Consider the following 141,743-nt stretch of genomic DNA (forward strand, 5'->3'; position numbering starts at 1 on the left):
TATGTGGTTATTCATGGAGAGCAGAATGGTCTTTCTGATAGACAAGACGTATTGCCTTGACATTTTTCTAAATGAAAACTGCCTGCAGATATTTTATGCTTAGACACATCATTTGATTTATTTAAGACATGTTTAAAAACTCCAATTCAGAAACAAAGTGAAGCCTTTTTTTGTTTTTTTCTCCTTTTTTTGATGTTGTCAAATGTCCAGAAAAGTGAAAACTGAATTATTCAGCGTTAGAAGCCCTCGCTCCAGGCTATACCGGCTAGGTACTTGCTACCAGAAGCAAGGAGTTGCGAGGCAGAGCACGACCTCCAGCCACCCACTGACGATAGCTGTGGGGATTGCCACCCTGCCTCGGGGAACAGAGGTGCACTAAAAATAAACCTTATAGCTTTGGGGGCTTTTGGTTTGGATTTTGGTTTTTGTTTTTGAAGCCTCTTATTGAGCATTCTGGGGGAAAATATTGCGATTTTATTCCTGGTCCCGGGGCCCCGTGCAAGCATCACACTTGTTTCTGTGTCTGATCCCCAGAGGTACCGACTGAGCCACAGAAAATGTTCACCAAGGAAAGCAGTGCTAATTAAGAAATTAATTCTGGGAGGATGGCAGCACAAGTGAAGAATCACAAAAATCATGAAATGACAGCCCGTGCAAACGTGCACAGGCGTACCGGGCGGCGGCGCGGGTGCCGGGGAGCAGCGGTACCCCCAGAAGACCAGGACGGACCCAACGCCTGAGCGGGTCCCAGCACCGCGGCTGGCGGAGCAGCCTTCCTCGTGGCTCCCACCCCCAGCGTACGTCCCGCAACGCGGAGCGCGATGGGACGGCAAAGCGTCTGCTGCACCTCTGGCCGCGGGGAGTTGTTCCGCTCCGGAGCTACGTGTGTCGGGAGATGCAGAGCCCGCCGTACCCTTCCGCACCTCTACCTTCTCTTTCTTTAACAATTTGCAAGCCAATTGAGACGGGGGCCGCTGTGTACCTGTGTCTGGGTGCTCGTTGCTCTATTTTACCAACCTGCCCTTTTTATACCAAAGTCTAGATGAGCCATCTCACCTTTCACAGTGATTTCAAATTAAAATTTGCTAATTGCAAGCAAGTATGTGGCCTGAGTCCTGTCCGGGTGAACTGTTACTGTACAATACCAACATGCTCTGCTTTTGGACAAACACTAGCAAAAAAAATAAAAAAAAAAAAAAGAAAAAAGGCACAGCTATAGGATTAGACTTGATGACTTTTTTGTCTGATGCCTTGAACCCCTTGTTTGTCATTTGATAAGGAAATTTACGCAAAACTTTATCTGTTTGGGTGCTGGAAGGTTCAACCTTTTCAGGACAAAAAGGCCCAGAGGAGCACATAATAAACAACTAATATCAAATTCATTTTTGCAAGGACAGTCCAAGTTTTGTAATCTTCTTCAGACCAAATGGAAATGTACAAGTGCCAGCTCGGTGGTTAATATTTTACAGACACACGTAGGAAAGGGGATATAAGCAAACGTTTTCCCTTCAATCTTCCTAGCATTTCTCAGCAAATTAGCCCACATCATAACCTGCAGCCATGAAGTGGGTAACATTAATTTCATTTATTTTCCTCTTTAATTCCGCTACATCCAGGAATCTGCAAAGAGTTGCTCGAGACGCAGGTAAGAAAGGACTAATCAGTTGTCTTTGCCGTCTTTGTTATATCAATTTAATGACTTGAATGCAATTTCACAAACAATTCTTGCAAGCCTGATCCAAAGAGAACAGAAAAATTCGGTTGACTTGAAAAGAAACTAAACAAAGAAACGGTGAGGAGGTGGGTAGAACACGCCAGACAACTGAACCGGGCGAGTAAGTTTGGTGCCGTCCCTTCGCAACACCCGAGCAGGGCATGAACAGATGTTGATTATTGAGAACGCGTTACTTTCCAGCATGGAGAAGGCTGGCGCACTGTGCGTTCGCAAGCGCTCTCTTTTCAATGGTAGTTCCTAAGCGGGCTCCTCGCCGATTAAAGGCGATGCTTTTCACATGAGTAGGTCTGAAATCCAGAAACCTACACCTCAGTCTGGGCTATAAGGTGGCCACCCAAAAACTCCTCATCGTGTCATTTCTGTCTGTGCTATCAAACTTCAGACCTTCGTCAAACAAATGTCTCTGCAGGCAGTCCTAGAGTTTTTTCCACTGATATTTAACAAAACTGGGGTTTTCTGGAGCTGGCTGGAAATGCCGGCAAAACATCTTCAGCTTTGAATTTTCTGCACTGAAACCCTTATTATCAAAGCAGGTCTAATTCCATGAGATAAACTAATTACTTTGCACATTTTCTAAATGCTCCTGAACGCTATTTCTAGAACAAAATGACCGCCCCATTCTAGCTCGTTCGTTACTGCGGCCATATGCCTCAGTATCTCTTGGGACAATCTTGTGGGAGTCTTCTCGCCAAGAGCGAGGACGTCCAACTCCCACCGCACTTATTACCATCAGGACCAAGGGAAGGGATTTATCTGCCTTCCTTCTCACAAAGGGCACAGGTGATACGCACCAGGTGGAACAAAAATAGCAATCTGCCAAGTTAATAATTTTGTGTTGAAAAAGAGAAAATTCTGCTAACTCTTGCTCTAATTGAACTGCAGCTGCATTCCTTTAATTATAGCGTAGACATGATGTGTTGGTTACAGAAAGGACATGTTGGCCAATCCTTAATAATAACCTACAGCAGTCGTTATGAATATTTGAATTAATTATGTGCTTACAGAGGTAAATACTGCATTAGAATCCTAAAAATCACATGCTCGGGTTCCTTCAGAAAGATGAGCGTGGCTAAGAGCTAGGTATCGGCACGGAAAGGGGCCAGAAGGGTCATCTGAGACAACACAGAGCGCAGGGCGGCCTGAAGAAAGCCTTAGACCGAAGCTCCCGGAAAAGCAGCACGGATTACCCAGATTACCCGCCCAAAGGCGGGATTTTACCAGGGCCCAGCATTAGCTATTATTGCCCTCAGTATCAGAGCTGGGCGAGTGCCGAATGCTTCCCTAAGTCCGGCGCAAGGTGCCCAGAACCTGTTCTTCAAGGGGTCTAGCACAGCCAACGTGACGGTGAGCATCACTGTTCTCTTTCTCTTTCTTCCTAGACCACAAGAGCGAAATCGCCCATCGCTACAATGACTTGAAGGAAGAGACATTTAAGGCAGTGTGAGTGAACGTTCAGCTTACGTTTTCTGATTGTTTTCCATCTCTGTTGATAGCAGACAAAAAAGGGAAACTAAAAACACACTGTACGTGTCTCACCGAAGCACGGCACTGAGTTAGCATCCTTGCCATCAGTATACAAAGCCTACGAATATTTCAGACTTACGAAAGTCATTATGACTTTCTTGCTGTCTGGGAAAAGAACTCCCTGCAAACCTTGTCAGAAAAACTGTATTCCTTACGTGAAAAGAAAATTGGCCTGGGGAATACAGTTTTGATAACCTTAGGATGGAGAGGAGTTACGCTGCACTGAGACATTACCAAAAAAAAAAAACCAAAACCCAACAAACACCACAACCGAAAAACAAATCACCAACCTCGAAAAAACAACCCTGCAACAGGTTTTCTGAGGCAATTCAATTTTTTCCTTTTGAAACGGGTTTTGGGTACAGCAGAGGGCCCTGACAGGAAGATAACCGCTTCTGAAAGGCAGCAGCTTGAAATCACTTAATGGCAAAACACAGCTGAGTTTATGGTGTTTAAAAATATGCTGGTACAAGTGGCAGAAAGCTCCAATCACAGTGTTTTCTGTTTTGTTTCTAACCTATTATTCAAGACTTTTGTTCCTGAGAAGTAAGGTTAAAAACATTTTTCAGAAAGGAGGTGAGGAGAGGAAGGGTATGTGACCCGGTACCGTCCTCTTCACGCTGCCCTGCCTAAGCATTAGCGTGTGTCATTTGAACAAACCGTTCTGAATCCCAAAGAACCTTTGTAAATATTGACTGTTACCTCTCCTGCCTCCGTATTCCAAAACGTGCTTTGTATTTCAGTACCATGATCACGTTTGCCCAGTATCTCCAGAGATGTTCTTACGACGGACTGTCTAAGCTGGTGAAGGATGTTGTAGATCTGGCACAGAAGTGCGTGGCCAACGAGGATGCTCCCGAGTGCACGAAATCACTGGTAGGCAGCCAATCCTTCCCTCTTGTGCTTCTCCTCGGTCTGTGCAGCCACCAGACTCCTCCTCACTCAGGACTTATACCCGACCCTTTCAGGTGTTGCCCTTGTCATCGGCCAGCACTCAGATTTTAGCGCTGAAACCAAGAACCTGTTTCAGTCAGGTTCTGCAACTCTGCCTTTCAGCAGTGCCCGAATGCTCTGCGGAGCCACGTACCAGGGCCCGAACACCGCGTTCGGGCACCTTCGGCTTAGCACTACTGGGAATAAACCTGAGCATGTAGCTGTGAAATACAGGTCTAATTCTAGGTATTCAAGTGACCAGAGCGTGTGGGCTTTCACACTGGGCTGACTTTAAGAAGTTTGTGTGCTAACTGAAGGCACTTAATTTAAGAAGTTCTAACAAACTCCTCTAAGATCAGGCAACCCGAGAAGTGCGCGGGTCTGTAAGATCCCCGGACGTGTAGCAGGTGCCGCCCGGCCCTTCGGAAAGGTAGGGGCTTGTGCTCCTGCGAGCTCTAACGTTCAGTCCCGATGGCACGGCTACGTTACATCCCCCAAAAGGCATTCTAAGCTGAGCATCAAGTAGAATATCAAATCCTGCTTCAATTCACCTGAAAATTCAGTTTAGTCAGCTTATAAGGAGATCATCATCTTGCACAGAGTATTTTAAATTATGATTATAATTAATTTTTTTCAATTAGGCATTGCAACAGATTTGATATTGGACCACATAAAAATGTATGGAATTGTGTTGAAAACAATGGATTTCTGATTTATGGTCTAAATCTGATGCAGTAGAATGTACGTTACACGGTCTATAAACAATAATTCTGACCCTCAGCATCTCCCTCACAGCCCACCATTTTCCTGGATGAAATCTGCCAAGTGGAAAAGCTCCGCGACTCATACGGTGCAATGGCCGACTGCTGTAGTAAAACGGATCCCGAGAGAAATGAGTGCTTCCTGTCGTTTAAAGTTCCCCAGCCAGACTTCGTGCAGCCCTACCAGAGACCGGCTACCGACGTGATATGCCAGCAGTACAACGACGACCGGGTGGCACTCCTGGGACAGTAAGATGGCCGTTTCGTGCTCTTTAATTATTTAGCCGTGCAGAAGATGGATCCCCGGTCTATAGGGAGCGTGTGGACAAGCAGATGAACAAGCTGCAAGTATTCAGCCTCGTGCCTGCATGTATAAAGCATGCTCAATCATTAAATATCCAAAGCTCTGAGCACATTTTTGCTTTCCATGCTAGAGCAGGTTTTTTTCCCTTCAAAAATGGGCCTTCAGGCATCCCATTAATAAATCTCGGGGGACGACTTTTTTTTTTTTTTGCCCCAAACCCCCTGAAAAATCACAGTGTTTCCAATTCTGGTTTAAGAATTTACCTGCTCCAGCTTCCCAGTACCCCCATTGTAACTGGAAAGGGTGAAGAAAGATAAACATAAAACTAATAACAATCGGCAATGAAATCTTGGCAAAGTGGCCATAGATTAATTTTTAACACTCAAAATCAGAATTTTCAAATGTTTGACAAAGCACATGTACATCAAACTAAGTGGCTAACGAGATAAGGAGTTCATCCTTCCATCACTCTTGCCGAGTCCTGCTTTGCAAACAGAGACATTTAGCGCAGCATTCGCCACTAGCAGCCGTCACGTTAGGAAAGTGACTGACATTTCTAAACTAGAAACAAAAGTTACAGAAGCTCTAAGACGTTTAAGGCCGTTTGCTGTTGTCATTGGAATAAGTAACTTAGGTTTTCCTTCTCCTTATAGTTTCATCTACACCGTTGCAAGAAGAAACCCCTTCTTGTACGCCCCAACAATCCTTGGTCTGGCTGCTGATTACGAACACGCGCTGCAAAGCTGTTGCAAAGAGAGCGATATCGGTACTTGCTTGGATGAAAAGGTAAATCAAATTTTTCACTGCGTATGAAAACTAAGCAACTGGTCTGCTACGTAAAGGTCCCTTCTGATCTCAGCAGCAATCCTCTTTAAAGCGAGAAGGGACTTTAAAAGGCTAATGTCAAGCTACAGTTTATCATTCCAAAACTGTGCTTTCCCACGGTGGTTTTCAGTAAACATTTGTAAATGGCTTCCGAGAAACTAAGATGGTCAAAAAATTTGTACTTGGATTTAAGCGAAAAAACCAAAAGAATCAAGCCATAGATAATTAAGCTTGTCTTTTTGTCCCTTTGCTAATACATGATCAAGGCAGCTACGAGCATTGCGCAGACGCGCCGAATCCAAATAACGCTCGGGTGTTTCCATCCGTGGTGAGCCGTAGCGCGAAGGCACGCTACCCAAGAGGCACTAGGCCAAGATGGATCTCCCTCGGCAGCCTAACGCGCCATCGCCACATCCGACGCGTAGGCGTACGAGACATCTCTCCCATTCTTCCCCTATTCGTTGCCCAAAAACGCAGGGGAAAGTGATAAACGGGTAGAAACTTCCTGTTGACGCAAATCTTTGTAGGAAGAACTTGTAGAGAGGCGTCAGGATGAATCCTGTGTCAGCCCCATGAATCAATAGCAGATGAATTCCTCGTAGCTTCGCTTTTGGGAACTGTAGCCAAGATTTCGTGTTAACCTTGGAACGGGATGAGCCAAACTTTCCCTTTAACTCAACCTCAGTCCCAGTAACTTCTGCGTGCTCACTGTGGAGCGCTGAAAGACAACTTACCCTCCTTACAAGTCACAGGGTTTCAATGACATTGAAGTATTTGGTGAACAGCAGCACGTCCGCAGGAGGACTGCACCGTGCCGTAAGGTATAGCGTATAGGCTAGAAGTTAAATGCTGATTGTGAACTGGTCAGGACCGCCTAAGGAATTCTCCGCTCGCTTGGCTTTTCATCAGAGCTAACCGGACCAGAATCCACGGTGTTTCTCAAGTGGGATTTTCAGGTTTGCTTTTCTCTCCGTCCATTGCATGTCATCAGTTTAACGAGACCATGTGCATCCTGTTACTATAGGCAACTGTCATAAGAGAAAGAGCCAAGAAACTGAGCTTGAAGCAGCAGTACTCCTGTGGAATCCTCCACAAGTTTGGTGAGAGAACTTTCAAAGCCAAGTAAGTTCCAAGCAGTTTTTTTATAACAAGTAGGCTTGTTAACCTAAACCTGAAACTACTCAAGAGGAAAACATCAGCATATATAATTCACTTCTATATGCTGAGCTGGAAAACCGCGCTCGTGGTGCTTCCTAGCATCCTTTTGGCTGAGGACCATTGTCCAACAGAATAGAGATCAGCGGGTCAGTCTTTCAACACTAGGCCGGCAGCAATTTCTTTACCTGTTTATTTAAACGCAGAATTTAATCCTGATCAGGTTTCTCCCTAAAGACAGGATGCGGAGGGGAACCTGCCTATTCCAGGCTGATAGCAAGCACTAGAAAAAGGATCAGCCGTGAGAATTACAGAGAACTGAAACCGGCTCTAGAACGAGTCCAGGAGATGCAGAGTTAACATTGCATTCAACCGGCTGTTTTGCCAAAGCTGTGCCAGTTCCAGCTTTTAGCGATAGGCACGTCAGTAATCAAAGCAAATTGCTAGTTTGAACCTTAGAGCAATCAAAGCATACAATTTGGCAGAATCCCAGTTGTTGCCAAAGGTGCATTTTTAAGGTTAGGAAAGACTTTTGCTGTTAAGAAGCCGATCACCCGCCTAGCAGAGCGCCCTGCCTTCGGTCTGTGGCTAGCCAAACACACCAACACGCACCAGGATTACCTTACCAGGGGTCGGCAGCTTTGATTAGGACCGTATACATCTGTGCTAAGTAACCTAGAGATGCTCGAGGGGAATTCTAGGGTGTGATTCTTACATAGACAGCTCAGAACAGCCACAAACTTGTTTCTCTCTGTCTGTTTTAAAGGAGCACTGGGTTACTGGTGCAGGTGTCCATGTTCTTTTTTTCTAGCCACTAGAAATTAGATGAGGAGAAGGAATGAATATTTACTTGAAACGATGCTGATCTACAGTATCATAAGCGTTAGTAACTTGCGAGGTTTCTGTTCAATACGGTGCTTTAAAAAAAGTGTCTTTTTCTTCTTTTCCACCTAGCAAACTCGCTCTCCTGAGCCAGAAATATCCCAAGGCTCCATTCGCAGAAATTATTAAAATTCTGCAAGACATTAAGGGTATCTACAAGGAATGCTGTGAAGGGGACATGGTGGAGTGCATGGATGACAGGGTAAGCCAAGGATTTTTCAAAAATGTTTGCATACCTGAAAAACGTCTAGGAAGACAGTAATTTGTACAGCTATCCACCCTCAGTCCAGGGAACTTGCGCTCAACACTGCTGGAAGGTTCCTCAGCCCCTGAAAAGCTCCTGGCCAGCTCGGCTGGCTATTACTGGAACCAGGTACTGCCATTAATCCAGCTTCCCCGGAGCGCCCGCCAACCCTACAAGACAGCTTGCAGGGGAGGCCTAGCAAAGCTGCGCAACGGTGGCAGAATTTCGGTATTGCCGGGCTGGAGCTTAGAGACCGTTCTTCCACCAGCTGGTGCCCAGTGCCGGCTTTAGGAAGCGCTGGGGTTTCCTCAGGCTTTGTCCTCTGCCAGCGCCAGGCATCCCACAAGACCGAGACGATGCATCAGGCATCCTTGTGACGGGCACTCAGTGACTCTCCTCGGCTTCCCAGGGTTAGCCTTCTCAAAGTTTGTAAGATCGGGGGGTAACCTCATAGCCGCCCACAGCCTGTGAACGTCGTGCTTAACAGGGACAGGATGTGCCCGTCCCTCTGATCGTTCTCTTTGTATGGAGACAGCATTTCTTTAGGAAAGTGCTAAGTAGGTGACCTGACTGGAAAGGGAAGAGCATGAAAAAGAGAGGAGATTAATTAATCTATCTTTAAATCATTATTTCACAGCTTGTCTGATAATGCGGTTTAATTTTACAGGCAGAGCTTATGACCTATATGTGCTCTAAACAAGATGTTTTCTCAAGTAAAATCAAACACTGCTGCGAGAAGCCAGTTGTGGAACGAAGCAAGTGCATCATCGAAGCAGAGTTTGATGACAAACCTGAAGATCTCCCTTCGCTTGTTGAGAAATACATAAACGACAAGGAAGTGTGCAAAAGCTTTGAGGCAGGCCATGATGCCTTCTTGTCAGAGTAAGTAGCGCCAACGGCACGCGTGTTTGCATTCGAACGCTCCTGCAAACGATCCTCTGTTTTTCCGGGCGTACGGCCTTCCGCACCGCTGAAAAAACCCCGTCCTCTCGGGCGTTTCCGGTGCACGTGGAGAAGAGAGATGGCTGCAGGGAAGCCCGACGTAACGGATGTAGCTTCAGCCCTCGCTGAACCCCTAGCTTCCCATTCGTGCTTTGTGACTTTCTGTTCAGCCCTGTCCTGCTCAAAGCCAAATTTACCCTGGCCTTGCTTTCATTCGAGGGCTTCGTGCGTGCCCGCGTACATCACCTGCTCAACAAGTACTCTGTCCCGGGGAACTATTTTGTTCCCTGCTGGCACGCAACAAAACCACCAAAAAATTCTACCGAAACAAGCCAACAGCATTCCAAGCTCGTCGTCCGCCTTACTTCAACTCATCCGAGGAACTGTCATTGTCAGTTACCATGCTGTGCGTGAAGAAAGCAGCCTGTTATTCGGGAGCTCTAATTCTGTCAGCTTGTGTGTCTTTCAGGTTCGTTTACGAGTACTCACGAAGACACCCTGAGTTCTCCACACAGCTGATTCTGAGAATTACCAAGGGATATGAAACACTCCTGGAAAAGTGCTGCAAAACAGACAACCCTGCCGACTGCTACGGAAACGCTGTAGGTGCAAAGCTTTGCTTGCAGATAGCTAGAATATCGTGAAAGAGTTGGGTTGAGAAGCTCCTACGGAAGAGCAGATTGAAAGCATTTTGAGAGACTAACCCCGGGGGAAGTTAGTGTTCTGATGGGAGATGAAGCAGTCCAGGGCCCACAACGAGGATACCGTTTTCTCAGGTCACAGACCAACTTTGGTGGTCACCTACGAAACCTCAGACTAGTCTCACAACTGCCTGATGCCTCAGAGGCGATTCTGCTTCTCCTGAAGATGACTAATAGCTGGTTAGCAGAACTACTCTATGGGCTCCACCGACTCCACCGAGTACGGCTGCTCATGCATTACGTATTGGGAACCTGGACGGCCAGCTCAGGGACACCTCAGCTGAGGTCTCCTAATCCCCAGCTCAGTCGCACACAGCTCGCAGCACCAGTCGAGTCACTGACAGCTTTGGCCAAGGGATAGAAAGAGGACGTTCCCCTCACGGCTGATAATCCTAGGCAGGAAAAATATTCACCCGATTTAAACAAACAAACAAAAACCGCCCATTGTCTATAAAGTAATCCAAGAGGTAATCAGTTTAAATAAAGTTTTGGGAAATCTTGCAGCCTTTTTAACGGAGTTTCTATTAGAACTTAAGACTCACGTGAGAACCAAGTCCCCCCTACGCCAGCCAGGCTGCACGGAAGCGATCGGCCTTGCAAAATGGGTGTCTTGCAGCTAATAAGGTTTAGATGAGGTCAAAAGGTATATTCGTACAATTGTTACCACGATGTCGTGCTCTAACATTACTAATAAATTTATACTTGCTTGCAGCAAGAGGAACTGAACAATCACATCAAAGAAACCCAGGATGTTGTAAAGACAAACTGCGATCTTCTCAATACGCATGGCGAGCAAGACTTCCTTAAAGCGTAAGTACTTTCTGATAAATATTCCCGAGCGTAAACAAAGACGCTGGCTGCGTTGGGCGAGTTTGTTTGGTCTTCGCTTCTATTTCCACTTCAGCAGTGCAGCTCAGTAGAGCATTCTTCCCATGTGAGCAAAGACTCATTTCGATATGACTTTTTCAGACTTCTGATCCGCTACACTAAGAAAATGCCCCAGGTATCAACTGAGACCTTGCTTGAAATCGGAAAGAAAATGACATCCATCGGTACCAAGTGCTGCCAGCTTTCCGAAGACAAACGCTTGCCTTGTTCTGAGGGATACGTGAGTCCATTTGTTTATTCTCTTATTTCTTCTTTTCTCAGAAATGTTGAATTCTGGTGAGAGAGTAAACTGACAATGATTTTTTCATAAACCCCAAGCTAAGCATCTGCCTAACAGAATTCGAACTCTGTTCATTTTTAATGGACGTGAGAACCTAAATAGTTCCCTGCTGGTAGCCAGTGAAAATTTTTGCTCAACTTTGCTCTCCCTCAGAAAGCAAAAGTAATTCCATTGGGTCTGCGCAGCTTGCATTTGGAAAAGCTGAAGAGTCTCAAACAAAACCGCCAAACCACGAACAACAAATGTACTGCTTGTAGCCCAATGGGCATACTGTTTGCAGATTAAGAAACACCCAACTCCAGGAACATGTATTTATTTTAAATTTTAAGACCGTGCCATTTCCGAGCGAGTATCTAGATGGATCAGCTTTCCCTCCCAGCTGTGCTACCGTGACCCAAACCTCACGTATTTCTCCTGTTCCCGTAGAAGGGGCAACTCATGTTTGTCCTGCTTGCCTCTCCTTTCCAGCTGAGCATCGTGATTCAGGATATGTGCAGGAGACAGGAGACCACACCTATCAACGACAACGTTTCACACTGCTGCAGCGACTCCTACGCGTACAGGAGACCGTGTTTCACTGCCATGGGAGTAGACACCAAATACGTGCCTCCGCCATTTGACCCCGACATGTTCAACTTTGACGAAAAATTGTGCACTGCTGCTCCTGCCGAACGGGAAATAGGGCAGATGAAGTAAGCTAAAAGCAATACCGCGTAGAGAAAATTCTGAAGCATAGCACTTTTCGGGAGGGCAAAAGGAAGCTACAAACCCCCTGGTTTTGTTTTCTGATTGGGACTTCACTAGCTGCAGAGAGAAAACCAGATGGAACTAGGTGTTAGTTCTGAGCTCGTCAGTGCATAACATCGCGTAGTTTCAAAAAGGCAAAATAGGCTATTTTCCTCAAATAAAATCAGTGTCTTAGCTGACCGGTTTCACGTAGGTCCGCTGCCAGTGCAAGTCTTAATATACAGATCATTTTTGTAAGTTTATCCCCACCTGGAACCAGGATAACAAAAGAGCGAGCAAGCGGTTGTGGTAGACTGGGAGTTTGGAGTCACAAATAGGCACAGGCTCCTCTAGGCGTGCAAACGTGACTCATAAATGAGCTGTGCTTGCATAGTACGGCGTATTTTCAATTGGGAAATCCAACTGCAACAGGTAGCTTTAACTATGCATTGTGGCTTTGTTTTCAGATTGCTTGTCAACCTCATTAAACGCAAGCCCCAGATGACAGAAGAACAAATCAAGACAATTGCCGACGGTTTCACTGCCATGGTAGACAAGTGCTGCAAGCAGTCAGATATTGAGACATGCTTTGGCGAAGAGGTACTTGACATCTCCTTTAAAAAAACCAAACACCAACCCAAAACACATACAGAGGAAACTGGAAGCTCACTAGGAAACCGTGCACCACAGAAGCGGTTCAGCAAACTGCTCCGGTTACTCGTCCGTGAGCCCTTACAACAAGTTACCCTGCAGAGCGTAATGTCTATCTTGTCTGTACAGATTGCAGTCCCAGATAGCAGTCATTGAACAATTTCCTGTCAAAGGTTGTCTGGAGGTCACGAGGTCCCATCCCCTGCTCAAAGCACAACTAAAGTCGAGATTAGATAAGGTTGTTCAGGGCCGTGTCCAGAAGAGTTGAATATCTACAAGCCATGGTTGAAAAAAATACGTACGGGTAGAATTTAACCTGTATCTCTAGCACACGCAAACTGCCTTTTGTGCTACCGACTCTTAGAGACCTCTGAAGGATTACCAGTAAAAAGTGCGTCTGCATCAATTAGCAGAGACGCCTAGCAAATATAGGTACATCGGCAGGGGGAGTCCAGCTGACTATGTCCTATGAACAGTCTCTCCATTTTTTTCAAACTCATGAGCCACAGATACATCCATTCATTCAACAATTCTTTGTCTCTCCAATAACCACAGAAGTTTATCTGCAGCCGTGTCACTGAGCAAGCGCAAAGCGTTTGCGGGAAGTATAAATGACCGTTTCCAACAGCAACCACGTTATCGTTTGGAGCATAGAACTGTATTACTAATACCTTAAACTGCTTATTGATTGAAGCCTTGTTTATTGGTAAACAAAGTATTGCATGGGTAAATATATTAGGAAGACTTTGGAAATAATTTTTTAAATAAGCAACATACAAGAGCGCAGATTCTAAGGTTAGGAAGTTCCGCTAGAATTGTCCTTCGAAACCTAATGCAGACACAAGTTTAAGCGCACAAAAGTTCCTGCTCGAGCACTACCTACTTTGCTCCCTTGTTTTCTCTCTCACAACTGTTTGTATTCTTTCTTCTAGGGTGCAAACCTAATAGTCCAGAGCAGAGCCACATTAGGAATTGCTGTTTAACACGTGGTAGGTAACAGCAGTAACACATATGTACGGGGTCATCTACCTATCTACCCCTCTCTCTGCCCGCTCTTCCACCCATTTGCCTCCTTCAACTCTAATAAGCATCTACCTCCCCTTTAACCACCGGACGTTTGCTTTTTCTAATGGGTGGTTTACCAGCTGCCTTACACAGCCTACAGAAAGTTGAAGTACTACTGCTATGCTACCATTTTAGAAAATAATCCTTTTTGTTTCTCCCATCTAGGTTGCCAGTGGGAAAAATATGAAGCAAAGTACTTCTGTGTAACTTCTCCTGCCCATTATCTTTTTTCCTTTGGTATTGAATGAGTATTTCGTCAATCTTCAGTGTTTTGTCAAACAACATGCTTTTCCAGAAGCTTTTCAATTATATTACTTTAAAAAAATGAATAATAAATAAAAGCTTTATAAATCCGCATCTGTCCTTGTCTGCTGGTGACTACCATAAAGCAAAGCTCTGCAACACTCCCTACACAAAACAGTTGCTCCAAGTAGTGCATTTGGACAGGGATTCCATTGGGGTTTTTTGCCGTTTCTTGCTCTTGGAAAGTACATCTGAAAGAATATGAAAGGTGGTAAGACATTGAGCTAGACTTTAATACTCTGATTCAATTACAGGTTCATTTTACACTTTACTTCAGCAGTTATAATTACCTATTAAGAGAATGTTCAAAGTAATTGCTCAGTCTAAGTAAGATGACTGGCAACAAAAAGATGTTTTTTCCATCAGCCACAAATCAAGTATCTCTGTGTGCGGAGAGCTGCCAACAGATCCGCTTTTAGGCAGTCCTTTTCACCTCTGAGGTTGTTTTCAAAACAGCTTTTGACTTTAGAGATGTTTCTTGAAAAGCTTGCCATCTAAATCCTGCCCTTCATTGCAGGAAGCTGCCAAGAGAGAAATGTTTCGGTTCTATGCCAGTAAAGCAGCATGATTTTTCTAGCACACGTTTGGTTTCAGTCCACGAACACAAAAGTCCCAAATCTTCTGCGCTTTAAGACAGACCCTTGCATCATTAGAAGAGCCCTTGCATAATAAGGCATTTCATAAGGGCAGTTCTCTTGGCCTTGAAACTCTTTGTGCCTGCAGCTCATGAACTGGCAGTCTTCTCCGGAACCACGGGAGTGCCCTCAGAATGAAACACTCGGAGACATTGCATTGAAAATTTGAAAGGAAGAGTCACCAATCTTGTTACGACCAAAAGGTTTGAACACCCAATCCCTGCAAGCCATAGCTATGTATTGGTTTAGAAGAGCTTATGTGACCCCCCAAGGCATTCAGAAACATCTCACTCAAGATTTCAAGTTTTGCGAACTTGAGCAAGACTCATTTGTCAGCTGCAGTTCCGCACCTTTTCCCTCAGTTTAAGGGAGCACAGTCAGTCATGCTGAAGACCATTCCCCTTATCTAATTCATCATCCAAAGAGCTGGGTGTCATTCACCGCAGCTAAAACTAACCTGCTCTAGGGCAGCGTAGCTGTAAATAGTTAGGACAAGTTAAGCTTGTCAGAGGAAGAGGTTCGGTGAAGATTCCAAGACACAGAAATCGGCACTAGCCCCACAAATCTATCAAGAAGCGCGAGTTAGGAAATGGTATCTAAGGCACCGCGCATAACAGCGGCAACGTCCCTCTACAACACGTAAATATTCAGACCAACTACATGTAAAATTATATGGAAAATTTCTCTACTGTACTATCACATGTAAAACCCAATGTCATGAGACAACAGCCCTCAGTCCTAGAAAAAAATTACAGCAAAAAAAGTGGTAGAAAAGAAGATTTCAGACCACAGCAGAGAGGGCAGGAACACTCTTGGCTCAAAGAACTTTAAGTTTGAGACTACGAACTAGACCTCTTCCTTGATGCGAGCGCTCCTCTAGTATCACCGGCACTAAAGGTTTTCAACAGCTGGGACTCGCGTAATGAATCAACGCTCTGTTGAGATGCGGGTTTTGACAAGGCACCCACAAGGTGGATCAGGAAATACATGTCCCTTTTCAGCACACATTAAGGAGGGCTTTTACAACCTGACACTCCCACGGCCCTGCATTCAGGGAGATCTCTGGGGCTTTCTACGCCCTTAGTCCTTTTCTCTGGGGGGCGTGTGTTACAGTCCCAATTCATGAACCTAGCTACTTCTGGAAGCCAAAGCTCATCTTGCTTGCTCCCGGTCAGAGGCAGAGAGAGAGACGGCATTCTGGAGGCCTAGCACTAACGTGCTTAAGCCTGAACTGCACCTTGGACTCACCAGCGTTACCGAGTGACTTCTCGGTGGTTCACTTAAGCGTCGTATGCCATCTTTTTTGTTTCTCTCCATTTAAGTTAACAATGGTGACGATGGAAGAGCCTTCTGCTCAGCCTCTACTTGTCTTTTCTTCCTGACAGGAACAAAGTCACTTAAATTGCTGAGTCTGAAGTCACCTTAGGAGAGCTACGGTGTAAAAAACTGACCCAAAGAGAGGACAACTCCGTCAGAAGAGAAAGCCCGGACAAGGCCATGCCAGACACTTGACTCCAGGAGTCAAGGGAGAATTTGTACTCCCAAACCTAACACTCCCCTAGACCCAGAGCGAGCTGTACAGTACTCAGCATCTTGGGAGCACAGTGCCTTTCACAAAGCGGCTGCACGAAATCCACTGGGGCCTTCTCAAAAGCCTACGCACCTTGTTTTGTTCCCAGTGGGCGCCTATACTGAGTTCGCTACCTTACTCAGAAGTGCTGTGTAAGCAGGTCGCTGCAACCGAAGGTTGCGTTGCATTAAGATAACAGCGATTGTGTTGCATTAAGATAAGTTGTTTTGACATTCAGCAATGGTGTTTCACTTGGCTAGACCATCACGCCTACAGGTGCCAGATAAAGACAAGGACAAGTTGTAAATGTCACCCTTTGTACTTTGTTGTGTCTAGTTCAGTTGCAATCAGCCCACGGTGGGATTTGGAACACAGATAAAAGTAGGAGTGTTTTTGCTTAGGAAGTTAAGGGGAGGGTGGGTCGGGGGGAAGGATTTTAACTTGAGGAATTTCTTACTTCTTCCATGCCAGATATCGTAGGTTCGTCTTAGGCTCTCATACTTAGCTGGCATACAGGCTTTGCTTCCCAGCGAAGGGCACATTGTGTTGGTAACTAATGGGTAACACATCACTCCTTTAAACCTTCCTCACTAAATACTGGGCTGCAGACCCCCCTCCCCATACCCAGCAACCACCCAGGAGCAATGGTTACTTCTTTCCTCCCTCTTAGAGGGCGATAACTACTTCAGTCCAGAATCTCCGGAGGGACACTCATTGCACTGAACACACAAAATTGAAGGGCCTCTCCTGGAAGTGATCCTCACCCAAGGCAAAAGAGGTTCTCTTGAAGGAACTCCACTGCTTTAACTACACTGCAACTGGAGGTCCTGAATACAGGTGTCCTCCAAGTTCAAAATAAGCATCTGTTTTCGCTCTTTTCTTTTTTGTTACTATCAAAAGCAGTTGCTATAAAAGAAACTGCCTCTGAGGCGAGCAATAGCTTCTGGAGTGACTGGAATGTTTCTTTTCTACCGTATCGGAGAAGCGTACTTCGCTTTTGACACGGTCCTGGAATTAAATGGAATTTAAGTAGTAGGGCAGGGTGGAAATCCGAGTAGTACAACTCACAAGGTACAACTCGGTCCTCACGTCACAGAGGTGACCACATAGCATTTTAGATGGAAGCTTGATATCCCGTACTTGCGAAGACTGAAGAGAGAAGCTGACCGCCCGCTGTAGGGAGGAAGCAGGAACAGTGCCGTGGAGCAACACGAGAGCAGTGGTGGGGTGGTTGCCTTTCCCTCTTAGGCTCTTGTAGCTTAACAACGTGCCTGGGAGAAAGGCACAGCTTCCTGCCGCTGACACTGGGAGAAAAGCCTCCAGTACGGCTGAAACCTGGCTCTTTGTTTAGAAGGCCAGGAGTGATCCCCTTAACAAGAGGTCACCCGGGAATGCTTCACCAGGTCTAAGTAACCATCACATCTGTTAGGGCAATAAGGCGACCTTTCAGGGCATATCCGTCGCTGACTGAACCTCTTAAGAAAAATCGATGGCTCTGTCACCCTGCTACCCAGGCAGCGTCTCACAGCCTGCAGACATCCCTCTCTCAGCATCCCATCAGCGTCACAGCAAAAACCAAGGGCAAGAGAAGGGGCAGGAAGGGAAAGAGAAGTCACAACACAAGAAAGGTTGTTTATGTGAACTTGTCGTGCAACGAGGGCTACAGAGTCTGAAGCAAATTAATGTATCCTGTACACGATGATTTAATCTGTCCACTTGTTAATGGGTTTTGCTCCTTCTTGTTTCTCTTACAGAAGAGCCCAAGAAGCTGAAGGCAAGATTGCTAGTGCCTGACCTGAGGTGCCGTGACAGCGAAGGACCAGCACGACTGGCAGCCCACTAACGCCGTGAGCTGCACCAGTCCCTGCAAGGTGCCCAGTATGGGGGGGGAGAGCCCGGGCTGCTGACACCAGCCCTCCTCGGGGCCCCTCTCGGGACCGACTCTCCCGTATGCCCATTTCTGCCTCAAAAGGCAGAGCTGTTCAACAGACACGTGCCGTAAAGAAACACAAAGCTTTCTCCTGTGCTGGCACGCTCAGAGACCTACGCTACAAACAGCCACGCAGACAAGTCCTCCCTGCACACCTATCAATCGATTCCCAACCCTGGGACCAGGCAAAGCACCCAGAGCACTTTACACCCACGCGCCTCAGACACCAAACACGCAGCGAGCGTGCCCTCTGCTCTGCAAGTGCAGAGACCAGCGGGCTAAGAGAAGCCCTGCCAGAAGAGCGGCGAGGAAAGTTGTTTCGTTCCCGGCCAAGTGACTAAGAGGAACCGAAGGACAAAGGAGCTGGTTGCCAGCGCAGGGCAGCACGTAGGCGTGCGTGGCCCGGGCACGCTCCCACCTGCACCGCAAGAGGTTATCCCGTCTCCTGCGCTGACAAGCTCGGACACAAGGACTGCAGGAAAAACTGTCAAGTGCTGTCAAAGCAAGGGGCTGTGCAAAACAACTAAGAGTGACTTAAAAAAAAAAAAAAAAAAGAAGAGGAGGAGAAGCTGGACATCATACATGAATCTTTTCGTTCCCCCAGGTTAAAAGAATTTGATCAGGATACTTTCAGCTAGACAAATTATGGTTTGTGTTACGCCACATACATCTTTTCAAAAATGTATCAGCAGGGAGACGTGGCTGGGCAACAAGAGAATACTGTAACACCATGTCAAAAATCACCTGTTTTGCAGGCAAGACTCAAGTATGTTCTGTCAAAGTGAGTTGTCTTATGGAATCTGCAGCTAACTGAGTAACATGGAAAAGTTGAAAAGGTTTTGGCTTTCAAGCGAAAATTCTGCGTATTCAACCACAAAGCAATTACTGGAAGGCGAGGAGGAAAGGGGTCAGGGTTTTCAATGAAAACTAAACAAAGCAAACCTGCAAAAACAAACCAGACTTACTTTGTTGCATTTTTAGCATTCAAAACAATCCTTTCGTTTTTAAATCCAGTCGTGACAAGCTCTGGCTCTTCCTAGCAGGGAATTATTCCTCGCTCCCCTGAGGCAGAAGGGTCTGCTGGTAGGGGTGCTCAGCGGCCACCCGCCCCCCCTCTCCGCCACAGCGGGGGGCAAACGCACTCGGCAGGTCAACAAGCACAAGCTGCACCCTCCCGACGGGGTCTATGTCCTGACCAGCGAGGCTACCCAGAAGCTGCGCTCCCTCCGGACAGGCCAGCCGCAACGCTCACCGTCGGCGCTGGATGCCTGACGGCCAGCACAGGCCGCTTCCACACGCACCCACCCCCTCACCAGCTGGGTTGTTTTTAACACCACAGAATGAAAGTCCCTGTACAAGAGATTTTTCAAGGGCGATCCGTCACCACCTCAGCTTTACAAACTTGACAGAGTAACGAGTTAAAAAACTAGGATTTTTTTACTATACGCATGCATATGTACACATGCACATAAACCCATCTGCGTGCACACGTAAGGATTTATTGACTTTTGTCTTTCGACACAACTATTTACACGAAGGCAGTGAAGAGCTGTGCCAGCAACCCCTCATTCTCTCACAGTCATCTTTGGTGTTTTTCTTCCATGAAAAGCCAAAATAAAACGTGTGAGATAAGACAGGGCTGACGAGCCTTTACCGAGCACAGGTAGCGGCAGGCTCAGTCCCACCAAGACAGACTAAATTAGACGTGGATAAAGCTTTCGTGAGCCACAAAGCAGCAGTACTCCTGCTCAGCGGAGCGCTAGGCCCAAGCCAGGAGGCCTCGGGTTTAGGGCAGCAGGTCCCTAGGGCTCCATCTTGTGACGCTTACAACACTGCAGACGACGTCTCGGTTACAGCAAAGGCCGACTTGCTTTGCCGGGAACGCGGGAAACTACAAGAAGTTTGTCCTTTGTGCTCTAACATATTTGCGGTTATTAAAAGAACGTTACCTCTCACTGCTATTTCCAGCTCTCCTCTGGCCAGCCCGTGCCTCAGCCGACCAGCAAAAAAAAAAAAATAAAGCTGCAACAAGGTAAAATTAGGCCTAGATTCTCAGGTAACGTAAATGGGGAAAATTACATTGCCTTCAGCAGAACCAGTTTACACAAGCCAGGACTGTCACTCTTCCTAATTAGCATTGCTTTCTTTGGAATACGATCCCATCGCTTCTGTAACTGGGCCGGGGGCGTAGGTTCGCAGGGCCTACCCCGCCGAAGGAGGTGGCAGGGCAGCCCACGGAGACGCTGCGGGGGGCGAGGGGAAGCGCTGCAAACCTGCCCTCGACACCACCGCACGGCCCCGCACGCGGGACGCCGAGCCGGCCGCGCCAGGTTGAGCTCCCCCGCCACCACCGGCTCCCCGCGGCCAGAGCGGAACGCCGCGACCGAAGGAACCGTCAGGCCCGCCGTGGTTTGGGTCTGCAACAGAGAGAAACTCGGCCGAGGAGGAGGGGGAATCACCAACTCGGGTTTTGCAGCGGTTGCTGTATCGTCCCTTCTCCGAGCGAGGGAAATCAGGACCAAAACAAGATACATTCAAAAACACACCACAGGCTGAAGCCCAGCCAGCTTCCCTCCCCGATACTGCCATCTAACACCACAGACAGCAAAGGCGGTTTGTTTATAAAACAGTTTACAAAGTTTCGACATGCCTCTTAGGGAAAATAACTCCAAACACCACCTCAGGGCAGCTCAGATTTTTTTCAAGACAAACCTTCCTACTACTTGGGCAGAAGCTGGGTTCCTCCAGGTGGGGGAACTTCCTACAAACATTACCTCTTTTAGAGTCAGTGCTCAGGATTTGACAAGAATCCTCCAAGAACAAAGAGCGGATGTAAGTGAATCCTACACACACATCGCTTACCTTACCAGAACACACCGTCCTGCAATTTCACTAAACATAATTCAAGTATTGATACAATCCTGAAAAAAACAACCCAAGCAAAAGGAGGGGGTGACAAACTCTGCTCTCAGTGAGAACAGAAACAACATAGCTGAGCTCTGGGCACACACATTTGCACTTTGCTCGCCTGGTTTGAGGATGATTATCACAGACTGCAGGCTGTCAGGAACATACACCAGCCTGCGACACAGACACCTTCCCCTCGCATTGGTCAATGTCAACAAAAAAAAAAAAAAATAGCCAGTAAAAAAACTAACTCACCTCTCTGCTGCATGATACCCCGAGCAAAAGAGCTCCAAAGGGCCCTGAGGGCCCAGCTGCCCAGCATTTCAAGGGTGACCTGAGCATCCCCACCTGATGGGAATTCCAGCTCCACGCTGAGGGCAATCACCTGCCCGTAGCTCCGTCTGCACCTTGCAGGACGGTTTCTAAGTAGTTCTGGAAACAGCTGGGTCCTCAGTAGTGCAAAACTGAATTGGTCAGCGTGGTGTCCCTGCTTTGAAGGACAATGGGCACTCTTCACGAGGACCTAAGCTCTTCGTTTGATCTCATTTCTAGTGCTGGCCACATTCTTTCTTTGCAGTTAAATACTATACAGCCACTTCCCTCCTGCAAAGGAGAAAGCACTCACTGCAAATAGGCAGATCGCCACCCGAATAGTGGCAAGTATTGCCACAGAAAAGTGAAAAGGGGGGGGGGAAAGTGGAAAAAAAGTGAAAAGCAGTTAACCATCCTGCTGAGCGTGGCAAAGGGCAGTGCAGAAATTTAATTGAAAGGATTTTAAATGCAGCAGCCAAGCGCAGCTTCCAGAAATATTAGGCCAACTCATTACACATAGGTAACCTCTGAAGTGCGTTCCCCTGGGCCCGGGAAGAGCCTGCTGTACAAAGTCTCCGACATCCGTGTCTCGGCTGTTACCGCAGCTCTACCTCAAATAATACACCCCCACCCCCTTTATGTTTATAGCACACTTGAATAGTACCGAGGGTGTGTTGAGGTGTTCCTCTGCAAACGAGAGGGCCACTCCGCATCTCTCCCTGCTGCGTCTGGGCAGCGGCAGCGGGAACGCACCGACGGTGCCCGGGTTGCCCCGCGGGGACCCGCTCCGGCTGCCTCGGCGCGGGATGCTGCCGAGCCCGGGGCTGGAGGGAGGAATCTGCCGCTAGCAGCGATGGCAGAGCGCTGGCTCCCCAGGGCGTAAGGGAATCGGATTTTTGGAAACAGCTGGATGACAAAAGCTTTCTCTGATCTGCTCCTGCGGACGTAATGAGGATCGTATACGTAGAAATACGGTCCGCAACGTCCAGACCTCGTTCTTTGGAGCAGGGTTCTCTGTTTCCTATGGGGCTTTTTAGTCAACAGTGTGACAGAGCTTATTTGTGTCTCCCGCCGCAGGTGGGCTTTCACCTTAGATCTCACATCTCCTGCTCTGATGACCGTGCTCGCGTCTGCCCACTCAGAACCCTTGTTCCTTTTGATACCATCTCACGTGATAACGAACAGCCCCCATCATCTTCTGCAGCGCAGAACAAGGAGAATTGCCATCTTCTCTCTAAAGAAAGAAAAAGCTCTGTCTTTGCCTCTTCCTTCAGACCAAAGACAAGCATCCTTGCCCACCTATCTCTTTGTTACTGATACCTGTGGCTCTCGAAAGCCATTCTTTCGCCAAAAATTTGTCATTTTCATCGTGCTGATGCTTACGGCATACTTTTTAAAAAGTCAATAAAAGAACTGTATTAACTGCAACTTTTTCTTTCATTCTACAGTTTTGGAGTTGATTGTGTTTCAAAATTCGGAGACGTTTTGACGATAACTGTTAATGCTGCAAAAATATTGTAGGGGGTGCTAAATTCAGCCTTTTCGCCATGCCGCCTTGGGAGCTGGGAGCAAGAGGTACAGCGAGGAGGGCTGCCAAAATGTCAGGTTAACAGCTGAACTTGGGATTTTCCCGTCAACAATGTCTTACGAAGGCATCTTCTGCGCAGCCATCACCTTTGAACAAATGTCTAAGTAGGTGAGATCGGTATGCACAATAAAAAGCCCAAGGAGTGTTTAAACTTCTTGTTTGAAGTGAGATAAGTTAAAAATGTCTATTTGTCTAAATTTCAGGAAAAAAAAAAAGAATCTCCAAGGTCCTTTCTTTGCAACTAGCCGGTCGGTTCATCGTACTGAGCAAATAACGGCATGTCTAATTATTGTGGGAATATTCCAAAAGGGCTAATGTGATATATGATAGTAAAAGGGTTTTGATTAACCAGAAATCGTTCGGGAGAGTATAAAAGTAACTCTTTCCTCTTAATTCTTTCTGCCTTTCACAGATGAACCGAGCTCACCCCAGGCCCCTGCCAAAAATCTGACAGTATGACTTGGAGAACAATAATTTACGTTAGTTTATTGGTGAGCCTCACTGTAGTCAAAGCCCTGCCTAGAAGTTACCAGGACACAGGTAAGAATATATCTCGTATTTTTACTCTGTTCTTTTGCATAATACCGACAGCTGCCGCTTCGCATCCATGGTTATTTGGTACCACGCTTTGCCACTGCCAGTTCTACGTGGGTATTTATTTTTGTATGCATCAAAGGTATAGAACAAAACGGTGTCTGTATGACTGTTTTGCGATCCACCTTAGAGGTGTTGCTCCTTAACGGCTTGAGAATCTGTGCAGCGTGCAGGACGGCCAGTGGTTGCTGAGACGAAGAGTCCTGCAGGGCAATTTAATCCAGAGGGATGTGGCGGGGCCGCTGATTTTAGGCCCCCAAAACCTGCTGAAGTAAAGCCTGTGGCTGTTCCAGCCTCCCTCCGTGCCCACGAGGAAGCGAGACAGAGAGTTCCCCAGAGGGATGCTAGCTCCAGGCAGCCGTTCCGAGCCGCCGCCTTACACCATCGCTCAGCGCGGTCCTTCGGAGGGGACGTACGCTCCCTTCGCCGGCTACCGAGGGAGCCTACAGCGACCGTGCTTCTCACTGAGGTTCGGCGCCTAACGTGAGACAACTGAACACCTCCGAGAGCGTGCCGTTCAGACGCTTCTTCCACATTACATATTGCTATCATTAGTCAACGTTTTTCTCCTCTTTCCCAAAAGCACTAAATGGCCCAATGGTGTGAAACAGAGCCAATGGTTGTGTTATTTATCTGACGTTATCATCTCAGCTGACACCCTCCTGTTACTCAGAGGAGAAACCGGCTTATTTCTGTGATTCATTTGATCTCAGCCCTACCGACACGAGGGTGAGACGGTAACATCCTGATGTGGGAACGGGCCCCTTATTCTAAAACGAATCTCTCAGAACATTCTCTGACAAACCAGCAACTCAAGAAACGATCGCATTTAGGTTTGCCCATTCATACAGGCCCAGTGGCAAAGGAAAAATGTTTGCACAGGGTCTTCACAGAGATTGGACATGCTTGATTTCCTCTGGGCCCGTTCCCACCGCAGACAGAAGGCTGCAGCTCTGAATTTCTGAGGAGCTTTGCCTGCCAACGCAGTCCTCAATTTATCCCGTGTTTTCCACGCAGGAAATCCCTCATCCATAGCTAAAGAGTGGCCAAGCACACCTTTAACTAGCTGCAGCAGGGCGAAAAGGTGTTTCGTAAGGTGCTTATTTAATCACGTGAAGTGCATCACCAAAGCCGCTGACCGCCCTCCGGGTTTTAGCGCGTTCCTCCCCGCAACACTGGAGCTAGGCAGGGGAATGATATTGGCCCTATGGTGTTGTCGGTCAGAAACAGCTAGATAGTTTCACATCCTCGTGCTTAAGTCAGATAGGAAGTTCAAGCTTATGCCTTCCTGCTCCCCGTGCTACTACCCCAGGCACCGAATTATCTTCCTCCAATACTTTGGTACCAAAAAAAAAAAAAAAAAAGTATTTGCTGAAGCATTGAGTAAACATTTTTTTATTCAATTGTCTTGTGTTTCAGAGGGGAAAACCAGCATTGGGCAACGCTTTTCTCAGCTGCAGGAGAATAATTTTAAAGCCATGTAAGTTGTCCAGGTAAAGCGTCTACTTGCAAATTTGCTGCTGCTGAACATCCTTGTGCGGTTTGGAAATGCGCGTGCCTGGCGAGTCCAATGCCCGTCCTGCCAGCCCGGGGCGATGCGGATCCGCTTACTGTCTCACATGTGAAAGTTATAGAATTGGGGTGGGGGGTTTTTTTTTTGGTTTTTTTTTTTTTTTTTTTTTTTAGGGAGCCAGGAACAGGTTTAATGCTGTGTGTTCTTCTCACAGTGCCATGATCATGTTTGCTCAGTATGTGCAAGGAGGCACGCTTGGCAAAGCCGTTGAAATGGCTGAAGAGGTCACCGGCCTTGCCAAAAGGTGTGCTGCTGCTGCCAGCGACAGCCTGGGTTGTCTGAAGCCCTTGGTAAGCACGTTTACGCTCCTAACGTGGCGAGCGTTTTCAAAGTGACTTGTAATTCCAGAGCCCTGGCATGCGTTGCTCCAAGAGGCATGAATACAGGATGGAGAGCCTGGCTTCCTCCTGTATGTGTGTTTGGCCTTACTGACTCGCTCTCCAGCCTCCCACCTATAAAGCAGCTCAAGTGATGCTTTATAGATCCCCCCGCCCCCGCCAATAGCACAGGATCCTCGACCTGTATCTTGCTAAGAGCTGTTCAGAAAGTTATGCTTTCATGGCTGGGGCAACAAAATTCAGAGGCCAAATTAGATATTTCTAGCAAATATGATCTTCAGAGGCATTTGCTCCACTCTATTAACTTGCATTGCTGGTTTTTTCATGGTGCCTGCTGCAAGACGCTTGTGGAGCTGGCAGAGCGAATCGTGGAACGTGAACGTGAGTCCGTGTTATGGCGCATTTCTGATTTGTTGGACGCACTGAAACAAACCCAGAGGCCTCCGATTACTCACAGGAGTAAAACGGAATCCTCACACAAATTAACTTCTAACTTTTCACAGGATAGGATTTTCCTTGATACAATATGCCAGGAGGAAAATCTTCCCGGGTCTGCCGACTGCTGTGCTAAAAAGGATCCCGAAAGAAATGACTGCTTCCTCTCCCTTAAAAATTCATCGAGCGGGTTCGTTTCTCCTTCTGAAAGGCTAGATGCTGAAACCACCTGCAAAAATCATTCGCGGCAGCAACAGCCATTAAGAAGATAGTAAGTAAATAAATCATAGATTCGTTGCCTAGATATGACAGTTCTGAGCCCAGAGACAGCAAACACAGTATCAACCAAAAAGCTCAGCCTGAGATTCCCTGTAATCTCGTACTCCTTGTTCTTCCCAATGTGAATTTTTTGCATAATTCATCTAGCTGGAGTTGTCATTATGCGAAGTGCCTGTTCTGGCACCTCCTGCTTTGGCTACAGGTCCAAACGACAAAGGATCTGGCCCATGTTATTGTAGTCTATGTGAAGAACTCGTCTGAAACCAAAGGCTTCCCGTTAGTCCTTAACAGCCAAGGAGGAGATTTGCTGCCTCTAAGCCAGAACTGGCAGGATTCGAGACTTCGATTTCCAGGAAAACGTCCGCCCCGTTAGAATTTTCCAAGATAAACACCGCCCGGCACAGCTTGTCGTTACGGCGGGAGAGCAGTCGCTTTTAGCAGCTATCATTTTAATACGTGGCAGATGCCGCAGTAACACCGCTGCTCCCTGCGTGCGGGGCCTTACTCCGAAACGAAAGGCATTTCTCTCTCAGTTCTAGTTTCATCTATGAGGTTTCCAGAAGGCACCCTTTGCTCTACGCCCCAACAATCCTTTCTGTCGCTCTCCGGTACGACGAGATGGTGAAGAACTGCTGCGGAGGTGCTGAAGCCCCCACTCACGACCTGGAGGAATGCTTTCGGAGACAGGTATTCCACCACAGGCGTTTAGGTCGTTCGGGTGCAACCCGGGACTTTCCCGTAGCTCAGCAAATACTGGAGCCGAGATGTCAGGCATTGCTTTTTCAGCATCGGAACCTGATATTAGAATTCACCTTGTTAAAGACCAGCTGACACCGGACTTCAACGCTCTCTTGAATCGTAGCTTGAGCTCCTAAATGAAAATGCCCGACTTTGGGGCGTTGGTCCGACGGAGCAGTACAGCTTCCATCTCCCGCTCGGCCGAGCGCTTGCAGCACAGACGTGCCCCGCACGTCACCAGTGTGAGAAACTCAGAGCAAACTGCCTATAACGGTGGAAAATAAGGATGGGGAGCCTGCCCTTGCCGAACGGCTGAACGTGCCTTTCACGCAGCACGGCTGGGCTGCGAGTGACGGCGCGGTTTAAAGCCAGCCGTGGAGCTCCCAGATGACGATTTCTTCCCCTGCGCTAAAAACACTGACCTATTATCCAAAAGGGATCTGGTTTCTTCTCACAGAACTCTTAATAAATGCTGGTGTCCAAATAGCAAGCACAACAGGTAGTCCACATAAAAAAACTGTCGCCGCTGGAGTTTTAGCGTAAAGCGTTGTCTTTCCTTCCACCCCAATGGTCTGCATCTTCTTTCCACCAGGCACCGAAGGTGCTGAAGCCGGTCAGAGAAGATGGCCTGAGGCAGGAACACACATGCGGAATCCTGAAGAAGTTTGGAGAAAGGACCTTAAAGGCTCTGTGAGTCTTCCCCAGGTTTATTATGATTTTGCAATAAAGCGTGGGTGTCGCATGTAGCCACGGGTGGCTCTGCACCTGCACACGGTGCAGTGACCCCGAATACCAGCCGTGCCCCTTTGGTGGGCAGGGCACGAGCAGCATCTAACAAGGAGGGCAGATTAGGAATACACAGTTATGCACGACAGCGGCTGTGTTTCCTTACAAACTGCTGTGAGCTTTCAAAATCTAAACCCAGCGTTTGAAGCGAACGCATCTGTGATGAAAGTCAGAGCGGTGACGAGCAAAAGACAACTCGTCGCTCCTAACCGGTTTTGACGCGAGGCTGCTCCTGTAATTTCCTGCTCACCTGCCACATTTCGTCCCGCCACCTCACACCAAAATCCTCCCAGGACCCTTAGATAACTCCGAAAATCTCAGCTACTGGCTTCAAGGGACAGTTATTTGTTAACTGCAGTGGGAGCAGGGAGAGGCCATTCCGGAGCAGCTTGGATGCCGCCCCCCCCCCCCCAAATGATAGCTATCACAGTCTCACACCGTGAATATAAACAATAACTGTTTTTCTTTGTTGTAGGAAACTTGCTCAGATAAGTCAAAAATTCCCTAAAGCTGATTTTGTTACCGTTAACAAACTTGTGACGGATGTTGCTAACATGCACAAGGACTGCTGCCGTGGAGACATGCTGCAGTGTATGCACGACAGGGTAAGACTCATTTCATCTCTCTGTGTTTGCAGAATTTCAATGCCTTTTGTTGTTGCTGCTGTTTTCAGTTTGTTTGTTTGCTTGGGGGTTTTTTCCTCCCGTGCTTTGCCGATTGCTGTCCAAACCTGGAGTTTGACTCTTCACTGTAAAAACCTGGTTGATTTTCCCAGTTGCCTTTTCCTGGCGTGAAGTCATCGAGACGGGCAGAACGATCGCTTCGTGACTAAAATGACCTCACGCTGCTTCAGCAGATGTGGTTGCAGCTCCTGGCTGTGCCGTGCATTTTCAGCGCGCCTTTTGGCAAAGCACAGCATCTGCCCGTCCCCCGTCCTCTGCCTTCTTCTAGCGTCCCAAGCCCATCGATCTCACCGCCTGCCTCTGGTGTCCGGCCACACCGTGGACCTCCGGGTGCGGTGCTCACCCGGTAGCGCCGATCAAACGGCAAGCAAGGGGCTGCGGCGCACAGACCGACGGGACGGCAGCCGTCTTCCTCGTTCTGCCAGATGCACAGCCTGGGCCAGGCACCTCTGCTCTGGGGGAGTCACCTTCTCTGTCTGTAAAATGGAGATAAAAACACCGAGAAGAAAAAAAAACCCAAACCCAAAAATCCCCAAACCAACAACAAACCAACCACCAAAACCTGGTAAAATGCCCTTCCTTCCCTTTCTTGCTTTACAGGAAGAGATTCTACACTATGTCTGCACCAACCACGACATCATATCAAGTAAAATTAAGAAGTGCTGTGAAAAGCCTCTGTTACAAAGAAGCGAATGCATAATTAATGCAGAAACCGACGACAAACCTGCAGACCTGTCGCCCCACGTCAGAGAGTTTATAGAAGACAAAGGAATATGTGACCGCTTTGCCCAGGAGAAGGACACACACGTAGCCAGGTAACGCGGGTCTTACGCTACTCCTCGATGGTGCTGTTTCGATATTGGGGGCGAAAGGTGCCGCGCTGGCCGCTGAAGCCCCGCTCAGACCCCAGCTCAGACCCGTCTGCCCCGTGAGCGTACGGGCATGGGGCACCGTGCAAGCGGGTCTCAGGAAAACTCTGCTCGACCCTGGAAAGCGTGGCACGGGAACGAACGCAGAACAGGGCACGACTGTTGTGTCGGCGACAAAACTGAAGAGACACGTGTGAAATTTAGGTGCTACCGGTTCCCGTCTCAGGCCCGAAACACAGCTTTGGTCCGCTCTTCGGCGGGAATTCAAACCTGCTCGGTTAAGCCAGACTGGTGTCTGCATTCAAACAGGATCGGTCCGTTTCTGTTCCTGCTGTGTTCCTCAGTGCCACGAAGCCCTGATCGTACCCGTAATAACCTTGGGCAAGAACGTCACAGGCTGCAACAGAAACGGCATCGAGTCCCAAGGCAGAGAATTCACTTCCAGTCACGTACATCACTTCCACTGGGGAAAAGCGCAGCTAATGGATTGGGCACGGCTGGTGTGCGGGGTGACTGCGTCAGTAGAGCTCATCTTGTCAGCGTCTGCTGAGAAACGGGTCTGTTACTGGAGATTCCTTCATTATCATTTAGACAGCATTAAAAAAAGAGCAAAACCCCAAGCCCCACAAGCCACGACCGTGCTTGACTCGAGCCGACGCTGGGCTGGGACTGTGGGATGGACGGGACTCGCTCAGGCAGCGCTGTGCTCTGTCAGCCGCGTTGCGTTCAGGTTCAGTCCCGGGCTGAGATGCTTTGAAATCCTCCGTGTTCCGCCGGACATCAGACAACACCATCCCCAAAGCACCCCCGCTGTCCTTACTGCCCCCCGGCCTGTTGCGGGCAGTTGTTGTGGCTTATCTCTAATTCCTGATACTCCTCGTATTGCAGGTTTCTCTACGAGTATTCCAGGAGACACCCTGAATTCTCCGCTCAAATGCTGTTAAGAATTGGAAAAGGCTACGAGGACCTACTGGCAGAGTGCTGCAAACCCGGTGCTCCAGACGACTGCTGCAGCAGAGGGGTGGGTGCCACACAACACGCGACGGGTTCCGGCCAAACCGCGGATGTCCCTGCTCCGAGCGAGCAAATATTACCAGGCCCAATCGATTCCCAGATGGAAAAAGCATCAAGAGAGCTTTTGCAATTGTCACTTGCGAAGCAATTCAACAGGGATAGCCAGGGATGCCGGGGAAAGGGACGGAGCCGACGTTTCCATGCGCCCTGCTCCCGGCCAGGCTCCCCAGCAGTGCCGGCTGCCCCTGGCCCCTGGGGTTATTGCCTCGGATAAAGGCATCGGCGTTGCAAATAGCCGAAGCGAGGAGCCGCCCCGTGTCCCTGAGCCTAGCCTTCCATCGGTGACACAAAACCATTTCCAGGTGACCGAAGGTGGATGTGGATCACTCCAGGCAGGTTATAGAGGTTTCAGACAGACGAGGGCGTTGTAATGGAATTAAACACAGGTGGTGGGTACCAGGTGAGAGGGAGCTATAGGTATCCAGGCCTTGCCATGAAGCGATAGGGCGTTCTGCATCCCCCCGATACAATGACTCCTCCCATTAATTTCTTTTTTTTTCAGGAGGAAGAACTGAAGAAACACATTTATGAGACTGAAAGTGTGATGAAGACAAGCTGTGACATTTACAAGAAGAAAGGAGATTACTACTTCCAAAACGAGTATAACTTTCTTATATGCTTACCTCACTCCTCGACCAGCTGGGCACAACTCGGGCTGGGGTAAAGCCACGCGTGTCAAACCAGCTAGGCTAAAAGATTGGAGCCAATATATTAACGGCTTCTAGGATTTTTTATTTTTTTTTCTTTCCCAAGCCAATGTTCTGGCCTCTCATGAGTTCTCTCCTTAACCCAAGTCATGAATCTGTGAAGTGACAACTTGATCAGTCTCCTGTGTTTCCTGTGATGTTTTTGTTTTGTAGCTGCATTTCTGGGCTGCGAGCTGTAACTTAAGAGCAATAAATTTGGCCAACAAAAGGCAGTCGCCGTGTCTTTTGCAAAAGACTTTGCTCTCTCCAGCCCCTGCAGCAGATGTAAACGTTAACGGCCGTAACAAAAATCTAACTAGGGCAGACAGAGCGCAGGCGGGCCAGCTGAACCATACGTACTATGCTGAAAAGCAAGATGCAGGCACAAGCCTCCTGGAGGAACTCTGGCCCTGATTTGCGACGTTAATAAGCACGTGCCTACCTTAAAGCATGTTGGCGGTCGCAACAAAGCCTCGAAACCGCTTGTATTCTTCAAGTCAGGCTTCAGCTAGCCTCCTCTGGGGCGACGCGTTGGGCTTTTCGCACTCCTGCGCACATTCGATCTTTAAAAGACCTTGGGAACTGGAGGTTTCCAACAAACCTGGTGGGCCGCTTCTGCCGGCGGTATCAGTTGTTAAGGTTTTCCTGGCCATGATGGTTAATAAGCCCAGATTTTTAAAAAGAAAAAACAGGTGAACTTTTTTAAGCTTATCTACTGCCCTCATCTCATCTGCCAAGAAGTCACTCGAGTTCAGTTTTGCTCTTAGGCAACCTCCCTACGCTCCCAGGGAAATGCCTAACACGGGACGAGCGTAGGTACCACCTGGTAAGAGGGCCCACCAACACGTAACTGGCACTACTGTCATGAATTTTATTTGTTTAACGTGATAAGAGGCTGCTCAGGAAAAGGAGAGAGCTCAAACAACCGGAGCACGCTTACGCCTGCCCACACGAGTCCGTAACCCCCCCGAGCTCGGTCCTGCCCTCGTGTTCCGTGGGGTCCGGCTGCAGGTTCAGGCGTGCGAAGGCAGTGCCTCGCTCACTGCTGCCCGGTGGAACAAAACCACCGATATCAAATACATTATCATTTCAGGCTTCTCATGAGCTTCACCAAGAAGATGCCTCAGCTGACATCTGCAGAGCTGATAAAATTCACCAAGCAAATGACTGCCATCGGCTCCAAATGCTGCCAGTTAAGCCAGGACAAGCTCCTGCCTTGTGCCGAGGAAAACGTGAGTATTTTTCTTCCGTATCTTGGTCCCAGTTGTTCTTGAAACTCTGCCACAACTGCCGCTGCCGGCAGGGTCCGAGAGCTTGGAGTCAAGGTAAATGAGAACAATCTTCACGGAGCTGTTGAGCCGGCCCGAAGACGTACTTCCATGCCGAAGCGAGCGTAACTCGGCATCGTTGACGTTAAAGCTCGAATTAAACTCGAGGAGGATCAGGAAGTGGTCAGGTTAGCACTAGGCAGTCACAGGCAGCGCAGGCAGCCCAACCCCGTTCCCTCTGAAGCTCGAGCTCTCTCGTCCGCGTTCAGCCCGCCGATGTGCCGGCAGCGCTCTCTGAACAGGAGCGGGTCTGTACAGCTCTGTCCGGGAGGTTGCTCCAGGCCCGCAAGGAAAAGCAGTTAAAAAGCTTCAGCCCGCCCTGCAGCCACCCCCGGGTACAGCATCGCGTGTGCAAACAGCCCAGCGGAAACCCTGCTGATGAGAACAAATCAAACGCAGGCATGGCTTTATGAAGAAATCGCATCATTTCTGTGAGCAAAGGACGGCCCCTAAAATTGCACGTATATATTTATTCTGAAAAATCCCAGCCATTTTTGTGCTGACAAAAGTCAGCGTTCAATAGAAATATAAACCGTTATCTATATTACAAACAAGGTTTAATTTAAATTCTCAGTTATTTTTTATAACTGTACTAAGAGCAGCATGCATTTCAGGGATTTTTGAAAAGGCAAAAACAATGTAAAACTGTTTTTTCACTTGTCCCGGTACAGCTGGATCTCGTGCTGGGCGAGATATGCAGAAGACACCTGACGGATCCCATAAACCCCGGGGTCTGCCACTGCTGCAGCTCCTCCTACGCTCTCAGGAGGCCGTGCCTGGGGAAACTAGAAGTGGATGAGCATTACGTGCCCTTGTCGTTGACTCCGGATCTCTTCACTTTCCGTGAGGACTTGTGTACGACCGAGGAGGAAACGTTGCAGCACAAGAAGCAGGAGTAAGACACGTCCTGCTTTACTGCCTCGCCCCGTGTTTCTTATTCCCACCCTGGCAACGCTCGCCTTTACCTGTCCTCTCTGTCTGCCCGCCTCGTTCTGCAATACGCCGCTGGCAAAGCAGCCTTACGCCCCTCAACCCCTCTTCCAAGCTCCGTTTCTCGCCTCTCACACCAGACCCGGTTTCTTCTGCTGTCTGGTTCGACCTTTATCGACTTGCCCGAGATGAGAAGAAAGTCATTTTCCGAGGCGGTAGCAAGAGGTGCCGCAGCTGGGTCTGACGGACGTGCCCCCCACCGTCCCTGCCTAGCACGAGCCCTCCTGCCAGGAGAACGAGGGAGCTGCTGCCCAAAGTGCTGCGTGACCTCTGTGGCTTCACCAGGGCTCCTTTCCCAGAACGGGACAGCCCCTGTGCTTTCCCTTGTCCCGTGCACTCCCCCAGTCTCTGAGAAGCTCCGGTGTTCGGTTGCCTTGGCCAGAGAAAGCTCCCGGGCTAGACACACCCCCCCAGTCACTGCAAGAAAAGAAAACCTCTGTGGCCATCGCTTGTGCTGTGCTGAACCCACCGGGTCCTGGCCTGGCCTCTGGAGCGGTGCACAGCACGTAAACCACCTGCACGGCTCGTTCGTGCAGAGTCACGGTGGAGCAACTCCAAAACGGAGCCGTGGGAGTTCATTTCACGGGGGAACGGGGTGCACGCTTGCTCCCTGCTGCAAATACGGATCTGGGTGGTGAATAAAAGTGACAAAGGTCTAGAAAGGAAGCGGGCAGCCACAGAAGGGGGACTTTGCAGGAACAGCGTTTGAGAAATGCTTCGTAAGCTCTGCGCTCGCCTCCCAGCCTCACAGGGCTTGCTTTGCTTGTCTTGCAGAATGCTGATCAACCTCATCAAATACAAGCCCCAGATCACACAGGAGCAGCTGACCTCCGTCACGGCCGCCTTCGCTGCCATGAGGGAACGGTGCTGCAAAGACGACGACCGTGAGGCGTGTTTCGCCAAAGAGGTACCGGTTCTGCCTTCACCCGTACGTTCTGAATCAAAACGGGAACGTTTCTCCATTAAGCAGCTAAAGCAAAGCCTGGCTGGCCAGAAATGCGGTTACATTTCCAAAGGCAGACTCTATTGCCTGCACAAGCAGATACGCGTGCCAGCTGCGTGACCACAGCTGCTCGAATTAGTCTTGTGTTTCTGCGCAGCCACCGAGAGATACAGAGCTCAGCTCCATCTCTTGCTCCCGGGGAGTCCCTGTGCTGGTGAAGGCTACGGGCAACGGCCTTTCCCCGGCTAACAGTTCTTAACGGAATTTCTCTTGAAAAGTTCCTCTGCAGCAGGAAGGAGAGGAAGGATATATTCAGATTTTAAGTCAAAGCGTTTTTCCCGTTTATTCTCCCTACCTCTGTTTCCCTCTTGTCTTTCCTATGTCATTCTGAGCTCACTGAACGTCACACCGCAGAGCTCCTGCGGCTTCTCTTTTCCCTCCAGTAAATCTGCTTTTGCCTCTTCTCGTGTCTCTCTCCTCGATATTCCTTAACTCAACTTTAACAAACCATCCACGACCCTCGAGCCTTGCTCTCTCTTTTCCGACGTCTTTGCCTTGCTTTGCTTTAAATGATAAAATACAGAAAATTCTCTCTTCTATGAACAGGAAATTTCCACCTCTGAACACACCAAACAGCCTATCTGCAAAGCAGCGTTCTGCTAACTCTTCCTAACAGAACTGTATTTCAGCATTTTTCTCACAAAGACCAAATCTTCTAAGGCAATCGGAGCTGAACAGCAAAAGCAAAACGTATATTAAATGTAGTGGTATTTGTATATACACTCTGCATACACGGAGTTTACACGCAACTTGCAAAGATTATAAAACGTCACCCGCTGCTCCATACCCATTTAACCGGGTCACAGTACAGCATCTTCCTGACTCTGCTGCTCATAGATATTTTGCTTTTTTTTCAGGGTCCGGAACTTATCAAAAGAAGTGAAAAAATGTTGTCAGCATAAAGAGCGGGCAGAGCATATTGGCAGACACTTGCTGAATGACAGGAACTGACACAAACTTAACGGTGAGCATCTCTTCTCTAAACGTCCGTCAAGTATAAACAGGAAGGTATGATTTGGCATAGGGGAGAAAACTACCTTGTGGCTCTTCACCCGCAAATCAAATGAAGTCGTGACGGTTTACACCAGCTACGGTTCTGCCACCGTCCCATCCGCCGCTGGGAACAAGGTAACAGAGGCGCCTCCGAATAAAACGTCGCATTTCCACGTAGAACCCGCTGAGCTGAGGAACCCTGAACCTGGTCTGCTCGCAGAGCTCGGCTCATCTGAAAACTAAACGTGTTTATCCATTTTAGTCAGGCGGGGAGAAACCCGGACGCAAACTTCGCCTCTGGCTCTTCTCGCTTTGATTCAAAATGATCAAGGATATGTAAAATTTAAACCAAAACAGGTAATTTAAGCCAGTTTAAGTCCAGCGAGAGGATGCATGACCTTAAAGAAATCCAGTGGAAGAGTAAGTTAAATGGATGGAAATTCAGGGTTTAGGTGTGGCTACCATCTTTCGTTATGGAATATTATTTTACTGGTACCAAATAGCCACAGCCACCAAAAGAAAGGCATTTTAAATCTTAAGCTTACAAAACATAAATGCAAATTAGATCAAATTAAGAAAATCTGCGTGTAACCACTTCTAAATTGTTCTTCAATCACCAAATAATCATTTTTGCATTTTTATAGCACTGTCCTTGAAATACAACACACGCACGCACTAATACGGGCTGCTTTAGGGGAGTTGTGAAGTTGCCTTTAAGCACAGAAAAACATTATCTTGGGCATCCCAAAGAGGGTGAGAAAGAAGAAAAATGAGCAAAACGTCATGGAAAGGACAGAACGCGAACTGCTGAAGCTCCTGGTCAGCGGAGGAATGTTTAGAGCAAGCACCAAATCCACGCTCCAGGTGGTTCGACACAAGAACAGCTTTTGGGGTTTTACTTTCTTTTCATATTACAAGAAATTAGACAACATGTTAAAAATCATATGACAAAAACACTACTAAAAGGAAGAGGTATTTGTCCTGGAAACCTTCGGCTCGAAGGAAGAGACACCCCGGTATCGGATTCTTTCGGTGGAGGTCCCTAGCAGTAGTTATCCTAGGAACATTTCAAAACACCTGTAAGGTAAAGAAACCTTGCCCATACAAAGGTCTTATAAAATGCAAACCCAGCCTAAAGTATCACCGTCAGAAAGGAGGTTTCAGAGCCAGATTGAAGAGGCTGACTAAACCGGGTCCCATGGGAATCCCTCCTGTATTTACTGCTAGGCAATATTTTCATTAGGATATAGGTAATGAGAAGAAAACCCATTCATTAGATTAGCGGCTGACAGCAAGATGGAGACACACCGTTGCAAATCCCTTAGCAACATTTTAAATGTCAAAATCATCTCGACAAATTAAAGAAACAGCCTAGAAGAAACCAGCTATGTTCTGTGAGACCCAGTTTAAGGTACGACATTGGAATGAGGAAGCAGCTGCACCGCTTTCAGTCCAGCAAAACTACTCCTTAGGGAGCTGTGCGGATAACACCGCAGTTAGAACAAATCATAAGCTGACGAAGAGTCACCCGTGGTTTGCTGCTAATTAAAGTCTGACTTTGGGCTTGCGTACCCTGGGCATAGGCAGAGCAGCAGATCAACCAAGAGAACGAGCCAGGTAACACACGTGTCACGGTTTCCTTTCCCTCACCTCTGGTGAGGACTTGGCTGGAGCGTTAGGGCAGATGTTGGGTACCTCACCTCCGGAAAACGTTTCGCTGAAAAGAGAACAAGGGTAACAAGGATCCAGGAAAGCCGAAAAGGAAAGCTGAAATGGATTGGGGTTGCCTGGTTTAATAAGAAAGGCTGCAGGAACTTGGAAATCTTCGTATCCCCCCATCAGCGCCCGGTAAGGGGAGCAAAGCACCGGGATCAACTCGCAGGGAAACGGGGGGAGCTGAGAGACCCAGATATCGAACGCTCTCTGCCCAGGTACCAGGGATGGTTGCAGTACCAAAACAACAGCCAGATGGCCATCTTGAGCTCCTCACAGCACTGTGTTTTCCTCAAGATTTTATGTTCTGATGAAGATCAGTCTTCTGGAATTTGGGGTGTGGTTTGGGGTTTCAGCTTTTTTTTTTTTAAAAAAACAATCCAGTGCTGACTTTGGATGTTTCTCACAAAGTAGCATGGTAGCACAAATTCAGGTAGGCCATGTACTCTAATTGCTGTCTTCATAGTGAACAAGGGCTTAGGCTCTGAATTCAAAAGCGACCCCCATTTCCTCTGTCACCCCTGCTTTTCCTCGCTGTGTTACCTCAAATATACAATAAAGCTTTGCAATAATTTCTTCCCCTGCTCAGCTGTATTTGTCAGAAACGATTCATTTCGACCAGCCCCGCGTTCGCACAGAACTACCCCCACAGCGAAGCGGCAGCGTTGTTTCGCTGGCCCTTAATACCCAGCAGGCTCCAGCCAAGCTGTGCCATCTTCCACAGTTATCTTCCAGCATCTTTCCGTCCCAATTCAGCAGGAGAAGTGAAATAAAAAGGGCTCAGGTATTTAACATCCGGTGGCGGTAAGAACGGCTGCATTTAGGAGGTGTGTACGTACCCACACAGAGCATGGGAGAAGCTGATTGGGAACGCTTTCTCGGTTCCGCACTGTCTGGACATCGATACTGCTTTTGGTCTCAGAGCGGGGAATTACGAATATTTCCTATTCCCCTGTTTTCAGACTGCACCTTCGTACAACTACTCTAACATTGATGGAACAGAATACATAACAGGAATAGCCTAAGAACTACTGAAATACTTCTCCTGGGTGGAAGGCGGAAGGGGTGCCGCAGTGCTGGCAGAGGTGGCTGCAGCACTCGCCCTTTCCCCCTGCGCGCAGCCTCGCCTCTTTCCCTGCTCGTCCCTTGCAGCTCCGAGCATCCCTTGGCAAATGGCTTTCAGTTGCTCCTCAGAGCCGTTTGGGCAGAACAAAGCCAGAAATCCCAGCCAAGAGCCTTGGGTCTCCTGGTTGGGCCTGGCTGGGAGCTCGACTCCACTTGAGATTCCACTGACATGCAACCTTACCTTGCAAGCAGAACCGGGATGTTTTCGGGTGAGCTCCCTGGCTCCTAAAGCTTGGCTAACAGGGAGCAAATGAGTCCCCAGGGAGGTTTCAGCAACACTCGGGTGCATCCTTCTGTTGCTTTGCACCTCTACAGCAGCTCTTAGTTCATACCATGCATCTTAACTGCCAAATTATTGTTCTTATTTCTCCCCTTTGTGCTCCCTTCCCCATAATTATTGTTCGGGGCAGGATTATAATAGACCATACATCAAAACAAACCCCTTGCCCCAACCCCAAGAGCTTCAGTTATCACACAGACTTTTCATTTTTACATTACCATCCAAGTACCATCACCTCAGGCAGCATAAAGGCTTTCAGAGTTGCTTTATTCCACATGATTTCTAGGCATCATTTTCTGCACATCCATTTCCTCCCTCTCACAGTGTTTACCTGCATAAGCCCAAGGCAGCTAAGGCAAAACAGACGCCACGTGAAAAAGCCAAGCTAGCAGAGGAGGGCAGGTCATTGTGCACAATTTGACTTTATTTACACCTCTACAAGTGGAGCTTTAATATTCAGCAAGACTCAAGCAGACGGGACCAGAGAGCTGCTGCTGTACGCTGCGGCCAGACTGTACCCAAGCGCATCTGCGGGCAGACTGCCGACCCAGCCCGGCACAGCAGCGACATCCTGCCTCTCCCCCCCCGCCTCGCCTTCCCACCTTCAGATACACAACGCAGGAAGGACCACCGTGTCGTTTGTTTCACCACCACCCCAAAACGCTGAGGTGCATCCCAGGACCCCCTCGAGCAGATGCAACACAATTCAGTAAGCAGTCTGACTTTGCAGTTCAAGAGGTGTTTCAGAGAGAAATGCCCTCTCACGTTTAAGAGCGGAGTAGCTATGAAGGGGGAGGGTTTCCATTTAGATTTTTCTAACTGTAGCTCAAAGCTTAAGCACGTTAGGCATCTACCAGTCTGAAACCAGTGGCATTTCAGGTCTCTCTTGCACAGGTAGGGTGGGGTGGGTTTTTTTGTTTGGTTGGTTTGTTGTTGGTTTTTGCTGCTTTTTTTTTTTTTTTTAAGATAATAGAGAAGCCTAACTGCAATCTTGGATAAATACATTAACTTTTGACATTTATCGGTACTGAAAAGCTTCCTCGTAATGTAATTCAACATTTCTGTAATAGAAGGGAAACAATATACTTATTTTTCCTATTTTCCGTACAATTAATACATTGGTTATTGCAATATTTTTCTGATATCCTTGACTTTCGATAATGGTTTGTACATCAGTAGTGTTTAAAGCCTTGTGCTCTTCAAGAAATTCCCCCCCATCTTCCGTTTCAAGCTAGATTCAACCTCTGCCTTGTGGGGTAATCTAGTCCATCTTGTTAGGTGGTTCCCAACTCATATTCCGGAGCTGTAGAGGAGGGGGTTCAGTTTCGGTTGCGTAACTGTCAAGAGAAACTTCAGCACTTGGAACGCGCCCGTGCTTTAAGTGCTCTTCAGCCATGGCACATTCAAGCAAGCGTACTGGCTTTGCTTCGGCAAAGGCGGCGCGTGGGCTATTTGCAACGGGCCGTTCACATCAAACGGTAGTCTCTGTTTTCCTAACAGTTCGGCTCTGAAGGTGCTGGCGTATCATACTCTTCTCTTTCAGGTACCTGAGATGGGGATAGAGAGAGAGATAGCATGCATTTAATTAACACAATCCTGCAAAACTTCAACCCCGATTCTAATGTGCTAGTTGAATGGCTGAAAATTTCTTTAAGGAAAGCTTTTCTGATAGAAAGTGGCAATTGCGATTCATTTTTTTCTTTATGTTTCCTGGCCTCTTCAATGCAAAGTGATTATCAGTGCATCGTTTGGTAATGGATCCACAGCTGGTATAGGCTCTTCTTACTTTGGACCTCGGGACTCTCATAATCGTTCAGAAATACCAGTGCATTTCTGTCTTGTACCTGTTGCCCATCTGAACTGTCAGAGGAACTCACGCCGTTTATTGGCAGTAAAGTTCTGAAGGGACACGAAGAATTTGGCACTAATCTACCTAAAAGGCTATGCTACCTAAATCGTACCACAGTACGTACTGCATTTATAGTTCCAAGGAAAGACAAAGCAGCAGGAAGCAGCTGAGGAACCAGTCTAAGGCTTAGACGACAAAGTCAACAGAAGTGACCCTGAGGGTCCGAATTTTCTGGAAAGATCCCGCCATGTGTATGCAGTCACTATCGATTATGGAATATTTAACAGCGACAGCTCATCTGGGTTTGGAGAGTAGACAAAGGATTCTAAATCCCGCCACGTCTCACTTCAGTAGTCACAGCACAGTGCTCTACCTGCACTCTGCTACATGAACACGTTCACCTCTTGAGCCAACCCATAATTGTCCACATTCTCCCGGACTCACAGTGACTCCACTCCTTTTACTCCTACTCACCTCGCAATTGTCTGTTGAATCTCCTGTTCTTCTTCTTCATTTATTCTGTGCAGAATCGACTCCAGAAAGGGAAGATGAAATTGAATGTACTGAGCAACCTAACAGACAGATGACAACAAATGCCCATTAGTAACTATGCTAATTGGGAAAATCCTGTGAACTATTAGAAATGACAGTATACATACATCACTGCTAATCTCTTCCACGTCCCTGTCCATGAGAAAGAATTTGGCAACCTTCTCCGAGGGCCCCTGCAAGAGTCTGTGCAGTAAGGGAACATCTCCGCTCCTCAGCTGCTTCTTTTCTGGGATTTACAAGAAATGTCGTGAGGCACAGAACATACAACAGTCCTTTTACAAAGAACTTTTCTTTACAAAGATCCTGTATTTGACTGGCGTGCAATTATTCGATACCCAACATGTCTAACACATTCGCAGGAGGATGTGGCACCTAACATATACTATGCATTTTGAGAGAAATCGGTAGATGCCACACCAAGGCGTTGCAACTTAGGTAGCCGAGTAAGCGTCTAAGAGACCAATCCCATCAGCTTGACCATGACTCCCTAAAACAAAATCTGTTCCACAATTTTCAAACATGGTTTCAATTTCCTATTTTGACATTTAAGGCACATGCCCATCAGTTCTTTCCCCCATTCCTTCAGGTGTTCCTTTTAATAAAGATCAAATTTCCTTTTTCCTGAAGAAATAAACTGTTGTGGAAGTAAATATGTTCCACTGACAAATGGCTACTTTTAAGCGATCCAGGACTACCATCCAACACCATCAATTAAAGCCTCCCAGAACAGCACCAGCGGGAGCCTGGCTTCCACGGCTGCAGCGGTGGAACAAAAGCTAGAGCAGAACAACATCTTAAACACCGCCTTTCATCGAGAAAAAACCAAGGCCTGCTTAGCTGCACCAGCCATACTGGCAGCACGCGGAAAGCCCCCAGAACACAGTTACGCAGGTTTTCCTCTCCTCCAGAGGACCGCACGTGGCCAAGGGCTTCCAGAAAGGCCGAAACGCCACGCCGCGCCCACGCTGCCCAGCCCAGGACAGCCGCCCATGATGAATCCTGTCGCTCCAACTTAAGCAGGCCACGCAGACGCACGGAGGATCATTAAGATGAAGCAGTCACGCGGCGGTGTCAGGCTTACCTCCGGACGCGTGGATAATATAAAGTGCAAATTCGTGTGGGCTGTTTTCTATCTGTTAAACACACAAAAAAAAGTCTGTTCAGACTGGCTGATACACTCTTCGCATGTCACTGTCAGCAGATATTCTCTGTGCTTCTCCACTCAGATATTTAGATCCGAGTCTGAGACTGGGATCCCGTCCGTGGAAAGGTTCGGAGATACCGGATTTGGCTAAGAAGGAAAGCCGTGCTGCCACGCGCGTTGTGCCTGTACCCCGCCACCTCAGGGCTGCTCATGCTTCCATATCGCCCCAGTCACTAACCTACCGTCTTCGGCCACACCAGATCCTTCCTGTTTCCTTGGAGCACCCTGAACTACTTGATACGACTCGCTTTTCAGGTGACCCGCAGATGTCCCAAGAGTATTACCGCAATTAGGGTGAACCCGTCATCTCTTCCCGTCCACTTGTCCGCACAACCACGTTCAGAAAATAGCAGTCCTTTTCAACACTTATTTTTCCAACTTACTCTCTACAACTTCACCACCTGCTCTGTAATTACATTCCTCATGTCATTACTCAGAAAGTCAACTTCTCCTTTTAGTATTACGCTACAAGTCTTACTAACAGTATAAAGTAATTCTGCAATAGCAAAGTGTCTAGACAAGTTAAATGATCAAAAATTGCACGCTAAGAAGGTACATGAAAAGTATTGGAGTAACCTACGGCACATATTTCTGACCGACTATCATCTTGTTAATGGTACCAAAGCAATCCCAAAGGAAAAAACCCAAAAAACTTGTTGTTTCAGACAATATGGCACTGATCTTGAGCACTAGTTCTAACTCTGAGCTTTCTGTGTGCCCGGATCTAACAGAACGCATCTCCCGGACACTCCCGCCGGTTTTAAGCGCAATACCATTCCAGCACCCGGCAGCAGAGGGAAGCACGGCCACGGCCACTAAACAAATATCCTTTATCTGTGCTGGGCAATGCTCCGAGTGCGGCCGTCTTTTCCCTCCTGTGTGAGTTCATAGAGCAGCAGGTCTGTAATTCTTGCTTCACTGCACACTCTACACCCAATATAACTTTTCTGGACTCAAACACCAGCAAGACATTTGTAAAACAAAACCAACCCATTCCTTAAAAACAGCCCGTGTGGTTTTTTGTGCTCGGTTCTATGCACTATCCCCTCCCAGGTACTTCCTGCCTTTCAGGCAGCTCCGGTGTGACACGCTCGCGTTAACATTTCCAGAACACGGCTCCACTCGCTTCTGCAAACACGCAGAGTTACCTTAAACTTTCGAAGCAATTGTTCTATTACTTGTCTCGTTCTCATCTGACTGTTTATTCTTATTTTGGTTTCTGATCCAAAAGCTGGAGTAAAAACCGATGTCTAGGAACAAAGAGAACAGCAAAAGGGCATGAGGACTGCGGTACTCCGTGGCTGGGACTCGCAGGGATAGAAACCAGCAGAGCTCTGGGACAAAGCAGGCTGTCAGGGATGCTGCCACTGGTGCTGTAAAGGGCAGCAGCGTCCTGTGGAGAGCATCCCTGGTAGGTAGCACCACTGGGGAACCCAACGTGCGGTGGCCGCACACACCTGGAGCCCACCTTCCGCAGCAGACCCCAAAGCAGACCCCCGGGCCCTCGAGGGGAGTGCCCCTCTCGGCTAAGAGCGGGCAGGGAAGTCCAGAAGATGCTGCACTTTTTATCTGTCCAGCACCGAGCCGCAGGTGATGGAAAATGAGGATAAACATTCCTACCTCGTAGTTGTAGAAGTGGCCGTTAATTGAGAACCTGTGAGTTTGTACTTCTGTCCTCGCTATCATGGGGAACTTGGTCCTCTTCCGCACAGCCGCAGCGCTGCTGCCGGCCCTGGGCAGCGTACCACAATCATGTTCTGGCTCGCTCTTGGACTTCAGAGTGTGGCTTTCATAACATGAATAACCTGGACAACATCAAACCGCATCAGCGTATTGTACAGCTGCTCTACCCTCCTTGCCAGCACCCCCACAGAAAGGAGCCTTTTAGTCGAGCGATTTTTTTTTATTATTATTTTTTGGGTGCGTGGGAGGAGTGGGAGAGGAGCGAGGCACAGGCATACGATGAACAGCAATAGGCTGTCTGCAGCAGCTGCGGTTTGCTATTTTCTTCACTTCTTTGGAATGATTTCTTTGGTGAAAGCACCGCCTGTTAGCACTTGCTGTTTGACAAGTTACCTGCACAGCAACGTCTTCACTAACCAGTCACACGTCAGTGTTTCACTACCACGTCACAGGCATTCAACAGAGACAGAAAGAGATTTTCCTTTGCTGGTGGGGAAGGCCTAACGCGTCAAATCGGTTTTGCACAGTCACGGAACAAAGACTTTTTAGCGAACGTAAGAGCACCGACACTAACTTTGCTCAGGGTTTGGCTTTTCTTCAGCAGATTTCAGTGTTTCCCCGCTAATATGATGTAGGTCATCGAATTCTCCCCAGCGTGTCATTCCCCTGAAACACCAAACACATTAATACTTGATTACTCCTCGTTACCTCAGTGATTTCAATTTATCCCGTAGCCAGGCTTCATGTAACACACTCCCGTCCCTGTTCAAAACTTTATAGAACACGACTACAGAATTCCACGTGGCGTATAAAGCCAATAATTTTAGTTTACGACATAACACAATGAGTTAGTACAATGTGGTGTGACTAGGGATCCCCAGTGTAACGCAATCTTAGTAGGAGCCTGTTGAACAACCACCACGATGTCCCTTAAATACTTTTCCGTGATTATCTCTTCTATAGCAATGCCCTGGATTCATCACCTGTGGGATACCAGGCAGGCATACAGCACACACGCACGTATTGTGGGTTACATAGTCACAGGACATCCCTTCTGTTATACGGACGAGGACACAAAACATTAAATTCCTATACTACCCCCTCACAGTATCCAAACTAGCTCTGTACGGAGCAGGGAATTCCATCCAGCCTGTTTTAAACCCCAACTTCCTTTATGCCAATATTTCTGTAATTCATTGCATAAGCTCTAGCAGAAAGCCTTTGGCCAGTTACTGCTCTGACTGAGAATAAACCAATTTGTAGGAAAATATTAAAAATTCATTTCCTATATGTATTCAAAACAATATTCAACTAGCTCCAATGAACACGCCAAACAACTATCTCAGTTGTGTTCCACGCATTTAAAAAGTTCATTTAAGATCAAACAGCCAAGCTGCTCTGCATACCTTAAAGCATGTCAGGGCAGCTTCACATTTCTGGGATCATGAATTAAAGTTTGCTTTAAGATACAGATCTCCAGCAGTCTTAAGTTTTGGAAGAACTAAAAGGCAAAGCGTAACTTGAACCGCCAGACCGGACCCTGCCCTACCGGCCGCACGCACTCCGTACCAGCAGACCTGGTCAAGGTAAGCAAAGGACCAGATTTGCCTCGGACTCGAGTTGTTCGCCTGTTACTCCCGTCAGGTTACATCCCTTCGTTTCAACAGCAAGACGACTGTCCCTGCAGCTCCGCAGCTACAATGGCGGTGGAGAATGAAATCCACAATTCAAACACGTACCACATGCAATCTAAGATTATGGATAATTAAGGAAACGAGCTCTGAAATACAGGATTTATCAGGGAGTCACTGAGAGTAAACATTGGCTCAGCCTCCACATTACACATTACTCAGCTTCAGCTCATGAGATACAACTCAAAATTCACCAGCCAAGGCTTGGGAAACAGTGTTCAAAACACAAAGAAGAAATACTCCAAGAAGCTACGTGAGTTTTAAAAAGATACGGCAAATCTAGCAGGAGTCAGCTCAGCACTAAGCACTCCGATACGAGATGCCCTATCAGCTCAGGCGCAGCTGATGTCTGTGTATTTGTAAGGGGTTTTAACATCAGGTTTTGCGCAGACGAAGCCAGTATTGGTTCCCTGGCTTGAGCTTTGCCCTGGGAAGCCAGCGTTTCACTCCTGCGGTAGCTGGGCAGGGAGCCTGCCATCGACAAGCACTTAGCACTAACCTACCAGCCTTTTGCTTCACCCTGTACAAGGTGCACTGACATGAGGTCTTTCAGGGGCTACTGACTTCATTAGGTGTACAGATATACGTGGAGAGCGTGTGTAAATTTTTATGTGTGTGAACTCCCCAGTACTTGCATGGAAATCGTCAGTGTAGACAAATCAGCCTCCTCCACCTTCTCAACTGTTCTCAAACTGGAAGCCAAAGACACAACAAAGATGGACCTTTCTGCCCAGCAGCAGCTGTTGAAAGACCACACACCAGTTACACCAGGGACAGAGCTCTGTGGCACAAGCGACCACCACAGCCTTTGGGCAGCCTGGGATACACCACCGGCCGTATCCGTTCAAGCCGCCTCCACGAGCCATCTGGAAATACCAGCCTGCCTCCTTTTTATGAGGTTAATACATTACCTTTTACTAGGGAACGAACCCACGTTCTCTGTTGACTTCAGGGTTACAAAAGAGGCTATCTGCTTCTCATCCTGAATTTTTAATTGGATAGGATGTCGGACTCCCCAAAATATTGACAAGATTCCCTCAATAAATGGTTTGCCATCTTCTTGCTGGGAAAAACAACAAAAAAGGAATAAAGAGTGCTGCATAATAATCGAGTAATATTAAGCAATTTCCCCTCAAAGTAACAGCAACACAGTGAAATCACCAAGGCGGACACAGCCCTGGCACAGGTCACCTAGAGCGGCTGTGCTATCTCCATACTTAAGATATTCCCAAAACAGCTAGGTAAAGCTGCAGCTGACCTGCCATCGTGTCAGCGTTAGCCTGACTTTGACCGAGAGGTTTTCCAACCAACGTGTCCGTAATTCCGTACAATTACAAGTCACATGCTATGTGTTCTACCTGGATGACTAGCTCTTCTGAAACCAAGGTGCTAAGAAGGTGGCAAAGGGGAAGAGCGACTGCTGGTAAAAGAGGCAGAAGTTGTTCATGAAGTCATCCTTGTTGATGCAAAGCACTGCATCAGTCCAAAACCTGGTATCGGTCCCCATTCTTGCTGACATAGAACTCCGTCACTGCAGAACGAGCTGGGACAGAGAAGGGAGGACTGCCGGTTTCCAGACCGTTTTTGCCCAGAACTGCTGTAATGTCCTTTCAGGTCCTGGTATCAGCCCAACAGAAAGGCAGCTTGTGAAGGAGAAGGAAGTTCAGACCTCTGAAGCAGGGTCTGTGGTGCGAGACACACGATTCATCCGTCCTCCAGCTCCGCAGGCCCTTCTGCTCTCCACAGAGGAAGCATTCCCGGGGCTACGCTTACAAGCGTTTTCTCCAAGGTCCTCAAGGTTCACGGTTGAGGAGAGCGCAGTAGTCTCTGCTTGACCCGAGTGACAGCAGTCCCGCCATTACGCGCTGGGGGTTCAAGCTGAAGGGGCGAGGGGGAACTGCACCCCACAGAAATATTTGCGGTGCTACTCCCTCCCAGCTAACGACATGAGACTCGAGAGGTCAACCCAGAGCATGATTTCCCGTGATACGTTAACGAATGGGACAGCAAAGAGATCACGCTGGTAACAAGCCCAAACTCCCACTCGTGTGAACATGCCTATTTCTGCTCCCTCCTCCCCACAGCGTTCGACTCCAGCACTTGCTGGGGCCTTTTTATTCCAGTGATATGTTCCATCCAATGCACTAACATGCACACACGTATCCACACTGCCCAGCCGAGCCGCATGAACCGTCAGCGCCCATCAGCACTCTTCCTACTATTACGTTGTGCTTTTTGTATAATTTTTGTGTACATGCTTACCTGACTATGCGACAGTTGCAGATTTTCTTGATCAGAATAGTACGAGTTATAAGTCTTCAGAAGAGAACTGAGCTGCTCTCTACAACAAAAGATCACAAGAAAAAGAGTAATTTTTTACCATCTCTGTCACTGTAAAATCCAGGTTTGCTACGCGGCAGCGTAACACCCTGTATCTGTGTTGCCCGCTGCATCTTTGCACAGATCTATTAATGATTAGTACATCATTTTCCAGGAGTAAAATCTTGTCAGGATATTGGCTTGCTTTTAAGTTGCTTCTTTAAAGACCTGATACACAGAGTAAATTCATTAGTCACAATCTGACATGACTTTAATAACACTGCCCTAGAATAACTTGTACTTTGGACTTCTGTTACAGTTGCGAGGCGGAAGCAAACAGGAACAACACTCCCATGCACCAATGTTGCAGATTATTTTAGTTAGGTTACAATTTGTTTCCCTGCCTGATTGTTTCCACTGGATTTTTATTTTTTTTTTCCAAGTACTCTTCTTATTTCAAAATATCTACAGTAAGCCTAGACAAAACATTTCAGTTTCCTTCTGCTTGAAACATAACAGCTTTGCACTGTCTTTGCTCAAAGGAAAAAGGATGGAGACTGAGAGAACCTCTGCCAGCAAGCAAGGATCATAAGCCTGCCCATCCTCACGGATTTCAAACAGAAATTCACGCTGCAATTAAAAAAAAAAGGAGCATAACATTGTGCATTGAAACCAAACACTGCATTGAGGCAGGAAGGCAGCGTGAGGCACGCTGGTGCTGATGATGTTTCAACCTTGGTATTTAAGAACCACCATCCCAGATAACTATACCTGTCTCCATCCTTGATAAACTCGCTACGCTGCAAGAGAAGAGCGTTTCAGAAAACATTTCAAATTTGATAGCATTTCAGAATAAGCTAATTAGAGCTACCGCACATCCCAGTTTCTAGGCCACGGCCGCCGCCGCCGCCTCATCCCTTTGCCATCTTGGTCCGGAAAGAAGGAACTTGAACTACTGGATTTTAGGTATGTGATACCCAAACCATCTGGGCAATTTCAGCAGAGACCGGGCTACCCAACATCCTGAAACCCTGAGCAGCCTGGGGGTGCACAGAGAGCGTTCCTGCACCATCCTAGCGCAGTGCGCTCCGGCAAGCGCCGTGCCAACGCCGGTCCCAGCCGAGCTGACGGCAGGGGTGCTGTGCACAGCCCACATCACCCACGCTGCCCACTTCGCCCTTGTCAATGGGTAAGGCGAGATCAACGCCACGTTGCACCAACACGGGCTGGGGGACAATTGCTGTGGCACCGAAAAGCACCTTCCAGTTACTGCTTAGCAGCTGCTGGTCCCAGGTGCCGTGCCGTTGTGTAAGAACTAAGTGCCCCACGGGAATACCCTCTTCAGAGCAAGGCTGCTTGAATTACAGCTCAAGCCTGGATTTGCTCAAAGTACTCTGCCATCGTAGCACTACTTTTGAAGAAGGATAGACACAAAGTTGATAGACTCCGGAGAAGAGTAGGGGAGCGATAAGTGGCATGAACCATGAAGACAAAAAGCAAGTTGCAGCTGAGGCTAAGGAGGACCAAAAAAAGCCAGAATTAAGCAACATACATTTCAGGACCATCAAGAATGAAACACTCTTCCCCACACCAATTAAACAGCAAAGACTGTAATTCAGGAAAGAAATTTCCACCAGCAGAGATAGCAAAGCATGAGAAACAATTGCGTGGAAGCCTCTGAAACCTTCCTCAGGGATGGTCTCGAAGCACCGAAGAAGATGAATAACAGTCAAGACAGTTTAATGTACTGTTGCAGTGGTGAGCAAAGACACCAAGTTTGTTTCCAAATAGCGTCTATTTGTTTTCTAGGATGAGATAACGTAACAGCTGAACCACAAGCAAAACAGACAGCATTTGCAAACTCTTCTCACAGGAAGTTCCACAGGGACCTACGGAAACTATTCAAGACCCACGTACCATCACAAGTACTATTACAATTCCTACACCAAATTTAAGAAACAAAACACCCACCCCGAAACCAGAACCAAGAATTTCCTTCTGTCACCGTCACTGAAAACCAATTCACACATGGCAACAACGCTCAGTAGAAATTACATTTTAATATTTCAACAGTCAGAGATCACCGAGACCATCAAAGCAAGCGTGCCCGAAGTGCAGGAACACACCGACCAAGGCTATCTGGAAAGTATTACGCACCACCTTCTGCGAGAGAGATATTTAGAGGGGAACGTTATAGTACAGCCTTGGGGCATCGGCATCGTTCGCATGAACGGTTTCGGCAGAATTTTTAACCTTTGTTTTCCTCTAACGGTCACAGCAGAGCCACGTCCTGGAACACGAGGACATGACCAATGGTGACAGTGGCACCCTTATCAGAGATGACAAACCTAAGAGTGATCTCTCCCCTAGGAACGGGATCACTGCAAAGCACTTCAGAAGGATATTTTCAGGGGCGAAATGAATATGATTTCATACCATCTCCCCTGAGTGTGATCAGATGGTGACACTATTTACCCACACTTACTGTTTAAATGGCTGCACAGCTGACTGCATAACTTAAAAAAATAAAAAAGTCAGTGTTGCTCAGGGATCTCAGCTAAGATATTAAGAAACTCCCAGAAACCGGTGCAAGAGAGTAGGAGGATAGATTACGCAAAAAAATACAAATCATTTTGCTTGCAAACTGCTGTGTATGATTTCAAGCGTGCCAAATTCGACAACAAACGTATTTTCTCCTGGGACTGTCTTACTCCAGCAGCATAAACCGGCGTGTGGCTTCTGACACACGCGCTCTTCTTCCACCTTCAGCCTCCCCTGCCTACAGTGCCTCCGAGAGCCCAAAGCCGGAGCCTTGCGCAGCAGGATGGTGTTTCTCAGCCACCTCTTACCGTTTACGCACGTCCAAAGCACCTGGCCAACACGGTATCTCTGAATATCGCTGCGCAGAACTATAGCACAATGCGAGGCTCCGCAGGGGGTACAGAGCTGTAGCATTTCGGGGCAAGGACGGCCGATGTCCAGCACCACGTCAAAGCGGAGTGCGCAGAGGGACCGACGGACACGGCTGCCCGAGAGCCCGACACGGACACTGGTCAGCAGGAACGTGGCCTTGCCCCAGGCTTGGGGACAACACACTGCCGAGGGAAGCAGGGGGAGCCGGGAGGGCTGTTTGTGTGGGCACGCAGAGCGTGCGAGTGAAAACCTTTCCCGGGCATACCCGACGCTTCCCTTGCTCCACGCATTGAACTGGGCACCGTCCTGTTCCCGGTGAGCCCCTTCCTGTGCTGAGAAGCAAAAAGATAAACTAGGCTTTAACTCAGCAGGTAGGACTAGGATCAAGGCCGCACCACTAAACTCCACAAGGTTAACTGCATTCCCTTCTAACACTCCGGACACAAATTATTTACTTTGCTAGCCTACTGCAACTCCCCCAAAAACGTTTTCAAGTGGCTTTACCAACAGAGTGCCGGGCTCCAAAGCGGCATTCTTAACATCTACTTCAAATCACTTTGCTCTTAAATCCTAGTAACAGGGGTAGCGAAAGCCTTCCTTTTCATTGTGTTGGAATAGCTCATTACGGGTTCTTTGTGCCTCGTGAGCTTTGAGGGACTGTATTCCGGTCATCCCACCAAAAGGCAAAGTTTTAATAGACTTAGATATCAATCAGGTACAAGCAAAATTTGGATCACACCGGCTAAAGGTAAGCAAGATTAAGCACGTCTTTGCCTCACACGGGCAAAATCCAGCTGCGTGTGAGATGAACACGCAATTAAGAGAAAGTTTTGTTTGACTTCAGTAGTGATAGGCCTGCTGACCCTGCTTGCCAGGTGTTTAGCGCAGAAGCCTTTATGCTTTGCAGCCCTATACCTTTGGCAATCATTTTATTGACAGCTGTTATCCTCCAAGTTTTTTCCAGGTAGAAAGTTGGGGAGATCAGTTCCCTGAAGACAGAGGAGGAAAAAATAAGGACTTGGGCCAAACTCTGAGGTCCATCTGTTACTCTCAGTCCACGTTGGCTGCAAAGGCAAATAAAACCATCGGCTGAAAGCACCAAGTGATGTGGTCAGGGTTATCTGAGGCAGACTGCATTTCTCAGAGCAGGCTCTGAAGATTTTTGACTTCGTTTCTTTCCCCATCTAGAAAAGCTTCTCAATAACTTCCACAGAAGTTCGCACAAATAAATCTTTCAGGTTTCAGTTTTGCATTAGTGCAACCAACAGTGACGAACCATACAAGCGATTAGAAAAGCCCCGAGGGAGAAATTTAACAGCAGCTCTCACTGACTTATTTGTCCTTGTGTAGCGGATACATTAGAACAGAAAATCTTTCTTGGCTTCTTTTAGCCCCAGAAAGGGCTAACACACGCACCAGCGTACCAGTTCCAGAAGGCATCTCCCTGTAACACATCTTGGCCGCGAAGGCCCAGGGACTGCCCCAGCCAAGAGGCAGATGGCCATCTCTTCAGAGTTACGCCGCCCAAAAATCAGCAGCTCTGTTGTGTTGCAAGACTGTTGCTCACAGCACAGCTTTGTGACAACAGCCAAATGCAGCCATTAATGAAAGCCAAAGCTAATTAACTGGCAGAACGACTTCAAGACAAACCCAGCAGAGGTAACATTTACTGCCGATTCACCGTTTTCTTCAGTAATGAAGGCAGGATACAAAGGAGCTGTAAGGTCAAGTGCCCCAGTGGTAAACCACAACAGAGCCCAGACTGTGTTTGCTTGAAACGCTAACCCAGGACAATTCACCTGTGTCCTCTTCTCCCGAGCCCTACGCAGTTATCCAGGGGTATTTATGGCAGTTATGCTTGAAGGCACACCAGTGCAGCCAGCCAAGTAATCCCACCGGTTGGGTCAGCCTTTTGATCCAGCCATTGTGCAACTCCCAAACAGCAGGCTTGCAACATCACCAAGGTTTGCGTGATACAACGGGAAGGGGAGTAATGTAACAGCAGACTCAAGGTATAGATGAGGGGCAATAGTCTGGAAATTGCATTGGAAGCAGGCTTGAGCGCATACAGAGTATCGTAGTGATTCTTGAAACACTTAGCTGGTTTTTTGCAAGGGAAACCAACTTGAACAGTACTTTAAAGCGTGACTGGAATGCACAAGGGTCTCGACCAGGACCCGCATTTCCCTACTTGAACAGGCAACTAAATAGGGGAATAAAAACCCAGAGACATGGGTTCATGTGGTACATTTCCAAATGCTTTTGTATGCCAAGTATATCAAAGTTCACACAGATTAATTACCTCTGACACAAAAGCACTACGTCTCAAATTAGTAGCAGTATAAAAGGAACAACTCTTTCAGAGAAGGGGATGCGCTTATCGCCTGTGTGCTTTGGGCAAAGCTCGGACACCCTGCTTTAGAAAGGGAGAAGTCCACAGCCCTGCTCATGCCACATATACAAGTATCAGGATTCAGATGCCAATACCTACTGCAGCAGGAGAGATTCTACGACAGGCCCTGTCCCCGGGTGCGTTTACAGTTAGCTGCTGCTCACATCAAGAGGGATTGAAACGAAGTGAGAAAACAGCCCCCGCTTCCAGCTCCTGTGCTCTGGTCAACAAGGGACAAATCAATCCCCCCCAAAAGGGGATGGAGCTATACGCCAGGCAGCTCAGCGTTCAGGGCAGCATCAGGAAGAATTCCTACCAGTCCGCTTGAACTGTGGAAAAGCATCCCACAACATACAGTTTGAGTGCAATTCCAAGCTTTTTCAAGTAGGTTAAAGAACCCCTTTCAGTCACCACCGAAGAGAGCAGGCAGCCCCATCGCTCCTTCCCCAAAGAAGCCCTGCCAGCAGGGGGTACAGACCGAACTCCAGGAGCTCAGTTTCAACACTGAATTAATGTTCAATTCCAATAGATTTCAAAGATAGGAAGGACTTCCTCCCTGATTTGGATTTTTATTTCAGTACACTCTGCAAGTGCTCTTCCACCAAATGAACAAAACCCACTGACCAAAAGGTTTAAAGCTCTGTTCTTTGAAATCCATATAAAGGGCAACTTTGTTCTGTAGATACCTCGCAGAAAGCAAGTGGTAGGAACTGCTGCTGCTACAGGCTCAGCTCTCTACAGGATCACCTGTTCATGAGTAAATACGGAGTAGCTTGAAAGACAACAGCAAAGTCATTAAATGCCGGGGGTTTTTTAAATTATTTACCTGGTTATAAACTTCTCCTCATTGATGGAAACAGAAGGTACATGCTGTGCTTTCATACTCACTTTCTTCATTTATTCAGAAGAGATGAACCTAAACAAAAGGTTAAAAAAATAATTATATCCACCAATGCCACTAAGACTAAATGGTAAACACAACAACAAAGCCTTAGTTGGCCAAGTCCAACAGGCTCCGACACTCGAGCTAAGGGCCAACTACACCATATTCTGACTGCTCTGTACTTCATCTTAACACCCCAGTATTTCCCACACCTAGTAAAAAAGCAGTAAGCAGTTCTCACCAAGTATGTCACGGCACCTTAAATCCCAAGTACTACATACACCAAGACTTTCTCAAACAGTTTTAGAACTAGTCTACAACTTTATAATTAAGCTTCACTTGTTAGTAGACCGAGGCTGCAACCCCATCGACCAGTTTGCATTCTTTCCGTGATTACGGCTAGAGCATTGCCCAGGGTCACCGAAAGACCTCAAAGTGACTCAGCAAACCACCCTTAAGCAGGTTCGTAAAACTAGACAAAAGAAGGAAAAGTGTTGATCACTGGCAGTGTCCTGCAGCACACAAAGAAAGCAGCTGACATATTAAAGAGAGAACAAGGCTATAATTAAAAGTGATGTAGCAATATAATTTACAGATCACCCTGTAGTGATTCCAGCGCATTGTGTAGGCAACAAGCCAGACCCATGAGACTCTGACAATGCATTCTTCAATAAGCTTAATTATGGAGTCTTGGCTGCTTTCATTCCCCCTCAGGTACTAGGGGAACAGGCAGACTGAGCAAAGTAACTGAACAGACTCAGACTCAACACTGACAACTCAAACTGCACCGAAACAACCCTTGGTCTCAGCACAAAAAGCGGCATCATACACGGAAAGTACTAAAATCTCCAGAGACTGCATTGCAAGTGGATTATTCCACTGCTACTTCTCTCTTCTCCGGGCACGACGACAGAGGAATTTGCCTAACAGCCCCTGATGTCCCTTCTCCCTTACTCCAGGAGACGGACCCCACTCTGATTTCAGACTGCATAGGACAGAGCCAGGTCAAAGACATCTGAAAAGTAGCTTATTGTCTACAGTACTACTGACAAGTAGCCTTCAGAAAAAAAAAAATCAATTTAGACAAGAAACTCAAGCTTGAAAAGATCACGGCTAGCTAAAGAGTAAGCGCCCAGCTTCTGTCCAAGTGATGCTACACTACCGAGCTGCTTTTTTAGAAGCAGTTAAATAAAGTTTCCGTAGTCATCGATAAATGACTTTTAAAAAATAAATATATGTGGACGAGTGCGAAGTTTTGCATACAAACACATTATCTTCACCCTACAAAACTTACAGGAAGTTATTTCGCAACCTCTAAAACCAGAGCGTGCTACCGAGATGAGCTTTGCACGAGCAGCTGGGGTTTCTAACAGCGCTTGATCAGTAGCTCAGAGAAGAGCAGGACCCATCCCACGTACCCACTGTCTGGCGGGTGACATCCATCAAAGCAAAACCACGCCTGAACACCAAACGAGCCCAGGGACTCCCGTACAGACAGGAGTTTGTCTTTAAGGAAGAGATTGCTGTACACCAGCATAGTAGTGTTGTTTCTCTGCCCTTGAAATTAGTTCAGTAACCATTGGCCCCACCTTGAAATCCGATTTTAAGGGATTTACTAATACCTCTAACTGAATCAACTGCCTAGGCCAGTGTAGTTTCAAGACAAATTTTAGCAGATGCAGAGCAGTTAATGTACGCTGGCACTTGAGTAACTGGATACACACTTGGCGTCCTCCCATCTGCCAGGAAACAACACGTTAAGAAGAGCAGATAGCCAAGTCACCAGTATTAACCTCAGAGCAGCGACTCTAGCAAGCCCTAGCACCGCTTCATTGCTCGTGGTTGCATTCTTCGCAGAAAAATTGACCCTTAAAATGATTCATATGAAGGAAAAAGCTGATCTCTACACATTGCAAGAAGTGACCTTCACACAAAAACCCCCATTATCACTGAACTACCCATTTTGTTACACAGTGAATGGCTCTAAGTTATTTGCCTTAAAAACCTCCAGCATATCTTAAATCAGCTGGATGCCATTAAAATGCTGACAACGAAGCAAACCAGAAGGGCAGTTGGTGACAGGGACAATTCTTCACCAACACCTCCCCCTCACCACCGGATTAGCCCCAACAGACTGGCCTTCTCTCCTCTAGCTGGTGCAGAAGCACCAGCAACGCTCGTTACATTTTCCTCAGCTATGGGACCAGTTCTGCTTATCAGGCTTGTACAAAACACTTCGACGCCACTAGCTCACCCTAGAGATAAAACGCTTCTCCTCGCACCCTTCCCATCGGCGCGTTTCGGCTATGCACATCTCACGGCCCTTATCTTTAGTTAACCCTGAAACCGTGGGCAGAGAACACGCAGCGACTTCCCCAGCACCGCTATGTGACACCACGGATGACAGTTTATTTACACTGGCACTCCTTACATCCACAAAGCTGTCACATTTTCTATCACCTCCTGGTATTTTCTTGTTTTCCATGTTACTTGCCTGCAGTTCTTTTGAGGAAGCTAACAGAAGCAAAATGTGTTTTTTTCCCCACTGTTCGCTTGGATTTGAACTAACGAAGACACGCCAATTTTCCAGCTCTTCCAGCAACATCTGTTTGTGGCCATCTATTCCAAGCTGACTCTTGACTTGCTTGGTGTCAGACAGGCGTCTTCATCACCACGTTAAACTGGCCTAGAACCGCACAATTCCCTCAGACAGGCGGGACTTTGAACGTGGGACCTCGGCTGGACTAACCTCTGGGCCTGAGACCTGACTAAGAAAAAACTTGATGGTCAGAGGAAGACTGAAGCCTAAAACACTTGTGGAAGGAAAGAAAAGAAACAAAAGGCAAAGACAGGAGGAAATGCAGTGGGGCAGATGCAAAATGAGCAACTCCAGAGAAAAAACCTGCAGCTACTGGAGAAGCCGAGGAAAAGGAAAAAGGGACAAAGGACTGCTGCGCAATCCCAAAGCCGCGAGAAGATCGGGAGTCACATCAGGGCACAAGACAAATCTCAAAGGTACTGAACGTGACTTTTCTATGTTATGTACATCTTACCCAAAATGATTTTTTTCCAAGAAAAAGTGAAAGTGTTAGAGGAGAGGCAGATGAGAGAACTTGTTGTACGGAGATCTTTGAGTTACTTGCTTCAAGGGACACAGCACAGGGACAGCACAGTGGGGGAATGACAACGCAAAGGTAGGAGCCAGCAGCCAGGCAGATTCCTACACAAGGGCAAAGGAGGAGACTGTGGAGGAGGGCTGGAAGGAGAGGGACACCCGGCATCCAGAGCTGAGCCACGCAGGAGCAGTGAAGCAGCCTTCTCGTTTGTCTCTAACGGCCTGGATGCGCTTTCTGGCACATCCATATATTAAGATGGGGACGGCAGAGCGAGCAGTGTGCTATGCAGAGCTCCTGCCAGTGTGAAGGAAAAAAACGCCCCCAGTATTTCTAAATAGTTTAATCCAGTGCTTCCCAAAGCCGTTCAAAACGAAGGCAGCCAGGATGGGGTGAACCGTCTCACTCTCTTGTATAGAAACCACAAGGCTCAGGCGCCCTGTCAGCTATCGACAGCAGTTACCTCTAACATCACGTGCAGCACCAAGAGCTTCACATTGCAGGCACCATAGCACATTTACTGAAGTCATTTTCTAAACTCTCAAGTGTCAGGTATTTAGCAAAATTTTGGACCATTATCTCTTTCTATGAATACGAGATTAGGATTTATTCCCATACATAACAGATGCAGTAACAGCAGAATAATTTTACTAATCTTTACCTAGTCACACAGCTCAGTCAGATGAGCCTTCATGCTGGGGTTTTTTGTTTGGTTGGTTTTTTTTTTAAGTTAGATGTCCTCAGCACCAAAGCAAAGGTCTAATCAAAACAAAGTACTTATTCCTAACACTTGCATTTTCCCCACTGAAAACCAGGCGTGGTGGGTTTGGTTTTTTCCTTTGTCTTGCACACTTCTTTATACTTTATTTTAAAAATGAACGACCGCAGTACACAGCAGTAATGGCACTACTTGAATACAAACCACAGTGTAACCCACCTGCTGAGGCAGGATCCGAATGGGCTGTGGTTACTGAAACCAAAACTAGGTCAGTATTTATCTGTGAATACAGCGCCTGAACTTTCTCAGTCACCAAGAGATGCGTGAACTCCCTCCCTTCACGCAGTGACGAGAGAGCAGGGCTCGCACCAGATCTATTCCAAACACTAAGTAACCCATTATTATGAAAAGTTACTTGCTATTTCAGGTTGCTTAGGAAAGGTAGCTTTTACCCACCAAAAAGAACAGACATGGCCACTGACATAACCTTTTAAATCACACCGGCGACTGAATCAAGGGCAGCGAAGGCTTACGGCCGCGTACGCGCTCAGCAGCGGCGCTACCTATTATCTGCCCGTTTTAATGATAAACCCCTGCCTCACACAAGCCGCCTCGAGATTTAGGAACATCTTTGACCAGTATTTGCGACCCAACTTTTCTCCTTCCCGCCGGCACCCTAATTACCCGAAAGGAACGTAATTCGAGTTCTGGGTGGCTGCGAAGGACCCCGCTTTCACTGACATGCGGCAAGCAGAACAGCGCCCGCTTTCCGTGTCACTTACCTGTGCGTAGATCAGGGGAGGAGAGGCGGAGGAGGAGTTTCACGTACCTTCCACTGAGCCCTGGAAGAGGCATGACAGCACGCGCTGGCTGACAGTTACCTCTGCTACTCCATGGAACCCGCAGAGCTCTTAATTACTATTTTGCCTAACAAACTGGGAGCGCTGGAAACCCAGGACACTCCCCGCAGCTCGGTGCATGTCGGGAACCTTTACCTGCCCACTTTCCTTCCTCCGAGCAGCTGACAGGAGCGCTCCCTTAGTCACGGCTACACCTACGGGGAGGCTCCAGTTAACGCTTTAATCTCTAACTTCATAATGAGAGGCAACCTGCTGACTCTCCGTAATCGTTTGCTGACAGGGCACACCCTCAAACATCCTGTGCTGAAAGCACTGTTATGCTTTAACCTCTCGTCTTGTCTGTTGTCCGACTCACAGGATAAAGTCGTTTTTCCTGCCCCAGATATATGCCAATCTTCAGCGTTCGGTGGAGTAACTGATACGCACAATTCGATCCTGCCTAAGCAGTTTTATAACGTTATGACAAATTGTGACAACACAGCTTGATCACTTAATCACATACAGCTATACATTCAATTTTTTGCTTAACTGTACTTCAGCTTTATATAATTTTGCATTAAGAAGAGGCAAAACAGACGCATAAATATTTGGTTCCCAATCACATCGTTATCCTCTGGTGTACTCCTCTCAAGAGCTAGGCTCACTGCTGTACACACAACACTCCGTACTTGATACTTGGGATTGCAGTTTACGCTGCAGTTTCTAGCTCTGCACCTTAAAAATATTCAAATAGTAATTTCATTGGCATACATAACCTTGAGAAGTCTCTCATCACACGGGAAGGAGCCAACATAGGAGATTTTTTGCTCAATTGACAACAGCACAGAAGCTCCACGCTGCGGTTGGCTTGGAGTTTCACGCCAAGCTCAACCTCTGGAGCTGCCCCATCTCTTCTGCAGTTGTTTAACCCAAATCCATGCGACCTCCCAACTTGTTTAAAACCAGAGGTTTGAGTCTTGCGGTCACAGCTTCAGACACTCCAGCGCTCTGCCTGATGCTCTCAGATCAGAGCGCAAGCGCAGCCTGGCACCTTCGACTCTCGGCACCGAGATAACGTCAGATCTATCTGTTTCCAACCAGCATGCCACCCGGCTGGACGCTCACACCGCAAAGCGGCTGGGTTCCAGGAGGTATCCCAGTATTTTTAGACCTGCAGACCACGCTATTAGCTTACAAGAAGGCAATGTGATGTTAACCCTTCAGTGTAACTCGAGCTTCATTCCGACTCCCAACTTTTAAGGTTTCTTTTGTTTGTTTTTTAAGATTAATAGCTTTTTAAAGTTAACCAGCAAGTTGTGAAAACACAATGCTTAAATTTCTTAGACTCATGCAAGGGTATCTGAGTAAGAAATTAATACAATAAGGCAATAAAATCCACCCAGCTGTAATAAAAGACTAAAGGTCTCATTTCCAGGTAAACCAGGTGTGCTGATTTCTACAGCGGCTTGGTGAACATGGCTCAGGTTTGTTTCTAGTTCACTCACACTCGAGCTACTCCTGCCAATGGCCTAGTTCTGATCTCATTTGAGTCATACACAGTTACCTGATAAGGCCCTTGGGGAGACCGATCGCTGCAGACATCGCATGGGGGGGAAGGTCTTTAGGGCCACATAGAAGGAATTAGTTGAATGTAAACCCCCAGAAAGAGAATGCCTCTGATCCTTTCATAGCAAAGTAAATAATCAATGCACAGACAGCATTAGTTTTTCCTCTTTCATAATAAACATAATTTATATGCCCTGGAAATCCAGGAACAAGTCACGACTTGGTTATACTATTTCACCCCTTAAATGAAAGGGTAAGGACGATTTCCTTAGAACAGGCAGGAAATGGGATGATTCTTGAGTCTTCAAAGGCTGTGTTGCATTTCTGGCTCCTTGCATGACCAACATCCAAATAATTTTCAGTTAATAAATAATTGCAAGTTGGAGTTCAGCTGTTTTATAACTTGGCCTCAAATTGTTAACTAACAGACTGCTAAAGCTAGAACAACTTCTCCAACGGGAAAAAATAAGATTCCTGTTCTACTTCAGTAATACACACTCATAACAAGCAGGCTGGCCACGGCAAGATCATGCACGCACGCTGGACTGCAACGGAAGCGATAGATGTGAGCTCGCAACAGATTTCTCTGCTTTATAGTGAGAAGGAAAATCCCTCATGCTATTCACTAACAGCTGCGTCTGGACAGCTTTAGATCATTAACCCGAACGTGGAAAATTTTTCTCTGACTTCCTGAACCAGCTACTGCAAAGCAAAGGTAGAGCCTCAACTGACAAGATCAGAAATTAACATAAAGTAAATGATCAGCTCTTTCCTTTATATTACAAACCTTGCCAGAAAGATTGCATCCATATAGCAACAAATCAAGGAATTTAAAACAACTGGATTTGCCCTGCAAAGGGCCTCCCACTCTTTAGCAAGATTATTTTCTGTCATCACACCAAAGTGCCAACAGCAATGCTAGTCTGCCAGGACAAGTTTTGCAGACACAACTGATAAGCACGGAAAAGAGAAACTAGGAAACAGATGACTAACTCAGGCAATTAAATACGCCATGCACACATCTATTACGATGCCTTGTAATCTATCACGGGCCATAATCCCTCACACAGGCTATTTTGTGAATTTTGGGGGCCACAGGTTTTTAAGGATTAGAAAAGAAGCAGAGCCCATGTTTGCAGCGGCGCACGTGCTAAAGGCTACAGTTTCTGACACAGCTTAACGAACCCGAACTTCCCAGGTACTGACCTTTGCCCGCACGGAAAGCGGCTTGCGGAGACCGCTGTCTTCATCCTCATGAGCCACTGTTAAAGAGAAAGTTCTTACCTAAGCACCTGAAACACTGTTAGTCATGAACCACGGCTTAGCATTGATTACATACACCTATGAAGTCATACATTTGATATCACTGAACTTGATAAAGCCATACAAGGATTTTCATTGCCTGAGGCTACAAAATATTATAAAGGGCAGAACCAAAAGGAAGCACCCTGTCCAAAAGAGCTACAGTCATGCAGCTTCTCGCTCCTATTACAGCTCAGCCAGGAGTAAAATCACAACCTCACCACACCCACCAATTTACACAGCACTTAGAAGCCCTAACTCCTCCACACTCAGGGTTGCCAGACCTAGATTTTTCTCAAATTCAGAGTTTTCTATAAAACATCCCTTCCTCAAATTTCTTTCTACATGACATTTTTTATCTGGGCTCTTCTGTCCCCAAAACACCTAGTCTGCCTGCCGAGAGCCACATTCAAAACCTCTCACAGTCTTTCCCCACCCCCAAAAAACCCCACCTCCTCTACCCTTCCTCCTATTTGTAGTATAGGATCATTATATGCTCAGGTCACTCCTCTGTAATGGTCAATTGAGGGTCATGTGAGTGTAGCACCTGATTCCCATTTCCAATATGCTAATGACTTTTCTCTAATTAATTCTTTCTTAAGGCAGTTGAGTCATAATGCAGACTGTCTCCGATTTTCTATTCCTTTTCCAAATATCATTCTGGTACTCTCTACAATCAAACGGTCATACTAGATCTAAACCAGAGTTTCGGGGAAGCTTCGGCTCTTCGTTCTGGCTCCTGACTGTGCTGCAGTATGCGGCACCGCGTAATGAAATGATTAAGTATCTCTGGCGCACGGTCGCAGCACTGTCCTGAGCCCTGCTGAACCTGCCCGGATGTTATTGAACTCCAGGGGACGCGCGAGGCTGTTTACTGCCACGCTGGCACCGTTCGCTACCCTACCGCTCGTGCTGTCAAAGATAGTCTCTTTTTTTCCTCAGAATTTCATCACCTTAAAATTTACACAGTTGCAGATCCTGAGATGCTCTGAGCACAGGGAAGTCTGGCAAATTTCAGAGAAGAGCTTGGCAGCAAAGTTTTTGTGCATGTAAACGGCAAGATATATTTGGAAAAAAAGTCTGAAGCAATCTGCACTTCAGGAGTGTCACGGCTACACGGGGCACTACTAAAATGCCCGTAAAGGTCCCTTCCAACCCACCCCATTCCATGATTCTACAAATATACTACTGCACTAAGATAAATATTCCTGCTTCATAGCAACTGATGCTGAGTCATAATTATGAAGCAAAAACCTCCTAATGTTAAATTAGCTTCATGCTAGGCCAGATATGGGCTAAAGAGCACTTGTGTAAATACCTTGCCGTTGTCTACCTAAATACGTTAATGGTTAAAAAACGTAGCCCAGATTTCTAGATATCATTCTCTTCACGCTTGCCAACAGCAAGAACAACTTTTTCTCAGAATACTCTGCTTTGGGGCACTAAATGGAAGTCACTTTAAGAAAGAATGATGACCTATGCTAGCCAGCCTAGTGAGAGTTTACAGACTTCAAGAAAATGGCAAGGACGAGAGAGGATGTGGAAAGTGGATTGAGCAGACGTTTTGCTGAAATTGAAATTCTAAAGCAATTTTAGTAAAGAACGTGTGATACAAAACTGTGACGTGTCCACCATATTTTACATGACTCTAATTTATTGGACCCAGTTTCCTGATGGCATAAAATGATGAAACTCCATCAACAGTGAAGGAAGATTATCTTTTAGTGCACATAGCGGCATTAGGGGACCTAGGAGACTAAACCACAAGGCACCTAGCGAGAACTCAGCTCCTATCAGGCACCCAGATAAACAGTAGGAAGACACACTTGCACTTACGCCACCTCATTTATTCTAGCATCTGTTCTAGTAGAAAATCAGATTTCCTCAAAGAGCCGTTACACACCAGAGCTTCTCCGGTACAGCTGAGGACCTAGTCTGTGACCGCAGCGAAGCCCCCGGAAATAAGTTTCAGTTGTCCTTGCGCAGGTAACTCCGTGGATTCAGAGTGCTCAGGTTGAAAAGGCACAGTGTGAGAAACAGTACTCTCTCGTGTTTGCTGTGTGATTACAAAGTGAGGAATGAGAAGCTGGGCGGCACGGGGGAATGCACGGCAATTGCAGCCCGCCTCTGTGTCTGAGCAGCCCACGCTCCTTCGCTCACAGCTGCTGCGCGGCGCAGACATTCTTCACGTTGTGTCCCGCTGGCTCTGCGTGGCGTACAGTTCTTCATTGTATGCTGCTAAGCACAAGGAACTTGAGCGACACATCAAACTGCTGGGAAGCTAGCGTAAAACCAGCGACATCTGAGACTCAGAACCAGTTCCATAATGAACATTGACTGTGGAAGCGAGTAACATCCCTCAAGTGCATCAGAAAAATTGTTCAGAGAGAGAACCGACTTTTTAATTGTTGCTCTGCATTAGATATCTAAACAGACAGTAGAACGGATGATCTATAAGCATCCGTGGCATTTATTTATTAATTTGCTCTCGAAAATCTCACACGAGCACAGAGAGCACTGTGAAGGAGAAAGCGCAAAGCAAAGCAGACGGGGCTGGCTCCCTGAGGTTCTGCCTGGGGTTTGGCGGTTTGAAGAGACCTCCGTGACTCCTCAGGTGTCCCTAAGAAAGTTCACCCTCTGACACAGAGACGCACCTCAACTCTGCTCAATCTTCTTGCTGAAAATCACCCCACAGACACTGCAAAAGTAAATACATGTATATACTTACTGTACCATATTCATATTCCTCTTCTGAGTGTCTGATTGGAGGGATCACGTTTTTGTCACTCAGGTATCCAAGGCCCAAACTCAGTTCTGAGCAGGGTCCTGGAGCGCAGCGAGCGCTGCGTGCTATGGGTGGGAGTTACGTGTCAGCTCGATGGCAGAGGCAGTGGCAATCCCGGGGCGCCGAATGAAACAATACCGTCTCTAATTTTGAAGGGCTAAATCTTCTCTCGGTGCTTGGCTAACACATTTACAACCTACGCTAGGTTTCATGACAATTAACAAGCCTCAAATTTGATCTCATCGTTGAGGACATCTGAATGTCTTTCTGGTCGAGAAGCGCTTTAGAAAAACAAAGCCGGATGAGAATGGAGGCATATGGAACACAGCGGTATATAAAATCCCTATCTGATCTGGACTATGGGCTCCGCCTGTTCCTGTGTAAGGCAACATACACAAGTCAATAGGTGTTTAGGAGATGCTGAAATCCTGGAAAGATTCTTCCCTGCGCAGTTGTTCGGAGGGTGTGTCGTCCGATTTGGAATTTGATCCATCTGAAACTGTCATTCTCAGCCCTGCGGGCGATCCCTTGCTTCTAGCCAGTACACATGTCCTTACAAGTGAAGAATCCGAACAAGCTGCCCACTGGAAACGGAAATTCAGCCTCTGGGACGGCGTTGTCCCAGCTTCTACAGCGCGTGCCGCACAGAGGAAACGTACCACGCTTGCAGGAGGCAATCCTCACCGCGGGAAACCGTGGCCTGCTGGGTGACAGAGGCAGTCTCCAACGAGGGGATGGTCAATTAGCTAAAAAGCTGTGGAGAAATCAGAGTGTCTGCAGGACCGTAAGCTGGGTGGTATGCTCACCCAGGTCTGTGCACAGAGCACAGGTTCTAACCGGTGCAGGAATGGAAGCAATTTCAGGCGTGAAATCTTAGGCGAAAGGTATCGCAGAAACGGGAACTACATCTGAGCAGTAAACGTCCGGCTGTTACTGGAGGCATATGGCCAGGGAGCTGAATGCTCCTCTCCCAGAGCACCCCGTATCTGCACGGATCCTCTTTGGCCCCCCTGCGCTTCTGTAGTACGCAGCTCAGTACCGCTGCAAGAGCTGGCTCTGAATTTTCAAACCTTCATTTAAGGCAGTAAATTCCAGAATTTCAGACACGTTTGTGGAAAATAAAGGAATTTATAGTGAAATACCCTGAAATCAAAGATTCACAGATCAACAACCATTTTTACAAGACTGATGTGAATGTTCAAGCCTGGCATCGCTCTCTTTACATATAACATCACTGATTTGCACTTAAATAATGTTTTTTCAAAGAGGGACAGTCCTTTGTCTCTGCTGTTCACAGACAGCTGCCTTTCCTGAAATTTCATCAAAGGTGACATTCTTCTGGGGCTGGATCCTTCTGCGTCATCTTCCCCCCACCGATGAGCAAGGCCCTGCCAGGTGCAGGATATGCTTTTTCCCAGCGTAACAGACTTCATACGGCAATGACACGCGCACAAATCCACGTTGCAAAATGAAAAGTAAGATCTCTTTCAGTGGCCGAGTTGTGAGGGCACCAATTCACCTTAATGATCCTAGTGGCCTCACCTGGAATGTCCCCACCCCCTGACTCCCGCCCCTGGGCCTGTGACCCTATTTAAGCTCAGCCTGGAGACCTGGCTCACTTTTTAACCTGTGCTGGAGGAGGGCTGATCTCTGTCTCAGTGATAGATGTATCTGTGGCTGGCTGTGGCCTCATCCTGACTGCATAGTAAATTCTTCTCTTGTTGTTCTAGACTTGATAGATGATTGCTGCATGATCTAGTTGTGGTTTGGGGATTCATTTCTAAGTGTTACTTTGGTTCTGTTTCATCACCATGATCTTGCCTGCTCCTTGGATTTTTGGTTTAGTGTGGCTCTGCTCTCTGGTTCTGTTCAGTTTGCTGTGTGAAGGTGCCGGAGGAGAGTTTCAGCAGGTGAGATGACCGAGGGGTTTGCTGAGCGGCTGAACTGCTGCTAGGGCAGTAGCGGGGTGCGGTGCCAGCTGGGCTTGGGTGGCAGGCAGTCAGCACCCCAGCATGGTGAGCTCGCACTGGCCCCTGCTGGCTTCTGCTGCAGAAGGTGCACCAGAGACCCAACAGGAGTCACGGCTGCTCTTCCTCTGCTCTGTTTCGCTGGGTGCCTGCAGCTGCTACGCTAGGTGCTGGATGCTAGGACACATTTATTCAAAGACTTTCATTTAAACTGGACTTGTTTGCACTGCTTCTTTTACTATAAAAAACAAACACAATGGACAATGTCGTATAAAAAGGACTGAGCTCACATGCTCCGATCCTGATGCTGTTGGTATCCAGGAACTTAGATCTATGGCCCAATTGCATGTGTCACTGCAACACTAAAATTTTACAAGCTGCCAGGGCCTCTCTGGAGTACAAAAAAAAATTTAGTCATATGCTGTTGAAAGATTTTCAGGGCTGTAGTAATTTTTTTAACTAAGGCAGTATCTGTTCAAACACTGATGTTTGGAACTAAAATTTCATAACCTTAAATTTGTCTTGCAAAATGTATGATTTTGTACTTACCAGCTGAGAGAAAACCAAAATAGGTCTTGGATTTTGTCAGAAGTTCTTGTGAATGTAAAAATAATGTCTGCCAGCTTTCACTTAGCTTGTCTATTCTGATCTCTTCTGATTTTCTGTAGCTCTGTTTGCCTCAAAGTCTATTTCCAGAAAAACATGTTACTGCAAGCCTTCCCTGGTACATAAACTAAATAAATGCTGTTGTGTTCAAAAGTTCACTGTAAAGATGATATACAAATAAAGTTATTTTCTATGCCAACCTCTTACCTCACATGGAGCTTGTTCCCAGGTACTTCACCTTTTTGTGACTGTTTAGACTATAAACACTTCCAATGACACACTTGTTAGCCTTTGTCCTGGTCCCTAAAGAACTGAAAAAATCACTACTCCAATAGCAACACTAATACTAAAAGAGCATCTAACTCGAAGGAGCAACACTGTAATAGAGGAAAACACCCATGAACTTTGAGTAGTGCCTGCCCTCTGATTCCAGGATAATGAGGATGCTGGGGAGTGGAAGTACTACAAGGTGGGGCAGCCCCAAGGATGCACCTATTGACTGACAGACTTGATTTTCATGAAAGCTTGTGCTGAACTGGGCAAAGCTGAAATAAATTTACTCTCCCACTGATGAAGGGAGTGTCAGGGTTTGCAATTCAGAGTTATCACTTGTGAGAATGCTCTATTGACTCTGCAGTACGGAAAAAATAACTCTTAAATTGATGTTGGAAAGATGTTTTACAGGCCTATGTAATTAAACACTGTTAAGGAGGCAATTAGAATGCAAGGTAGCTTCCAAGGGTAACGGAAGGGTGAAATGGAGAAAACATGAAATGAACATGGACTCCAGCCAGCTACACATGGCGATAAAACATGGCAGGTGCCAAACCTCTCAGCTGCACCTGCCTTGGTTCCAGGCTAGAAAATGGCCCGGTGTTAAAGGTATGTCTTCTGCAAGTGTGGAAAGCTACAGACTAGTCAACTGATGCCTTTACCAGGCAAATCAGTAGAAAAGAGAACAAAAGATAGAGCCGGTGAACACAGACCACACCTAACATATCGGGGAAGGGTTACCACAGCTTTTGCTGGCGAGAGCCGTGGCTCAGGCTCTGCCGGGATGCGTGCAGGCAGCGGGGACCCAGGTGGTAGGGGTACTTGGGACGCAGGGAATCAACCATGTCCATCACCAAACGCTGCTTCAGAAAGCAGAGGAGAAATGACTCGTGTAGAAGAATAAAAGGTTAGAAACAGAAGGCAGGACTAAATAATGGTCACTTTTCTTACTGGAGTGGGCTGGTCTGAGTCCCACAGAGCTGCTTCGGGACCTGTGCTGTTTGTCATGAGGAGAATCAGGAAGGTGAAAACTTCCATCTTAAAGAGCTGTTACATACAAAGAGGAAACGCTTCTCCTTGTCCTCTCAAACTGTTCACATACAGTATAAGTACGGTGCCGCGTGTATCGGTCAAGTCTCCCACCCGTGACCTTTTGATCCTATCTGATAATACTAAGGTGCAATGACAGCGAGGGATAACTGTGGGGAACAGCTCCAGGCACCGCGCAGCCGTAGGTTCCAGGGTGGGAGCAGACCATTCCTGCACAGAAACAGTAGGTGGGATGAACTCCACGGGCACGAAGAGCGCAGGGCTACACACAGAGACTGCGGATTTGGTGCTGAGCTCTCCCAGCACCGCGGCAGCAGGCTCCGCGGGCTGGCAGGAGGCCGCGGTACCAGCGGTGGCCGCCAGGTGGGACTGTGGCCCCGCCTGGCCGCACCGAGAGGAGCCGGGGCCCCGCGGGAGCTGCCCGCCTGGCTCCGGCTGGGAACGCCGGCGGCCGCTGCACCGGGGGGCCCCGGGAGCTCCTTACCCGGCTCTGCTGACCGGGAGAGGCGCGGGGGGCACCTCAGCGGGGGGGCCGGGAGAAGGGCTGCTGCCTGGCCAGGCTTTCCTATACGTCCTGGCTAAAAGGTTCGTGGGGAAAAACCTCGAGTTCCTAATGAGACTGCCCTAAGAAGCCCTGTAATTACAATTTATTGCGCTGCACTTTACTGGGGTGACCTGGGGCAGACAGGAGGGAGGGAAGGGATGCACTTCTCCATACGTGGGTCTTTCATGCGTGCTCCACGGTACGCCAGCTGACGGCACCCGAACATCCGCACTCGGCGTTTCCCTTCAAAGGGGTGCCCGTGCCGGGTCTGAGGCTGCCGGAGCAGATGTGAAACAGAAAACGAGTCCATCCTCAGGGAGATCAGTAGAGTTTCCTGGACAGGAAATAAGAGCAGAAAAAGGGCATGAGATGTCTGGCTTTGGTTATAAGCTCTACAATGGTTCAATGACAGAAAAGATACCTGGTCCTGGACAAAGAAGCTGAAATGATACCACAGTCTCCTGCTTGCTTAAGTGAAGCACGTGCAAAGAGAAATCCCAACATTCCTAGCAAAGCCAAATATTATTGAAGGAAAAAATCTGAACCAAAACCGCTAAGTCCTGGACAAAACAAGAAAAGGATATGGCCACTCTAGCCCGTTCTGTCGTTATGTCCCTGCCCGCAGCAGGGGGGTTGGAACCAGATGATCTCTAAGGTCCCCTCCGACCCAAACCATTCTATGATTCTATGATTCTAAGTGCAAGAGGCTGCTTCTGCTGTTGTTGTGAACAGGAAAATATCCTTTTACCTTTCAGGTGAATGAGTTTCTAGACTGCAAAGCGACAAAACATTCTCTCCCCTCAGATGCTGCAATCACACAAGCAGTGCTGAGCTCTTATCCGCTGGATCTGTCAGCACCCACAATGACTGAGATACAGGTGTGCGGCAGTGCTTAGGAGCATGCCAGCACCGGACCACCTGCAGGAGGTATAGATCTTATTTTTCAGAACTTGGCTGCTGTTCTTGCTAAATGGACAGCAAATAAAATCTTGGGACTGGTGCTACAAGAGGGTTCTGTTGAGAGGACTGCTCCTGGGATGAGACCCTCGCTGTCTATTAGACATTGTTTCCAGTGAGGCTGCTGAACGGCACGTCTCATTAATAAACGGAGCTTCTTACCCGCTAGGACCCATACGGATCATGTGGCAATTTCCAGGACAGGCCCACGTGCCCGAAAGCGACAGAGCAAAACACTACAAGCACCAACTGCAAAATACACTTGAGGATACAATGCAGCGCTTGTGTTCAAAAGCGAAGGCTTGGTGAGCCAGTCAACAGCTTGCTATTTCCTGGGTGGTTTGTGCATGCAAGCACTAACTTGCTGCTGCTGGTTACTTTCCATGTAGTGTCATAAATGCCTCTGTTTCTCAGGAGTACCTCTTTGTCACCAGTTCTGAAAAATCACATGGGCATCACTTTATTCTATTCCTGTTCAAAACAATCCTCGAGAACACAATTTAAGTGCATGTTTGGACACTCTGTTAGGGCAGAAACTTAAAATGCTTTGGAAAGCTTTTAAACACGCAGATCAAAATCTCCAGGAGAGCAAAGCATTTTGTTTCAGGTTTTACTCTACTTTTCTCGTGCATTTCACTGACAGCACTTCTGGTGCTGTCAACGTGCCCTGTTAGTATATTATTGTATCTTGTTCAAAAATAAATACCAGACCAAAATGTGCGGGAAAACGCGTGATTTCATTGTGCATGATGTTGGCAGGGGAGGGGGGGAATACTTCATTCTATTTTCTGATACAACAGTAAAAGCAATTTCCCTACCAAAAACGTGCAATGGCTATTGATAGTAACGAGCTTCCTCTATGTAACACCTCTCACTTGGGAATATGAATAAATTTAGTCTAAAACCTCAGGACTAGTGACAAAAGTATTAGCATTAAAACCCTAAGGAATGGTGAAATCCATGGACAAGGGTTTTGCCAAATGATGACATGGTTTTGGGTACCCACTTTGAGATTGAAATATACCTGCCTTACAAAAGGCACTGAAAGTCACGGCACTTCCACCAAAACCAAAGGCATTTGCAGCCAACAATGGGACCGCGAAACAAAACTCTGGGATATTTTGCCACTGCTGACGAGGGACACAAGGTCGAGCCCAGAGCAAGCACATGTGATTTAAAATCCCTTCAGTATCCGGCACTGAGCAGTAACCTCACAGAGGATAGTAGTAAAGGACTGTCTGCGCTGGGAGGCACGTATGGGAGACAGTTCAAAAAAAGTCTCTAAAGCTCAATTGTCATCCGAAGATGGAGGGCAAAGAGACTCAGCAAGGCTTTAATGCTGTGCCCTAACTGCCAGGAAAACCTCTGTATTTTTCCTTTGCTGCTCAAAAATTATTCAGATTAAGTTTGATTTCTGTTCAGAAGATTTCGGTAAGACTGAAGAAGTAATCAGACATTCAGAAAGGTCAGAGACGGTCTCATACACTGAAACTTCAATTTCTGCAGTCTGTAGCTTAAGGAAAAAGGCTGTTGAGCCTTACTAAGTTTTGCTCCTTCAGTATTTCCAGCTGAATCTTTGCTGAACTCCTCTAGCAACGACAAGCAGGTGAAAACATTATTTTGAGCATCAGGGATCTGCCTGCAGCAAAGGTTGCCTGCTGGCGGGGCCCTGAGTGCACTGATTGGCCTTAATAGCCCTGATGAGGCTCCCCTGGAGCCTCCCCAAACACCCCCTCGCCCATGGGCCCGTAAACCCATTTAACCGCCGGCTTTGGCAGTTTTGCTTCTTTTGAAGTGTGTTGGAGGAGCTCTCACCCTAGAGCGTGCCTGACCGTGAACTGCTTTGATCTGGACTCCTCGTCTGTCACTTAACTTTCCATCTTGACGTTGGACTTGCCTCGCTGCCACGAACTTGCTTGGTGATGTGACCTCTGGGCCTACCTGACTCACTTTGCTCAGGTACCAGGGGGGCCAGGGAGCGTCCCTGCCCTGCCTGCTGGGTTGTGGTGTTGTCGTCCCAAAACTGGGGGGTCGTTTACCTGGTGTGCAACACGCCAATACACACGCATAGCAGAGGTATTTTACTGCGTATTTGCACAGATATGGGTGTCTGTCCCAAGACAGCACACCGAAGCTCCAAATCAGTTCTTATTGATACATAAACATTAACATAGTCATCTTTCTAATACATATGTATTATTTATCATTGTATTGTTGGTTGATAAACCTTTGCCTCCTGTGTAAAATAGTGCACGTGCCCAATAGTTCTTTCTTTTGAGTGGGTGGTGTAATTAGGGTGGGTGGACCATTGGTCGGTGGGCGCGATCTCCCCGTGTTGGAATTACCTTCCCCCAATTTCCTCCTCCTTTGGCAATCCTCGAGGATTTTTCAAGGCTGGCTGGTCAAACTAGCAATTTATCAGTTACGCTTCTCCTTCTTGACAATCGAGTCTGCGTTAGTCCATTGTTTGGATAAACACAAAGTAATGCAGGGGCAGGACGATGCAACGGCCGTCCCTAGCAGCGATACCTTTGGTTACGTGTGATTTGGCTCTCACAGTGCTGGGCCCCAGTCCCTCAGGGAGCAGTTGGTCCTTGCTGGGCACTGCTGCCCGCTGGCCAGGAACTCGAGCGCTGACTCCTGACAGTACTTTCTGGTTGCTTTCTCACTCATGAGAGAATAAATTATGATGATACTAATGGAAAAGGAATTTGGACGTATTTAGATGTTGGGATGCAGGTAATGGCAGCGGAGACTCGTTGCTTTGCAATCCGTGTTTAAATGAACGTGCTTTCAAGTGGCAGTAAGGATACTCTCAGTTGGTACCCTCCTATAATGTCCCCTTCTTACTGATGCCTACTCATATAATGCTTCATCTCAGGCATTCTGAAGTAAAATATTCCCATGGTCTCTAGTGGCCATTAAATGATCAGATGCTTAGTATGTTCTCCTGTCTCACGTTGTTTGGAACAGAGCCATTAAACCTCTGGATTCAAAGGACTGGTGAACTATGCACATGCAGAAGGAATTTGATGTTGTAGAAATGGCAGCGGTGGTGGGACTTGTGTCTTGAACACCTAGATGCTGGAAGCTTGCACTGTATCGCATACCAGAAGAAAATCCTGGTGCTGTATTTAAGTGCTCCTCTTAAGGCATGTGAGATAAGGGAAAAACCTCAGATTACACAAGTGAAAAATGTGATAGGGAAATCACCTCTGTGACTTGGGTGGGGGGAATAAAACACTTGGAATTCCCAACAATGTGTTAGGTCAAACAAGGCAAGAGAGTAATAAATCATGCAAACCCCACAACAGAAGTGTGACCTCTGCCACCCTCTGGCAGGAAGTTCAGCTTTCAGGTAGTGCCTAGAACTGGCATTACTAAGGAAACAAAACAGGTTGCATGGAAAACCAGTGTGTCACCTGTGGCTGAATTTACTGGCTCTAAGGTGTGGAGCAAAACCATAATCCAACTTACATGCTTTTTTCTGTGTTAGTTTATTTGTTTATGAAATGCCATGAGGGTGAATCCTTTCCAGAGGATTATAAGCTAGATTTATTTCAGAATAAGCAAGCCTTTGTTTTTTCTGAATTACAGATTCTGTTTGCATTTTAAAAGGTTTAAGTGCCTGAAGTGTTAAGGATAAGCTCATAGCCATGATTTACATCTTTTCATGCAAAATAGACAGAATGAAGGTGATGGTTCTTTTGAAGGTCTTCTAGATCCATACTTTAAAGTGTACTTGGTAACTCACAAATCCTACTTTTGAAAAAGAAAACCCAGTTTCACTTACATTGTCTGAGCTCTGTACTTGTCTCTAAGAACTGTGCCAATACTTTATTTAATCACGTAACCCATGGCAATTCTCTGTGCCTATTTTTGAAGTGTATATAGTCTTTAATAAAATAAAAACATTAATCACTCAGTTCTCAAGGCCTTTAAACTAACTTTCCTCCATGCTGTATACTTGAGAGCGTTTCTCTTTCTGAACCTCTAGAAAAGAGTCACGGTAACTCAAATACATCGCCTGGGAGACAGGCACTTATTTATAGAGGGGAGGTCAGGCACCAAGAAATAAAACTTAACTCTTGAGAGGTAATTGATTTGCTCTGGAATGACCTTTGAGGATGACAGCCTGGTCTTGGAGGAGATCTTTGCAGATCCTGGCCTAATTGACTGTCCCAGAGGCACAAAACTCTGCACCAGAGCCAAGAGCTGGACTGGCCTCTCCTGAATTCCAGGTTAATGCTTTAGGGGTGTGATTCTCTTTTCTTTGACTTTATCGGTCTTCCACATCATGTACATGCAATAAATCTAATTGACTTCCTGATTTTTGTCCTGGGTTGTCCTTATATTTTTCTTTCACAAGCAGCTTGCCTTAGGCTGAAAATTCCTAATGGGCCCATACTTTCACATGGGCACTGATCAAGTAACATACTGAAATTGTCTTGATTATGGCTCTTGCAGATACCCAGCAACTTCAACAGCAGTTACAAATGTGAAAGTCAGGCCACTCATCTGAGTATCCACGTGCAGATTCAACAGAACAACTTGAAATATCAAAGGCCATGCTGTTAACTTGCAAAATGTTAACATCACATCTCATTCTAGATAACATGAGCTAGAAAAAAAGCTCCTTGATGTTTTCTTCTCACAAAGTGAGTTCATATCCTTGGGGTGAGCCTTAATCAAGATTTCTGTATTCAAATAGTCACAAGGGAACGGGAGCTTCAGATCCAGGTTCTGATCAAAGCTCTGTGACTCACGCCTCTTCTTTGCCGCTTGGGACAAAAGAGAGTAGCTGCTGGTTGTGCAAGAGCACTGAAAGGTGTGGAAAGGCTCTGTCCGATTTCCAAGCGCTGCGGCTCGGCAGCATGCAGAGTACGGCGGGGCTGAGGCATTGCTACCGTTATCCATTTTTGCTGAGGTAGTGGGCAAAAGCTCGGCTTCAGATAAGCAGCCCATTATTATATAGACTCTCCAGCAACAGGCAAGTGGCATGCTTGCTGCTGCGAGGGTCTTTCAAACCCGCTGTAAACCCTGCACCAAAGGCTCTGAGATGCCGCCTGGGACGACTGCAAGTGCTGCTAGAAACCCTGTATATGCAGTCTGCCGCTCCCGACTTGCATAAGCGTATGCTGCCTGCTGGGTTTATGCTGGAAGGGAGGATCTAATGCTTCCACTTAGAACCCTCTGACAGAGACAGATGATTACGCTGAACCTGCCGAGGAGCTACACCAGGGACTGAGACTGAGGGGTGGTGAAATGCCACCTGCTTGGAACAGAAGCATTCTCACTTAGCAGAAACACTAAACTGCTGATTGCGGCTCCTAGGCAGGAAGCCTGCCGTCCTTAGAGAGAGACCACCACAGCTCTTTCAAAATGACAGTGTCCTTGCTTGCGTGCCACTAGTGCAGAAGTGACTTCTTACACAGGGCTCCCAGGATGACACTGTGCAACACAATGAGGTTGCAACATGATGCGGGTATGATTTTATTGCCTTGCTGGAACTCATTACCAAGTTCCTGCCTCCAAGCAAAAGAATGACATGAAAATGGCCTCTGCATGCCCCCGCAACTAATGATTCATTTGGGAACGAGCAATGGCCGGTACACGGCCTTGAGGACGGGGCCCTGAAAAACAGCAAAGATGCAACGTCCCGGCGTCACCTGTTGCAGATAGACAGCAAGGGGAGACGTATTCACAGTCTGAAAGACAGGAGGCACGTCTATGAGCAGCTCACCTCGGGCAACCGCTGCTCTGCTGCCTCCAGCCTGCTCCTTTTCCCTTTATACCACAGCAGCCACGTGCGACGCAACGCTCTAGCTATAATGCTATAGCTGTGACAGTAGATGTACACTAGGAATAACAACAACAGTATGGTCTGACTGCTTCCTGAACAGCACTGATACCCTTACTGATTGCCGTTGACGCGAAGGGATTCGGCGTGTTATGAGAGATAGCCGACACTTCTTAATTCACAGCCATTGCTGCTAGCAGGAAGAGCCAACGTGACTGAACTTGCCACAAAATGAAGTGACCTATAGGTTAGTGAGGCTCGGTAAAGACACCTTTCGCTCTGTGATAAAACTGTCATTACGTCTTGTAATTCCATCGTGTCGTATAACAATTTGACAGCGCCTTAGTTCTTTACGGCTCTAGAGCAATCGTCGCTAATCCTTCAGATGCTATCTGCCGGCTAATACAGCACATCTGATGCTTCTTACAATGGATTACGGCAAATATTTTCTAGGCTTTCATTACGACTAAGGATGTAGTTTGAGACATACAGCTTCGGGGAAACCGACGCCAGAAGTTCCTACGCCTTCCTCAGCCCTGCTCTCTTCTTCCCACCTCTGCGGTGCAGCTTTTGCACCGTCTCCTCAGTTATTTTGCTACCGCTGTTATGCAGCCAGAGCATAAAAAGGGACCTCCTCAAAAAACAAGAAAGAATCACCCTAAAAATAAAATCACCGACATAGCAGTGAAAAAACCCTGTCTGTAACGATGAGCACCTCAGGAATGCAGCCCACTCCTATTCCCGAATTTCAAGGTAAGTCCCAAAAGTCCTCCACTGAAACTCTGGTTTGACTACATGTTAATGTGAAACGCTATTCCTTTCTGGATTAATCTGTCCAAAACATAGTAAAACAGCGCAGTAACTGTTGGCTATCAGGAAATATCTTTGATTCAGAGAAGGAATAAGGAGAGGCCAATAAAGGAGGAACTCGCCGCAGTGCAACGCAACTTGCCTCGTTGTTCTGCCCAATCAGTAAAATGTAATTTTTAGTACATTCAAGTACACTTCTTACTGTCAACAAATCATTTAAGTACATAAAGAATGTATATGAAAACCAAACTTCTTTGCTCTTATGCCTTCTGCTGCAGACATGTGCTTTTCATCTGGATTTTTTTTTGGTAAATGATTACCATAAAGTTTGGCATTTCCTCTCGGTCTGGGTTGTGAAAAGAGTAGGACATATGCTGGCTTACACGGAATTACAAGCAGCCCTTTCAGAATGCGCTATGGTGAGTTTAAGGCATGACACACAATTTTGAATTAGTAGCTTCTTTAAATAGTATCACAAAACACCTAATGAAAAAAGTACAATGATGAAAAGTCCTACTGTGACAGAAAGCTTTGGACAGGATCGTCGTGACTATCATGGCAGGAGTGTTTCCACCAGAGCAACAACAAAGACGTCAGCTTTTTCATTCTGAAGGTATTTTTCTGTAGACGGTGCTTCAAAGGTTGATGATAAATCAAGCTCTATCTCGAAACTGGGCATAAAAGACTAAAAATTTCAATGAGACTGCACAAAGATACTCCAGAACTCATTTTTTTCCCTCCTCCCCAATTCTATACCTTGAAACTCAAGCCTTATTACTTAAAGATTATAACAACAACAGCTATGAGTTCAAGTGTAATCTGTAGCTATCCCCTTTCCCACACTTCTATAGCATACTTTGAAAACTCAAGTGAAAGGTGAACAGAGTGACGTTCAAGTCAACAAGTGCACATCCTGCTCATTTTGCAACGTGAGCTGGAAGGAAATTGTTTACAAACTCTGGTTTAGTAACCATTCGCCGATCAAAACTACCATTACATGTCCCTCACTAAAGCGCAAAACAAATCCGTATGAACTAATAGTCGCAGAGTGTTTTACAACTAAGCACCACTTGGACAGAATGAGATAAAGCGCTTGAGCCCCTGTCACTGCTCCTGGTACACAGAACTGGACAACTTTACTGTCTGCAATACCTTCCAAAGTGACTTTCACTTCACAGAGAAACGCATTTAAAAATTCCAGAAACGGAGCCGAGAGGTGCGGTGCGGATACAGGACCTTTGCAGTTCCACGTGTGTAACATAAAGCTTTCACCAAAGGTGGCTCCAGGTTAACACAATTGTACAAAAGTAGATACTTACTCAGGCTGAACGGTCAAATGCTTTGAACATGGCGCTTGGTAATTACTCTTTAAGGTACCACGGCCTGAAAATTGTTGACATCCCAACTGTATTAGCTGGCACGGCCGCCTATGCTCATGAAGACTTTTGTCGCTCTTGAAACGTTCATCGCGCGCCACCTGCAACCAGTAGCGAATTTGCAGTCGACGCAAAACTAACGATAAAGCTCACGTACAGTAGGACAAGTGTGACAGCGTCCACGTTCACGTGCTACGAGATCTTATAAGATTCAAGGTTGGACGTAGAGTTCAAACTCTATGAAGTCTCCATCCTTAGAGATATTCAAGACTCGACTCGACAAGGTCTGGAGAAACCTGCTCTAGCTGACCCTGCTTTGAATAGGTAGGATGCGTGTGTGTGCGCACGTATGCGTTTGTATGACCGCGGACCGGGCGTTCTCCAGAGGGCTCTTCCAACCTTATTCTCACGTGTCTTTCTGTGAAACCATGATTCTCCTTCTGGCTCAGGAAGAGGCAATGATGTCCGGTTAGACGATAGCGGCAGTGCCATCGGACATCAGTGTTTTCACCCCAGAGTGTTCACGCAATGATTTGTTGAGTAGGTTGCCTAAAATAGGGAGTGAGAAATCTCTGAAGTCAGACATGGGAGATTTGAATCCCAATAAACCTGAAAGATGGCCTTGGGGGATACAGGGAAGCAGGGATCTTTTTCCAAAACAAAATGAAGCCTACAGACAAGGGCTACATTTTTGAGACGGCAGACAGCAAACCTCAAAGTATCACGGTTTTGTTCGGCTTCGGAGAAAGGGAAAACGCTTTTAGCCGTGGTGATAGATTTGATGCTAGTACCAGAAAAAGGTGAACCGGGGAAGTTCTCGCTCTCGGGGCTGTGTTACGAATCAGACAGCTTACAATGTCGCTCCGTTTATTTCCTACCAGCTCTGATGAACACCTCATCTCTAAGGTTTGCTCCATCAGACCTCCTGGTGGTTTACTAGGCAAACTCCTTGCTGCAGGTGTACATCCTTGATCTACACGAAAGATTCAGACGTTGGGGCTTGGCGTCGACCGCTAATGGTCTGGGCCAACACAGCTGCTTATGCTACATTCTTGTATTCTAACAACATTACTGTTTACAAGAGTAAATTAGCTCGGGGATGGCAGTAAGAGAAACTGTGATATATAAGAGTAATTTTCGCATCTTTCATTGAATCCCGACGACAAATACTTTTCCTACAATAAATAGGAGAAGATGCCTTTCATTCAAAGAGAATCCAAGCCCAGAAAGGCCAAACACTCAGTTTGGCAGTACAACGAAGAGAGGGTAGGGTGGGAGTGGCAGAGGGAGATTAGGGCTGTCGGGAATTCAGGGCACACCTTAGGAATTGCTAAAGGAACAAAACCACTTGCAATTCTAACCGTGACAGTTCAAGCTAGCTCAGATCTTGGTTGATGGCGGTTTGGTAAACGTCAGACCCACAGTCATACTGTACACAAATCAGTCACTCAGAGATAGGATCTACCTCGGATTAAGAAAACCAATCTGAGTAGGAAGTGTTCAGGTCAGATTTCAAATGACTACTTTCAACTGTCAAGTCACTTTCTTTTGAAGAGTTAAAAAATAGCTTCATCGCTTTCCCCAGAGCACCAGGGCAAATTGCAAATGCACTAAAACTTAGGATGTGAGGAGATAGGATTCAGTGTACAGCTACCAAGATGGTTAGACGTAGATTTACACTGCTGAACAATGGTATTTTTAATTTCAAGTTCACAAAATCTGAGAAATTCTACACGCAAAGAGAGTCGCTTTCCAAAAGTGCTATAATACCGCAGGCAATCTCTGGAGGCTTAAAAAATACGAATTCTGTCTTCGTACCACTGGGCCTTTAACCATCTATAAAGCTACTCATGAGCGCTTGGAAAAAAACAAGGTGCAAATTCACAAACTCTCCCTGCCGCGCAAGTATTCTGGTTTGCTATTACGTATCTATGAGGAGCGGAGAAGGCAAAACAGGCCGTACCTAAGGCATTTGTCTGACCTGCTGCTGACTTTTGATCGGTGTTACAAAATCCGTTGGAGTTAAAGGAAGTTCTCCATAGCAGGAGTTGCCAAGAAGTCAGAATAATGTAAATTATTCCCTGGATTTTTCAGTTTGACACAGGAACAAAAGTACAATATGAAATGAAGGAAAGAAGAGGGGAAAGCCAGTGACAAGAAAAACGAGTTTGGTTCCCCTGAAAACGATTACTTTCCAGTGCAGAGTTACCAATCGGAAAAAGTGTATGGCGAAGGTGCTGCCTTTGCTCTTTTTTCTTGAGGAGCGGGACTGGGTGGGAATAGATAGGACCTGGGGTCCGGTCCCATCTCAGATGACCTTCCCGACTTCTGCCCGGCACCTGGAACAACTGCAGGAGGAAGCGGAATACCCAGTTGTGTTGCAACAGCAACGCAAATCCTTATTTGTACCTATTAATAAGGGAAACCAATCTCTTCCACAGCAAATATTCAAAATCAGCATACCAGAGAGCAGAACAAACACAAACTGTTAATCTGCAAAAATCGATGCCAGACAGTCAGCAGGGCAAATATTTAACCTGTAAATAAACCAGCAGAAATGAATTCCCGGGGAAGAGTTACCTGCTTGGAGTCAGCTAATGTTTCTGCAGTGTCCGACCAGCAGGACTGCACCAGGAGCAGATTCCCTAGAATGTGTTTGTTCCATTCGGGCCTCTGCTGTGGCACTTACTCAGGAGTGGTTTCCCTCAGCTCCCGTGTCAGGGGTCTTGGTTTAAGGAGCTAAAAACTCTGTCATGGTTTCATGTTATGTAAACGCACGTACAGGCCGCTCAATGACGGTCAGTCCCACGAGGAGCCGGCTTCCCACACCATGGGGACGGGCCCTCGTGGATAAAATGCAGACTGCGGTTCGCTTCCTCTTCCAATTCGTCTGTCTTCACCCCTTGTTCTCTCAGGTGCAGGCAAGAAGCATACACGTAAGCCCTCTATCTCCAGCTCAAACTGATTTTTCCTCCATACAGCTGAAACTTCGGAAATAAAAAAATGCCTTGATGATTTACACACAGGAATTTGAGGCCAACGCGCTCTCTTCTGTCTCCTCGTAGCTGCTGTGCTTCGCATCATCTCACTGCCTCTGAGTTCAGGACCATGCTCTCTTCAGATTTAGATCCGATGCCAAAGCGTGATTCCGTTGATTTTAATTTATTCCCAATTTACACGAGTAGGTGGATGATTAGAATAGCAATACTCACGTAGCGCAGGGTTGTTAATTCTGCTTCGCTTTGCAATAGGCTGGAAAATACAATAGCTTTGGAAAAACTGGCATTATCTTACCCTTCTCCCTCAAGGCTACCTAGAAAACGGACTTCTAGTTTTGGCACAGCGGAGGGCATAAACACTTGCAAAGGGGAGGGCAACGGAGTAAGGGAGGCAGTGTGAGCAAGTGCTACTCCTAAGTATCTTCTCCAGTCCTTTCCTTATTCTCATCTACTGTTTCTGCTCAGTCCTGGACATCTGGGCCTTGTCACGTTAAATAAAGTATTTGTTTGAGTAACCCTTTGGTTCATGTATTGTAATTGGTTTTCACTTACTTACGATGATTAATGAAAAAAGGTATTTAATATGAAAGACAACACATGGTGATACCAGCTGAAATACTGGAAAATCCCTGAGTAATCCTACTGCCATTTTTTTTTTCTTAAACATGCAGCTAATGCAATTAAACCACAGTGGTCACTTTTTCTTTGAAAAAGTTGCTGCATGTTGAGTAGCATTAACATCCTGATCATGCTTCAGGCAGCATCCTGTCCGTTTTCTTTCTTTTCTTCTTCTTTTTTTTTTTTTTCCCAATACTACTTCCCTTTCTGGAGGTGACTTCATTTCCTATGCAGTTAGTACATACACGGGAAAACCCCAGGAATATACAAAGGCAGATATTTTCCATCAAACCTGATCAGTAAATGGCTTTTAATTGTATTGTAAATAGGCCAAAGGGTACAGAAAGGAAGCACTGCAATTTTGGATTCCTTCAAACTGCTGAAAACTGTGAATAAAGTTCTGAGTCAACCACAAATGTTCTGCTTGGGGCTCAGGGACATCGCTGAAGCAATGTTCAACGTCGCCGTTAAGGAAGTCCAGCTGCAAGGGTGGATGGAGTATTAAATGCATAGCATTAGGATCCAGAACAGCTAGCGAGACGAACAAAGGGAAATTAAGCTGGCTAACAGAAAATTCAGAAGAGAGGGAAAGAAGGGATAGCGATGGTTTGAGATGCGTTGTAGAACTGCGTATTGCCGGAGCACTTGCTTGTGCTGCAGGCAGATCCACGTGCCAGGTCCACTCCAGACAGAACTGGAAGGCGCTTCTGCCTCTAAACCAGAGATTTCATCGGCCGTGCAGGTGGAAACAAAAATTCACCAGCACAGGCGTTGCACGTGTACTCCTCCGCAGCAAGACTCACGGGCCGCACGGGAAGTACAGGAACATGGATCATCACCTCCTGTGCTGTGAAGAAGTAGCGCTGCACTACAGCAGAGCTCTGGCTCTCATCCTTGTTCTCAGAAGACTTTGTGCAACTTCATGACTAATTCATACTCCTTCGTTAAAGCTCTCGCACAGTGACCTTTGTAACACCTGCCCAGTAGAGGACTGACTCAGAAAATAGACTTTGCTCCGTGCCCAGCACTTCTAGAAACAAATGAATGCTATTTCCATTCTTGGTAACGGTGGTAAATATCAAGCACAAACAGCTTCAGGAAGAGGGGCAGAGACAGCCACGTGAATTTCAGTGAGCCTTTCCTGAGAATAAGGGCTCATCCAAGCGAGTTGGGCTTTCAGAATTGCATATTAACCAAACAGAAGAGAACAAATATTTCTGTAGAGGGCTGACTCGGACGCTGCGGAAGCTGATCAGGAAGATAGGTACTAAACATCTGTCTCATTGTTGCATTTCTGTTTATTCCATATCTTTAATATGAAAGTCATTCAGTGTGGCAGTTTGCAAACTTAAAATCTTGGGATTTTTGTTGCTAGCTAATTAAGAAATAGTTAGGGGGGAAAGACACATACTTACGATATTTGCAACTCTAATTAGGTTCTCTCTTGGGCCCTCTCAAGTCAGTCAAGTTGCCTCAGGTAAGGTTCACAGGAGAGACTGTCTCACTGCCAAAATATAGATGACACTAAAGACCCAGACTGCCAGACAAAGAAACAAAGAAGTCGAGACATCTTCCCTTTGCAGATCTAAAGTACACATAGATTTTGCATACGGCATCACAGAAGTATGAGAAAATAAGAGGAAGAATTTGCCTGAAGGAAATCTAAAGCTCAAGCAGGACTATCCTTTCCTGCTGAACCTAAAATTCTTTTAAAAAAACCCCAACAGTTGTCATCGCATTCACTTACTCAGCTGCTCAGCTATTTCTAAATGATCTTTACATGTTGGAATCTAAACTTCCAGGCATGAGGCAGGATTTCTAAAGATATCGGTGAGCAAACCTTGAGGGAGATGAGGACAGAGCACTGCAAGGGGTTCCCCAGGGGAAAGAAATCCCCCACTGCTCATGTGAGCGTAAGGAAATGTAAAGTTCCAGGTCACTCACCAGTCAGGGGAAGCTGGGGAGAAGCATACAGAAAATGATCTGAGAAACTCTCCATTTTTTCACTCGGGTACCTCCCTTGCCCTTTGCTATGCCATGGCATAATGCGGAAGCCTCGATTAGCGGAATTGGCAAATTTTATGCCTGCGGTAGCACCTACGGATTCATTCGAACTAATCTGGCACGTACCAGTTCGACATGTGATTTAGACAGGGACTTCTGTACCACACGTCGGCGTCAAACGTTGGAGCAGGACAGTCTGCGTTCCCCTGTGTCATATATTGCCTATAAGCCCTGCCTTTCTCAGAAATCTTATCGCTGGGTAGGTGTGAAGGCACTCATGCCGAGAAAATTGAAGCTTCTCAAAAACTATATTTATGACCCTGATGACAAAAAAAAAAGGGTTTATTCAGCTGGAGGCTAACAGATACTGTTTACGATACTGATATTTAAGGCTTAGGAATCGTTCTCTTCGGTCAGAGAAGTACGCATTAGAAATTCAGCAGCTTTTATTTCACCTGCCTCACGTCTCCAAAACTAGGTCCTCGCAAATAAATTGAAACAGCAGCTCCTCTCTTTTCCCCAAATCAAAAGTGTTTACAAGAAAACTAGCGATCTTCTCATTTATGGTTCATCTTGTCTGACTTCCCTCTGTAACCACAAATGGAATTTGTCTTTCCTGACTGTGCGTTTTTGGCAAGCCAAGTCTTCTGCTCGCTGCCTCTTAAATTACAAGTCAAAACACGGGCTCCAGAACTCTACTCAGTTGTTCCCATAGCTCCCTATCAAGATTTGTTATACTGTAATCATGACATCATATATGACAGAGGTAAGACACCTAAGCCTTTTCTTTATATTTGAGTAGTAACGTACAAGAGCCACAAACATCTTATCTGTCTGGATCAAGAAAGCAGAAATAATGCTTCCTTAAAGCACAACAGGCAGTAGGTCTTACACAAAGACGACAAAGAATAACACCTTCATTGCATATACAGTACAGAAGCAATAACTTTGAATTCATGAAATTAAAGACAAAGAACAGTTTCCTAGGTTTATTCGGAAAGGAGGTCTACGTTCCTCAGGCAACGCAATTTATACTGCCATTTTCCGCTTGCATGTGGGCCAGAAGACATTTCCATTGATACTCTAATTTACATTTCTGTAAACAGTTGGCTGTGCATGGAAATAGCGTGTTAGGGGGACATAAAAAGTCCAGAGATTGGAATGAACAATGCAGTCTGTGCTGCTATCAGGCAACAGGACAACTTTTTGTAAAAAGAGATGATCACCTGGAGACGTGATAAAGGTCTACAAAACTATGAAGGAGATGCAAATAGGGGATAAGGATCAATATCTAGCTCTTGTTTTACCATAAAAGAATCAGGAGGCATCAAATGAAAACAGGCTTAGCGTGGGAGACTACTAGGGATAAGTCTCGAACACGCTCGATCTTGTCTTACACGTTCCTAGACATCTGCTGATGGCCATGACTGACGAGAGGATACTCACCAGGCAGACTTCTGCTTTGACATCGACGGGCCGTAATTAAGTGCTTATGTGCTCCCTTTAGCTAACCCAGCTATGTTCACTGCAAGCTGAAAATTTACAGGAAAAACAGGTGCTTAATTCTATATCCACACATCTTAGGCCACTATTCACAACACGTCCCCTAAGACTAGTTATAAACTTAATTGTGTAAAACCACAGACACTCATATATACGGTAACTCTAAGTGGAATTCAGTCTGGCGCGCACAAATCTCTGTGTCCTTCGTGATGAGTCATAGAACAATAAACCTTTATTCGTTCCTATCTGGTCCTGTGCTTTGTTCCTTTGACTGTCTCCACTACCTGGCAGAAGAACAATAACGGGATTCCTTAATGTTTAACTTGTGTTTTAGCATTATTTTCTATTGCTAATAAAAATGGTTGTGCATCTCTGACTTTACCTGAATAATCCTCCTTTCCAATCCCATCTTCACTTTTCCTTTAATTTTATCATAATCAGAAGAAATCTTTTCTTTATGGGGTCAAATTTAAATTTGCAAAAGTGCCTCAATTGATTTCAGATGCAGAATCCCGCAGCAGCTTTTAGAATTCTCCTCTGCCCGAATGCAAAGCAGCAAACAGTTAAGAAGTTTTGGCTTCAGCAGAAGCAGTCATCCTCAGAAAAAAAATCCACCTGCTTAGGCAAAGCCATTCATCATATTATCATAACATATTCCATATGTTCTCAATAGTACGAGAAAGTCAGTCTGGATTCTGTTGCTTATTTCAGTGATGCTAGGTTTTAATGTATCAAAAAGTACTGGAAGTATTTCTGCAGAAGTTATCTCAGAATATAAAGAAAGATTTCTTAAAATGTAGTTGCATATAAGGACAAGGGGAGTGCGGTAAAATCCAGTTCTAGCACTTACCATTTCTAGAAAATATTAGCTCCTTCTTCTATCATGTTTTAAAATGAAAAAAACCCAAACAAACCCCAAACTAAAGCCCAGAGACACAGAGATGGAAAATCACAGATCAAATGCCTTCCCCCAGAAGCGGAAAGTCACAAAGAGTAACGTAACAACAACATCGAAAGTACGAAGGCACAAAAGAAAATAATCACGAGAAATAGAGTATTACAAAACCCTATAGATTCCATAAAGCCAAGTACAGGGCAATTTTGTACGTATTCTATGATTTTATATTTCTTTAATTAATAAAGTGGTTTGTGCTAATGAAAAGCAATTTCGTGGTCATCTAGGGAAAGGGGCTTACCCCACTCACCTGTGACTCATTTCACAGTAGCATCGTACGGGTTGGGAGTTTCCACCGGTGTGACCCACCCCTGATGCTGGGGTGCAGCGGGGAGGCCAAGGCAGTATATAAACACGGCAGGTCCCAGAGCACAGGCACTGAACACCCTCAGGGCTGCGGGAGCTCACCTCGCCACAGAACCAGACCCAGGCGACCCAAGGAAGAAACACTCTTGCGTCATGATGGGCAAGGCTATGGCTGCCATCCTGACTCTTCTCCTGATCTCAGCGGTTGGGACAGAAGGTAAAGAAACCCTTCCGAAAGCTTTCCTAATTGCTCGGGGGACTGCTGACAGGGAAGATACTACGCTGTCTTACAAGCTCAGCAAATAACTGATCTGATACCGTAAGCAAAAAGAACATGTTGTGCTTCCTTCTGGGAACAGTGAAACAGCCCACCTTTTTCTTCCTCCTTGTTTTACAGCTAAGGCCGTGCCACGGTCAGCGATTGAACTCCGGTGCCAGTGCGTAGGCACCCACTCCAAGTTCATCCATCCCAAGTTCATCCATAACGTGAACCTCATCCCCAGCGGACCTCACTGCAAGAACGTTGAAGTCATGTAAGTGCTTTTGCAAAATCCTCCCGATTACTTAACAAGAAGGAAACAGATTTTACATTCAGGATGATGTAAGTGTTCTCAGAATGATGTAACAAACCAGTAGGTGCGGCTACGCAGAACGTACAACAGCAACGCTGCTCTTAGAAACAATATGCTATGTGTTTTAAGTTGCATGTTGGTTTTGCCAAAACACCCCATGCAATATTTCAACCTAAAGCTGCGGTCATCAGACAGCAACTAACTTTCTAAAACTCTGAATTCCACCAGCATACGAGAAGAGAATTAAACTCACGGCACCGTGCCGAGCAAGTGATCAAAACGTGAATTTTAACAGATAGGTCAAAAATATGATCGCACTCCTACTTAAGTCAATGCAAAAACTACTGTGAGCATAGAAATCATCTAATCCAGTCACAATTCCAGAACGCTCACTGTAACAAAATTCCTGCGGACCGGGCAGTACAGTTTCTGAATCAAGATGGAAAGATTTAGCCCTTCAGTTAAACACCGCCACAAATACAAAGCAAGCTGGGGGCGGGGGGAGGAGGGAGGAAGCAATTTGGAAAAGAGCGAGAGTCCTGCAAATGATTTAATGCATTCAAGCAAACAGATATGAGAAGACATCAAACCATTTAAAAAAACCAAACCTTTATGTTAGGCTACAGCCTCAACCGATACAGCTCAAAGTAGAACATGTAAGTGTACACCTAGGATGATGTTACGCGAGAAAAGGGAAATTGCCTTGGAATTCACTAAGTAGACCTTTTCCCTTCCTTTTTTCTCTGTTGCAGAGCTACGCTGACAGACGGCAGAGAAGTGTGCCTGGAGCCCACTGCTCCCTGGGTGAAGCTGATCATCAAGGCAATTCTGGACAAGTGAGTCATTTGTTCTCAGTGAGCACGGCTTATCAAAAACCTGCATTTTAAATGAGCTAGCAAACACGTACGGCGTAAAGTGGTCAGACATTCTGCCTCCTCAAGCAGTTACCACCGTGTGTGATTGCTCTGAGCTTTAATTAAAGCATTAGGTTCAATCCCTTCCTGTGCCGCGCACCCCACGTGAACGTTGGCTACGTCTCTCGTAAGGCACGAGCGTATTGAAAACCTGCAGCTCAAGCGCTCAGGAAATGCAGGCTTTAACCGACTGGTTTCCTCTTGCTTGCAAAGGCAGAAAGCAACAATCGTTTTTTCAAAACTGACGGCGTTTAGATGGGTCGGGGGAAAGTCGGGCCCAAGAGGTGGCAAGTTACTGAGTAGGTGTGAAATGGTCACCGTGTCCCAGGGTCCCTTAGGCTCAGTAACAGCTTTTAAGGTGCGTGGACAGAGAAGCGCAGACCCTTAGCAGTGGATTTGAGCTGATTCCAGCGAGTGATACCTGTCCCGTGGACAAGTTCTAACTGTCTCCTTTTCCATTTTCTGTCTTTCCAGGGCAAACGCCAAACCTGAGACAGTGTCGTAAGGCGAAGAAGAAAAAATTCCTAACTCTTCCAGGAAAGCAACAATGGGAGAGACGCTCATCCAGATTCTGGCAGCTCAGCTCCTCCTGCCTCCTACATTCACGCTGCTAACAGCACCTAGAGAGTACGGATTCCCTGTTTTTGTAGTTAGTTGACAACGGTACTTTTAAGTCTTTTAAAGAGGTCTCGTTACATAGGAGAGAAACCACTGACACCAGAAAAAGCTGGCAGAAAAAATGGCTTGTGAAAGGAGATGGAGACGATTCTGGAGTCATTTTTGCTCAAGACAGCCGGATCAGGGCAGTGCATTCTCAGCAGAGCTTTCTCTAAATGACAGCTTCCCTTTTTGCTAACAGTGTAGCAAAAGGCCACTGACCCCTCTCCAGGAAAGCACGGACAGGTAGCATCAACTATACCTAAGTCACTGCCACTCAGAGCGGGCTCTGGGCCGCAAGAGGGGAGCTTGCCAATTAGCAAGCCAAAATTCTGAGACGTCAGGTTTTGTGCTATCATTTTCAAGATCTTATTTACTGTGAATTAGTGTTTTGAAGGTATAAACATACATTTTAATCCCATCTTTTGTTAGAAAAAGGCACTTTATTTATTTATTTATTTATCTATTTATTTATTTATTTTTACTTTTGCATAAGAATGTAGTTGGTCTTCAATATTTATTTGCTTGTTTATTTATGAAAAATATTTATGTTTATGTACCTAATAAATGCTTGTTGAAATGTTTTCACTTCAATATTGTGATTAATTTCCTTATTGAAATACAGAACTGAAAAAGAGGATGCGTTTTCTTACATGTTGTATCTTGCAGTGGGTTCTCAGAAGGGCAAGCGGTGGCTGAGTTGGGGGGGGTGGGCGGGTAATTACAACAGCAAATTTTTGCCTCTAGCGAGGGCAGATGGTTTCCAATAGGAATTATAAAAATGATCTACTTCCTTCTTCTTTTGCTGCCAGACTCAGTGTTTTCAGAGGTCCGGGTCGTAAAATTCGCAGATAGAAAGTAATGAACAAATAATGGTTAGTCACAGACATTGCAGGGCCATAGCAGTGGCGGTGCTGGGACAGCACGTCAGCTGAGAATCTGGCACTGAACAAAGTTTTTCATTAACTTAAATGAGCTGGGAAACCTGATAAACATTAGGGAAGTCACTGAGCATCCTCCCTAATTCCAGTGAGGAGGGAGGACTACATCACAAGAAATGCTAATAAATAGAGCTCCGATTGTACGGCCGCACATCTGCCTGAGACACAGCGATTTGCAGAGGAATGGCTGGAATACGAGCAGTAAACACTTGAGAAAATGGGAAAGTTGAGCTAATGTTTTGATTTTTTTTTTCCCTTTGGTCTTTTCCCATAAGAAGCCGCTCCGTATTCTGCACAAACAGTTCATGTTTGCTCACGGCGCGAGATAAAAAGGGAGTTTCTGGTACTGTTTGAGCAAGCTCTTATGCAAGATGACAACTATTCCAACCGCACTTTGCCCCCTACCCCCATCTCTGCCCCTGTCCCACCGCACGGCACTACACAGCCTGCAAACCTCGTCCCCAGAAGCTAAAGGAGACAAAGTTTCTCAAGAGGACAGGTCTTGTTCAGACTTGTCTTACAACACTAAGCCTTCCTGTTTTCCGACTGACTTTTACAAGCTGGCTTCTTTCAGAAATCTGATTTGGAGGTAAGCATGACAGAAGTATCAGCCGAGAATGGGGAGAGGTGAGGAAGAACCGCTTGACATGCACGCCCATGAAAGTATGTGAGTATCCTAAAGGACCGGCACCAGTTTCAGTGCTATACGGATACTTACAGTAAGCGTGTAACCTTTGTTACCAGCAAAATCCCAGTCAAGTTACTGGGAGCTGAACCACAGCCAAGGAAGGGCTCTTCTCGTAAAATATTCTGTCATCAGCAATGGCTGCGCTCCCAGGACCCCAGGCAAGGCATCCGCACAGCGGCTGAACCATATCCCATCTTTCTCCACAGGTTAAAATTCAGAGGCTGGCTAGGAACGATAAACTATCGCATTTCTTTTCTGTGTGCGCTCACAAGATACCTTTCTTAGGAACGCAACAACAACAACCTTCACGCTTCCAAAACCACGTTTCAGTGCTCTCAGAGGCTGCTAAGGGAAGCACTGCGGCTCTTCTGACTTGATGATTACCTTGGTCTAACGTGGGCTGTTCTTCTGCGTTGTTTCTGCTCTGCCAACGCTGTCTCTGCAAAGCTGAACTCGGACTCCAGGAAATTACTAATTCTCCTGGCGAAATATTTTTACGTCGGGACACTTAATTAAACCAGTTATGAACTAGTTAACGATCTCAGTGAACATATCCAAAGTGTTGTCTTGCTCCCAAGTGAGCAAAAGCCAGACGCTGTGTATGTCCAGGATAAACTGCCATCTCCCCTACGTACATTTGGCAGGGTCCTTCTTCTCAAAACCCAAGTGCATTCTTAATTTTAGGGAGGTACTGAAATTCACACGGACAACATATTTTATCAGATCACAATTTGGTCCAGTTTCTTTCCCCGAGAACTCCTTTTTTTCACCTCACAAAGATAAGAATATCCAATATCCCAGTGACTAAACCATACACACTCCAGAAACGGATTCCTGAGGAATACTTGAGAGATTTCGCTCATGACACGTGTTCATCTTCTGGTTTAAACACCTACGATTATTCTAGATGCATGAGGTTAGAAACAAAAACAAGTAACTTCCTAAGTGTTTCTTTGATTCAGGGGTTATTACAACTCTTACTGTCAGATACTCTCTCTTTCCATATTCTGAACAAATCAAATTTTCAGAAGACCTTCAGTGACTTAGGTGACAATGCCTCAGTCATTTTAAGCTCATAATTTCCTGTTCAATGACTAGAGAAGCTTTTCGGTTCAGAATTAAGCATCTAAATCCCTTTAGCCGAACCGAAAACGACAAAATCCTTTCAGAGAACAATACAAATTAGTTATGTCTTGCCTTCATAAGACGCTGGCTAAATAACTTCATTAGAGTCATACCAAAATACAGTCCATAAGATCGGGATGAAAAGTTCCCATAATTACATTGGGTAAAAGTTTTGGCACAAGGTAATTAAACTCAATGCAAAGAGGTGAACAGAAATTCTGCGTTCAGAGAGGGGGTTGAAAGTCTCTTCATTTGGGGTTGGGGGATGCCTGGCAACGCTGTAGTGATTTCCGAGTGCGAGCTCAGCGTTGTTGCTTAAAACTAGTGTCTCGTGGAGAAGTACATACGGAAAGTGATGGATAATAATCACAATTTAAACAAATGATTAAAAATAGACAGCAGCAGAAGTCAGGGAATTCTGAAGTGCCACCGAACGGACTGCGCAGAGAAAAAAAAGTATCGTTTGCATTTGCATCTGTTACGATGCTGTGGCTGTTTCTGGGCTTAAAATATACTTCTGTCAGGAAATCAGTTTATTCCTATGCCGTAATATTTGCCTAACCCTAGACTTTAAGAAATGTTCAAATTAAGACAGAACCTTTTTTCTGAACGTGTCCATACGTCTCTTTTCCAAATGACAACTTTTTCCTATTTGTACTCTTATTCTTGGTAGGCAGGTTGATGATGTTGCTTCCTCAGAGCAAGAATTATGCGATTTGCAGAAGAGAATAAAGAATATGAGGAGATGATCACGGCAGAAACTCGTAAACAATACAGGGAGATAGTTGATAACGTTAACCGACTTTGTTCAAGTGATGCTATTTAGGTGTAGAATCTGGCCGGGCACAAATGCACAATGAAAACATCCACGTATTCTCACTTAGAGATACGAGTTTAACTTGAAATGCATCTGCGTACCAACAGCACACCAACAGCTCGGAGACTGAAACTGCTGCTGTTGTGCAGATGCAGTTAATTTTATCTCAAAATCTTCAGCAATCAGAGCGTCTGAGTAACAACATTAAGGCTGACAGAAGGGAATATTCTGTGCGTCACAGGAGCAAATAATGAGATTGTTCATTTACCTAGACATAAGTTATTTTTGTTCCACAGGTAAGGCCCTGTCGAAGACAGAGGAAAAAGGCTTCCAATGCCACTGCATAAGCACTGGTTCCGAGTTCATCCCTCTCACGGCTACTCAGAATGTGAGATGAAGCCAAAGAGGACCTCGCTGCAAAAATGTGGAAGTCTTACTTTCAGTAGGAGGAAGTTCAGCATTTCACACTCTAGTTACTTATTTACTTTGGGTGAATTATGTGGTCTTGCGAAGCCTCGTAGGCGCTAAGTATCAGTATTAGGCCTTCTATCCCAAGGAACGAGCTAATTTCCCAACAATGTTACAAGCCGCTTCCAGACCGTATTTTAAAAGTCTCCCTATGCTAATATCTTCGTTATGACCAACATAAGAGGAGAGAATTAGATCCCCATAGTACATTCAGGGCACAATTAATAATTTAGACAATGAAGAATCAAAGATACAATCTCGACCTCTCCGACGCGAATTCAAACAATTTCCACTAACTTGGTCTGCATGTGGCAAAGTTTGAAACGCCGCGAGTTATTCCCTGTGTCAGAATTTTGCATATGGAGCATTTTCCTGTGCGGGGACTGTGGAACTTAAACTGTAAAATCCACGGGAGTACAATGTAAAAGATATGGTAAGCTTCATTTAAAATCCCATCAGGAACTATTCACATGGATTGGACCAATGCCTTTATGTAAACAGAAGGGAGCTTTCAGGGGTTTATGCTTTCACTACGGTTTCATAAGCGAGTAATACTTGTACAATCATACCCTCTGTGCAGCATTGCGTGCCGTCCAGTTCCACCTCACTAGTAATTGGTAATTTTGGGTTTGACTTAAAATAAAAAAAGTTTCCAAGATAATTAGGTTCCTGAAAGATCTATCTGCTAAACTATGACCAGATAGAGAACAGAAACCAAATAAAAAATTCATCAGGCTCATTAAAAAGATTGCATCATAAGCACCTATATTGACATCGGTCATTAAAAAAAAAAAGCCCCAAACTTAAATGCCTAAGTACAGAAAAAGTACAGCAAAATAATTTTCCCTAGTTTTCGCAGAAATGCTAGCTGGAAAATACCAAACAAGTTTAACAAACAAAAGTTTGTACCGTGTCCTCCAGTTACTTAATTGTCAAATAGCTAAGATAGATGTCAAAACTTTAGGAGAGTGGGAGGGATCCGCCTAGCCGTAACTTCTTTGTTTCTTTCTTGGCAGAGCTACGCCGAAAGGTGTCAGACAAACGTGTGTGGCACCCGCTGCTCCCTGGGCCCGGCTCACTGTAAGGGCTATTTTGGCCAGGCAGGTTGTTTTCTTTACTAGAACAGATTCAGGTGAAAGCTATTTCTAAAAGGCATCTTTTAATTCCTTGGCAAGAAAACGTTCACCCTGCTCAGGCATTACTAATTCCTTCCAACAGTTCTCTCTAAATCTGTATCTCTAAATGCCTGCGGATTAAAATCGTTTCCTAGCTTTGATACCTTCCCTGTGGGTCAAGCCACCCAAAAGGCTACAGGTCTGATGCACCAAAACATCCGCTGACAGCACAATGCGGGTGTGTGCCGGCCGCTTCCAAAAACCAAGCCCGGAAAGACTCGCTTCCTCTTTCTGGGTGCAGCTGGCATTTCTAAGCTTATTAGCTCTCACTGCTGTAACGGGCACCATCACGTCCCTGTTTCACACGGTTTGGACACAGGCGTACGGAAGTCCTTTCTGTTGGGGTAGTACTTGTGTAAACACAGGAAATTTTCTTTGTCTTTGCACACGTGTCAATGGTTGAAACAGTAAAAGTAGGTCATTAACAACTTGTGAGCACCTACTGCTCTCCCTCTGGCTTGTATTAATTGTAACTGTTTCATTAATAAATTTCTGAATTCACTTTATACTTCATCTAATTACAGGGCCAGAGACAATATTCAGTCACCAATCAAAGAAAAGTCAAGGAAAAATACACCTTGGGGTTCTTCTAGGATATGAAATGAGAGGAGACGCTTGCTGACGAGAATGTCAAGGAACAGATCCCCCCTTCTGCTACATTACTACATTTGATTATTTTTTTTCCCCGAGCCAGTTGCTGATTCTACGTACTTCCTTTGCTGTGTCTATCTCTCAAACTCTACCCGTAATGGGCCAAGGACTTAAAGCTTAATGAATGTGTTTTAGTGCTGTAAGGACAAGAACAAGAGGAAATAAATTACCCTGAAATGGCCTCACTTAAAGCAGAAATGGACACGAACAAACATATAACAAGGAAGAGTCTGCGCAGCTTTGAAGGAAGTCTTTCACGCAGTTCCTACGGTTCTTTGAAGGTGACAACGAGCCTGTGGATGTGGAAGGTCCCGCAGGTACACTCAAATTGTCTTTCTGAAACCCTTTCGCAACCCTCACCAAACATTAGAAATACTGAGGCTAAGAAAGAAGCCTTTCACAACAGGTGAATACCTAGAAAGGCGGACAGAATGAAAAGGTCAGCTTGTTTGGTAAAGGGACATCACCCATGGATCCCTACACCAGCTTGTGTAGAGTCCTAATTGGTTTGGCATATCCGCGAGTGGTCTGGGAAGGTCCTGTGCTACGAGCTGAAGTATTCTGATGATACTAAATGAAAAGCAGTAAAGACTAGGCTCAACTACAAAGAAGTGATACCTCTGGGTGGCCATGAGAGAAGTGAATCACACCCATTTCTCCATGAAAGAACCGCCTTTCAGAGAGCGGCAGAGAGCCTCCACCAGACGCTCCTGACGGCCGTAGCAACGTGTTCCACAAAGACCAAAGATTACTTTGAAAAGAAAATAATTTCTTTGGCGGCATATCTTTAAAATGATCTGCGAGACAGGCACTCACTGGAATGGGGAACGGGGGGTGCTGATTAAAATGTGACTGACTGAAGGAAAGGAAGAGTGGTTCTAAGTGACTCCAGCTAGACAGTATTTGACTGGGACTGACCTCCACTGGAGCCCCAAAGCAGAGCAGCTCTGGATTCAGATGCGAACTCGTAAGCTGACTAAATACACGGATTGTTCCTTCCCGCTCATGCTCCCCTCCCCGTTTTGGTAAACAATAAGAAGTGACCTATCCAGTGGCTTGAGATCCAATGGATCGGCAAGTGTATGTACAACAGCTTTTATGCAAAACAGATCTCATTTATAATACTAACTGGTATATTTTTATTCTAGATACCTTATATTAATATGGTCAGTGACTTTTCATATTGAAATAGATTAAATGAAACATTTCATTTAAGCCACAATGTTTTAACTGAAAGCTACAATGCAGAATTGACTGTTGTCAAGCAGAGCTGAAACATGTATAATAAATAAATATGCAGTCACATAAGTACACACTTATAGTTTTATATTCGTAAATACATAAATTAAAAGGCAAATCAACCAAAAAGCTGCACGGCTATTTTGCGATACCAAAGGGATTCAGGAAAGTCCAGCACTTACTGTGATCTGACATAACCATCTATATTTAGAGACTGAAGTTTGAAAAAAAAAAAAATCACAAACTGACCTAAGCTTTTCTCCTTTCTTTGCTATGACTTCCTCATACAGCATGTCAAATCCCAGATGTTTAGGAGACATTCTGCTTTTTACGTATCAGCTCCCTACACTCTGCCTCACTGTAAACTTCCACAAGTGTTGGCACAACATCGTGCCCAGTTTCTGAGCAGCGGAAGCGATTATTTCCCAGCCCCTGTATTTGCCCCTTCCGCTCTCCGCAGCTCAGGTGGACTGGCAGGTGAACGCCAAGCCCTTTGTGGGGAAAACGAGGTGGCTTCAGAGGACAGAGTGGGATTTTCTCCCTGGGAACAAGAGTGGGCTGGAAGAGAGGATGCACAGGAGACAGGATTTGACAGGGTTGGCCTTGCGCAGGCTGAACCCTCGTTCCAGCGAAAGCTTGGTCTCCTGAGCCTTTGGGGTCTTGTGCGCACAACTTGTCAAGTGAGAGGTCTGAATTTGTCTAAAACAAGGCGGATTCTTAATTTTCTTAGAGAGAGTAACTTTATCAGCCCAGAGGCTGGAGCATTCCTCTGGAACTGCGACGACTCAAAACAGTAAGGGACTGAAGTCCAGCACTCCTCCATCCCTCACGATGGTCTCGGTCACCAGAGTACACATGAAGGCCCCTCACTGGGTCCCTCGGGCTTGGGTGTCCTTTGCTACACGCAAAGACTCTAAACGATCCCGAAAGATTCCCTTTTGACTTTTGTGTTCATTTGACAAGGCAATGAAGTCATCAAAAAGAAAAACCACTAGTTTCCATCCTGCAGCACAGACAACACATCCTGTATCCTGACTTAAAACACAGGCAAGGGAGGCATTTACTTCCCTTTTTAGCAGTCTTTCAGCAATCGGACTATTGCATAACTGTTGTTTTGTTCGTTACAAGCGTGCTTTTAACAGAGTTAAGCATGGAAGGTCTCTGCCTGCAGCGGTATCAGCTCACTCAGTGACGTTATCCATTTGCACAAGTCATTTCTGATGGCTGGCGGGAAAACACACGCTGCCAAGATCAGATAATGGATTTGGAGTTCCCATAGGCAGGGGCTGGGACGAGATCCTGGGCAAAGCGTTGAAGGGATGCAGGGAGAACTTGGGCGAAGCACGGCACTCCCAGGAACGCAGGTTAGGAGCGCCTGGCCTTTGGGCTTGATCTCACGTCTCAACCTTTTTATGCCACTATCGTCTCTATTACACCCCCTTGACACCGTCCCGATGAAACTCTGTCACGCCAGAGAAAAAGCGGAGGTGGAGGAGATGCTTTAGCTCTCAGAAAACCTAGTGGATTTTTATTTCATTACAAACATCCTGCTCTTCTAGACAGATACTTACTCCTAGCTCAGGGGCAGGGTTAATCATGTAGGTGGAGTAGGCTCTTGGCTCCACTTTTGACGTGGGGATTTCTGCGGATCCGTTACTGCCACACTCAGGAAATAGCTGAGTCTAGCGATAAGGAGGACAAGCAGTCATTGGTTTTACTCGGGGATTCGAGGGGGAATTTTCTTTTTTTGCCTCAGACATTAATGACATTTCAGTGCACGCCAAAATTAGATAAAAGAGCTGCAAATAGTAAGTAAGAAAAGCGGGATCCCTAATCAAATTTTAATTACCCTGTGTGTGTGCATACATACATACATAGAGACACAGAGAGAAAGAGAGTAAACACAAAAGAATCAGCAAAACCTCCTTCCAAGCAAACTGGCTGAAGGTCCAGCATCTACAATCTGACGCCAGTGCAACCACCCTGTGAATTTAACATAACCTATACAAGGTAATACAACATAAACAATAAAACATAACCTCCCGTACCTGGTAAAATCCTCTCCTTTTTCACGCCTTCAGAGAACTACGTGTATTTTTCAGTAAAGCTCTCTAAGACATACAGCTAAGGAGAAGCACCACTAGGAGTCAGAATCGCTATCTTCTGTTGACTCAGTATTCGGCAAGAGGCAGGAGAGAAAAATCTCTTCTCCTGATATATTTTCTTGGGCCAGCTGACATAATGATGGGAAACAGATGAATTTTCATCACAAAGTTCCTTTTATCAAGTAAATTAATGACAAATGGCACACAGTAAACCATACTAAATTATGGGCAAACTATGAAAATATTACTATAAATGAATGATAATGCTTTACATGCTAAAGATAATTGAGTTTTTACAAACTCCTCAGAGTTGGGGAGAAGCACCTCTATAAATCCACAGATCACAGGAACACAAAGCTTTGAGGATGGAGATGCCAAGCAGCAAAAGTCATCACGGTCAAAAGGACAACGCTTTTACGGCACCGAAACAGGATGGCTTCTCCTAATGACACACGCTCCAGAAGGGTTAACAAACCAAATGAACGTTCATTTAAGCCCAGATCATCATTTGGGCCTGAGCCTTCCCTACCGGCCACAGCAAATAAACACCCCGCGCTCATGCACCGAGGTCCTTTAACAGAAATGTCGATAGCAGTGCCATAATACTGCATGTGATTTCCCTTTGCTGAGACCTAGGGCTACGGTCACTGAAAAAGATTACAGAAAAGACTTATTAAAAATATCTAGCCTTACAAAAGAAACAAAAGCAGTCGCGTTCAGCAGGTCATGCTGTTTTGCTTGGATACAAAGCTTGCTCTGCTTATCAGTCATTAACGTGTGTGACATGAAAAATGCAGGCAGGATTTTCAAAGCCGCTCAGAATTTAATATCTGCTTCTCACAGGAAGCTTGGGATACTGCAGCCTCTATTCCTTCTCTGAACAGACAGTATTAGGGATGCATTTACTCTGTGAGATGTCACTTGAACAGAAAAATAGAACAAAAAATTAAAATAATTACCGTCAAAATAATGCTGAGGTAAAATCCCGACACCCCTGAAAAAGCTGCCCGATTTCCACTCCAGTGGCTTAAAATCAGGCAAGTAGAAGCTATCACCATAAACAGAGATAAGAAATTAAATAGCTCAAGTCTAGAACTGGCGTCCCTATGAAGAACAGTTATTACCCTGAAGAAAATAACAAAAAGTTGTGTCATAAACGTAACTGAAACCATCATAAAGTTATATTACTAAATAAGGGTATGCATTAGAAAAAGCACCAAATTTACAACAGTTTACAAAAGAAATCGGAATGTGTGGCTATTATTGACATATTTTAAATTAATACATTATTTCATGCTCAGCAGATTAATTCCTCGTCATCTAGGAAGGAGTTTCGCAACAGTCACGTGACTCATTTTTACTGCATCTGGGAAATTCCTCTAACGCAACACACAGGCTAGCAGAGCACACATGCTGGGCACAAAATCGTATATAAGCAAGATGGATCGCCCGGCTCAGGCATCAGCAATCCTCCGGGACAAGAGAGGTCACTGCTCCACAGAACCAGAGCAAAAAACTCCCGTCTAACCATGAACGGCAAACTTGTGGCTGTCCTGGCTCTCTTCCTGATTTCAGTGGCTGTGTCCCAAGGTAAGCAAATCCCTCCCCAGATCCCCGTGGCTGTAGTATTGTCTAGGCATCGACCGAGATGCTTGTCCTTGCAGAGAGGTAGCTTTATATTGGTTTCAGCAAATTAGCTTCTTTTGAGAGATTTTCAGCAACTTCTCTTCAGTCAGCGATCTACCACATAGCCCTTCTACTGAAGAGTTACTGACATCTTATGGGAAACATTTTAAGCAACTTAAATTTGCTTTGTTTCTAAGTTTTGCTTGAAGTGTCTGCAGCTAGAGACAAGATCTTCTTAAGCGCTCGAATGTTTCTCTCCCTTCCCACACAAAGAACGGTTTCTGATCTCATATTTGTTGCTTAATGATCACGCTGCCTCAAGCAAGGAACATACAGCTGGGAACGGAGAACAAACAATATGAACATAGAAGCATGGACAAGCCTCCAAGTAATGAAAAAATCTAGGGCTCTAACTTCTGTCGAGTTGCCAGTTTGTCGATCCAAATATTAAAATGATGCCATTAACCGTACAGCGTGGTCAGCACAAGTAACCACAAAATATATGGTTTTATTTTAAAAAGACGTGTTAATTGAGTTTTAAATGTACTTGGGCATCGGCTCCTCTGAAACAAATAAGCAACAGATCTTTATACCGTGAAGATTTAGGCAGCTCGAACAAATGCATTATTTTAAGTGAGAACGTTGTTAAAATAGAGCAGTCGTGCTTTACGTCCGAAACAGCGATGGTAAGCCCGCCTCTCAAACCACGATCGTCCTTTTCTGCTTGCAGGGAGGACCCTGGCAAGGATGGGAACCGAGCTCCGGTGCCAGTGCATAGCCACGCATTCCAAGTTCATCCCGCCTAAATCCATCCAAGATGTGAAGCTGACCCAGAGCGGCCCCCACTGCAAGAACGTCGAAGTCATGTAAGTAGCTCTGCGAGAGCCTCCCTCCTCTGCACCGACACCCTGCTGCCGCTGCCGGGGCCCTGACGCTTCGTGACAGTTAGCAGGCTGAGACATGTAGTCGGATTCGGTTTTTCTTCTGAGAGACGGTTTTAAGTAATACATCATGTTTTTCATCGTCTCTGTGACCTTACGTATTCCTCAACTGATCATTATGTGTCTGTCATGGGACACGTTACATATTTCTGGTGGCAGAACATGAATTTCAAGGACTGGTCAGTTCTCAATGCACGAGGTAATAACGTAGTTTAAATCCTGCATTTATGAGGCAGGCAAAACTCCCATTAAAAGACTCCACGTCAGTCTCAGCGAGAAAAAATAAGCTCCTACAAGCATATTTAGGCAAACAATGAAACTAATTCGGTCTTGAATAGCACGGAGGAGAGACTAAAATGTTGAAATCCTTGTACTGCTGAAACACCTTTTCAGCACTGGAGGTTTCAATCATTGTGTAAGAAAGCTTTGCTAACGTAAACAAATTCAAAGCAAGGACCCATATATATTGAGAAAGATTTCTGGGAACGGGTGACTGCTTTGAGAGCAGGCACACAGACTCACACAACTTCTGGACGGTTTTAGTCTCCTCAGTTGTGGAACACATGTAACAAAATGGCCAAGTCTAACCTAGAGCAGTTGGGATGAATTTATACTAAGTAATCCAAAAATGCAATATTACATTCTGGGAGTAAAACAAATCCATGTAGTAGTTGCCTGACTTTTCTTTATTCCCTGTTTTGCAGAGCTACTCTGAAGGACGGCAGAGAGGTGTGCTTGGAGCCCACTGCTCACTGGGTTCAGCTGATCGTGAAGGCAATTTTGGCCAAGTAAGTCCCATTCCCTCTCAATTTGGGCAGCTGAGTGGTAAACTTGCCAAAAAAGCGCCCATTTGTAGCATTTCTTAGTGATACTTTCCATTGTCTCTTAGTCAGATTTAAAGAACAAGGTAACTTGCTGCTTAATTACAGGATTAGTCTTAGTCCTTCTAACTCTGCTGCAGGGTCCTTGTTCAAGCCTGTACGTCACTACTAAACCTTTTAAGTACCGGCAACTCCTTCCGGAGGGGAAGGAACGCAGAAGCGTTTGGCTCCTTCTGAAAAACGAGGCTTTAAAGGATTCATCTTCCCCTTGCTTACAGTAGCATATGTGAATAATTCGTATTTCCGGGTTAATGAGTTTCTTGATGCAAATAAATGCCGAAACTCGTGCTGCCAAGTTTCCTAGGTGGGCACCAGATAAGCATATGCTGAGACTTCAGTAATTGCTTTCAAAACATCACCTTTATTCTCTCTATGCCTCAAGACAGCACATAAAGTTGGAAACAGACCACTCGTCCTTAACTGTTTGTGCAGTGCTAAGCTACGATAACTGTTCTCGAACCTCCTTTTAAATTATCCTCTTCCCTCACCTCTCAAAAGGGCTCAACTGAATTCTGACTCACCGCTCTAAGAAACACAGGACAGAAGAACATCTGGGAACTGCTCCTGCTCCTCCACTGAGAGAAAAATCGGGAAAAGCATCAGTCAAGCAGTGTGCCACCTTCCGCCTCCTGCATCAGTGTTGTTATGTTAATTATGGATGATTTATTTATTTGTTTATTTATTTATTTAACTGTAATTATTTAAGGGTGTCTTTCAAATGGTCAGTGCTGTCTGTGGGACACGCTGCTCATTGACACCGAAGTCGCTGAATAGGAGAAGTGGTTTGCTAAAGGAAATGAAGAACCCTTGGCAGCCAGTTCAGCCAAACACACCTAGTTAAGTGCAATGCACTTGCAGCACAGCTTATTTACACTAAGCCTTACTATTTTGCTCTTACACCAGCAAACTGGTAATTCCTCCTGCTCCCCTGGAGTGCCCTCGTATGTTGTGTCAACAACAGTCTCCTGAACCACGGTCAGCCTGTGGCTAGGCTGTGAACTGTGATTTCTGACTTTAAAAATCTAGCCTATGGAATCTGTAAGACACTGGGTTTTGTATTTATTTATTGTGATTTGCATCGTATTGTTAAATGTATTTATTGAGTAGTTGCTATTCAAGAGGGAGAATGATGATAATTTATTTAATTTCTACTGGATTCTCCATTCCTAATATTCATTGTTAAGAAATATTCACGATCCCATGGCTCTGTACAAGGACTCGGTTGTACATCTAATTAGCTACTCAATCAGCTAATGGAAAAAACTGCATCTTACATACACAGAATTTGCTTGTGAGTGTAATTATTCCTAACAATGCATTATTAAATGTTTTCTACAAAAACCCCTGTTTGTTATCTGGTTGTTATTTCACCTTTTGATTTATTTGGAAACAGTCTGCTTCGGTTTTGCCACCTCGGCCCATTTTCTGGAATGGAAATGAAAATTTTTAGTACATGGGTACCATAACTCACCCCTTTATGGTAACCTGACATGACTGAACGCAGTAGCGAACTCTGAGGGTAGGTAAAATGCTCGCTCTCCTCTCTTCGGGCTCCTTCCAGTCCTGGGGACTGGTGGGCCGTAGGGCAAGGCTCCTTATTTAGGTACCTTGCAGACAAGAGAATTTTAACCTCAGGTGCCTAAACACTGCCGGTGTCCAGATCAGTCCCAGAGTGCTAAATCTTTACTACATTAAAAGGCCGCCATTTGACTACCAAAATGGCCATTTGTGACCTTTAATTTGGGTACCCAAACATGAAGCGTTTGTCCTTGTCTAACAACGGCTTCCTATTCTGATCCCTGAAACAGAGAGCGTTGAGTACACGATGCCTGCCACTTGCCAAACGGCCGGCTGTTCCTCCCCATCATGCACAGGCACTGACGCTCGGCCCCTTTGGGAGAGAAGCACTCACGCCGCATGTCAACACCGAGGAAGGATTCTGGCAGATAAACTGGGACGCTTCGTATGATTACCACCCCATCTCCTGTCCCACGGGGGCTGATGGAGACCTCGGCGCTCGTGGGTGTAACGTGTCTTCCCACAGGAGTCCCAGCGCAGTAGTATAAATCATCCCTGCTTAACAATTCTCTGAAATCATCACCTCCAAGTGCAACAGTGGCCAAATGAAAGCCAGCAACATCTTGGGCATCTTCACGAAGGGAACTGAGAATAAGGGAGGGCACAGGTTTAAAGCCTATTGCTTTAAACTAGTGTATACCTACACATTCATTTCACTTTTACCTACGATCCAGATGATCTTAAAACAGCAGAAGGATTTTTGCCAGATAACATTGTGATCATAAAATAAGAGCGATGTCTTTGGCTTGCTTCTTCTCAAAGACATTCTGCAGTGAGATTGAGGTCAGTCCTCTCCTTGACCCAGATGATTTTGGCATCAGTTTGAGGCCTTCAGCCACTTGAACTCTAAGCAGTGTGCTCTGTGGCCCTCCAGCTATCAGGCTCTGCAGAAGCCACAGGAGAAAACTGCACCCTTTGAAAACATGTAGACTACTTAGTAAGCGTCCGTGTGTGTGTGTGTGCGCACGCGCACGTGCGTGTCTGTGTAAGGTACCACAAAGCTGACCAAGTGGTCAGTAAGAGTCAGGACATTTGCACCACAACCAAAGGAAGCACCCTGAGATTTCACTGCAGCTAGCTACACGTTTCTGTCCATCTTCTTTTCCCAACCTCATGTAAGCTTCTGCTCCCCTTGGCCACTTCGTTTAGCATCTAAATTGTATTTCTATGACCCTGTCCGAAGCCCATTCCATGTTACAGCTGCCAGGTGTATTCATCACCCTACATTGACTTCTCTACCGCCCTCCTCGCAATTACACGTAGCAGAGGTGTTTACATGTCCTTTCTGTCCTCGGCTACTTTCTTGGTCCCTTACCTCATCCTCCTTCGAAACCACTTACACTTCCTTCTTTCACCAACCTTTTCAGTTTGGGGGCAAGAGGACAGCAGCAACAACCAACCAACCAACCAACCAAGCAACAACCTCGTGTCGTTTCCTCACCCTCAAACTCCCCGTGCCGTGCCCGGTTGCTGTAGTTCCGCTCTGGTATCAACAGCCTTTTCAATCATGAACTGTAATTTGTTCCCTCGAGTTTCAATGTAACCGTTCTTATAATACCAAAAGTGTATGTCTGTCTAATGTATCAATGCTGCAAACCACGGAGCAAGTCATTGAAAGAAATACTGGAAAGTCCCTGAAAAATACTTTTAACTCTTCCTTAGAAGAATACAGAATACAAATACTGGCTTGCTGGCCTCCACTTCTCTGTCTGTGCTGAATACTGACTAATACAAACATCCTGGCTATGTATCAGGTGACAGAGCCATTATCCATGCTTTACTTTTGTTTACGGATTGCTTCCCATTCTGGAAATGATCGCATTTCTTATGTTGTTTTCATATAACATGGGAAAATCCCAGCAAAATTACACATAGTGCTGGCTTGACATTGGAGACTTGTTCCAAGCGTTGCATTTATTCTCGTTTATATCAGGATATTATGAGCGACTCCACAGGAAATGGATCCTTTAGAAATTGCAAAGACTGCCATAGAAACCTCTGGGTCAGCAAATAGGCATTTTGTTTCTGCGTGCCAAAGTGAAACAAGATTTTTGCCACCTATAAAAATAAGCCTGAGATGGCTGTTGTTGAAAACCGTCGTGAAAAATTATTGCTAATATTACCTGCAGTTAATGAGTTTTAATAACAACTACTATTAAATAGTCAGCGTGCAGATGACTTCACCATTTCTGTGGCTTTCTAGAGAGGCAGACGCTACGCGTGGAATAATCTAGAAGGCAGGCAGAGAATCTAAGCGCAATTTGGAAATTACAAAAGGAATAAGCTCTTTTCCTTCAGTCAGATCCAATGCTTAGCAAGAGTTCAAGTGCAAACTCTGTGTGCTTACAGCTACGTATCTATAGTACTTACATTTCTTCAAACTCATCATGCTTCTGGCCTGCTCAGCATCTTGTGACAACGACTTCCACCATTTAATTACATGCCATACAAGTACACACATCCTGTTGTCACGTTGAAAGCAATACTATTTTCTCATATTTTCTCTTTTTTTCCCCCATAATTCCTTTCTAAATGCTTCCTAAAACTCTAGACGCCTTTTTGACTGCCATAAGACATTGTGCACGGTTCTATAAAAGCATCAGACCTGTGACACCCTGATGTATTTCCTCAGTGACAGTAGCTAATTTACAAGTCCTTCTGCGCACATACAGTTAGGTTACAGGTATAACCAGGCTCGCTGATATTAACTTCCACCTGCCCTTTCGTGAAACAGGCTGCATCGTGACATCTTTCTACAACTTTCTGCAGGCAGTAATTTTGCATCGTTAACAAATATGATTCGTTTAAAATGATTATCAGACTCTGACAGGCCCAACTACCTTATTCCACGAAAGTAAAAATTCACGAGGAACACGATCAAATGTTTTGGAAAGAGAAGTCATGCTAGGTTGACCAGCTCCCACTTGCCTGTATCTCTATGGAGTCAGGCAACGATTCAAGTGGATATGCGAAGGGAGACTTTTCCCTCCAAAGGGCGCATAGGCAACTCCTGTATCAGTCTATCGATTTCTCCTACTCCTTACTGGAGGACAGGCAAACTGGAGAAAATCGAATATTTTTTTCTTTTGCAGAGCGCTATTTTACTTGCATATACACCTTATAAAAATCTGTGGAAATGAGAGGTCATTAGTCAAGTAGCTTGTTTTGAGAGCACGTTTGGACCCAGCTAATCCCCTTAGTTCCAAAGAAGCCTTCAGTTTTTGAGAAGACGGCAGAAAAGAGGACAGTTAAGCAGCTTTTCTGACTCAGCTAATACAAAATGTCAAAATGCCAAAACCAATTTTTAAGCACTGAAGCAACACTCACACTGAGCCCCTGAAATTGATTTCCTTGCAACTGTTTTGCAGAATGATCAAAGCTCCGTAGCACATAAGAGGACCAAATGAATAAGTCCACGCTCTTAGCCTGGATTTTTTTTTATAGATACATATTACATGCTTCCACAGAAATAATGAATCGTCAAAAACATTGACTATTCTTCTTATCCTCCTCTGTTTTATTTTTTGCGGTCACATTTTTTTCAAGATTGCAAGCAGACAAGACAATCAGAATTCAACTGTCTATGCTAAACCCAAAATGTCGATATAATTGTAAAAGCTTGAAATACCACTTCTATTTACCTTTAGGGAGCTCCTCTGTAAATGTTGCTATCGCAACTGTTGACCTTTTTATTAAATAAGGCTATCACCGAGAAGGGAGCCTGCTCTCATATCCAGGGGCAGGGACACACATTTCAGCTTTTTCTCTGCCACCAATCAGGGCAACGAGCGTATTTACGGTTCTCGAATTCATATCTGTTCTTTCTCGACAGTTCTGTTTTGCACCACACCAGGGCGTTTCTTTCCGAGTGAGATTTAAAAATAATTTTTTGACATCACTGCTGCCTTTAGCAGAAGCTGCTATCCCCCTTCTCCTATCTTGTCTCCGCATTTCCTGATTTCTTCCAACCCTTCAGTAGCTCACATGCAGACGCAAGTGTTTGTGCAGCTGTGTGGTGCATCACCACTAAGAACTGGTAACTGAAAAATAAGAGTCGGCTCCTTTCTCTCGACTGGTTCGTTCTATGAACACTGTGTTGGTGTAATCCACAGGAAGGAACAGAGGCTAGGAGTGAGTACCTGCAGTGGGATGGGGACCATTCAAATCAGCGCTACCAACTGTTCAACAGCGGCCTGGGATCGTAGCGTTCTGGTTTCACCACATACTGGGAACACACCAGTTTGCCCACATGTAGAAGGAGAGCGAAGTGAGAACAGGATTGGAGCAATAGCATTTAACTACAGCATCTAATAGCTTGAGTCTGGGGCACGATGATGCCCTGTGATGATCTGAACTGGTACCAGTCAATGCAAAGGCTTTATGCAATCCTTATACCTTTACATTTAGCTTTATTTTATTTTTACTCCCGATAGCCACATATTAACAGATTGTAGACTCCTTACAAGGCATCCCATATGTTTCTACAAGACCAAAGATTTTCAACCCCATAGCACGCTACAGTAACTGGCTTTGAAAGAAACAGAAACAGAAACATAAATTCTACCACAGTGCAAATTTCTTCCCGGCAGGACAGCAAATAAAAGCTTTAGAAATAGCAGGTATTTGAACCCCACCCCATTTCTGGGAAAACCATAGAAACTGAGCCATTTATTTGCTCAAGGTAACAGACATTATTCAGTAAACACCCTAACCATAAAGAGCAGGGCATATATACACAATGCAGTCAACTGCACCGTTCCACTCAATTCTGATCTGTGCTACTGGGCTTTTGGCATATCGCACGGATGGCTGTGGCTGATGTTTTCATGGTAAACGCGGTGGGTTTGGTTCTGCAAAGCACTCTTCCCTCCCCCTGCATTGAACACTAAAAGTATTCGCCCCAAACAGCCAGTACTGCGTGTTCACCACTGATCTGTCCAGAGACTGCTCCACCCCAAAACACAATGAAAATACCTTCCTGGGCTTTCCCGAGGTATGTGCCTATCCCAGGGATAGGCATTTCTGACTGACCAGCCTGATAATCAGCAGCTTGTTTACAAGGCAGCAATTTCCCCTTTATCTCTTCGGTTTCACACCATCTCACAGTAATTTGCTGAGGACAGGTATCAAGGGGGAGCTCTGCTGCTCCTGAGCCCTCTTGCCTTGCCTTCTACACTCTCACAGGAAATAGGACGACTCTGGGCCCCTGTTGGGCAAAATGACCACGATACACTAGCCTGATAGTAGCCATCCACTACCTTTTTGTACAAGTGGATATTTCTGCTACTCCCAAGGCTCCTACCACCTGCAGCCATTTACACAGCTATAGATGGGATACTTGCCTTCTGCATTAGGAATCCCTGACAGCCCATCGTATTACCATAAACCAGAAATAAACGATCTCATACTAACGTGGCAGGCTGAAAACTGCACTACCTGAGGAGCAGCCTGACAGGTGGATCCAGCGTCCGCACTCTGAGGGTGGGAACCTTTTTCACAGCGTTAGGCTAGACTGCTGAACAGATCCAGCAGCTCAGTTTTAATTCACTGTCCCAAGTGTGTCAAGAGACCTAGCCCCCTTATGTAGATAGGAAGTAGATATCTAAGTATCTCAGATTATCTGTGCCTCTGGAATTTTTCTTTTCAAACAATGAAACTTGCTTTATGAGCAAGACTTGCTTGATTTATTTAATCCACAGACACCTTGCTTCCATACAGAACTAGCCTCCGAGCATGTGTTTACCTACCCGAAACAAGCGTGTTCTGAGATGTTTCCATCCCTAATGCTTCTTAAGACCGGGACTGGATTCCTCTTTATACCTGCTGCGTCAATGGTGCTCATAGCAGCTATGGGTAGCCCTGCAAATGCCACAGAAACAACATGTGAGAACTGACTCCTGAGAAACTTAACGTAATCTGCAAGGAGTTCTACATGAGCACCAGGATTTCTTCAGCACATGCGGCTTTATATCACTGGTACAGTAGCATCTAGAGCATCACGGGTTAAGGTTAAATCATACTGAAACTAAGAGATATAACCGCTGTCCTTCATTAGTAATATCTTTTATGATCAAGTAATATCTTTTCCAGATGAAAAAATCAGCAGCAAAACAAAAGCCCATTTCACCACGCAAAGCAAAGACCTATGAAAAGCATACACAAGTAAAGGGATTTCACTGAGTGACGTAAACCAAGCTGGATAATACCCATTGCCAGCAGCTCCATCTGAAATGGCGGATTTGAAAGCATTCCCCAACTCTTGGAGCTGCACAAATGATCCAGCTGCACCCCAACTCCCTGTCAGGACAACGTGGATTTTCTTCATCCCCTGCCATACGCTCTCTCCATGGGAAAAAAACCTGGATGTTTCAGGTTTCCAGGGAACAGGAGCAGGCACCAGGCTGGAAAACATCTCTTTCCCATATACAAGGAAGACAACGTTGGAGATGGAAATGGAGCAGGATATAAACAAATGCATATGCTCAGCCAAGAAACACACTGAGAACATGTTCCTCAGAAAACACGAGGGATACTCTGGGCTAATCGCTGTCTGGAAAAAATAGCGTCAACAAATGTTTTGCTACTAGCATCCAGGCAAAAATAAGTATACTTTCTTTGTCAGCAAAGACAATTTCATCAAAGTCTTGACTTGGTTGCAACCTTCTCCTATTTAATAAATTTACCTCCCTGAACTCAGAATTTAGGTCTGTCACTTGGCATAAAAACCGGTGGTGTTATTCGTGCGTCTCAGCAGGTTAACTACAGGTTCTACAATGAACGCTGAGGGGAAATTGGTCTTTTGATGGTGGGGGGGGAATACAAATAAGAACTTGTTCACTTGGCCATGGAAACCAGAAGCCTGAGCATGTAGACTGAGTATCAGTGACAACGGACAACGGAGCACCTCAAAATAAGGCCTAAAATCTGGGACATTGTCAAAATCCTGTTTTCAGATCTGGCCCCTAGAAACCCCTCAGATCTGTCCCACCTACCTGATAAAAAAACCCCCAAACATTAAAGCAGTTTTATAAGTAACCATGTAAGTTTAGAACTCCAAAAGGAGGGCGTTTTGAAAACAAAAAAACCCCACTTTTAAAAACTGATCTTTTGTTTTCTGAGGTCCTATGGGGTGAAAAGATTCTAAGTGAAACACGCCTGGCAGCACTGCTAGAGCTCAAATATGATACAAGGAAATACAGATTCTGTGTACTTATTTAAAAGTGGAATATCTGAGATCACTAAAGTTCTCATGAGTGTGCTCAGTTACATTTTGCATCTGCAAGAGAGAAGGTAAGCCAATTTTTTTTAGGTACTCTGCAACATAGCAGAGAGCTTTTAGTAAATGTCGAATATCATCTGCATCTAGTAATCATCTATTGAGAGAGGAACATCTCAAATATGTGTTCGTTGACTCAGTTAGAAAATGCACCTAGCTGCAGCTGTCACTGTCCTTCTGAAACGGTGTGAGCCAGAGATGATTTATCGGAACTCGTCTTCAGGATACTGCTCCAGACGCCGTGGTGCTGAGGGTGTGGCAGCTAGGTATGTTTGTGTGCATCCTCATTTGTTTAAGTAGCACTCACGGGTTTCCAACCATGAACTCAGCTGTCCATAAACAAGAGCATAACTGAACTCTTCCTAGCAAGCCAGAGTTCACTGCAAGCTGACAGTATCTTAGAGAGACAAATCTGGGGGAATACATCTGCTTACTTCAGGATCTACCCAGTAAGCAAAAATTGTGATGATTTTGCAGCTAAGAAGTTCAAGTTTCTGGGCCATTCCTCCCAGTGGAATTGACTAAGCAGGGAAGCTGACCACTTCTTGCTCTTACTTCTGCAGAGGCAGGCAGCTTTTTATTTTCCTTATGTTACGGGAGCCTTTTATTAGTATGTCCCCAAGAAATAAAATCTAGAAAACTTTTCATATTTGGAAGTTAATTCTCGAAGTCCCCCACGTCACCCAGGAAAAAGACGGAATCTGATTTTCATGTAAAATATAGGTGAAAAAAATAGACTAAGAATAAACAAAAGTGACACAAGACACAAGAAAGAGCCCTCACTAGCATTTAGTTACCTTCCTCTGGATAATTATGCAAGAGAGACTGCAAAGAACAAATAGGTGGTATTTTCAAACTCAGTGCATAATGAAGAATGAACTGTGTAACGGATGAGAGGACAACCTGTAGAATACATGACTACATGCCACTCATAGCCCCTCCACCCCCTAGCTCACCACTCCACCCTTTGCACCGAACGCTCTGCTGACAGTTCTCTGCCAATCCCTCTGCACCCAATGGCTTTGCCATTGCTCTTTCTCGGATGCAGTGCGGGAAGCCTCTCAGAGATTGCCTGCCCAAATGCAGGGTGCTGGGAAAGAAATGCTTGGTTGGAGACATTGCGGGCTTTTGGTCTGGTTTAATTGTTTTTCCTGGCTGGCAGGAAACTCGTGCCTATGAAGGAAAATGCACAGACAAGAGGCAGCAGTAGGTGGTGACAGCAAGACATCGTTCACCTCCCTCAGAGGCAAACTGATTGGAGTTCGACAGTCACGTCTCCAGGTACAGGCTGGGAAATGCCAATACTTCCACACTATACAGGGCTCAAGGTGTAATTATGTAGGTAATTGGGTGATGACTGTCTCTCACATTTTGTAATCCAAATACAGGATACAAGAACACAGAAGCACTCAGAAAATACCATCAAAAAGAAAGGCTGAAAGACAGGCCTCAAAGAACCGTTCTGTGGTTTAGATTAAGGTCAGAGCATTAAGATAAAAAAAAAAAAAAAAAAGTTGGTTTAGGCCTGTACAACCCTCCTGTGACTCAGCAAGAGTCTTGCAGTCTTTCGTTAAAGTTGCACAAGGGGACTCGTCAGGCCACCCACCACAACGCGGTCAGGACAGGCGGCCGCAGCTCCGCAAGCTGGACCCAGTTTTGCGGCCCAGAGCCGCGGGAGCCAGCTCTAAACTTGGCTTTGCACAGACACCTCCTGCCTGGCTGGGCGGGAAGGGCAGAAAGGGAGCACATGCAGAAACCAGGCAGGGGGAACAGGCGGGCAGGCACGCCAGAACCTCGCCAACACAAGTGCCCGGTGCAGAGGGAACTAGCGCAGTAGGAAAAAACACCGAGACAGGGCTTTTGCCAGATGCTGGACAAAAGGAATTTGAAATGGGAAAACTACATCTGGTATTTGGCTCCTTAAGAAAGGAATCCTTTGTCCATTATTATAAAATACATGGGGTTACACGAAAAATACCTGATTCCATGAACAAATCTTCTCTTCTGATTGAAAAAACACTTTGAACCCCCACATTTTGATTAAGCACCAATAACAAGAAAGGGTGACACTGATATGAGCAGCAGAATCAGTCTGCAAAGAAGATACACGGTCAGCTAGCATTCCTGGTGGCACAAGCTGAAAGAAGTGGAGGAGCTGGTGGGGGTGGGTGGCTGTGGAGGGCGGCTGGAAGAAAACAGACAAAAGGAATTAAAATCAAAAGAAAGTGAGACTATGAAATCCAGGAGATGGAGAAGGTTCAGAATAAGCTATGATGTTCTAAAGCAGGGTCTGGACGCCTTCCAAAGAAAACTGCAAGTTGTGTGTGGTTAGAGGGGAAAACATTTTTTTTGGAACAGCAAACATGACAGTTCTGCTGTGAGGGGAAGGCTAGCTGTAGACTTGCCAGTTCAGAAAGCAGCAGAAATTGAGGAGGAGATAGGAAAATTGATCTTCCCCTCAAAACTGTGGGGGACAGTAAATTTTCATTTAGTCTAGAAATCACAAGATCTAAATCGCTGTTCAGAGATACCAGAAATAAAAAAATAAAAATGAAAAAAAAAAAAAATTGCCCCAGAAGAACAATCAGTGAGAAGGGGATTTCCACAACAAGAAGAAATTTGAAGGAGATATGATATGATATGATTGGCCAAAGCTCCATAGAAGTCCAGAGGTGCAGTTCGATAGGTTTCTCATCCTGTTAAGCAAGACTTATTTTGGAATTGCTTTTATTGCAAAACTATTATACTGGCTGAGTGTAAAAGGAAAGTGGTCAACAGTATATTTAACTCAGCAGTTTTACTGCCAAAAAGAGCTTCTGACTTGAACTGCCCATGTCTCCAAATTTCTGTCACATCAGATGTAGATGCTAATGCTTACAGTCAGGAACAGCATGGACTGGACAACCTAAAGCCCAAGTCTAAGGCTTCCTGCGCAAAATAACTTCTAGAAGCTTCTGCTGGGTGTAATTATTAACCTTTTTGTTAATTTTTACATAGAAATAAACCCCTTATGGTCAGGATACATCAGACCTCCACGCATCAAAATCCTGGGACAGCCTCCCATCCAGTTACGAACTGCAACGCTAAGATCTCAGTATTATTCACAAATCCAAGCGCAATCACGACAGCGCCAGTACCTTGCCTAGCTAGCACTGCTGTGCTAACTGCTGTATGGAACAGTCTGGCATTGACCCGTGTGCTCCTTTTGGCTGGGGCAGAGTTAATTTTCTTTGTAGTAGCTAGTAGGGGGCTACGTTTTGGATTTGTGCTGCAAACAGTGTTGATAACGCAGGGATGTTTTTGTTATGGCTGAGCAGTGCTTACACAGAGTCGAGGCCTTTTCTGCTCCTCACACCACCTCATCAGTGAGCAGGCTAGGGGTGCCCAGCCGGGACAGCTGACTCCACTGACCAAAGAGTGATGCCATACCATGTGACATCATGCTCAGCATATAAAGCTGAGGGAAGGAGGAAGAAGTGGGATATGTTCAGAGTGACGGCGTTTGTCTTCCCAAGTCACTGTTACGTGTGATGGAGCCATGCTTTCCTGGGGATGGCTGAACACCTGCCTGCGATGCCAAGTGGAGAATTAATTCCTCAGTTCGCTTTGTTCGTGTGAGCTGCTTTTGCTTTACTTATTAAACTATCTTGATCTCAGCCCACGAGTTTTCTCACTTGTACCCTTCCGATTCTCTTCCCCAACCTGCCGGGGAGGGAGTGAGCGAGGGGTTGTGTGGTGTTTAGTTGCCGGCTGGGGTGAAACCACAACGACCCTCCAAAAAGTTAAGTTGCTGGGACAGTGGCAGATGGCCTTGTAAAGTAATTACTCATCCGACTTGGAGATCTAGGTGGCTAAACAAGGGTCAAGAGTATTTCAGCAAGTTAATGGATGGTAGTTTCATAAAACACATCCCATATCTGCAGGTCGACACTTCGAGCGGTTGTTGGAAAAGCTCAACATACCTTGGGGAATGTGAAGCACCTGCCTCTGCAGAATGTAACACAGGTGCAGAAATCGTATAGCATATGCCATTGCTTTTAAGAATTTACTGAACATCAGTCAGTAAGAATATAAACCATGCCTCGGGACAGGTTGTGTTTGGGCTTCACCCAGCATGCTAACGTAACAATACCAGTGTGAAATGGGTGCAAATAAAATCTGAATACACCCTGTATACTTTTACTTCCTTCTTCCTGCTAAATCAGAACAAATGTTCAATATATTTGCAAGCAGAAGACCAGAGCCAAAATTTAATTTGCACCTCACTGTGCCACGTGAGGTCTGGGAGAAGTTTGTAGATAGCATACTGTAACTGGAAGCAGAAGGGTGTGCTTAAACTCAAGCACAATCCACTGTGTGAACACATAGGCTCTATTCTCTTTCATTAAAGGGATCTGAACTATAGCCTGTACTTCCCCCAGAACTTTTGGGCCACCAACCTCCACAGTCTTTCGTTAAGTACTAACTCGTACTTAACACAGCTCAGTTACTCTTAGTGAAAAGTAAGAGTTGTCCGTGCAGGCGTCAGATCTTTATGTGAAAGGCACTTAGTCACTCAACACAAATAATGAAGAGCAAGTGACTTATCAAGAAATCTGACACTCTGAAAGCTTGATGTTTGACTTATCAATAACCGATAAACGAATGCACAGCAATCCGGGCTGGTGCCTGGTGACTAAGGCAGACATTACCAGCAGCAGATCAGTAATCAAGCCAATAGCAAACATGTTTGCTGACTCACTGAATTCCTCTTGTCAAAATTCTATCAACTCCTCAGTCTCTGCTAATTCCTCTTCCAGAAAGTTAAGACAGGTGGAATCCCTATGTCCTCCGGCTCCTATTGTGAGAGGCAGAATGCACAAAGCTGCACTTACTCCTGCTTCTCTTTCGCTCCCCTCTGGGTTTTTCTGTTTGGTACTTCACCTCTGACAGCAAAGACCACCAGTCTACAAAAGAGAGCCAATTTATGTAACCGCTGCTCACCTTGAATACAAGTTTCATAAAAAGAGAGCCAAAGACAACAGGCATTGTTGTAGCTAGTTCACACTGAACACTGTAGCTTCACCCACTCCTAGTTAAGATTAACACCAAAAAAAGTGGGTTGTGCATACCCAAATCTTTCACCAAAGTCAGCAGGAGACCAGATTGAGTAAGAAACATGCGAAACAACTGCAAATGTATCTGGACACACTTGACCTGTTGACAGGCCAAATGCTATAGAATAATGTCATTGTTGAAAAATTCTCCTAATATTTTTCCTGCTTGGAGGAAAGGATGAAGGAGAGCGTGCAAGTGTCTTCTGATACTAACATGACTAGTAAAAGAAATAGAGTAAGAAGCAAATGGGTAATGCTGGATCAGTACAGTCTACAAGAGTGAGTTCTCAGTGATAAGTACAGAGTAGAGTTTGCTTCAAATGATGTGTACCATGAATACAAGCCAGGGCCGACCAGGTGGAAAGTCTGCTGATGGAACACTGCTCCACTAGAAAAATGAGGACTCAAACAAATGGGAAAACTTGACTAGAAAGCAATGATTTTGTCAAATCCAAGCATATATTCAAATGCTAATAGCAAACTATTTACCTAAATTGAGCTACTCTGATCTCACAGCCAAACAGTATTTGGAGATAAGTGAAATGATTCTTTTCAATGCCCTGATCAATTTAATTTTATGGGAATTTCAACTATTTAGAAGAAAACCAAAGGTAAAAATGCTGAATTTCAAGTAAATCTGAAGTTGCTTTGTTCAGTAGCCTATTTTCTAAAGAATCCCACTAGCTTGGTTACTCTTCTGCCCTCTCTGTGTACTCCTGACACCAGCACTCGCTAGCAATTTTAACAAACAAAAAATGGTGTGCTTGCATTTGTTGGCATAATTTTTAGCACAATCTCCTTGCGCATTCCCGTACCCTGTGTGTATTGAGGCTATCTGAAGTCAAGCACTCTGAAAATTTAAAAAAGGAGGGGGGAAAAAAAAAAAAAAAGAGAAATACAAAATAACGGGGAAGATAACCATTGACAGTTACCTCAGTGGTGATCACATTTATCAATACTGTGATGGATGTTTTTCCTCCAGACACCTGCTCCTCTAAACATCTCCCTTTAACAAGCTGAAACAAATGCTTGTCCCCCTTGCTGCTTTACATGCTATTTTGCATAATTCACTGAAGATTAAGCAAACTTATCAATATTATTTTTTCCTTCCTTTCAACTACAAAGCAGACATTTTCTGTTGCCAGGAACAACGCAATCGATTTTACTACGGAGTCCAAACGTGCTGAAGAATGAACCTGCATGTAGCGCTCAAAGTGCCTTAAGAAAGCATGGCTGCTTTATTATCTTCTAGGGTCTAAGTCAAGCATGACTTCTTCGTTTTTCCTTCATTGCAACACAACCAATGAAAGTAACATTGAGGATTAAAATGTGGGTGTCATAAGAGAAGACTTCAAAGATTTTGTGATGATTCCAAAAAGTGTTCCCATTTTCATGTGGTCACCAGTCTCGTGTCACTGCTTTCTCAACTGATGTCATCACTTCAACCAAAAGACCACAACTATCCAAAGCACACCCTCAAAAATTACTCAGCTCCACTGAACCTGAAAACTTAATTGGATTCGAACTGGCTTAACCCACTTTTGGGGGCACGCGTGTGTGTGTGTGTTCAATTGGGTAAATAGTTCATTTTTTACGAGACCTGCATTTGCTTCCCTTCCAACTATTCACAAATGTAACAAATTTTAATGTATTTATTTTGAGATAGCAAAGATTTCTCTCAACTGAGAAATGAGCTATCAGGCTTAAAGTATAAGGATGGGAGAACTTTGTTTTCACAGCTTCTATGAGGGGTCCCCTTGCTATACAAAAACTTGATCTTAGTTAACAAAGCCCTGAAATGAAACATGCATTTTACTGCTCATGAGCTGCTCAGCTTGAACTAAAAATATTCTTTTAAGTTTTCAAACTGAAAAAAACCCCCACTTTTTTTTTATCTGTCTTTTGATCATGCTCCCTGGGGAGCCCCACTACAAAATAGTACTACCTAGAAAGCACAACAGCAGCATATTGCTGGCTCTGCATCCTTTCTCCCATGCTCATATACCACCACTGGAACAACCGTCAACTGCTACAGGATATGCTGTATCACGCCTCTACAAGGCACTGACAAAGTATAAGTCCTGCTGGCAGATGTTAGAGCCAGACACACAAGCAGCAACAGCTGGCAACGTGTTCACTATAATTATAATTATACCTGAATTAGTATGCAAACCATAGAACCAAGATCTGCCCCAGCAATGAGAAAACCTGTCTGCTTCTGGCAGACAAGCAGGACCTAACAGCCCACAGCAAGAGACGTACTCCACCTTCAGAAAAAAGAGTTGCTCCTGATGCATTTACAGATCCAAGGACAAAAAACTGCAGGAAGCTCATAAGCTGCAGAGCAGTTTCAGCTGTTAGTAAGGGCAAGAGGAGCTCTTTATGCCTTTCAGGAGCTGTGATGATCTCAAAGGTTTATCAGCTGAACAGCTAGGTGGGAGTGGAAGGAGTCATCCAATTGTAACCTTTATCCAGGGTCATGCCTGTTACTAAAGAGCCTGGAGGATCTTTCCTCTCAATTAGAGCAATTTGTTTCCCATTTTCAAAATGAAGCTCTTTTTGTCCTTGTGTGTTAGGGGTAAAATACTAGAACCAGTCCACCTACCACCACCCAGTCAATTTATGAGCTTTTTGAAATTGTTCTATGTCCAGGAATTGCACAAAGTAAGATCACAGTATGGCAGTAGCTACAATCCCATAAGCTATCTCAGAAAAGGTAAATTGGCATTTGAAACTGAAAAACAGAGAAATGATTACCAAACAACCTGATGTCAAAGCCAACCCTTTATATTTGCTAAGGTAACGCTTGAGTAATACAAACACATTCCTTTACAGCTATTAACAGTGTGTTGCTCATGCTTTCATTGCCACCGGTGAGCACAGGTAGAGGAAGACCTAAGGATTCCCGAATGTTAAAATTAGGTGACGATCCAGGAAGACGGGTAAGAAAATACTGATCACCATTTGCTGTAGCTAATTTTAAATGCAAATGTTAATATCGCAAAAGGTATTAAAGAAATGAGCGCACAGCAGCGTGTGATGTGTGCCACGATGCAGTTGGCAAAACTGAGTTGAGATCCTTCGTGACACAAGCTGAACAATGCGATGTTTGTGTTTCTTACATATTCAGGTATTATTCACAAGGGAATATGGACTGGAAACAGTTCAAAACTAGAGAAACACACAAGGAAATTCAAGAAAATAAAACATCTGATAGATGTAAAACATATTTTGCACAAAGTTGTAGCATGACATTGAAATTTGGCTACAACCTCCAGCAAATCTTCCCGGAGATTGAAAAGCCACAGTATTGGCTCTCTGAGAGCAGAGATGATTACATGTTTGTACCTCAGGACCGAGCTGCATCCGCAGGAGGAGTCACAGGTGCTAGGAACAGCACCCTGTCATAGCTAGTGAATACTATGAAACACAGTATTGGTATACAAAAAAAGGTAACCTAATAATAAAGGTAGGAGTGGATATCATAGAATCACAGACTGGTTTGGGCTGGAAGGAACCTCAAAGCCCATCTGGTTCCAACCCCCTGCCATGGGCAGGGACGCCCTCCACTAGCCCAGGTTGCCCAAAGCCCCATCCAGGCTGAACCACCCCAACTCTCTCAGCCTGAGGTCTCCATAGCAGAGGTGCTCCAGCCCTCGGATCGTCTCCGTGGCCTCCTCTGGACTCGCTCCAACAGCTCCATGTCTGGAGTACTGGGGGACGCAGTACTCGAGGTGGGGTCTCACGAGAGCAGAGTGCAGGGGGAGAATCCCCTCCCTCAACCTGCTGGTCACGCGGCTGGTGATGCAGCCCAGGACGCATCAGCAGTATATACCCTCTGACTGTAGACACTAGTAGGTAGCAGTGACTTGACATTTTTCTAGCGCTCTCTTACAAATCAGAACCTAATTCATTCCTAACCAAAGCACTGGAGGAAACACCTGACTCGTTAGGAAACGCTCTTGCCCCTTCAGTGATTGCCCATGTGAAATGGTTTCTAGGCGATTGTTAAAAAGTTGACCCAAGACTTATGTCTGGAATATATTCTCCAAACTCCCTTTTGTGCAGTTAGGAAAAGTCCTCACTTGTTGAAATGAAAGAGACGTTGTCTCTTGTTTAATTGTCTTTTAGTTTTTCTGGGTCTGGTGCCAGTGAATGCATGCTCTCACTACAGATGCCAAGCCAAATACCTGCTGTGGAACGCCAAGCAGCCAAAGTGTGCAACAAATGCAACGGAATCACTTCCTGCTTTTAATGAATTAACAGCTGGATAACACGAAGAAGATTAAGTCATGTGGCTAGGACTACTCTGTATGCATTTCCTTAGGGCCTGCCTAAGCTGGGACAGCTTTCTGTGCTCTGGTAACCCTGAGGCCCACGCTAAGGACACTGAGGGATTTCAGAGGATCTTCACACAGCAGCTCTGTCGTGGTTTAACCCGGCTGGCAGCCATTTGCTTACAACCTCCCCGCAGCGGGATGAGGGAGACAATCAAAAAGAAAAAGGTAAAACTTGTGGAGTAAGATAAAGTCAGTTTAATAGGAGAGAAAAGAATAACAATAACAGTAATAATAGACTATACAAAACAAGCGATGCGCAGCAGAAATGCTCACCACGCAGAGCCGATGCTCAGCTAGTTCCTGAGCCACGCCACCTCCCAGCCAACTCCCCCAGTTCTATACGGAGCATGATGCCATACGTTATGGAATATCCCTTTGGCCAGTCTGGGTCAGCTGTCCTGGCCGTGTGCCTTCCCAGCTTCTTGGGCACCCCCAGCCTTCTCCTTGGCAGGCCGGTACGAGAAGCTGAAAAAGTCCTTGACTGCTTGGCAACAACTAAATATTAGGGTGTTATCAACATTATTCTCATCCTGTATCCCAAACACAGCACTATACCTGCTGCTACAAAGAAAATTATCCCAGCAGAAACTAGGGCAAGCTCCTACCAAAGAACCTACGCAAGGTGGGTAACTTAAATGGTAACTTCAGCGAGGCGAATACAATCGCTTTGGTGAGTTTTGCCATAGCTATACTGACACCATCGCTCACGATAACCAATTTAAACCTAACTCAAGCACATCCGTACTGCCTGCAGCCAATGCATGACAGACTTCTTTATAATGAAAGAAATCTGGCAGCAGGCAGGGAAGAATTCAGCTTTCTAAATCCTGGCTGACGTGATACTATCTGTTCCCTGTCTTTTCCTTACTTGCAAAAGGAAAAGTGCCAAAGGTGGCAAGGGGAGCCGGAGGAAAGGCTAGAATCCAGGAGAGCTCAGCCTTGTTGCGGCTGTCATCTGGACTGAAGGGAGCCTACCCACATTCACACGGAAGGTAGCCAGAGGTGATCTGGAAGTCTGCAGGTACAAAGCCTTGCTCAGGCAGATGGTCCTGCCTTCTGAAATACTCCCAGAGATACCCATTTCCCTTGTGGCAGGCCTGCTTGCACGACTACTGCCTCACAGGACCAAGCTCTGTACTGCCTACTGCATCTCAGCATGTTCACGACCTCTCTGACTACCGCTCATCTCAGCACATGCCTCGGCCGGAGAGCTGACTGCTGAGTTTCACATGTTGCTGCTCCACGTCCAAAACAGCCTCACACTTCAGACCCCAGGAGACTTCTTCTGGAATTTCCTCAGCAGTAACCGCTGTGGAATGAGTCTGACAGTTCAGATATTGTGAACAGTCATCCAAGCATAAAACCGAGCACTGTCACGTAAACTGTCCTTACTCATGTGTACTGTCCAAGAACAACACGTAATCTGACTGTGTATGAGTGACAGCTTCTTACTCAACAGATCTGCTCCCCACATTGATTCAGAGCTGGATCTGCTAACGATCGTTTTAATGACCTGCACTGGATTATCTGTGCATCATCCTAACTGTTCATTGCCTCAGTTTGCTACAGCTGGGCAAATCCTTCTTCCTGGTAATATAGCATAAGCCTCAGTTTTGCTGTTCAGCTTGTGAGGGCTCTGTTTAGGAGAAAACTAGTTATGGACACACAGAGGTCTGTGAGGGTGGAATAGAGCACCTGATTCCCAGAGATTAAGGTATGCAAATAAAGTCGGCGTTCATTAGTGCTGTCCTGCAGAGAACATGGCACTTCCCTGGGGCAGCCACACCGGGAACTCACACTGCAATGCTGGTGGTGCTATAGCCTGGAGGGAACGGTGGCTCCATCCCTATGATCTCAAGGGATGCCAGGGAAATTTCTAACTTTTCTGCTTAGTGGTTGCCCCTAAGCACCTCTGGGCAATTGTCCATTCTTAACAGCTTTGGTTTTATGGTTTTCTTAAGGAATCTCTCTAGTTTTCAAGGAAAGCATGTCCCTGCTCTGCTGCCTTCAAAAAAACCATACACACTACTTAGCAGGGTCTACTACTACTATTACTACTTAGCCAAGTGAGTCAGGCTGCAAAAACAGAGCCTGGAAAAGCACTTCTGCTACAAAGTTTTGTCTCAAAGATGGAAGCTCAAGTTACACGATGCATCAGCTTTATGCACAATTTCATATACACGTCAAAGGAGAATTCATTTTCATTAAAAATAATAAATTAGTTTTCAACTAAAAAAAAAAAAAAGATGGCATATGACTCACGGGAAGGTAACAGGCCCAGATATAAAGACGTATGCTTCTTCCAATCTACTCAGTGTAACCGGACTCCCGCACAACCTCTACGTCCTCTAGTAGACTGCAGGTTCTCTCGGAACCTCTCCATTTCTCCCCAAGGCCGCATAAGCCGCACCACATTTCCCCAACGTTTTCCGTGTTCTAATCGCACCTAAAAAGCTGGACAAGAGGTAGCACAGGAGGTAGCCAACTCCAAGCTGCGCACTGGCTGCAAGCAGGAACATCTGGATTGGCCAGCTGGCAAGGTGGAAAGAGCACAGCTTGTGCTGCAGATTTTCAGTGGCAGTGATGGTCTGGCTCCTTCTCTTCCTCCATCCAACATTGACTCTCCACCAACCTGGACTAACTTGGTTGATATCCCTTGATAGCCCTTCATCAAATCTTTCTGAAGTTGGCCAAATGATATGAACTTTACTAGAAGGGTGAAATTGGGGAGGGGGGGCATGACAGAGCAGGACAGAGAGACATCTTGATCATGTAATTTCCTTTTAAGACCAAGCTACAAGCCAACAGCTTCCAAGGATATCGTTAACAAACTGGAATTGGAAAGGGGTGCAAATTAGTCATTAGACATTTCCTGATTACATGGCGTAATCGCCATTTGCTTATTACATACAATCTTCCCGCACAGCTGATCCCCTGAGAGACTAAGCCAGCAGCCATAAGAACGATCTGATCTGTAGACGACAAAGCTCAGGACTGAGAGTCTCTGTGTAGCGCTAGGTTGCCACCTGATTAAGCTCTCGCTGGGACTGATCCACATGCTGCATCCTACGTGTTTTTAGCCCTGACTTGGTTTTGTTTTCAGACAGTAAATCTTCTAATGGGATTACTGTACTGTGATCCTTGTAATTTCAAAAATAACCTTATTTCGCTTTACATCTTGTCCTGCCAGTACAGTTTTACCTACAATTAATTCCTGTTCTGTCCTGTTAATGTCATTATGATACATTGATTACTTGGCTTGTCTCTAAAAAAAGGTAAATATAATCTACATACTTTAGTTGCAAGAAGCTACCTCTGTGCTGACAGTCCTCTTATAAGGAAACAATGTCACCCCTGAAAATCAAGTCAAGCTAGTTCAAAAGAGTGACTATAACATGCTTGGTTTCAAGTCATTCTAATAATGAGTCATGAACAGATCTCTTCTTCACAAACCAGGAATATTTTACTGAAATCTGGCTGACTGATCTGATTTTGCACTAGTGCTTAAAGTTTCAGATGTATATTCTACAGCAAAGAAATATTTATTAAGTAAATAAAGATTAGAAAGTTGCAGGGGGAGGGAGATCTAAGAACACAATTGCAAATTTTAAATTCCTGCATAGCCATAAACATCTCATAAATCAAAGCAACATGTAACACATGGTACAAAAAAACTGACCTAGAAGCTTTAGGGATACACAAGGCATTCGAGTTGTTGGGGCAAGACACATGGCAGCCTGACCCAGGAGCAATTTGATTTGCTGAACTCCACTCATGTTTCTACCTGTGAAAGAGAGAAAAAGGATCGGCTGCAAAAAAAGGACGTGCAAAATCATATTTCATACTGAAAGTAATTACAAAAGAAAGTGCTTGACCATAATTGAACTAAACTTATGTGTAAATAAAGCTAAGAAAAAGTGCATCTAATTTGCTTTAAAGGCTCCCAGAAAACGGCTTTTTTGCTGCTTTCTAACAGAAGATAGCAAAATGCCTTGACAGTCATGAAGACAAAGAGAGTGACCCAGCTGTGCTGACTGGAATAGAAGGCTTGTATTAGTTGAGTGTAGGTATGGAAATTTGAGCATCTCCTAGTTGCAGGAAATACAGATTTGCAGTTTTCAAAAAGCAGGTGAAGAAAGGGGTGCACAGGGGAGCAACCCCACTGGATGATGGTGCATAGCTGCAAGGGGTTAGCCAGCACGGCAAGCTCTGGAGCCCAAACCCTCCTTCGGCTCAGCACCCTGCACCGACACTAAATGAAAGCAAACCGAGATCCCCCACGACAGAGCCGCAGCTCCTTCCAGAGAATGGAGTGAGTCTTCTCGAGGTTCCACGCAGACCCTGAGCGATCCTCGGGACTCTGCAGTGCATGCTTCCTCCTCCCCTATACCTGAAAGAGCCGCTGCACCGGGAGCCTCTCGGGGCAGGGAGCAGCCCCTCTTCTCTCCCTGCCCCGCTCCTCCAGCGCCCGAGATCCGGCGGTGGAAAGAGGCCAACGCGGCTTCCAGTCCGGCCCGGCCCGGCCGGCCCACCTGGCCCGAAGCAGAGGAGGTGGGGAGCCCAGCCAGGAACACCCCCCCACACACCTCCCCACACCCCCCCGGCTCCGCTCCGCGCCCGGGAAATTCCCCGACAGCTCCCGGCGGGGGATAAAAGCACCGGAGGACAACGGGGCCGCAGAGCCGGTTCCCGCAGCACCTCCGCCGCCAGCACTAGCCATGAGCCCGCACCTCCGCCTCGTCCTCCTCCTGGCCGCCGCCGCCGCTCTCTGCCGGGGTAAGCGGCTGCGGGCTCGCCCGGCAGGCCGAGCCGGGAGCACCCCGCCGTCCGCGGCCGGGTCCCGGCAGGGGTGCCCGGCGGGGGGGTCGGGTCGGGGCGAGGGGGGTCCGGGGTCCCCGGAGCCGGGGCTCAGGCGGCGTCTCCCCCCCTGCCAGGTGCGCCGCTGGCCGGGGAGCTGCGCTGCCGCTGCGTGCGGACCGTGTCCGAGGTGATCCCGCCGCGGCGCCTGGCCCGCGTGGAGTTCGTCGCCGAGGGGCCGCACTGCGCCGTGCCCGAGGTCATGTAAGTGCCCGGCCCCGGTCCTCACCCCGGCCCCGGTCCTCGCCCCGGCCCCGGCCTCACCCCCTCCCTCGCCCCGCAGAGCCACGACGAAGCACGGACAGACGGTCTGCCTGAGCCCCTCCGCACCCTGGGTCAAGCTCATCGTCACCAGGATCCTCAACAGGTACCTGCGGGGGCAGCGCGCCCCGCTCCGGGCGCCGCCGCGGGGGCGTCCCGGGAAGGAGCGGGGCGGCTGCCGCTGCGGCCCCGGCCGCAGCACACGCACAGAACCCCCCCCGCGTAAACCGAGGGGCGGCCCCTTTCACCTCCCCCGGACCCCGCTTCCATGCAAGCTAAAGGCCCGCGGTGACGGCAGGCAGCGCTGATCTCGGTCGTCTTGGCTTTTGGCTTTCAGCTCAGCACAGAAAAACTGACGGGGGAGAGAAACTCGCTGGAGGAGAGAAGACATGGAGCCTGAGGCTGCGGGGGCTTTCTTCTCCCGAATGCACTGCGTTTGAGCTCAGCCTATTTATTGAGGACTTTATTTAATGTAATGATACCTGATTGTATTTATTTAAATATTGCAAGTACTACGTAAGATGTATCTTTAATTTGGACATTGTCTGAAAAGCACAATTCCAAGTGCTGTACTAATCTACTGCTTTTAAAACCTTGCTTTTGGGGTGGTGCGCAGGAGAAAAGATACAGAGAGTATCCTGAATTCGTTCACAGGAAAAATGTGCCTGGGCTCCAGCATCAGCAAACCACTGATGAGGCTTCAGCATCAGCATGAAGTGTATTTCCATGCTACACACCTTTGTAAGGACTTAACTCACATAGAAACAGTTACTCTGCATAGCAGCTCAGTATACAGAAGGGAACTGCTGCCTCCCAAAACACATCTTAGTTTTGTTTTGCACATCGTACAGCTATGCGCCTGGGAAAAAACTTTCCCAGCTGCTGTGGGAAAGCCGTGCAGCCTGCCGTGCCAGAGCCAAAAGTTAACCCAGCAACGCAAGTTCACCAGCAACTTCTAGTTCCCTTCTCCTGCCAGAAGTCCTGGTGCGCGCAGCACTGCTTACCTTGTGGGTATGCATTTGGAGGGAGCTGGTGGCTTTTGCTCCTTGCAACCTTAGACACGTGATGTCTTTTTTTGTATGGCATAATGTCATAATTTAGATAAAGTTATATGTAAGTGAATGTGCTGTTGTGTTAGTGGATGTTTATTTATTCTAGTCCAAATTCCTTTGGGAATTCTGTGTATGCAGTTTCCTCTGCTCTTCATACTTCTGTCCAGCAGAAAATTAAAAAGAAGGGGGATCTAAACCACTTTCAAATACTAGTATTTAAATGTCATCATGGTGAGACCATATGATTTCTGTTCATCTACTCATTTTCCAAAATGCTGAAGAAACTCTCATAGTTATATATGTATAATTATTGTGTAGCGGTATTATCATACATCCATAATAACTGTAGTAAGTTCCTGTGAATCAAATGGAAGATTTTTTCTAATGTTTTTATTACTATGTATGTTTCCTAATTAAGATATTTTCCCTTGTTACTTACAGAGTTTTGCTTTTAAAAAATAAATATTTCTATACACTTGCCTGGTGTCTGTTAGCATAAGAGACAGATCATAGAATATCAAATCTTGCTGGTTTCGTTAATGGCTTGTATAAGCTGTGCCCATGGAGGTACTTTCACCACTGCAAAACTATACTTCTCAGCATTCCTTTGCCTTGCTGGGAGTTCTGGACTGAGAGCAGTAGGATCGAGCCTCTTTTGTTTGGTCCCATTTGCAGGGAAATGAAATCGTTCGGGAAGCTGAGGTGAAAAGCACCAGGGCTCCGTTTTCCTCCCTTCCATTTCACTGCAGTCACCTAGCAGCTGAAAACTGAGCTAGAGACAATAGGATGTGGAGCAACGAGACAACTCTTGCCCACACATCCCCCTAAATATTTGTGCCAGCTTCTGGCTCCTTTTGAAATGAGGAAAGGGACGGGTTTCCTAGGGCCAAATGGCGTAGACCTTTTCTTAGCAAGGTTACGAGAAAAAGTTGTACTCTTCCATCCTCTTGCTGTGCTTGAAATGATCTAGTGCTGCCACTTGGAGAGGCTGAGAGGAAACCCTCACCTTTTGGCAGACGCCTTGGAGGCCAAGGGCAGGGAGTGACTCTGACCTGGCTTAGGTTGAATGAAGCCAGCAAACTGCTGTCTGGGTGGCATGGAGGTCAGATAACAAAACTTCATTGCCGATAACTGATTGATGCTAGTTTAAATATGAAGCTGTGTGATTGTCTCGGGTTTCTCAAGCCAAGGAGGCTCTTCTTTCTGCCTACTGACACGCTTCTGGCATTTCACCTACTGCAAAGGAGCAACGCTATTCTCACAATGTATTTTTTTTAACACAGTCTCCACAAAAACGCAGCAGGAGGTGGTAGGCTGTGGGTAAAGCAAGGGTGATACTACCTATTTCAGCCCCGATTAGCCTGCTGCTAATTTGTTCCTCAGGCAAACTCTCTCCTAAGTAAATACTGGTCATGCCAACATTTGTGATGGCTTCATAAAGTTAATTCCCAGCTTCTGTGAAGAACACGACCAGGCTGGACGTTCTCTTTCATGAAAGGGAAATCCACCCTGCAGATTGCAATCGGAGTCATGCGGATGTACTACAGTATCTGTTGGTTGCAACACCTGACAGTGCCTTTCCCAGTTTATAGGGATTGCTGTGACTCAGCTGTGGAAGGCTTTTTTGTGGAAGAATGATCCCTTTGGTCCACACTTGCACAGTGTCTAGGACTGAGGCTCCTGTGCCTCTTTGGGACACACACGTGCTGCCTTAACACAAATCTGGCTGCAAGGCCATTGCTCCAAGGAAATTCTGTTGCTGCAATAGGGAAAGAAGGCACGATCCTTCCTTCCTTCTACTTACATCGGTCAAAAAAGGCTGAGGATCAGAAAGTTCACAACAGACAAGCCAAGTGGGCAGATTTCCAATGCTGTTTGGTGGGGCAAAGGGGAGATGTGGCTGCCTCAGCACTCCCTCTGTGACTTTTGGAATCCTCTGGCTACTGGGGCACTTGTAGGTGGCCGGAGGAGACTGTGAAGGACAAACTGAGGGAGAGCACAAGCTTGACAGTGATTCTCAACTCACTTTGAGAGTGGCAGCGGGATTTCAGCATTTTTGTGCTCATCTGAGCATCTTTCTTTTGACCTCCAGCCCCCATCTCCTCAGTACATGCATATTTAAAGAGGTCCAGGATGACTGGAAGTCCTTTTCACACTACCCCTGCCACATGGCTGTGGCTGCCACAGACAACATGGGGATCTTCTGTCTGTACAGCTATTTTGCAAATGTGATTACTTTATGTGGATGACCGCCTGGGAGTGGAAGAGTACTGAAATCGAGTTCCACACCTGTTTGGCAGCATCTAGCTTGGTTTTCTTAGTAAATAAAGTCTCTTATGTGGTGAAGCTGCCTTAATTGTTCTGCATTCCTCTGTTCCCCGGCAACTTTTGAGTGTTGGCCCTTTTCAAAGTATTAGGATCAAGGATACTCACTTTCTAGATGTTTTTGGAAAGTCTGCGGGTAGCTGTAGAAATTGCCATTGCGCTCACATCGAGGAAAAGACTGCACCGTAAGCACACAACACGCTTTCATAACATGCTAGAGAACCTAAGGCAGAGGGAGAAAGAGAAGTTACGAGTGTCTTAATTGGTGGAAGTTCTTGGTTGGATTGTGTACCTAATTAGACATCAGAGAATCCAATCGCAAAACTCAAGTCCATTGAAAAACAGTTTCGTCACTTCTGCTGCTTGTTTGCTCAAAGCGCCTTAATCATGCACTGCAGTAATCCTCACCTAGTGGGAGCAAGGCTCAGGTCTACCCTGTCAGTGTCAAGAGCTGGTTCGTGTTGCTGGGCCTTCATTCAATTTCCTAAAAATATCATCCATGCAGAGCGGCAGGATGAGCTGTGCAGATTGCACATTTTCCTTACGTTACGACATGCGTTCTTGTTCTCTTTGTGTCATGAGACAGACCTCTTGACACACTAACCTCATCACAGATAAATGCTTTTAAAGTTACTCCTTCTCCTTGGGCTTCCCTGATTCATACTCACTGGCATAAGAAAATTATCGGATCTGCCTCCCATTCTTATCCCTACTTCCAGGAGGCACCAGTGCAAGAGCAGAGCATACCTATGGCCTTTCATCACGCTAAAAGTGGCAGCAGACCAGTCAGTCTCTCTTATCTCTCACCAGTAACTAGTGACCAAGCGTGACCAACTGGTTGTGTCAATTGGCAAAGGGAGGGGAATCACCCCGTAGCCGGAAAAATCTGGCCAGGAGGTTGGGCTGATCCCGTTTGCAAAATTCAGCTAATTGCCCGGGGCATAATCCTTGAAATAGTTCATTCCTTTGGGATGATCCTGAATTATTTTCCTCTTAACTTTGTTGAGAGTCTATCTAAAAGTGACATTGTGGATCACGTACTCATAATTTCAGCTGCCTCCTAGCCACAGCCTTCACTGAAGATTATTGTATTGGCTTCAATACAAAGGAAAAGTTGCAGGATATTCTGAGCACCAGTGCAAACAGCACAAGGAGTTCTTGTTTCACAGGGACACAGATGGAATAAATGATGCTCATCTGACTTTTTATTGCCTTTTTTTCCTAAACCACGGTCCTGATAGTAGTGCTTTGGGTGTGCCCTGACAGAGCCAGATGTGTAGGGTTAGCCTAGCACAGCTTAAAGGGAAGTGACTGAGCAACGCTCCTGGGCACACGACACATTTTTTCGAGCCTTCGTACATCTCGAGTTTCCTCTCGCTCTGTTGGTATGGCGGGTATTTGCACAAGACTTTCCAAAACTCTAGCCTGGGCTAAAGGCCAGGCCAGATGTTCAGGAGTTCGATATGTCAGAGAATGAAGACATTCTGCCTCATCAATAATGTTCTTGTCAACGTCAAACAAAATGGTTAATTACATCACAGGAAAATGACTGAGCAAATAAGCTTCTCCATAAGCACTGCAGATGTTACACATTTGTCAACAAGCCACATTTGCTGATTGAAGAATATTTCCTTTTTGGCATGGTGAAGCAATCTCACATCTTCTTCACCTCTTTCTGCAGTGAGTTTCTGCTTCCCCGACACATCATTATTTCATTGTTATGAGCCGCTCAACGCTCAGGTCTCCCTTTAAAAGCAATATAACAGCTTATCTGCTGAATTAATGCTGAATCATGTTATAATTCACATCAAGACCAGTCGGTGGCAAATGAATGTATGTGAATGAATTTTTCCTAGCTGAAGAATGATAAACCACATCGCTTTGAAAAGCTGTGTCAGCACAGGGAGGCGGTGCTAGGTCCAGGAGAACGTGGGCGCATCGTTCGGTTGATTTTATGAGCCCTGAACAGATTAAGTTCCAAATCCCACAAACACCTGTCCTCCAGATTTTCCACAAGACTGTCCTACTAAAAAGATGGAAACTTTTCCAATTCACAAAAAGCATAGCTTTACTTGAAGGTAGCTTGTTTTTTTTAAGGGCTTCTCGTTTATTTGTTATGAAATCTCCCACTGGAGACAAGAAAGACTCAAAAGAGATTTTCCAGATGTTTGAGAATGCAGAGAAAAGTAATGTAGTTTCAGATCCTATTGCTGGAGCTGATAGTTTGAAACCCACGGGACAGAAGGCTCACTGAGGAGTTTCTCACTGTCTGGGGAATTTGTGGCTGCTGTTTTACCACTTGCATGTTTAACTGCCAAACTAACGTAATCACTGATATTGCTATATGTATCATTTAGCTCAGCCTATTCCTGGACATAAATTCCTGCTGAGCGATAAGGATAAGACTGAAGTAGTTACTCTACCGAAATATGCTCTGTTAATGCAGGTTTCTGTGTGACACAAGATGTTGGCCACTCTCTGATAGAGACATCCTTTTCCTCCATGAGATGGGCCCTTAACGTACCACCCGCAGCAATCTTCTAAGAGCTCGGCCACTGCTGCCCTCCGGGAATTGGCTCAAAAAAGGGGTAAAACGCAGGTCAACCCCAATTGTTCTTCTGTACCTATGTCTACTTAAAGTGACAACTGAAGTCAGCAATGAAAAACCGGCTTAATCCAAGTTGCCATTGACGTCAGTGCGACGGGGTCTTCACGTAACTAGTGAAGTCTTTACCCTGAAATCTAAGAACCAGGCTGCTGTGGAGCTAGTGCTTTCCAAAGCAGAAAGCCTGTTTGCACAGAACATTGCCACAAAAGAAAAACAAACAGAGAGCATAGGAAAGATTTCCCAAATAAACAAAAGCCAGCACATAATGCCATATCTTATAAACAGCCACAAGCCAGGAAATGTTAGCTTATACAGGAGGTGGGGTGGGGGGCTGAGGGAACCTGAAATATGGGGAGAAAAAAGTCAGAAAACAGTTCACAGGGACTATATGTCTGACATTTTAAAGCTCGTTCATGTCTTGATGATCCTTTTGCATCTGGCACACCTAGCGTATCGCTTCAGGTTCTACTCTGAATAGTTTTGTATTGGAGAAACAGGGTTCTGAACACAAAAATGTCATTTTTCCCTTGGCACCTTGTAGGGAAATTTCACAATAATAGGCAGGGTTGCAGCTGAGTTTTGGTGTTGTGGAGCAAGGACTAGCATCCAGGCTAGCATTTGACAGTCGGTGCTTACCTATTGAGCTAAAACCTGCCGTTCTTTCAGAACACTCATGAGCAAGGCAGAAGGATGTACAGATGGGTAGGAATTAGGTATTCGCTCCCTACCCTTTGGCAGACCGCGCGCGATGAGAGGCAGGCACTTTGGAGAGAAATACAAACCCCCACTGCCCTGAGATCTTCCCCTCCTGGTTACTTTAGCACTTCCATAACTTCCTGCAGGGTGGCAAAAGCAAGAAATAGTGAAGTGCCCCAAGGCTTACGGATCTGATGGACCTAGAGCCACAGAGGCAGCATTGGCAATGCCCAAATCAGTGAGTTCACACCCAGCTCCGAGAGGAGAAAAGTCAGCTGGTGAATGGCAAGGCAGTCAAATTGGTCAGCATGCAGGGAAATAAATACCTTTGTGAACACAACGTTACCTCTGTTCTCAGCTTCCCTCTTCCTGGGACTATTTTGCAATTAAGTATAGAGTTGATTTACAAGTTTGCAGATACTGCACTAACAAATCAGTCTGTGTTGTCATCTCCCCCTGGCCAAGTTAAAAGAAATGAGGTGTCCATTGCCTAATATCAAATTGATTCTTTTGCTCCCCAGACCAAGGAAAAAAAAAATAACACAATTATTACATCTTTGGAGAGATCTTAGGGGAAAATTGTAATCACTCTTCACTGCCCCAGAAAGCACAACAGCAGTCCAAAGCAAAGCTGGTGGACTGAAATAAAGCAATGCATGATTTCCAAAGACCGGGAAGAAATGGTGGGATGGCTGTGGCATCTCTGGACTGCACCTGCTGCCCAGAGACATCCCTGGATCCTCTGGTAAACTTTAAGCCTTGACATCTTTCCAGCCGGCTGGAGAGGGTCCCTACCACTCGCTGCTTTGCAAAACATTCAGGGCCCCTTGCTTTTCAGCTAACAACTAAATCCACAATGAAATTACTGTGTGCTTGGCAGAGAAACCCAGCTGCTAAAATGAAATGCGAACTTATCCCTAGATGCAGAAGACAAAGGATTTTATGTCTCAGTTTTCACTAGCATCTTTCAGGCTTACATACGTAAAGAAAACTTGGGCTGGGCTGAATTTAACCTCCAAAGTCTGGTGTCTAAACGACAGTCCGTTCCTGTAGGAGTTCCCGGCGCTGGCTCCCTGGCACTGCTGGGCTCCCGGGTAAGCGGAGCAGGCTGAACAGACACCTCCGGCCAGAAGCAGTGGGGCAGGGAGACTTGCCGGGGCACGGAGCCCGACCCCGCAGCCCGTCGGTGCAGGCTACCGGGTGTCATGCCGTGCCGTGCCGACTTGGAGGATCACAGGCAGGGAAGAAGGGGAAGACGGCGAGCAGTGGTCGCCCGAGGATGTGCAGGGAGGAGAGAAAGATGCGTGACGGCGTGTGAATCACGTTTCTCCTGCCCGACAGCTCCCGGCGGGGGATAAAAGCACCGGAGGACAACGGGGCCGCAGAGCCGGTTCCCGCAGCACCTCCGCCGCCAGCACTAGCCATGAGCCCGCACCTCCGCCTCGTCCTCCTCCTGGCCGCCGCCGCCGCTCTCTGCCGGGGTAAGCGGCTGCGGGCTCGCCCGGCAGGCCGAGCCGGGAGCACCCCGCCGTCCGCGGCCGGGTCCCGGCAGGGGTGCCCGGCGGGGGGGTCGGGTCGGGGCGAGGGGGGTCCGGGGTCCCCGGAGCCGGGGCTCAGGCGGCGTCTCCCCCCCTGCCAGGTGCGCCGCTGGCCGGGGAGCTGCGCTGCCGCTGCGTGCGGACCGTGTCCGAGGTGATCCCGCCGCGGCGCCTGGCCCGCGTGGAGTTCGTCGCCGAGGGGCCGCACTGCGCCGTGCCCGAGGTCATGTAAGTGCCCGGCCCCGGTCCTCACCCCGGCCCCGGTCCTCGCCCCGGCCCCGGCCTCACCCCCTCCCTCGCCCCGCAGAGCCACGACGAAGCACGGACAGACGGTCTGCCTGAGCCCCTCCGCACCCTGGGTCAAGCTCATCGTCACCAGGATCCTCAACAGGTACCTGCGGGGGCCGGGGCACCTATTGCTTTCCGCAAGGGGATGGGGACGTGCACCACGCTGCAGCCGACGCTCACGCGAGCCCTTTTGGAGGCCACGCTTAGCTTTGGGCTGGGTTTGAAACCAGCGTGGGTGTCGCAGGTATAACAAGCCACATTGTGCCATTGATTTCTAAGGGGAAATCTGTTTTGTTATGCCACAAGAACTGGCTTCTTTGTTGGGAAGAGAAAACCCTGTGGGTCAGGTAGAGTATCCACAGCAAATGCCCGATTAAATGCAAATCTAGCCACAGGACCGGGCCACCGTGGTCCACCATCACCATCAGGCATCTTTTCCAGAAGGCACAGCTCCTACGGGACCTACTGTCTGGGGCGTGCAAGAAGACTTAAGGAAAGATTTCCTGACTGGCTTTATAATTTGAATTCTGCCCGTTGCAGTTCACGTAACCAGCTCTGAGGGGAGAAACATCTCCAAACGAAGCTACCTGTGTTTGCCAGAAGGTACTGGGAAATGGATGCTGGAAGAAGATAACAGCCCGACTGTAGTTTTGATGAGTTTGTAGACCAGCTGTGCTATGTTCGATCCCTCTAAGAGTCTCCCCTCCCCTCATATTTATTATTGCCTATTCCTACGCATGTACTTATTGACTGAGCTGCAGTGATTGAATCCGTTTGATAAGACAGCATAGGCTTTGCTAGGCACCTCTCGGCAACCTCGCTGCAGTTCTCACAATTCGAGTAGCCCCACCTTTGTGCAAACTCCTTCTCTCCAAATACTATTTGCCAACAAGTTCTTATAAATAGCATTAATATCCGAAAAGAAGACGGGTGCATTGTGGGGATCGTTGTGCAAATGTCTGCAGATAATGTGATTCACAGATGTTTGAGTGGACAGTGTTGATGATCGTGGGTAGTCCTTCCATTAGGAATAACGAGATCGCGAAGTTGGAGTGCTCTCGCCTGGCACTTAGAGTTTTAGTGCCCGTTCGGGATTACACGGGAGTAAAAACCGATTGAAGCAAGGGCAGTACTGTGCTGCTGTGCTCGATTTGCTGCCTCAGGTGCCTAAATGAGCCTTGGGCTCAGCATGTTTTGCTAAATCTTCTTTCCCCGCTGTAACTTACGAGCATTTAGTGTAGAATGCCTAGGATCTTTTTGCACAAGATACTGCGCAATGAAATTACGGAAGCTTGCTCCTGAAGTCTCACTCTATTCAATACTCATGACAGTTTAAGAATTTCCATGAAATTGTGGGGTTTCATGCCGAGATTATTTTGGTTTCTAAGAAGATAATGTTAGGGTTGGTTTGTTTTTTTCTTTTTGAATGAGTTTACATTTAATTATTTGGTATTTATACACAAGGTGTAAAGGAACAATAAATGTTCTGAAGAGGCTTAGATATTTTATGTCTACTTGTATGACATACTGTCATGATTCATGCAGAATAAGTAATTTTCCTTATTCTGCTTTGGAGAAATGTATTTATGTAAAAAGGCGGATTTATCGTGAAATGCTAATGTAATGAAATACAATGCAATAAAAATATTTTCTTGTTGAAAAATATACTGGGGGTTTTTTTGTGAATTCCATGCCAAGGTGGACCTGTGTACTTGCGTCAGTTCGCCTAGCTGGGAGGCAGGGAGGCAGTAACCTCTGTGCGTGCCCAGGGGTTCCCGGGCACACCTGCCGTCCAGCTCTCTCTGAAGTGTGGGGGACACTTTGCAAACGTGCTTTTAGATTCAGAGGCACATTATTTAAAGCCTTCGGTCGGAGTTGCCGATGCGAAGAGAGATGAACCCCATCGGGTTGGATGTATTGAATGCAAGTAAGCCCCTGCAATCTGCAGGAACTTGTTTTCTGGTCTCACTTAAAGTGGGGCTGTGTTTTAAGTTAAACATGTTTTGCTGGGCGGGAAGGAGCAGCAGCATCTGCTGCGGTAAGAAACCGTGACAGTGTACAGCACTAAATTTGTTTCCAGAAAAAGAAATGGTTCAGGTCCCAGCTGTGACAAGGAGCCCTGACACCTTTCAAAGCAAAGAATCTCCACCTCTGGATTCTGTTTTCCTGCCCATTTCTAGTGCAAACAATATCTTCAATGACTAGGTACATAGTACTTATTTAGTGACAGAAAAAATCGATTGCCATTTGCTCGTGAAATTCAATAGAACCTTATCTGAAGGTATAACCATATCCTGGCCTTGTTGACACGACTAAGAGTCATACAGTGTTCTCCTGTGACACCTGAAGAAAGCTAGCTTATCCTCCTAACATAGTCCAGCTTTTCTTTGAGAGAAATCCTTGGAAAGCAAATTCATATGAACAGGGGTTGTCTTTGTTCCTTATTTCTTCCTCTTTACCTAGCAAGTAACTGGATGTTACTTTTTCGAGTTGTGGACACAGAGAAAAATCTTACTGAATTTTGAAAACTCTTGATGTATAAAGTAGCTTTTCTCTCTGTAATGCCAGAATTTTAAAGTCCAATATTTAGGCTGTTGTGGTTAGGAGAAGTGTTACATTACTCAGAAAGGGAGAATTTTTTTTTTAATTTTTTTTTTTTTTGAGTGATACGGTCGTCTTGCTCCTAAAGGAAAAAAAGTCTTACTATATTAAAAACCTTTCCAGGGAAAAGAATTTATTTTGCCTGACTTATCCATCAGATGAGTGCAGAAATTTAGAGTAGTAAAGGGCTAAAAGGATGTCCTGCATCTGAGAAAAACAATGAATCCAATTATGCTACTTTGCAAATATTAGAGACGAAATTAGGGGAGAGAGTAAGCTGGACAAAGAGCTACATGCCAAAAAGCAGCGGAGAATGGGAGGGGTTCCTTACAGAGATTAATATAATTAAATAAATAAAGCATCTATCAAAGGGTGGATTTTACAATATGACAACTATATATATAAATATATATACATGCACGCATCTACTTAGATCAACTGCGTATTATGAAATCACAAAATGACTCAAATGATAGATATTCTATACCCAACTGGCTATTCCGCTGGGTCATAATGTGAACTACCTGAAAGCTGAAAGCATTGAAACGACCAGTGTTACTGGTTCAGTCATAGGCTGAAATCTGGCTGTAAGGAAAACCAGCAGCTTCCAAATGACTGCGATACTATTTGTCAGACAAAAATATTCAGAGCTTTCCCCCCCATAGTCAACATTGCTAATTGAGGTGGAGCGATTATTTACTGTCTTCCCAAGAACATTTTCCTTCTGAAAATTTATAGACTGTTTCCTCTTTGCATTTTTCAACCTTTTGCCCTCTTTTAGACTCTATTTCCGTTTTTATTAGCAAGAAAAAGAGAAACTTCGCTCTTTTTCCTCTCCGTGGGAGTCCTGTTTCCTATGGGTGTAGGTCCCCGAGCCCTTTGGCACCTAAGCCAGAGGTTCCCCTTGCAGTCACCCTGCCTGAGAGGCACCTGTGCATTGAGGAGTCAGCGATCCCCCCCAACTGAGCTAACTGTGCTGTGCCGCACGTACGGCTTGGCCCTCGGGCCGTACCACGCCCACCCCTTGGCTGCAGGGTGAATTTAGCTGGCTCATTGTAACGGAGAGGTCTGCAGGCAGCTCCCACTCGATGCTGTGATTAGGTACATCTCCTTGCCCTTCTTTAAAACTGCAGCAACAAATTCTCGTGCGAACATTCTTCTTATCTGAAGGAGACATTGTTGAGTTGCTTTCTTTTTAGAAAATCCTCAAAAGAGCTTGAATGACCCTCAGTGGGATAATCTTTCTGCAGTCAGGATCTGCACAGAAAGCTGTGCCCTGACTGGACCTCTGTTTGATACCGCACAACTTAGGGTTGCCAGCATCGGAAGGGATGGAAGACTATCTTTACCGTCCTCTTCTTTTGTATAGTGAGACCTGTAATAAATGGCATTTCAGGCAATACTTGACAGAGGAAAAAAAAGAGCCTGACTGCCTATGCTAGCCAACTTGCTTCTACCACACAGGCAATGTCAGCTCTACTGCAGACATGCAGAAAAAAGGTGTTTCATACAATGAGCCCTCACTGCTCTAGGCAGTTTCTGATGAGGCTCATCCAGACGCTGAAGCAAGTCTACTGGGTTTCCCCCTTCTCCAAGCAGAGCAAAAAGTTCCCAGAAAGGAAGCACAATGACAAATGACCTCAGCCCTCTTCTGCCTCACCTCTAGCCACGCCGTGTTGGGCTGCGGAACCAGAGTTGCACTTGGCTTCTCCTCCCCTCCTACCTCTATCATCCAGCTCTTTTTCAATCACCCTAACTCTACCGCATAAATGGGTGCCTCTTTCCAAGACAGGACCAATGCAGTTCACGTTTCCAGGGGAGCCCGTTATTATGCTGAAACCACAAGTCTACCCTCCCGATCATGCCATTGATGCCATTTGTCACTATATGCCTGGAGCCCCGCCTGTTGGTTTTGCAGAGGTTTTTCCTGTTCATTGAGGAATTCCACAGGATACTCCTCTGCTGGTCTAGAGCACAAGTCTCTTGCCAGTCCCAGAATTTATGCCTTGCCTTGCACTCTAGTTGTTCTCCTTTAAGGACAAGCTTAAGATTATAAATTTTCAGGTGGCGGTAACAAGCCCATTGGGCTGCGGGTACCCAACCAGGAGGTGCGGGTTCCTCCACCGATTACAAAACTGCAGATATTACAATGTCACCGAAGCATTTAGATATAGCAGAGCAGCACTGCAGTTGCTGCCTGCCGAGAATGCAAAACCATGCGCCTCCACGCTATTTACAAAGCACTGAACTCTATGCAAATTAACATACGGAGCAAAGCTGAAAGGTTATTTTGCAGGAAGTGTTAGCACCTTCTTAGAAAGACATATATACAGATACACAGAGATCAAGTCTTTTATCCCGGTCCTTGGAGTAACCGATGATACTTTTCTACCGTGAACTATTCGCTTCACAAAACCCCCAAAGCTTTCCATTGCTTTATGAAATAACCTCAGTCGTGAAAATAATCTTAGCACTACAGTTCTAAGTGGCCAGCTTTACTGAATGTTTTTGGAAGCAAATGCTTTTCTAAATACATACATTAGAAAAAACATTCTTACTTGTACGTTTGAGTTAATAATCCAAAATACTTGTAACAAGATACTTTTTAACATTTTTACCTATTTTTCTAAAATTAGCAACATTTTAGTCATTCCATGAAATGACCAATTTCACAATATGCAAATACACACACAAACCCACAAACATCTGTTCATTTTGTGAGCTACCACTAACTTGCATAACAACGCAAAATGGTTCTGTATCATCGACTGGATAGAGTGCCTCCGTCTCAGGAATGCTTTCTGAATTCAATATTTTAGGTCCCATGCGGGTCTGAAGATGCAGCAGAGTTTCAGTGCACCATAAGAAGGCACACAGAGCAGTCATGGATAGCAAGACTGTAATCTCCCTCCTGATTCTCTCTTTTATGAGCAACTTGTCCTTGCTTCTTGTTGATACTGTCCTCAAAGTACCGAATCTCCTCTTTCAAATATATTCTGCAGTTCAGCCATCAGGAATGTCAAGCTGAAGATGCAGCTTGCATTAGTAGGAAAAAGGGACAAATGTGAGAGTTGTGATTGTGCATTTTAACCTGTGATAGCTGACTTGAAAACAGGAAGATATCCCAGTGTCAGCAGTGGGTGGAGCTGGGAAAGCCCTGGGCTTCACGGCTTGTGAGCTTGGATGAATTCGTCATCTCTGCAGTGCTCTGTGATCAATCTCTAAAGACGGGATAATTTATTTATTTATTTATTTATTTATTTTCTTCACTAGGGCAACATGGGTCTGGAAGAACTGTCAGGCAACAGCAAATTCACCCAAGGACTTGGGTCCTGTACCATGTGTGGCATAATATAATCAAATTCCATCCGAAAGGTTGCTGGGTTTCTTGCTCCTAGTACTTACCCAGAGTTGCTGCCTCAGAGGCCCCCACACCTTTCCTAGCATCTTGATAAAGCTAAATACGTTCATGTCTTTTTCACACCAGGTACCAGTGTAGGATTTTAGCCCAAACAGGTTTCACGTCCAGGCTGTATTCACGGGGAGCAGCCGTCTGCCTCTTCAGCTAGCTTTTTCTTCCTCTCACAAGAGAGGACCACCACACTTCCAGTAGCCTTTCATTGCACTTGATGTTGCAGGATGCCAAAATAATTGTAGTAGTAATGGGAACTTATAAATTGTTATCTGTACAAAGTCTGCAGATCATAAATGCCCTGTTCTTGCTCAGTGAAGGTACTACCTCAAACCCATGAATAGCAATCCATCTATACCTTGAGGCATGAACTTTTTATCCCTCCTGCTTTCTCTAATTAATATTTTCATTGTTAGTTTGGCTCAGTTGCCGACGTTACAAGCTTCCCTTTCCTCACAGAGATGATGCTGGCAGCGGAGCTGCAGTATCACTGCATCCAGACTGTCACAGGATTAATGTTGCCAAAGCACCTGGCCAACGTAGAAATCGTTCCTAAGGGCCCACGCTGCAATGTTATGAAAATGATGTAAGTCAGCAGGCAAGAGAAGGTATGGCTTATGAATGCCGAAGAGTTGGCAGCCCTTAAGTTTATAATCCTAAGCCTTGTCTGCGTCCTCCTCTGACCTACTCAGGTGCCAATATTAACTAAAGTGAAATGTTCATTCCACTGCAGCGCAACGCTGAAGAACAGCCAGCAAATCTGTTTAGATCCCCAGGCCAAATGGGTGAAGAAGATAATTAACAGGATTCTACACAGGTAACTGCCAGATTTACCTAGTAACTGGAATTATTCCACCAAAGGGCATATTTTCTCCAGTGTAAACATCACCGTGTGTGCAATCTTCAGCGCTCTTTCTCGGAGACCCACTGAATAGTGCCGGAGGACTTGATTTAATTGATCTTTGGACAAGGCAGAAACCAGACCTACTTGACATATCTCAGTAATTTAAAACAAACAAACTGTTACGAGTCATACTTTTCAAGCAAGTATATTGATCGAGGGTTCCTCAGGGCTGCGTTCGGCTCCACATTGCCAAGGGCAACGTTTGGGCTTTCTGGAGGAACAGTCTGGGAAGCAACACAGAAGTGTCATTTAGCGCTGCCCTGTGCCAACTGGTCTGCCCAAGAGACGAGGTGATCATTAGGACAAGCTTCTCTTCTGTCTGTGGGTGGGTGCATCTCCTCCGAGTCAAATTACACACGACAGCTATCAGGGCAAACTTGTTCTCCCTAGTGCAAATTAAACAAACATTCAACTAAAAAGAAACAAAAAAGAAAACAATTCTCTTATTTCCCACTAAAAGCGAATCTGGTTTTGTCCAGTTGCAATGTTTGTAAATTAATCATCTCGCTGTTTTGTGCCTGCTGTCCTTCATTACAATATCTGTATTACAATTCATCCAAGAAACGGCATCAGTAAAGGAAACAGAGATGTCTCTGCAAGCAAGAGAGCTGCATAGAAATGCAATTAGCCTTTAAGTGTCTCCAGGGTCAGGGTGTTCATAATTTCACTCTAGCTTTTTCTATCCTCACTGCTCTCCATGCGCAGACTGTTCATCCGCAGAAGGAAACTGCTGGGCTCAATAGGCTGTCACAACACTAGCAGACTCTCGTATTTTATGGCAAAATGTTACACGGTGCTTAACTGCAGAGGCATTTAAAGCAAAATCCTAACCAAATTCTAGCCTTGCATTGGTCGGCTAGAGACACCTGCACAGGGTTAGCAATGCCGAGGATTTGGCATTCGCTGAACTGGTAGTTATACCAAATCATCTCTGAGCTTCATTCTGAAGGGCTATGAAGTACAGTTTTGTCTAGTTTATGAGAGCTGTAGTTTTCAAAGTAAAGAAATATTAACCAAAAGAGATTCTTACTGAAAGAAAAAATAAATAAATAAAAAGGAAAACAAAGGGAAGAAAGGAATTCTTTGATATCAGTAAAAACCTTGCTTAGAGACAATATGGTCAATGAAGTGAAACAAATGCTGTAAGATTTCAGTGTTTAAAAACTGCTTTTTGGTCTTATGCATATTAAATATACCTCTAGCCTTAAAACAGCAGAGTGACAGTAATCCTGGTTTTGTCACCAAGCTATCCATATAACGAGGACTCTTCCATAAAAAAAGTTTTTGAAGTTTGAAGCAATCAATTCAACTTCTCATAAATGAAATGTGAAGAAAATGTGTGTGAAATATCTTTAATGTTTTCAAACACGCTCAGAGTTTTGCCACCTGCAAACCATTGTGAGGGTTTATTCATAGTGCACCAGGGGCTGAAAAGTAACTAAAAATTTCCAGTAACTACAAAACTGTAGGTCATACTCTGAATTGCTATACCTGTTTTTACAAGAAAATAAACTAGATTTCAAATTTATTTTCAGTAATGACTGTTTTGCTAAAATAAATTTCCTTTTCCCTTTAAATAACATGTTTGAATATTACCTTGTTTTCAAAATTAAAAGTGCTAGTTCCCGCTATGAACACAGGCGCATTTTTCCTTCTTATGTATGCAAGAGATCATGACATCGTCGTTGAATGCTAACACTGCAGGCCTCCAAACACATGTGAGAGATGATGTCTCAGCTGCATAGCATGAGAGGCTGTTTAAGGACTACCTGGCTACTTAATAAATGCGAGAACAAACCAAACGAAACCAAACCAGATTTGCCCTTAAGACCTTACACTTAGAGGTAACTGAAAAAGTATTTTCTGCAAGAAGAATTTTCTTCCAAATATATTGAAAAAGATGCTGATCTAGTCAATTAATTAGAAACAAAACTGTTAATCTTTTTGTCAGTGCTTGGATTAAAAGAATATTTCTTTTGGCTTTAACTGAAATAAGGTAGCTTTTTTGATCATTTTACTTTGCGAAGAGCACGCTCATACCGAGCTGGTATTGGGAGCGCACATGCACATTGCGCTAGGAGTTGATAACGAAAAATGTCTGATAAACGCAGTTTTTCTCTCTATGCTAAACCCAAAATTGCTATCTCAGATTCCAATTTTTGTCTCTGTAGACAGCCAGTGACTGC

At 45.9% G+C, this 141,743-nt stretch overlaps 7 protein-coding genes across 22 annotated transcripts; 6 read left to right on the forward strand and 1 right to left on the reverse strand.

Annotated features, from left to right (window-relative positions):
• Positions 1–1,488: 1,488 nt before the first annotated feature.
• Positions 1,489–13,973, forward strand: LOC129205557 (albumin-like). Its single transcript, XM_054823197.1, has 15 exons — positions 1,489–1,645; positions 3,115–3,175; positions 4,003–4,135; positions 4,988–5,202; positions 5,911–6,043; positions 7,107–7,204; positions 8,192–8,321; positions 9,031–9,245; positions 9,775–9,907; positions 10,719–10,816; positions 10,976–11,114; positions 11,643–11,866; positions 12,368–12,500; positions 13,484–13,540; positions 13,782–13,973. The coding sequence occupies exons 1-14, from the start codon at positions 1,561–1,563 to the stop codon at positions 13,532–13,534; spliced, it is 1,848 nt and encodes a 615-aa protein (XP_054679172.1). The 5' UTR covers positions 1,489–1,560; the 3' UTR covers positions 13,535–13,540; positions 13,782–13,973.
• Positions 13,974–23,301: 9,328 nt separating this feature from the next.
• LOC129206061 (alpha-fetoprotein-like) lies at positions 23,302–35,139 on the forward strand. Its single transcript, XM_054824689.1, has 14 exons — positions 23,302–23,401; positions 24,875–24,935; positions 25,183–25,318; positions 25,870–26,072; positions 26,620–26,767; positions 27,411–27,508; positions 28,080–28,209; positions 28,888–29,102; positions 30,045–30,177; positions 30,733–30,830; positions 32,010–32,148; positions 32,916–33,139; positions 34,009–34,141; positions 35,095–35,139. The coding sequence occupies exons 1-14, from the start codon at positions 23,317–23,319 to the stop codon at positions 35,137–35,139; spliced, it is 1,848 nt and encodes a 615-aa protein (XP_054680664.1). The 5' UTR covers positions 23,302–23,316.
• A 3,457-nt stretch (positions 35,140–38,596) lies between these two features.
• RASSF6 (Ras association domain family member 6) lies at positions 38,597–86,400 on the reverse strand. Of its 16 annotated transcripts, none has more exons than XM_054823371.1 (13): positions 86,298–86,400; positions 84,608–84,693; positions 68,729–68,931; positions 53,778–53,867; positions 47,590–47,668; positions 46,239–46,390; positions 44,211–44,302; positions 43,574–43,758; positions 43,102–43,203; positions 41,831–41,882; positions 40,857–40,975; positions 40,672–40,769; positions 38,597–39,895 (listed from the first exon to the last, which is right to left on the reverse strand). In XM_054823371.1, the coding sequence occupies exons 4-13, from the start codon at positions 53,846–53,848 to the stop codon at positions 39,820–39,822; spliced, it is 1,026 nt and encodes a 341-aa protein (XP_054679346.1). In that variant the 5' UTR covers positions 53,849–53,867; positions 68,729–68,931; positions 84,608–84,693; positions 86,298–86,400; the 3' UTR covers positions 38,597–39,819. The 16 variants fall into 16 exon arrangements, with proteins under 16 accessions (XP_054679346.1, XP_054679345.1, XP_054679343.1 ...); XM_054823370.1 differs by lacking the exon at positions 86,298–86,400 and adding an exon at positions 86,028–86,092; XM_054823368.1 differs by lacking the exon at positions 86,298–86,400 and adding an exon at positions 85,870–86,007 and having other exon boundaries at positions 68,772–68,931.
• Positions 85,997–88,633, forward strand: LOC129205611 (interleukin-8-like). The gene is made up of 4 exons (XM_054823384.1): positions 85,997–86,142; positions 86,323–86,458; positions 87,250–87,333; positions 87,886–88,633. Exons 1-4 carry the CDS (start codon positions 86,079–86,081, stop codon positions 87,914–87,916), a joined length of 315 nt encoding a protein of 104 aa, XP_054679359.1. The 5' UTR covers positions 85,997–86,078; the 3' UTR covers positions 87,917–88,633.
• A 10,076-nt stretch (positions 88,634–98,709) lies between these two features.
• On the forward strand, positions 98,710–102,066 carry LOC129205612 (interleukin-8). The gene is made up of 4 exons (XM_054823385.1): positions 98,710–98,867; positions 99,634–99,769; positions 100,549–100,632; positions 101,224–102,066. Exons 1-4 carry the CDS (start codon positions 98,807–98,809, stop codon positions 101,252–101,254), a joined length of 312 nt encoding a protein of 103 aa, XP_054679360.1. The 5' UTR covers positions 98,710–98,806; the 3' UTR covers positions 101,255–102,066.
• Positions 102,067–123,640: 21,574 nt separating this feature from the next.
• On the forward strand, positions 123,641–125,654 carry LOC129205992 (alveolar macrophage chemotactic factor-like). The gene is made up of 4 exons (XM_054824536.1): positions 123,641–123,791; positions 123,950–124,076; positions 124,156–124,239; positions 124,471–125,654. Exons 1-4 carry the CDS (start codon positions 123,734–123,736, stop codon positions 124,487–124,489), a joined length of 288 nt encoding a protein of 95 aa, XP_054680511.1. The 5' UTR covers positions 123,641–123,733; the 3' UTR covers positions 124,490–125,654.
• Positions 125,655–132,169: 6,515 nt separating this feature from the next.
• On the forward strand, positions 132,170–134,268 carry LOC129206058 (growth-regulated alpha protein-like). Its single transcript, XM_054824683.1, has 4 exons — positions 132,170–132,295; positions 132,454–132,580; positions 132,660–132,743; positions 133,181–134,268. The coding sequence occupies exons 1-4, from the start codon at positions 132,238–132,240 to the stop codon at positions 133,197–133,199; spliced, it is 288 nt and encodes a 95-aa protein (XP_054680658.1). The 5' UTR covers positions 132,170–132,237; the 3' UTR covers positions 133,200–134,268.
• Positions 134,269–141,743: the final 7,475 nt, after the last annotated feature.

This window comes from Grus americana, chromosome 4, assembly GCF_028858705.1.
Source record: "Grus americana isolate bGruAme1 chromosome 4, bGruAme1.mat, whole genome shotgun sequence".
In the NCBI taxonomy this organism is placed as follows: domain Eukaryota; kingdom Metazoa; phylum Chordata; class Aves; order Gruiformes; family Gruidae; genus Grus; species Grus americana.

Coding starts and splice junctions, on each gene's coding strand:
- LOC129205557 (XM_054823197.1), top strand. CDS start 1,561: ATGAAGTGGGTAACATTAATTTCATTTATTTTCCTCTTTAATTCCGCT. Junction 3,176..4,002: donor GAAGAGACATTTAAGGCAGT/GTGAGTGAACGT, acceptor TTTGTATTTCAG/TACCATGATCACGTTTGCCC. Junction 5,203..5,910: donor CGGGTGGCACTCCTGGGACA/GTAAGATGGCCG, acceptor TTCTCCTTATAG/TTTCATCTACACCGTTGCAA.
- LOC129206061 (XM_054824689.1), top strand. CDS start 23,317: ATGACTTGGAGAACAATAATTTACGTTAGTTTATTGGTGAGCCTCACT. Junction 23,402..24,874: donor TAGAAGTTACCAGGACACAG/GTAAGAATATAT, acceptor CTTGTGTTTCAG/AGGGGAAAACCAGCATTGGG. Junction 33,140..34,008: donor TTGCAGCACAAGAAGCAGGA/GTAAGACACGTC, acceptor CTTGTCTTGCAG/AATGCTGATCAACCTCATCA.
- RASSF6 (XM_054823366.1), bottom strand. CDS start 61,455: ATGGCTTTATCAAGTTCAGTGATATCAAAT. Junction 44,303..46,238: donor GGTTCGTTCCCTAGTAAAAG/GTAATGTATTAA, acceptor TTGGTGTTTCAG/GGGAATGACACGCTGGGGAG. Junction 39,896..40,671: donor ATTCAACAGACAATTGCGAG/GTGAGTAGGAGT, acceptor TCCCCATCTCAG/GTACCTGAAAGAGAAGAGTA.
- LOC129205611 (XM_054823384.1), top strand. CDS start 86,079: ATGATGGGCAAGGCTATGGCTGCCATCCTGACTCTTCTCCTGATCTCA. Junction 86,143..86,322: donor CTCAGCGGTTGGGACAGAAG/GTAAAGAAACCC, acceptor CTTGTTTTACAG/CTAAGGCCGTGCCACGGTCA. Junction 87,334..87,885: donor ATCAAGGCAATTCTGGACAA/GTGAGTCATTTG, acceptor CTGTCTTTCCAG/GGCAAACGCCAAACCTGAGA.
- LOC129205612 (XM_054823385.1), top strand. CDS start 98,807: ATGAACGGCAAACTTGTGGCTGTCCTGGCTCTCTTCCTGATTTCAGTG. Junction 99,770..100,548: donor TGCAAGAACGTCGAAGTCAT/GTAAGTAGCTCT, acceptor CCTGTTTTGCAG/AGCTACTCTGAAGGACGGCA. Junction 100,633..101,223: donor GTGAAGGCAATTTTGGCCAA/GTAAGTCCCATT, acceptor ACCTCTCAAAAG/GGCTCAACTGAATTCTGACT.
- LOC129205992 (XM_054824536.1), top strand. CDS start 123,734: ATGAGCCCGCACCTCCGCCTCGTCCTCCTCCTGGCCGCCGCCGCCGCT. Junction 123,792..123,949: donor CGCCGCCGCTCTCTGCCGGG/GTAAGCGGCTGC, acceptor CCCCCCTGCCAG/GTGCGCCGCTGGCCGGGGAG. Junction 124,077..124,155: donor TGCGCCGTGCCCGAGGTCAT/GTAAGTGCCCGG, acceptor CTCGCCCCGCAG/AGCCACGACGAAGCACGGAC.
- LOC129206058 (XM_054824683.1), top strand. CDS start 132,238: ATGAGCCCGCACCTCCGCCTCGTCCTCCTCCTGGCCGCCGCCGCCGCT. Junction 132,296..132,453: donor CGCCGCCGCTCTCTGCCGGG/GTAAGCGGCTGC, acceptor CCCCCCTGCCAG/GTGCGCCGCTGGCCGGGGAG. Junction 132,581..132,659: donor TGCGCCGTGCCCGAGGTCAT/GTAAGTGCCCGG, acceptor CTCGCCCCGCAG/AGCCACGACGAAGCACGGAC.